At 44.6% G+C, this 136,735-nt stretch overlaps 1 protein-coding gene across 1 annotated transcript; it reads left to right on the top strand.

Moving 5' to 3' along the window:
- The first annotated feature begins 15,066 nt into the window (after window positions 1–15,066).
- Window positions 15,067–100,781, top strand: LOC139535297 (ERC protein 2-like). The gene is made up of 22 exons (XM_071334606.1): window positions 15,067–15,168; window positions 24,037–24,873; window positions 54,391–54,552; window positions 54,832–55,098; window positions 57,019–57,093; window positions 61,654–61,809; window positions 63,341–63,508; window positions 65,986–66,153; window positions 67,553–67,690; window positions 69,241–69,381; window positions 69,624–69,764; window positions 76,178–76,213; window positions 78,982–79,217; window positions 81,682–81,846; window positions 87,170–87,181; window positions 92,694–92,826; window positions 93,193–93,353; window positions 93,644–93,791; window positions 94,223–94,855; window positions 95,742–95,812; window positions 96,072–96,272; window positions 96,671–100,781. Exons 2-20 carry the CDS (start codon window positions 24,196–24,198, stop codon window positions 95,766–95,768), a joined length of 3,645 nt encoding a protein of 1,214 aa, XP_071190707.1. The 5' UTR covers window positions 15,067–15,168; window positions 24,037–24,195; the 3' UTR covers window positions 95,769–95,812; window positions 96,072–96,272; window positions 96,671–100,781.
- Window positions 100,782–136,735: the final 35,954 nt, after the last annotated feature.

The raw sequence follows: 136,735 nt of genomic DNA, 5'->3' as shown, positions 1-136,735 counted from the left end.
GTGATGATGTGTTGTGTTCTGACTCACCCTGTCTGTAGTGATGATGTGTTGTGTTCTGACTCACCCTGTCTGTAGTGATGATGTGCTGTGTTCTGACTCACCCTGTCTGTAGTGATGATGTGTTGTGTTGTGACTCACCCTGTCTGTAGTGATGATGTGTTGTGTTCTGACTCACCCTGTCTGTAGTGATGATGTGTTGTGTTGTGACTCACCCTGTCTGTAGTGATGATGTGTTGTGTTCTGACTCACCCTGTCAGTAGTGATGATGTGTTGTGTTCTGACTCACCCTGTCTGTAGTGATGATGTGTTGGGTTCTGACTCACTCTGTCTGTAGTGATGATGTGTTGTGTTGTGACTCACCCTGTCTGTAGTGATGATGTGTTGGGTTCTGACTCACCCTGTCTGTAGTGATAATGCGTTGTGTTCTGACTCACCCTGTCTGTAGTGATGATGTGTTGGGTTCTGACTCACCCTGTCTGTAGTGATGATGTGTTGGGTTCTGACTCACTCTGTCTGTAGTGATGATGTGTTGTGTTGTGACTCACCCTGTCTGTAGTGATGATGTGTTGGGTTCTGACTCACCCTGTCTGTAGTGATAATGCGTTGTGTTCTGACTCACCCTGTCTGTAGTGATGATGTGTTGGGTTCTGACTCACCCTGTCTGTAGTGATGATGTGTTGTGTTGTGACTCACCCTGTCTGTAGTGATGCTGTATTGTGTTCTGACTCACCCTGTCTGTAGTGATGATGTGCTGTGTTCTGACTCACCCTGTCTGTAGTGATGATGTGTTGTGTTGTGACTCACCCTGTCTGTAGTGATGATGTGTTGGGTTCTGACTCACTCTGTCTGTAGTGATGATGTGTTGTGTTGTGACTCACCCTGTCTGTAGTGATGATGTGTTGGGTTCTGACTCACCCTGTCTGTAGTGATGATGTGTTGGGTTCTGACTCACCCTGTCTGTAGTGATGATGTGTTGTGTTCTGACTCACCCTGTCTGTAGTGATGATGTGTTGTGTTCTGACTCACCCTGTCTGTAGTGATGATGTATTGTGTTCTGACTCACCCTGTCTGTAGTGATGATGTGTTGTGTTCTGACTCACCCTGTCTGTAGTGATAATGTGTTGTGTTCTGACTCACTCTGTCTGTAGTGATAATGTGTTGTGTTTGTGAGAGTGTCATCTTTCCATAGAGGGGTCATAGTTTTTTGGCCAAACCGTTCGGACGCTACAGATGATTTTATGAGGAGACCGATTTTGGGATGTCTCATGGTCTGACAAACACCGTTCTAGCTCTGTAATCTTTCAGCGCAGATGCAGAAGTGTTACATAGGTGGATGCGGTGGATTGAGACACAAAACAGATATATCTAGTTTAAATTGATGTATTTGTATGGGGATTTTAGTAATATGCTAATAGATTTCCTTGGGGGTGCTGGCATCGACCTTAGCGTGTTTTAACCTAACTCCTAAACTTAACCTTAACCCTGAACCCTAACCCTAACATCTAGCCTAGCAAGCTAATGTTAGCTACTTAGATAGAATTCGTAACATATCATAAGTTTTGCAAATTGGTAACATATATTACGTTTTGCAAATTGGTAACATAAAATGGTTTGTACATATCATACGAAATGGGTGATGGACATCCACAAATTAATACATATTGTACGAAACTTAACATATCATACTAAATGGAGTTTCTCAGATTTAGGTACAGCATAATACGAAATGCTCTGAGACCATGTTGACACATGAGACCTGGACGGAGTCTGAGGAGGAAGTGAGATAAATGATCACCGAAAAGCTGCAGATTGGTCATAGGAAGATTGAGGTGGAGCACGTCCATATGTCTGGAAAACCTGTAACCAGCCCAGGTGACAGACCCAGGCCGATAGTGGTCCAGTTCCTAAGATTCAAAGACAAAATGGCTATTCTGGACAGAGCCAAGAACTTGAGAGGAACCAACATCTTTCTCAACAAGGACTTCTCTGAAGCTGAGCGCAAGAGGTGGAAATAACTTATCCCAGCTATGAAAGCTGCCAGAGAGCGTGGGACATTGCTTACATCCACTACGATAACCTCTTTATCCACCCTCCCTCCCAAAAGCCTGAAAAGAGTGAGGGTCAGTAGCTTCAGCCCAACATCACACACACACACACACACACACACACACACACACACACACACACACACACACACACACACACACACACACACACACACACCAACTGACACTCACAAGTGCCTGATTGACTGACTCTATTAGCGAAACAATGTTTTTATTTAACTTATTTTTTTATGTCTATCTCCGATAAGCTACCCAGGAAAGGGCCAAGAATAGCCTAGATTAATGTATGTAGCTTTATAAATAAGGTTCATGAAATCAATAACTTCCTTAAATCTGATAACATTCATATACTGGCCATCTCTGAAACTCATTTAGATAATTCCTTTGATGATACAGCAGTAGCAATACAGGGATATAACATCTACAGAAAATACAGGAATGCCTGTGGGAGAGGTGTTGCTTTATATGGTCAGAGCCATTTTGGGGTGCTTCTATAGGCCACCAAGTGCTAGCAGTCAGTATTTGGATAATACTGTATGTCTGCAATGTTTGATAGTGTGTGTGATGTTAACAGAGAGGTCTATTTTCTGGGTGACCTGAACATTGACTGATTAGCTACTATCTGTCCTCTCAAGAGGAAGCTTCTAACTGTGACTAATGCCTGTAATATGATCCAGGTTATCGCACAACCAAATAGAGTGCATACCAATAGTGTTAGATGTGACATCCACTTGTATTGATCATATCTTCACTAATGCTGCATAGCTTTGCTCCAAAGCAATATCAGTTCCCATTGACTGTAGTTACGATAACATTGTGGTAATTACAAGGAAGCCAAGGTGCCAAAGGTTGGGCCTAAAGTAATTTGTAAGATATCATACAAAATGTTTTCTCAGGACTCTTTTGTTGAAGATGTAAAACATGTATGTTGGTTTGATGTGTATTAGAAAGTGAATCCAGATGCAGTACTCAAAGTATATGTAAATTGATTCATGCAAATTGTTGACAACCATGCACCTGTTAAGAAATTAACTGTGAGAACTGTTAGAGCTCCCTGGATCGATGATGAATTGAACAATTTTATGGTTCAAAGAAATTATGCAAAAGAGGTGGCAAACAAGTCCGGCTGCTCAGCTGATTGGTTGACATACCGTAAACAGAAATGTTGTGACTAAACAACAAAAGCAAAAATAAGAAATATCACCAAACCAAGATATATAACATAAAACACAATGGAAAAAGACTTTGGAGTAGCTTAAATGATATGAGTCAGTTGATGGGTCATTTATAACAAAACCTTTCGATATTGCCAATCATGTCAATTACTATTTCAGTGAACCATCATATTTTTCTATAAAATATCTAATAATGAAAGACAAAAATTGCTGTTTTGAAATTAGTCAAGTTAGGGTGGGAGAGGTGGAAAACTATTGTTATCCATTAATAATGATACACCACCAGGTATAGACAACATTGATGGGAAACTATTGAGAATGGTAGCAGACTGTATTGCCACCCCTATTTGCTTTATCTTTAACCAAAGCCTAAATGAGTGTGTGTGTCCACAGGCATGGAAGGAAGTTAACCACTGACTTTCAACATGCATAAAGAGAAGGGAACTCAACTTGTACTGTACTGACTCAGATGACAGATGATTGGTTAAAATACATGGATAATAAGATGATAATTGGAGCTGTATTGTTAGATGTTACTGATCATAAATTGTTATTGAAGAAACTCACTTGCTATGGCTTTACATCACCTACCATCAAATGGTTGGAGAATTATTTATGCAATAGAACCCAGGGATTGTTCTCTAACATCAGATACTGTATGTACAGTGTGGTGTCTCTCATGGCAGCTGCCTTGGGCCGGTACTCTTCTATATTTTTACAAATGATTTGCCACTGGTCTTACTGGAGTTGTGCATAAAGGGTGGTGTAATATTAATATGTGTAAACTTACTGAATTGTAATTGGATGCATTTTACTGCCTATGATTGGTTAAGACCACCCAGGTGGTGAGGCTATGGTCATTTGATCATGGTATGAGACACGTGAACATGACAGTTATATCTAGCTAATAAAGAGCTACATTAAGAAATATCCTGTCGTAGTGCATTTTATTATTTTGTACAAAGCGTTCAAAACAAGACAGGTATGACCATTGAAAACATTGAGGAAGCTAAACTCCTATAACATCTGTATGACATTGGATGTACAATTATCATGGTCAAGTTATATTGACAAAGTTGTTGTAAATATGGGGAGGGATGTGTCTGTTATAAAAGTATGTTCTGTGTTTTTGACACAAAAATCAACCGTATTAGTTGTTCAGGTCTTGTCCCATCTTAATTACTGTCCGATAAAAGTGCAGCAAATAAAGATTCAGCAAAGCTGCAGCTGGCTCAGAACAGAGCAGCACACCTTGCCCTAACTGCACATACAGAACTAACATCCACAACATGCATGCCAGTTTAACCTGGTTTCCAGGGGTCTCTTTACAGTCCCCAAGTCCAAAATGAATTCACAGCAACGCACAGATTTATACAAAGCCATGATCACATAGAATTCCCTTCCATTTCCAATTACTCAGCAAACAGTAACATTAAAAAAGATTAAACAACATTTCTGTCACGTTCCTGACCTGTTTTCTGTTAGTTTTTGTATGTGTTAGTTGGTCAGGACGTGAGTTTGGGTGGGCAGTCTATGTTTTCTGTTTCTATGTTGGTTAATGGGTACCTGATATGGTTCTCAATTAGAGGCAGGTGGTTTTCATCTCCTCTGATTGAGAATCATATTAAGGTAGGTGTTGTCACATTGTTTGTCGTGGGTGGTTGTCTCCTGTGTCTGTGTCTATGTTTGCACCATACGGGACTGTTTCGTTCGTTCATCGTTTTATGTAGTCATTTTTCCTGTTCGTGCGTTCTTCGTGTTATATGTAAGTTCGTATGTTCAGGTTTGTCTAGATTCGTTTTGTAAGTATTCAAGTGAAGTTCGTGTTTTTCGTCTACACTTAAATAAATTCATTATGTCTAAATACAACGCTGCAGTTTGGTTCAATCCCTGCTCCTCCTCTTCGGATGAAGAGGAACGGCGTTACAATTTCATGGTACGACAGGGACTGTAAGGGGATACACAGACACTAACACACACATCATTGTTTTATTGTATTGTTTACATTTGTTTTTAGTTGTAATGTTTGTATATCGTTGTATTTCAAATGTGTGTGAATGTCCTTGTCTATCAGTGGATCAATGTTTTGTTACTTGTCATGTTTTGTGTTTTTTTTGTGGACCCCAGGAACAGTAGCTGCTGCTTCTGCAAAAGCTAATGGGGATCCAAGTAAACAATTCAGACAGTGGGAGAGCACACCTCTTCAACAGTGAGACAGGGGATGACAACAGCTTGCTTCAGATGCAGAAAGAGAAACCAGGAAGATGAGTTTGCAGATGTGTGATTAGTTGAGTGTTTATCCCATCATTATCACTGATTACTGAAAATAATTATAAGATCATTTCTACGCAAGAGAACCGTCTGAGAATTGCTCTGTGAAAAATGTATTCAGAAGAACCCGTCGTTGATGTTCTGGTGCATGTCCCAGTCAACAAGCAGAGGCCAACAGAGAGCAGATTGAATCAGCCACAGACTGTGAATCAGCCAGCAGCATTATGTCTAAATGAATTACAGTTACACAAACATTAGTAAGTAAAAAGGAAGGGATGAGAAATAAAAAAGGAGGGTGAGGAGAGAAAGGAATGAACGCACCCTCTGGTTTTCCTCTCCAACCTGCCAGTCACAGACCCTGGCCCTTCCAATGTGCATGGCATGCGTGAGATTCCTCTAGACTGCATAATCAATACCCCCCTCCCTTCTTCCCATTCCTCCACACTTTCTTAAGAGCCCCCCCCCCCTCGGAAATGGGAAACATTGCTGTCTGGATCAAGGGGGATCAATGGCTCTCTGTAATGTGTTGATAGTCATCTCTGGGAAGAGAAATAACTGAATATTGCCAGGGGTACACTGTAAAATCTCACTGTCTGCATACCAAATGGCACACTTTTTCCTATATAGTGCCCTATGATCCTGGCCAAAAGTAGTGCACTATATAGGGAATAGGGTGCCATTTGGGATGCACACACTGCATAGAGGGGAGCTAAAGAATATTCTGACCTGACTATATAGAAACAGGACAATGAATTAATGAATGTGTGATTAATGAACAGGTATCTCTCCGTGTGTGTGTACATGCACGTGTGTGCGCGCATTCGTGTGTGCATAATGGTTCTGATGATCTTCTCTCTTGAGCCTGTCAGCCACATTCATCGTCAGTGTTTGCAGCACAGTTGCGAGCATGTGCATGTCTATAACAGGGGGGTGGGTCTGTACTGAGGGGACTTTTTTATTTTCAACATTAACATCACTCACATCCACAGAAGAGCCTGTAAGGTTTAGTGATGCTATTCTTCTCTGGGCGGAATGCACACCTCATAGCGAAGTCATGATGTGCGATGTAAATGTAATGCACTCAGATCGATTTACAGTGTGCTGGGTCGCCGTGGCGATGGCCACTTATTTTATGAGTCAGCGCTGGCTGTACACAGGAAGGAAGGAACCTGGGCTGCCATCACCATGACGATGGGAGAATTCATCATGTGATTAATGATTCCAAGGCACTGAAGGCAGGGCTCTAAGGCTCTCTGATTCTGAGAGAGTCGTTGGCTGATTCACTGGCTTATAGAACGGAGACCCCCACAGCCAGGTAACACACCCAACACCGACCCATAGAGGAACCACCTATTTCACCATCCTATAGCTACACCTCGCACGCACACACGTTAACAACCACATATGCCACATAAACAAACAACCAGATTGTATTGTGTGTTGATTGTGATTCATTGGTGTCATAATGGCACACTTATGGCTCTGGTCAAAAGTAGTGCACTATATAGGTAATAGGGTGCCTCCTCAAGGAACCACACAAAAAAACTATAGACCTGTGTCCCTTCTTTCTTTTCCTTCCAAAACACTTGAGTGTGCTGTCTGATCAACTTTCTCGTTATCTCTCTCAAAACAATCTTATTGACCCTAACCAGTCAGGCTTCAAGACGGGTCACTCAACCGAGACTGCTGTTCTCTGTGTCCCGGAGGCTCTCCGCACTGCCAAGGCTGACTCTCCTCTGTTGTCATCCTCCTAGATCTATCCGCTGCCTTTGACACCGTGAACTTGGATTGCATCCTACCTGGCACGCCGCTCCTACCAGGTGACATGGAGAGGAACTGTGTCTGCACCACATACCCTCACTACTGGTGTCCCCCGTGGCTCGGTTCTAGGCCCTCTCCTCTTCTTTCTATACACCAACTCACTCGGCTCTGTTATATTCTCACATGGTCTCTCCTATAATTGCTGTGCGGATGACACTCAACTACTTTTCTTCTTTCCCCTTCTGACATCCAGGTGGCAACATCTCTATGTGACTGGCAGATATCTCAACTTGGATGTAGACCCACCTCAAGCTCAACCTCGACAAGACAGAACTGCTGTTCCTCCCGGGGAAGGCCTGCCTGCTCAAAGACCTCGCCATCACGGTTGTCAACTGTACAGTGTCGCTCTCCCAGAGTGCAAAGAACCGTGACCCTGGACAACACTCTGTCATTCTCCGCAAACATCAAAGCAGTGACGCTCCTGCAGGTTCATGCTCTACAACATCCTTAGAGTACGAACCTACCTCACACAGGAAGCTGCGCAAGTCCTAATCCAGACACTTGTCATCTCCCATCTGGACTACTGCAACTCGCTGTTGGCTGGGCTCCCTGCTTGTGCCATCAAACCCCTGCAATTTATCCAGAATGCAGCAGCACACCTGGATTTCAACCTTCCCAAGTTCTCTCATGTCACCTCGCTCCTCAGCACCCTCCACTAGCTTCAAGCTGAAGCTCGCATTCACTACAAGACCAGGGTGCTTGCTTATGGAGTAGCAAGAGGAACTGCCACTCCCTACCTTCAGGCTATGCTCAAACCCTACATCCCAACCCGAGCACTCTGTTCTGCCACCTCAGGTCTCTTGGCCGTCCCACCCCTACGGGAGGGCAGCTCCCGCTCAGCCCAATCCCCAAAATAATAATAAATAATAAAAGAACACTTAACCAGCACCACACATGTGAGATGTGGTTGTCCCACCTAGCTATCTGAAGATGTGGCTGTCCCACCTAGCTATCTGAAGATGTGGTTGTCCCACCTAGCTATCTGAAGATGTGGTTGTCCCACCTAGCTATCTGGAGATGTGGTTGTCCCACCTAGCTATCTGGAGATGTGGTTGTCCCACCTAGCTATCTGAAGATGTGGTTGTCCCACCTAGCTATCTGAAGATGTGGTTGTCCCACCTAGCTATCTGAAGATGTGGTTGTCCCACCTAGCTATCTGAAGATGTGGTGGTCCCACCTAGCTATCTGAAGATGTGGTTGTCCCACCTAGCTATCTGGAGATGTGGTTGTCCCACCTAGCTATCTGAAGATGTGGTTGTCCCAGCTAGTTATCTGACGATGTAGTTGTCCCACCTAGCTATCTGAAGATGTGGTTGTCCCACCTAGCTATCTGGAGATGTGGTTGTCCCACCTAGCTATCTGAAGATGTGGTTGTCCCACCTAGCTATCTGAAGATGTGGTTGTCCCACCTAGCTATCAGGATATGTGGTTGTCCCACCTAGCTATCTGGAGATGTGGTTGTCCCACCTAGCTATCTGGAGATGTGGTTGTCCCACCTAGCTATCTGGAGATGTGGTTGTCCCACCTAGCTATCTGAAGATGTGGTTGTCCCACCTAGCTATCTGGAGATGTGGTTGCCCCACCTAGCTATCTGGAGATGTGGTTGTCCCACCTAGCTATCTGGAGATGTGGTTGTCCCATCTAGCTATCTGAAGATGTGTTTGTCCCACCTAGCTATCTGGAGATGTGGAATATGTGGTTGTCCCACCTAGCTATCTGGAGATGTGGTTGTCCCACCTAGCTATCTGAAGATGTAGTTGTACCACCTAGCTATCTGGAGATGTGGTTGTCCCACCTAGCTATCTGGAGATGTGGTTGTCCCACCTAGCTATCTGAAGATGTGGTTGTCCCACCTAGCTATCTGGAGATGTGGTTGTCCCACCTAGCTATCTGATGATGTGGTTGTCCCACCTAGCTATCTGAAGATGTGGTTGTCCCACCTAGCTATCTGAAGATGTTGTGGTCCCACCTAGCTATCTGAAGATGTGGTTGTCCCACCTAGCTATCTGGAGATGTGGTTGTCCCACCTAGCTATCTGAAGATGTGGTTGTCCCACCTAGTTATCTGAAGATGTGGTTGTCCCACCTAGCTATCTGAAGATGTGGTTGTCCCACCTAGTTATCTGAAGATGTGGTTGTCCCACCTAGCTATCTGAAGATGTGGTTGTCCCACCTAGCTATCTGGAGATGTGGTTGTCCCACCTAGCTATCTGAAGATGTGGTTGTCCCACCTAGCTATCAGGAGATGTGGTTGTCCCACCTAGCTATCTGGAGATGTGGTTGTCCCACCTAGCTATCTGAAGATGTGGTTGTCCCACCTAGCTATCTGAAGATGTGGTTGTCCCACCTAGCTATCTGAAGATGTGGTTGTCCCACCTAGCTATCTGAAGATGTGGTTGTCCCACCTAGCTATCTGGAGATGTGGTTGTCCCACCTAGCTATCTGGAGATGTGGTTGTCCCACCTAGCTATCTGAAGATGTGGTTGTCCCACCTAGTTATCTGACGATGTAGTTGTCCCACCTAGCTATCTGAAGATGTGGTTGTCCCACCTAGCTATCTGGAGATGTGGTTGTCCCACCTAGCTATCTGAAGATGTGGTTGTCCCACCTAGCTATCTGAAGATGTGGTTGTCCCACCTAGCTATCAGGAGATGTGGTTGTCCCACCTAGCTATCTGGAGATGTGGTTGTCCCACCTAGCTATCTGGAGATGTGGTTGTCCCACCTAGCTATCTGGAGATGTGGTTGTCCCACCTAGCTATCTGAAGATGTGGTTGTCCCACCTAGCTATCTGGAGATGTGGTTGTCCCACCTAGCTATCTGGAGATGTGGTTGTCCCACCTAGCTATTTGAAGATGTGGTTGTCCCACCTAGCTATCTGAAGATGTGTTTGTCCCACCTAGCTATCTGGAGATGTGGTTGTCCCACCTAGCTATCTGAAGATGTGGTTGTCCCACCTAGCTATCTGGAGATGTGGTTGTCCCACCTAGCTATCTGAAGATGTAGTTGTACCACCTAGCTATCTGGAGATGTGGTTGTCCCACCTAGCTATCTGAAGATGTGGTTGTCCAACCTAGCTATATGAAGATGTTGTTGTCCCACCTAGCTATCTGGAGATATGGTTGTCCCACCTAGCTATCTGAAGATGTGGTTGTCCCACCTAGCTATCTGAAGATGTGGTGGTCCCACCTAGCTATCTGAAGATGTGGTTGTCCCACCTAGCTATCTGGAGATGTGGTTGTCCCACCTAGCTATCTGAAGATGTGGTTGTCCCACCTAGTTATCTGAAGATGTGGTTGTCCCACCTAGCTATCTGAAGATGTGGTTGTCCCACCTAGCTATCTGAAGATGTGGTTGTCCCACCTAGCTATCTGAAGATGTGGTTGTCCCACCTAGCTATCAGGAGATGTGGTTGTCCCACCTAGCTATCTGGAGATGTGGTTGTCCCACCTAGCTATCTGGAGATGTGGTTGTCCCACCTAGCTATCTGAAGATGTGGTTATCCCACCTAGCTATCTGGAGATGTGGTTGTCCCACCTAGCTATCTGGAGATGTGGTTGTCCCACCTAGTTATCTGAAGATGTGGTTGTCCCACCTAGCTATCTGAAGATGTGGTTGTCCCACCTAGCTATCTGAAGATGTGGTTGTCCCACCTAGCTATCTGAAGATGTGGTTGTCCCACCTAGCTATCTGGAGATGTGGTTGTCCCACCTAGCTATCTGGAGATTTGGTTGTCCCACCTAGCTATCTGGAGATGTGGTTGTCCCACCTAGCTATCTGGAGATGTGGTTGTCCCACCTAGCTATCTGAAGATGTGGTTGTCCCACCTAGCTATCTGGAGATGTGGTTGTCCCACCTAGCTATCTGGAGATGTGGTTGTCCCACCAAGCTATTTGAAGATGTGGTTGTCCCACCTAGCTATCTGGAGATGTGGTTGTCCCACCTAGCTATCTGGAGATGTGGTTGTCCCACCTAGCTATCTGGAGATGTGGTTGTCCCACCTAGCTATCTGGAGATGTGGTTGCCCCACCTAGCTATCTGGAGATGTGGTTGTCCCACCTAGCTATCTGGAGATGTGGTTGTCCCACCTAGCTATCTGAAGATGTGTTTGTCCCACCTAGCTATCTGGAGATGTGGAAGATGTGGTTGTCCCACCTAGCTATCTGGAGATGTGGTTGTCCCACCTAGCTATCTGAAGATGTAGTTGTACCACCTAGCTATCTGGAGATGTGGTTGTCCCACCTAGCTATCTGGAGATGTGGTTGTCCCACCTAGCTATCTGAAGATGTGGTTGTCCCACCTAGCTATCTGGAGATGTGGTTGTCCCACCTAGCTATCTGAAGATGTGGTTGTCCCACCTAGCTATCTGAAGATGTGGTTGTCCCACCTAGCTATCTGAAGATGTTGTGGTCCCACCTACCTATCTGAAGATGTGGTTGTCCCACCTAGCTATCTGGAGATGTGGTTGTCCCACCTAGCTATCTGAAGATGTGGTTGTCCCACCTAGTTATCTGAAGATGTGGTTGTCCCACCTAGCTATCTGAAGATGTGGTTGTCCCACCTAGTTATCTGAAGATGTGGTTGTCCCACCTAGCTATCTGAAGATGTGGTTGTCCCACCTAGCTATCTGGAGATGTGGTTGTCCCACCTAGCTATCTGAAGATGTGGTTGTCCCACCTAGCTATCAGGAGATGTGGTTGTCCCACCTAGCTATCTGGAGATGTGGTTGTCCCACCTAGCTATCTGAAGATGTGGTTGTCCCACCTAGCTATCTGAAGATGTGGTTGTCCCACCTAGGTATCTGGAGATGTGGTTGTCCCACCTAGCTATCTGAAGATGTGGTTGTCCCACCTAGCTATCTGAAGATGTGGTTGTCCCACCTAGCTATCTGAAGATGTGGTTGTCCCACCTAGCTATCTGGAGATGTGGTTGTCCCACCTAGTTATCTGGAGATGTGGTTGTCCCACCTAGCTATCTGAAGATGTGGTTGTCCCACCTAGTTATCTGACGATGTAGTTGTCCCACCTAGCTATCTGAAGATGTGGTTGTCCCACCTAGCTATCTGGAGATGTGGTTGTCCCACCTAGCTATCTGAAGATGTGGTTGTCCCACCTAGCTATCTGAAGATGTGGTTGTCCCACCTAGCTATCAGGAGATGTGGTTGTCCCACCTAGCTATCTGGAGATGTGGTTGTCCCACCTAGCTATCTGGAGATGTGGTTGTCCCACCTAGCTATCTGGAGATGTGGTTGTCCCACCTAGCTATCTGGAGATGTGGTTGTCCCACCTAGCTATCTGAAGATGTGGTTGTCCCACCTAGCTATCTGGAGATGTGGTTGTCCCACCTAGCTATCTGGAGATGTGGTTGTCCCACCTAGCTATCTGAAGATGTGGTTGTCCCACCTAGCTATCTGAAGATGTGTTTGTCCCACCTAGCTATCTGGAGATGTGGTTGTCCCACCTAGCTATCTGAAGATGTGGTTGTCCCACCTAGCTATCTGGAGATGTGGTTGTCCCACCTAGCTATCTGAAGATGTAGTTGTACCACCTAGCTATCTGGAGATGTGGTTGTCCCACCTAGCTATCTGAAGATGTGGTTGTCCAACCTAGCTATATGAAGATGTGGTTGTCCCACCTAGCTATCTGGAGATGTGGTTGTCCCACCTAGCTATCTGAAGATGTGGTTGTCCCACCTAGCTATCTGAAGATGTGGTGGTCCCACCTAGCTATCTGAAGATTTGGTTGTCCCACCTAGCTATCTGGAGATGTGGTTGTCCCACCTAGCTATCTGAAGATGTGGTTGTCCCACCTAGTTATCTGAAGATGTGGTTGTCCCACCTAGCTATCTGAAGATGTGGTTGTCCCACCTAGCTATCTGAAGATGTGGTTGTCCCACCTAGCTATCTGAAGATGTGGTTGTCCCACCTAGCTATCAGGAGATGTGGTTGTCCCACCTAGCTATCTGGAGATGTGGTTGTCCCACCTAGCTATCTGGAGATGTGGTTGTCCCACCTAGCTATCTGAAGATGTGGTTATCCCACCTAGCTATCTGGAGATGTGGTTGTCCCACCTAGCTATCTGGAGATGTGGTTGTCCCACCTAGTTATCTGAAGATGTGGTTGTCCCACCTAGCTATCTGAAGATGTGGTTGTCCCACCTAGCTATCTGAAGATGTGGTTGTCCCACCTAGCTATCTGAAGATGTGGTTGTCCCACCTAGCTATCTGGAGATGTGGTTGTCCCACCTAGCTATCTGGAGATTTGGTTGTCCCACCTAGCTATCTGGAGATGTGGTTGTCCCACCTAGCTATCTGGAGATGTGGTTGTCCCACCTAGCTATCTGAAGATGTGGTTGTCCCACCTAGCTATCTGGAGATGTGGTTGTCCCACCTAGCTATCTGGAGATGTGGTTGTCCCACCAAGCTATTTGAAGATGTGGTTGTCCCACCTAGCTATCTGGAGATGTGGTTGTCCCACCTAGCTATCTGGAGATGTGGTTGTCCCACCTAGCTATCTGGAGATGTGGTTGTCCCACCTAGCTATCTGGAGATGTGGTTGTCCCACCTAGCTATCTGGAGATGTGGTTGTCCCACCTAGCTATCTGAAGATGTGGTTGTCCCACCTAGCTATCTGAAGATGTGGTTGTCCCACCTAGCTATCTGGAGATGTGGTTGTCCCACCTAGCTATCTGAAGATGTGGTTGTCCCACCTAGCTATCTGAAGATGTGGTTGTCCCACCTAGCTATCTGAAGATGAATGCACTAACTGTAAGTCGTTCTGGATAAGAGCGTCTGCTAAATGACTAAAATGTAAAATGTAAATACAATGAAAAGATAATCCTATCCGAACAATTCTATCTGCTTCAGGTATGGCTTGCTTTGAGAAGATTCCTGTTCTTCACTGCATCGCTCTCTTCTGTTCTATTTTCTCTCCCTCTGGTCTCCCTGCTACAGTAGGTGGTAAACATCTGTCTTCATCCAAACTCCATCCATTCCCAGTACAACTGAAAAGTTTCCCCCCAAGGGACATGGGTTTATTCCATTCAAGAACAAAAGATTATCCTACGTCCAGAGGCATTTTCCAGAAATGAGGATACTCCCTACACCTCCCCACTGAGCCCTACTATTCCCTATATAGCGCACTAAAAGTAGTGCATGCACTACTTTTAGTGCACTATATACAGTAGGCCATTTGGAAAGCAAAAGGCAGCCAAGCCAATCAGAGCACTCTCAATGCTATGAGCTGAGCATAAAATGGGCCTGAGAGGCTTCAACCAATCAGCACAGACTATTTTGCATGAGACACATTTAGAAAAGGTCATAAAATCAGCACACAAATGATAAGAGTTATAGGGGATGACAAGCCTGGATGAACTGTAATCTCTGTTGAACACAGTAGTTAATGGTGCATAATGGTGATTGATGGCACAGTGGCTGTGAAATTAGACTAGATGATATTGGGGGTGGCGGGGGGTTGGCAAACTGCACCAGCCAGTTACCAAACAATTCCTCAACTAACTAAATAAGTTGTTAAACCTACACCCCCCATATTACACCCGTGAGGATGGTGACCATAAAAAGCAGGGAGGTTAATGATTAAGTCTGATACATTTGTGAGTTGAAAAATTTGATTTCTATTTTGGGATTACACAGTCACGTTTCGATGGTTCAATACTCTGCTCTCTTTTGACTGTCCCTTTAAATCAGACTGTGCTGCTCTGTAGTAGGTAGCGAGAGAGAGCGCGTGTCCGCTGCCCAATGACAGCGCAGGATGCTAGACTGGTGTGAATGGAGTTGCTGTCTCTGAAAGGTGATGGAGAGGAATTAACTGTAGAAAAAGGTACATTTCTATTTGATTTATTCAAGATCAATCCTGATATGTATGATATAGAGCAGTACTGACTCAGTAAATGTGTAAATAGTGAAGGGTTTTCGATGTGTGCGTAAAACATCACTCCCAATCCTTTCGTTGTATTGTATAGTAGATCCATGCATGGGAAAAACGTACGGTAGGCAAGGTAATTTGTAGTCACTGTTTTTATCATATATAGGCCCATTTCACTCATTCGATCCGGGTGAAAATCTAATTTGTTTGTCGGCTCATTTCGAGTAGAATCGGTGTCCAGGAAAGGTGAAAGAATTGCATATATGTCTATTTAATTTCGAGGGCGTTAGAATCGTATTTTATCTTAATAGGGCCCAGTGCTCTGTAATGTATACGGTTTTATACATCTAGTGGCTAACTGTCATACATTATCACATTGCATTTAGATAAAATGTATATAGTCCCGAGAAACACGAAATATCACGGGCATGACACTGACAATTCGACATATTAAACGTCTGTCATGCCCCAGGGTTTCATTATGTCATATATTTCCTTATTAGAATAATTCAGAGGGAAGCATTTTACAGATGCTGTCATTATGAATTAGAAATATTTTACAATATTGATACCTGGATCTTATTGATACTGTATATCATTTAGGATATTAGGCAACTAAACATTATCGTTTTATGTTCCAACAATTTTTTTAAAGCGATATGAGAAGAACCCTACAGCTACATGTCCCCCCTCAAACTAATGAACCCCCTTCAGAAATTGACATTTCATGTTGGCTAACTGACAAAGGTGACAGCCATTAGGAAAAACGTTTTTCTGCTATCTGATCCTCTCAACCAATAATGAAAGGCAAGGGGAGTGATTTCAATTGTGGGGTTGGGTGTCTTGTCAATGGTAACGCTTGATGATGGTCATTCAATATTATGTAGCCTACTTAGTAGACCATATACATAATTTGCCCCACGTAATTATTCTGCACAGTTGTAGCCTATGCAGCTGACCTCGTGCGGCACGAGTCGTGCCGATTTTGAGTAAATTTTAAATAACGTCCTGGTGTGAATGTTTGTATTCAAACTCTAGCCTAAGGTACCGTATGCATGATGGCTGAAACATTGACCATTTACATCCATTTGTGACTGGAACAATGATACCACATTGGCGTGTAATTATGTGATTTATAATGATATTTAGAGAGACACTGCTGTGGTCTTATGTGGATTTCGATTCCATCATGGCAAGAGTAAAGGCCACCAAAATAAAGGTTTTCTAAGGTTGTGCGTGGTTGATGAAAGGAAAATGACATGGCCTTATAGAAATGTAGACAGCCCCAAAACCAAAATTATTTATTTACACAGAAACACCCAGGGCCTATATGTGCGACCGATTCCGTGCCACATCTCTGAATCTCCGACGACAATTTCTTCTGCACAGTCCTTCGCTTATAGTTATTTTGGCCCTCGCAAACACAGCTGCTTACGCCTATCTGCCACATAACACCTGCCTTTATTAGGCTAAGAATATTATCATCGTCTGGCTTGTTGATTGCATATGCAAATATATGCAATGTGTTTGACTCTTGGTTCAGCGACATGGACAGCACCGCAGTTAGCGCTAACGCTGTTTATGGATTCAGCACTGATGTTGGGTCGATTCAGCGCCACAACCCCTGCCGCTTTAATGGGAGAGGATTGTAGGCTCCTGTGTTGATGTGGCTTCACAGACAGAAGACATAGGCTTTAGCTCAGTGGGATAGCAAAGTCTTGTTGCACCCAGGAGACCTGGAGTTTTAACCCAGCTGGCCACATGCAGTTCTTGATGCTTTTCCAACATTTCCACTACAGACTTCACAAACACTTTGTAGCCATTGGCAGCCAATTGAAGATAAGATTGCCAGTCTCCTGATATGCATGTTGTTTAACTTGTTTGAGCTTAATTAGCTACAGCCTCTGAGGGACTGACTGCTGAAAAAGCAACTTGTTTAGCCAATACAACTGCTTCAGTCCTCTCAGCTGATGTAGGCTGACATATTACACCCTTTCCAATGGATTTCATTTGATTCACTCTGTCATTTTGTATTTGTAACACTCGCATCCCATTTTAAAGCTTCTTGTTGCAGAAAACTGTCATCGTGTTGTTGTAATTGCCTCTACTTATGTATTTTGGCTAAATTCCCAATCTGGCCCTCAACCATCACGGTCACCTAATAATCCCCAGTTTACAATTGGCTCATTCATCCCCCTCCTCTCCCCTGTAACTATTCCCCAGGTCGTTGCTGCAAATGAGAACGTGTTCTCAGTCAACTTACCTGGTAAAATAACGGTAAAATAAAAAATAAAAAAAATAAAAAATTTCTCACAGGTATTTCTTCAACATTTCTATCTTGTCCCCAAAATGCTTAGCCATGACCCAGATCTGTTTCTGCTGTCTTGCCAAGTCCTATGGTCATTGTAATTTCCAAACACTAGGCTGTAAAATACTTTCATTACCTCCAATATCCTTGTGGGACTTCATAGACAGACATACAGCCATATCACATCCCTATTTGATTCTGAAAGGGAGAGGTGGTGCAGTGCTATAGGCAAAGTCAGGTCTGGCTGTAGGGCAGGCACATAATGGTTCCGGTAAAGATAGTGGCCATCTTGTCCTCACCCTTACCCTGGCATGGAGGGAGGAGTGAATGGTACAGGTGACCAGACCATCTGTAGTCACTCTCACATTTCCTTTCTCCTTCCTCTATCCACCCACACCGGAATTCACAGGAATACTATTTTTTCTTGCCTTTTCAAACTTAAGTTAGCGTGGTGTAAGAGGACTGCCAACCCAGGTGCTTTATCGCTGTAAGCCCAGACAATGCAGTCACCATGGAAACCATGTCTTCTGAGAAGATGATGCAAGTGTGGCCCGGAAGGAAGGAAGAATACAGCCCAGTTATCACCACAGACAGACAGACAACACCATCCCTTAAAACAGCCCAGTTATTCTGATAATACATTTACATTTGAGTAATTAAATGCAGACACACTTATCCAGAGTGACTTACAGTTCATCTTAAGTTCTCAGTTCATCTTAAGATAGCTAGGTGGGACAACCACATCTCAGTCATCTCCGTCATAATACAACCAATCAAATCAAAATGAGAGGGCAGTGGGAGGGACCATGAAGAACAGCTACAACCAATTAAATGTTTGACTTGATAATAGAATCTTATTAGAAATAAATGGAAAGAAAGGAAGGAGGGAGGGAGGGAGGGAGGGAATAAAATGGAAGATGCTCTTTGACATATTGCACTTTTTTACACTGGAGCCTAACAAAATGAGTCTGTTCCCAGATCTGTTTGTGCTCTTGCCAACTCCATTAAGTTGGCATGATAGCACAAACAGGCTGGCACTGGGACAAATAAATACAATGTTAGATTGACACTGAAGAGCCTGGGTATAACACACAGCCTCATAACATGAGGTAAAATAAGTGGTCTAACAATAACACATCTAAAATCTAAAAACATTGCATTACATAACACTTACATACAACCACCATGTGGCTCAAAGATGATTGGCTAGAGTCTGAGAGTGCTACTGGGAGTGGCTAAGTGTTGCGAAATTCCAGTAACTTTCCCAAAATCCCAGAAACCCTGCATTTTTGGAAAACCAGAGAATTCTGGGAAAGTTGCTGGAAATGTGCGACACTGAAGTGTTTAGAAGACTACTGATGGTGCTGGAAAACCTAGAACCTGATGATGCTGCTTGATTGTTGTAAAATTGTATTTTAGGATACGTCCCAAATGCCTCACCATTCCCCATATAGGGCATCACCCCTGACCAGGGCTCTGGTCAAAAGTAGTGGACTACACAGGGAATAGGGTGCTACCCGGGACACAACCATATTCTCATATTCAGTTGTAGAATCTGACTACATACAGACATAACCACCACTTTGGATACCTAAAATACCTCAAACTTAATAATATTCAAACATGTACACGAAATGTACATTATCATTACTTCCTCACAGAAAATCAGCAAACTAAACAGAAGAAATATATAAACACAATATGCAATCATTTCAAAGGTTTTACTGAGTTACAGTTCATATAAGGAAATCAGTCAATTAAAATAAATTCATAAGGCCCTAATATAAGAATTTCACATGACTGGGAATACAGATAAACACATACCTAAAAAAAATGGGCCTCAGAATCTCATCACGGCACCTCTATGCGTTTCAATTGGCATTGATAAAATGCAATTGTGTTCGTTGTCCGTAACTTATGCCTGCACATACCATAACCAACAGCCACCACAGCCACTCTGTTCACAACGTTGACATCAGCAAACCACTGAGCCACATGACGCCATACACCTGGGGTTTTTCTCAATATGCATACTACCGTGCTGCGCACTCTCATGCGCCAAGTGCCTTCTCCGAGGACGTTTTCTTGAGTATGTTCTTGTGAGGACGAGAGTGTGGAGAAAGAATAAAACATTACATTTGAGAAGCACTTGCTTCTCCCAATTCACCAAACTTTCATCCAGCTAAGACAATGACAACAATAGAGACCAAACAAGATATACACAAAGCAAACATTTTGTTTCATAATTATCAGCTGGATTTATGTGAATCCTTGTAATCTAGCTAGCCAAACATAACCTAAAACTAATGTTATGCAAGGTACAGTAGATGTCAATTCTTCGTGGGTAGCTAGCTAACAATTCTTTGTGACTAGTCAGTTAGCCCTATTGACTTACTATGGACTTACCCATTTACTGAACCTTCCTTCTTCTAGCCAGGTCAGTGGCAATAGAGATGAAACAAGATATACACAAAGCAAACGTTTTACTTCATAACTATCAGATAGCTATATGTGAATCGTAATAATGTAGCTAACCAGATAGTATAACAGGCAAAAATTACCTAAAACCAATGTTATCGAAGGTAGATGTCAATTCTTTGTGGGTAGCTAGCTAACAATTCTTTGTGGCTATCTGGCTAGCTAACAGTAGTAGCTAGCCAGTTAGCTCTATTGACTTATTATGGGCTTGCGACCTATTCACACTACAGTGGGTATTATAGGCAGGTAACCATGCCAAAATGAACACAGCATGTATTTATTAACGTATCAATATACAATATTGTAGTCAGGCAACATATGAGATGTGAATAGGCAGCATTTCATTCCGAAGTAGGATTGTATTTGCTCTCGCTTCAGCTCAAATAATGATTTCAAGAAAATTTTCTTCATTTTTTAAGTGGTTGCATCCTATTTCTTTGCATACTTTCCGTTGAAGCTTGCATCGATGCTTCAAAAAATTGTACAAACGGAGTACGCATTCGAGAAGTGCCCTCTGTGCTCCGTCTCGCATATTTGGACTCATGCTCCGACGGTCTCATGCTCCAATTTGCATGCTCAGAAACACGGTGGTATGCATTTTGAGAAACACCCCTGGTCTGCGGTTGTGAGGCCGGTTGGAGTACTGTCAAATTCTCTAAAACAACATCGGAGGCAGCTTATGGTAGAGAAATGAACATTCAATTGTCTGGCAACAGCTCTGGTGGACATTCCTGCAGTCAGAATACCAATTTCATGCTCCCTCAAAACTTGAGACATCTGTGGCATTGTGTTTTGTGACAAAACTTTACATTTTAGAGTGGCATTTTATTTTCCTCAGCAGAAGGTGCACCTGTGTAATGATCATGCTGTTTAATCAGCTTCTTGATATGCCACGCCTGTCAGGTGGATGGATTATCTTGGCAAAGAAGAAATGCTCACTAACAGGGATCTGAACAAATTTGTGCACAACATTTAAGAGAAATAAGCTTTTTGAGCATATGGAACATTTCTGGGATTTTTTATTTCAGGTCATGAAACATGAGACCAATACTTTACATGTTGCGTGTATATTTTTGTTCAGTGTAAAACAAAAACAGTTGAATGGATTTGTAGAAATACTAAGTATAGAGAGGGAGATGTTTTGAGCATATTTTACATGTTCACACTCAGACCAACACACTGTAGTGTACACACACATGTGGATGTACACATTATTACGCTACCCCAGAGCACATAGGGCTCTGGTCAAAAGTAGTGCACAATATAGGGAATACCATTTGGGACACACACCATATGCTGGAGGCTGTAACCGCTCAGCTAAATTTGACGACTCTGGTGTATAATGACTCCACATGGAATTGAGCTCACATGCACACTCCTACTGTGCATGCTAATGTGCGTCCAGCAAACACTAGCAGTAGCCTACAGTAGGAAGCATTACGTTCACACACCGCTCTGTACTCTGTTTCCTAGGTGGGAATTACAATTAATTTGAAACATAGATTTAAATGGCTGGATTAAATCCGTATCACCAAAGTATCGTGGAAGACCCGCCTAAAAATGTAAAGGTAATTTCCGATTGAGCCGGTGTATGCAGCGTTTACCGTGAACGCAGTCTCTGTGACCGCGGGAACATTGCCTTAAGTTGTCAATTGTGCTATAAAGTGGATCTTCAGCGTTAGAGACTGAATAGAGCCCTTAGCTATACCATGACAGCACAGCTGTATGATGTAGGTCTATAGATGGACAATTACAATACATTCGTTTTACCCTTTGATAATGTGCCATTAATACAACAGCAGAAGCTCCATTTGTCTTTATTTTTAGCACAAAAGATGAGGTACACTTGCTGGCATTCTGCCTTCCCCTGGTTCCTATTCATTAGTGCAAACCGTAGCAAAACAGTTTGCAATGGAAAATGAAAACCAGTGTTTATTATTCAACAAGATTAGGGTAGTCCCTCCCTGTTTCAGTCCATTTTCTTCCGTTTGGTGTCTAGTGAATGTGACCCTGGGGTGTGGAGGGATAAGAGTGATTACATACGGCTGAGTGCTCCAGAAGAGGAAATGGAAGCTTGCGCAACTCTGGGGGATGTAGTCTCTAACTGATACCCAGTCACTCACTAAGGTGACTGCTTATTGACATGTATTATATATTATTATAGACTGGGTGATTCAAGCCCTGAATGCTGATTGGCTGAAAGACATGGTATATCAGACCGTATACCATGGGCATGACAAAACATTTATTTTTACTGCTCTCATTATTTTGGTATCCAGTTTATAATAGCAATAAGGTACCTCGGGGTTTTTGATATTTCGCCAACATACCACGGCTAAGACCTGTATCCTAGCACTCTGTGATGTGTCGAGCCGAAGAACAGCCCTTAGCCATGGTATATTGGCCATATACCACACCTCCTCAGGCCTTATTGCTTAATTATACCATGCCATTGTTGAATACGTATTTCTGATTGGCATGAAGGGGGCATTCTAGTGTGTGCATTATTTCCCATATAACGCACAGTAGAATTCAATGCCTGTAGTTTATTCTTACATGTTCTATGCTTGAGTTGCTTTTGACAGCAAAAGTCAAATTCATAACATTATTGGCATTGTTGAATTCGATTTTCATAATGGCAAGCTAGGACTGATTGTTTGGTTAGCTAAACTAGTCTGTTTGTTTGGTTACCACGGCAACTACTATCTAGTCAACTTGCTAGCTCTTCAGTGGATGTTGAACACATTTCTAGAGGCAAATGTGTTAAAGCGGCAACAAACACTCAAACTGGACAGTTTTATCTGAATCTCTTCATTCAAAGACTCAATCATTTACACTCTTACTGACAGTTGTGGCTGCTTTGCGTGATGGGTCTCCCGAGTGGCGCAGCGGTCTAAGGCATTGCATCTCAGTGCAAGAGGCGTCACTATAGTACCTGGTTTGAATCCAGGCTGTATCACATCCGGCCGTGATTGGGAGTCCCATAGGGGACAATTGGCCCAGCGTCGTCCAGATTTGGCATAGGCTGTCATTGTAAATAAGAATTTGTTCTTAACTGACTTTGCTAGTGAAATAAAGGTTACATATAAAATACAAATGTATTGTTGTCTCTACCTTCTTGCCCTTTGCGCTGTTTGTGCCCAATAATGTTTGTACCATGTTTTGTGCTGCTACCATGTTGTGTTGCTACCATGTTATTGTCATGTTGTGTTGCTACCATGCTGTGTTGTCATGTGCTGCTGCCTTGCTATGTTGTTGTCTTAGGTCTCTCTTTATGTAGTGTTGTGTTGTATCGCTTGTCGTGATGTGTGTTTTGTCCTATATTTTTATATGAGAGGGCTTTTGGTAGGCCATCATTGTAAATAAGAATTTGTTCTTAACTGCCTAGTTAAATAGCGATGGTATAAAAGAAACTATTCAACGAGGGGCTATGCGTTCTCTGGAAAATAATGCAACTCCATGGAAGGTCAGTTCCTTGAGGAACACACCTTCCACGGCGTTCATTATTTTCCATAGAACGCATAGCCCCTCGTTGAATATCATTTGCCTCGGAGTGTCAGATGGGCATGGCACGTGGTTTTATGCCTTTATGATACTATAGTTGCTATACTATGTACTACTATGCACAGTAGGATAGGTGTTCTCTGCTTTCTGACTGGGTCAGCACTAATAGGACTGGGATGAGTGCCTGGGCCGGGGGAAACCAGGGTGATGCTGTGATTCCCAGTGGGTTCACTTAGAATTGGAATCCCTTCCTGTAACATAAACCCACAGAGCCACAGGCTGGTGACTCACTCACCCAGCTGTCAATGTGAACAGGAGGAGAGCAGCTCTTTACAACACCACACCCACCAAATCCTACAGGGGGGTTAGTGTGTGTGTGTATGTGTGTGTGTGTGTGTGTGTGTGTGTGTGTGAGAGAGAGAGAGGAATGTTTTTTGTATATGCTTTTGAAGTTATTTTATTTTATCTAACACATAAAATATGCAGCTGATTTCTTGTCATTATGATGACAAATTCTTCTCCCATTTCCACAGATCTGTCAACGTTGAGGCCCTCCACCCACACAGGCATGCAGTGAGCCACCTATGTGTCTCGCAGAGAGAGGGTACACTGTGATCATTGCAGCGCGCCCCTGGTAAGGACCCTGTGGCGTGCGTCCAGCCAGCCCAGGCCACACCTCCCTCACCCAGGACATGTACGGCAGTGCCCGAGCAGTAGGCCACATCGAGAGCAGCCCTGCACGGTCCCCACGACTGCCTAGGTCCCCCAGGCTGGGCCACCGGAGGGCCAGTAGTGGGGGTGGGAGCAGTGGAGGGGGCAAGACGCTCTCCATGGAGAACATCCAGTCTCTAAACGCTGCCTACGCCACATCCGGGCCCATGTATCTGAGCGACCATGAGGGAGTGGGCTCCACCGCCACCTACCCCAAGGGCACCATGACGCTGGGGCGTGCCTCCAACCGGGCCATGTATGGGGGGCGTGTCACGGCTATGGGCAGCAGCCCCAACATCGCCACGGTGGGGCTGGGCCACCACACTGACCTGCTGTCCTACAGCGACCTCGGCTCCCTGTCCATGCTGCAGCACCACCACCACCACCAGGGGGTGCCGTCTGCCCTGCTGCGGCAGGCGGTACGGGGTGGTGGGGGGGAGCTGCTGGAGATGCAGGCCACACTCCGGGACATGCAGCGGGAGAACGACTTGCTGAGGAGAGAGCTGGACCTGAAGGACAGCAAGCTGGGCTCGTCCACCAACAGCATCAAGAGCTTCTGGAGCCCCGAGCTGAAGAAGGAGAGGATGATACGTAAGGAGGAGGCGGCGCGCACCTCCGTCCTCAAGGAGCAGATGAGGGTGACTCACGAGGACAACCAGGTAGAACACAACATGCCTTCTCCCCTCCTCTCTCCTATGCTACTTCTTGGTAGTATACACTTGGTGGTGTGTAGTTGGAAGTCCACACTTGATAGTGTGTACTAGGATTAGTGTGCACTACAACTCAATCTCCCTTTACATCTCACTTCGACATCTGTCCCCTCTATGTTTCTTTCTGGATCTCTCTCCCTTCTTGTCACAGTTTCTCACTGTTCTCGCTCCTGTCTCGTCACTAACTATTCTCTTTTTGTCCCAAGGTATTCTCTGTCTCTACTCCCTGATGTCCAATAATTATCACACCGTCATGTTTATTTAATACATGTGGAAACCTTTTTGGAAAGACGTGTTGGTGGCCATAAATGTTTCATAACCCACTCATCCCCCATTTAGAGGAGTCCTCAGAATGAATGGGAGGGATGGACGGAGGGAGGTGGATACGCATGCAGTAAGAAGCTTCTAAAATAATCTATCTAGATTCCACAGTATCTTACTGTGGTAAAATCATAATTGAGTACAACTTCGCAACTCTACGTTTCAGTGCAGCACACCACACACTGTACAGTATATCAAATATTGCACTTTGTTAAAGCATCCTGGTTCGTCCTAGTTTGTTTTTCTGGAGGCTTTATCCAAATTGTACCCAAGTGATTGTTAGGCTGCAGTACGGCCACAGCTGATTTTAGGGATTTGGCCACAGCAGTGGTGGCTGGTGGGTGGAGATATAGGAGGACTGGCTCATAATAATGGCTAGAATGTAGTGAATGGAATGGTATCCATGTGTTTGTGGTGTTTGATATCTTTCCATTCATTCCATTTCAGTCATTACAATGAGACATTCTTATATGTCCGCACACCAGCCACCACTGAGCCACGGATGGATGATGTAAGGGCCACAGCCAAATGTGATTTGATTGGTCTCTGTGCCTTCCCCCTGTATGTTGGTTGTGAGGGTGTGGAGTTAGTTACATCACTCCCACGTCTCCAGTCTGCAGGAGGTTCAAGGATTGGAGAGGAATGTCAAGGACAAAGCAATGTCTGAGACTCTCTCCCTCGCTCTCTCTTTCTCTCTCGCTCTCTCTCGCACCCTCCCTGTCTGCTCTTCTCCCTCTTTCCTCTCCTGATCTATCTATCTATCTATCTATCTATCTATCTATCTATCTATCTATCTATCTATCTATCTATCTATCTATCTATCTATCTGTCTGTCTGTCTGTCTGTCTGTCTGTCTGTCTGTCTGTCTGTCTGTCTGTCTGTCTGTCTGTCAGTCATTTTCTTTTCCTGACCCCCCTCTCTCCTTTCTCCTCCACTCGACCACTCTATATCACCACCTTCCCTCTCCGTCTCTCTTTTCTCGGTCTTCTGCAGGGCACCATATAGGATATCTCTGAAATACATTATGACATGAAGATTGATTAGATGGAAATAGATAGATCCAAATTAGTGGCTTCGGCTATTTCAGCCACAACCGTTGCTGACCGGTGTATAATATCGAACACACAGCCATGCAATCTCCCTAGAGAAACATTGGCAGTAGAATGGCCTTACTTACGAGCGCAGTGACTTTCAACATGGCACAGTCATAGGATGCCACCTTTCCAACAAGTCAGTTCATCAAATTTATGTGAATTGGAAACGTCTAGGAGCAACATCAGCTCAGCCGCGAAGTGGTAGGCCACACAAGCACACAGAATGGGACCACGTAGTGCTGAAGCTAGCTCGTAAAAATCACCTTTCCTCTGTTGCAACACTCACTACCGAGTTCCAAACTGCCTCTGGAAGCAATGACAGCACAAGAACTGTTCGTCGGGGCCTTCCTGAAATGGATTTCCATGGCTGAGCAGCTGCACACAAGCTATAATGGTCTGTGGTTGTTTTTCATGGTTCAGGCTCCTTAGTTCCAGTGAAGGGAAATCTTAATGATACAGCATACAATTACATTCTAGACGATTCTGTACTTCCAACTTTGTGGCAACAGTTTGGGGAAGGCCCTTTCCTGTTTCAGCATGACAATGCCCCCGTGCACAAAGTGAGGTCCATACTGAAATGGTTTTTCGAGATCGGTGTGGAAGAACTTGATTGGCCTGCACAGAGCCCAGACTTCAATTCCATCGAACACCTTTGGGATGAATTGGAACGCTGACTGCGAGCCAGGCCTAATCGCCCAACATCAGCGCCTGACCTCAGTAATGCTCTTGTGGCTCAATGGAAGCAAGTACCCACAGCAAGGTTCCAAAATCTAGAGGAAAGCCTTCCCAGAAGAGTGGAGGCTGTTACAGCAACAAACGGGTGACCAACTCCATATTAATATTAGACTTTTGGCCATGTAGTGTATATCTAACATCCAGGATGTCTTGTTTTCATACAGTGCATTGAGGGTGTGTGTGGTGACCTTGTCATTATCACATGAGAAGTAAAGGATATGAGGATACATAATGGGATAAGACACACCTGTATGATGTATAGATTTATCTCATACAAGAGGCAGAGCCTACATACAGTGTATGATGTGTAGATTTTGTGACATCTACAGTGACATCTACAGTGTGTGATGTGTGTGTGTGTGCGTGCGTGTGTAGGCGGAGTAAATCCTCTCAATTTTTGTCTTCTTCTCTGACAACAGTCTTGCTCTGATTGCTGTGAATGATATCTCCCTCCCTGGAGACAGAGTTAGCCTACATTAATGAATTGCGTTTGGCTAATAAAAAGCAGCTGTGTCTTGCCAATGTAATTGCTCACTTGTATCTTGAATCACAGAGTTGCGGTTGGGGCATTGTAAGGCAGGCAAACACACACACACACACACACACACACACACACACACACACACACACACACACACACACACACACACACACACACACACACACACACACACACACACACACACACACACACACACACAAACCAGTCCGATGGTTCTGGAGGGTGGAAGAATTCCTCACCCAATAGACTTGTTGAGCTGCTGACTGAAGAGAGTAAATTACATCATGACCAGGAAATCTGACCAGCCTGCTTTTAGCTCAATCCATCTATTCTAGCAGCCCACTATTAGCCAAAGCAAATATTATACATTATTTATTTATTATTTTATTATCCGGTTTTGTTCCGGAGTTCCAAATTAAGCAGCAGCAGCTGAAAAGATGAGCTCCTACAAATATTGAAATTTAAATGTTTTTTTAGAGTAAAGTACATCGAAAAAAATCAAAACAAAACTGCAAACTGAATAGGAGACCAAACAAGCAGCAAACAAAGAAGAAAGGCTTTTGAAAAAGTAACAATTTTTCATAAAATTATACCGTTTTCTTAGCTAGCTAAGTTGTTTACCTGTTGCTAGGCAGTTGCTAGGGACATTCCTGAAAGAAGCTAGCTAGCTAACAAGGAGTGTCTAGTTGGCAGAAGAGAAGAAGGGACAAAGAAGGGACAAAGTGGGACAAAATAAGGACAGAAGAAAAGGGAAAGGGGACATTAAGGTGAAGCAGTCCTCTAAAGACACAAAATACAATAATACAAGAAACAACACTTCTATTGCCTCTCCCTCTACGATACGCACTTCCGGTTTGGTTTGGAGCGAGTAGTTGCATTCCGCTTTGCTCCACAGGTAGTATTACAGGTAGTATTACATTTCATTTCATTACAGTACAACAGTTTGATTTGTTTGATCTTAGCTGGCTACATAGCCGTCTTTGTATCCAAGATAATTGTGTAGTCTAGAGTAATTGTCGAGGTTACCTAGCCAGTTAGAGGTTACCTAGCCAGCTACAATTTCAAAAAAAGTCAACAACGCAGCCACTGCTAGCTAGCCTATTTCACCAGCCAGCAGTACTATATCATTTTAGTCAATAAGATTTTTTGCAACGTAAGCTTAACTTTCTGAACATTCGAGACGTGTAGTCCACTTGTCATTCCAATCTCCTTTGCATTAGCGTAGCCTCTTCTGTAGCCTGTCAACTATGTGTCTGTCTATCCCTGTTCTCTCCTCTCTGCACAGACCATACAAACGCTTCACACCGCGTGGCCGCTGCTACTCTAACCTGGTGGTCCCAGCGCGCACGACCCACGTGGAGTTCCAGGTCTCAGGCAGCCTCTGGAACTGCCGATCTGCGGCCAACAAGGCAGAGTTCATCTCAGCCTATGCTTCCCTCCAGTCCCTCGACTTCTTGGCACTGACGGAAACATGGATTACCACTGATAACACTGCTACTCCTACTGCTCTCTCCTCGTCTGCCCACGTGTTCTCGCACACCCCGAGAGCTTCTGGTCAGCGGGGTGGTGGCACTGGGATCCTCATCTCTCCCAAGTGGACATTCTCTCTTTCTCCCCTGACCCATCTGTCTATCGCCTCCTTTGAATTCCATGCTGTCACAGTTACCAGCCCTTTCAAGCTTAACATCCTTATCATTTATCGCCCTCCAGGTTCCCTTGGAGAGTTCATCAATGAGCTTGACGCCCTGATAAGTTCCTTTCCTGAGGATGGCTCACCTCTCACAGTTCTGGGTGACTTTAACCTCCCCACGTCTACCTTTGACTCATTCCTCTCTGCCTCCTTCTTTCCACTCCTCTCCTCTTTTGACCTCACCCTCTCACCTTCCCCCCCTACTCACAAGGCAGGCAATACGCTTGACCTCATCTTTACTAGATGCTGTTCTTCCACTAATCTCATTGCAACTCCCCTCCAAGTCTCCGACCACTACCTTGTATCCTTTTCCCTCTCGCTCTCATCCAACACTTCCCACACTGCCCCTACTCGGATGGTATCGCGCCGTCCCAACCTTCGCTCTCTCTCCCCCGCTACTCTCTCCTCTTCCATCCTATCATCTCTTCCCTCTGCTCAAACCTTCTCCAACCTATCTCCTGATTCTGCCTCCTCAACCCTCCTCTCCTCCCTTTCTGCATCCTTTGACTCTCTATGTCCCCTATCCTCCAGGCCGGCTCGGTCCTCCCCTCCTGCTCCGTGGCTCGACGACTCATTGCGAGCTCACAGAACAGGGCTCCGGGCAGCCGAGCGGAAATGGAGGAAAACTCGCCTCCCTGCGGACCTGGCATCCTTTCACTCCCTCCTCTCTACATTCTCCTCTTCTGTCTCTGCTGCTAAAGCCAATTTCTACCACTCTAAATTCCAAGCATCTGCCTCTAACCCTAGGAAGCTCTTTGCCACCTTCTCCTCCCTCCTGAATCCTCCTCCCCCTCCTCCCCCCTCCTCCCTCTCTGCTGATGACTTCGTCAACCATTTTGAAAAGAAGGTCGACGACATCCGATCCTCGTTTGCTAAGTCAAACGACACCGCTGGTTCTGCTCACACTGCCCTACCCTGTGCTTTGACCTCTTTCTCCCCTCTCTCTCCAGATGAAATCTCGCGTCTTGTGACGGCCGGCCGCCCAACAACCTGCCCGCTTGACCCTATCCCCTCCTCTCTTCTCCAGACCATTTCCGGAGACCTTCTCCCTTACCTCACCTCGCTCATCAACTCATCCTTGACCGCTGGCTACGTCCCTTCCGTCTTCAAGAGAGCGAGAGTTGCACCCCTTCTGAAAAAACCTACACTCGATCCCTCCGATGTCAACAACTACAGACCAGTATCCCTTCTTTCTTTTCTCTCCAAAACTCTTGAACGTGCCGTCCTTGGCCAGCTCTCCTGCTATCTTTCTCAGAATGACCTTCTTGATCCAAATCAGTCAGGTTTCAAGACTAGTCATTCAACTGAGACTGCTCTTCTCTGTGTCACGGAGGCGCTCCGCACTGCTAAAGCTAACTCTCTCTCCTCTGCTCTCATCCTTCTAGACCTATCGGCTGCCTTTGATACTGTGAACCATCAGATCCTCCTCTCCACCCTCTCCGAGCTGGGCATCTCCGGCGCGGCCCACGCTTGGATTGCGTCCTACCTGACAGGTCGCTCCTACCAGGTGGCGTGGCGAGAATCTGTCTCCGCACCACGTGCTCTCACCACTGGTGTCCCCCAGGGCTCTGTTCTAGGCCCTCTCCTATTCTCGCTATACACCAAGTCACTTGGCTCTGTCATATCCTCACATGGTCTCTCCTATCATTGCTATGCAGACGACACACAATTAATCTTCTCCTTTCCCCCCTCTGATAACCAGGTGGTGAATCGCATCTCTGCATGTCTGGCAGACATATCAGTGTGGATGACGGATCACCACCTCAAGCTGAACCTCGGCAAGACGGAGCTGCTCTTCCTCCCGGGGAAGGACTGCCCGTTCCATGATCTCGCCATCACGGTTGACAACTCCATTGTGTCCTCCTCCCAGAGTGCTAAGAACCTTGGCGTGATCCTGGACAACACCCTGTCGTTCTCAACTAACATCAAGGCGGTGACCCGTTCCTGTAGGTTCATGCTCTACAACATTCGCAGAGTACGACCCTGCCTCACGCAGGAAGCGGCGCAGGTCCTAATCCAGGCACTTGTCATCTCCCGTCTGGATTACTGCAACTCGCTGTTGGCTGGGCTCCCTGCCTGTGCCATTAAACCCCTACAACTCATCCAGAACGCCGCAGCCCGTCTGGTGTTCAACTTTCCCAAGTTCTCTCACGTCACCCCGCTCCTCCGCTCTCTCCACTGGCTTCCAGTTGAAGCTCGCATCCGCTACAAGACCATGGTGCTTGCCTACGGAGCTGTGAGGGGAACGGCACCTCCGTACCTTCAGGCTCTGATCAGGCCCTACACCCAAACAAGGGCACTGCGTTCATCCACCTCTGGCCTGCTCGCCTCCCTACCTCTGAGGATGTACAGTTCCCGCTCAGCCCAGTCAAAACTGTTCGCTGCTCTGGCACCCCAATGGTGGAACAAACTCCCTCACGACGCCAGGTCAGCGGAGTCAATCACCACCTTCCGGAGACACCTGAAACCCCACCTCTTTAAGGAATACCTAGGATAGGATAAAGTAATCCTTCTAACCTCCCCCCCTTAAAAGAGTTAGATGCACTATTGTAAAGTGGTTGTTCCACTGGATATCATAAGGTGAATGCACCAATTTGTAAGTCGCTCTGGATAAGAGCGTCTGCTAAATGACTTAAATGTAAATGTAAATGTAAATTTATTTACTGAAAATACAGAGTGTGTTCTTTCTTACATCATCATTGTAGCGGACAAAACTCACGAAATATGACTCAACGCACGATTCAAACCCACTCAAACGACTCACAATTAGCCTAGATCTGTTTCATTGAAATGCTAGTTTTCTACTAATGGTACCTTATCATCAAATCATGCAGCACCCTGTGGGTCTTAGCTGAGCTGAAGGTAATGCTACTGTAGATGCTTTGGCCACAGCATTTTGAACATTCACCATTTTGATCATTATTTAGCATCAACTCAGGGTCATTATTTAACATCAGCTCAGGGTCATTATTTAGCATCAGCTCATGGTCAATATTTAGCATCAATTCTGGGTCATTATGAAACATCAACTCTGGGTCATTATTTAGCATCAGCTCAGGGTCATTATTTAGCATCAACTCTGGGTCATTATGAAACATCAACTCTGGGTCATTATTTAGCATCAGCTCAGGGTCATTATTTAGCATCAACTCTGGGTCATTATGAAACATCAACTCTGGGTCATTATTTAGCATCAACTCAGGGTCATTATTTAGCATCAACTCAGGGTCATTATTTAGCATCAACTCGGGGTCATTATTTAGCATCAACTTGGGGTCATTATTTAGCATCAACTCAGGGTCATTATTTAGCATCTACTTGGGGTCATTATTTAGCATCTACTCGGGGTCATTATTTAGCATCTACTCTGGGTCATTATTTAGCATCAACTCGGGGTCATTATTTAGCATCAACTCGAGGTCTTTATTTAGCATAAACTCGAGGTCATTATTTAGCATCAGCTCCGGTTTTGTTGAATAAGTCATCCAGTTGAGTTGAGCACACTCACGCTGTCAAACACTGCCATCCCAACTCATAATGGTGTGTGTGTGTGTGTTTGTCCCTTTGTTTGTAACAACGTGTGTTTGTGTTAATGCATGTGTGTGTGTGTGTGTGTGTGTGTATAACAACGTGTGTGTATATGTGTTGTTATAGCTGGGCTGGAGCTCTTCTGCTGAGCCAGGCAGTCAGCAACCATCATCACAATCCCCAAAATGGAGGATAGACTCACATATCACTGCTGTGTTAATGCCCAGACACACCACTGGCACACAGTTTCCACAGATGAGATTGTTGGTTCCTGATAAACTGCCATATTTCTCTGATCTGTAATCTTCTGTTAGTCGTCTCATCTCACGTGTGAAGACACACGCATGCACGCACATATACATTTACACACATGGCCACACACACGCACACACACACACACACTGATTTGTAGTGGCAGTGTTAGTCTCACAGCAGGGGAACAGTTCTCTTTCCTGTCGGCAGTTCTGCATTATAATGGCCAGCAGCCAGCCCCCTCACTCAGCCTCAGTGCTCCTTAGATCCAACTAGCCTGTAACCAGACTGTAGCCTCCTCCCAGGTTGTGGGAATGTGTGTGTGTGTGTATGGAGCCCACTAATCTACTGTGTGTGTGTGTGTGTGTGTGTGTGTGTGTGTGTGTGTGTGTGTGTGTGGTTACAAATGTGTTGTTGTCCCCACTGTTCATGGGTGTGGTAGGCTTGTATTTATTTTTAACAAAGATGAACAAAGACGATTAGAGTATTGTGCAGTATAATATATAATTTAATAGTCATGGATGTGCAGTAATCACATGAATATGTATTATCCCAGACACCTTGGACCCACTCCAATGTGCATACCGCCCCAACAGATCTACAGATGATGCAATCTCTACTGCACTCCACACTGCCCTCTCCCACCTGGATAAGAGGAGCACCTACGTGAGATTTCTGTTCATTGACTACAGCTCAGCGTTCAACACCATCGTGCCCTCCAAGCTCATCACTAAACTAAGGACCCTGGGATTAAACACTCCTCCTGGATTGACAGACGGATATTCCTGTGACATCTAGTTTTAATCTAAGCTTTTAACATGACCGGTTTAAACCAGGGAGGATGGGAAGAGAGGAGAGGTGTAGAAAGGACATGAGAAGAGTGAGTTAGCTATGGGTGATATTTTGACGCTAAGGAAGAGGAAGAGAGAGAGAGCGAGAGAAGTGAGGAGATGAGAGGCCTCAGAGTGAGTAACATCTTGGCCCCATATCACAGACAGGGTTTAAGTCTAGATCAGAGAAGAGGAAGATGGATGGAGGAGTGGAAGGGATAAGTGGAGAGGAGGGGATGAGTAGAGAGGATGAGTAGAGAAGAGGGGATGAGTGGAGATGAGGAGAGGGGATGAGTGGAGATGAGGAGAGGGGATGAGTGGAGAGGAAGGGAGGGGATGGGATGAGTGGAAGGAGGGAGAGGATGAGTGGAGAGGAAGGGAGGGGCTAAAAGACAGTTCAAGAAGGATGATTCATGAGAAGGGAGGAAATAATGGAGGAGAGAGAGAGGAAATTAGAGATATGAGAGATGAGTAGAGTAGAAATAAGGGTAGATTAGTCAAAGCATACCAGATCAGCTTGTGCTTCCTTGTCCGCCATCTATCCATTATGTACAGCAGAGGCATGAGACAGTTGGACTGAACAGTAAATTCCTGGAGCCAGTGAGCAGGTCTGGGATTATCGATCCGGCTGGAGTAACGCTCTGCAGCGCTTGGCCTTCATAGAGCTCCTTGGTTTAACGAAGCGGAGTGGAGCTGTCAGAGTGTTCCAGATGGAAACGTTCCCCGGTGTCCGGTCCGATGCTCCCGGTCGGCTCCTAGGGAATGATCAGCCAGCCGTAGCCACAGCAAAAGAGTCACAATGCATTTCAGCCATTTGTGTGAATTTGTATTTGTCATCTCAGGTCAATATGGCTGATTCTAGATTTGTTTTAGTCAGATACTTTGAGCTGTACTGAAGCAGGGAAATGCCTTGTATTCCTCTGGTGAAGTTCATACTACTGTAGTAGTCAGTAGTATGAGTGAATAGTAATGTTGGAGCAGATGACTGTGTCTTTCACCTGAACCTCAAAGGCCTTCAGTGTGTGCGAGTGCGATGTTCATACAGCATGACATTGTGTGTGTGTATGTGTGTGCGTGCATGTGTGTGCATTTGTGGTGGCTGAGCGTGTCTGTGTGTGTGGATGTGTGTGGATGTTTGTGTGTGTGTGTGTGTGTGTGTGTGTGTGTGTGTTCAAGTACATTGGTGGATATGTGCATGCGTGTGTGTGTGAGCTAGAGGTCTTCATGGGTCTAACAGACCTGAATTCTGATATCTGACCCGAGACCCGAGCAGGTCCTGGTTCCAAATTCAGATTTTTGTCTCAGATCTGGGTCTGGCCTGATATATTTTAAATTTTTAATACATTTGCAAAAATGTCTAAAAACCTGTTTTCGCTTTTTCATTATGGGGTATTGTGTGTACAGTCGTGGCCAAAAGTTTTGGGAATGACAAAAATATTAATTTTCACAAAGTCTGCTGCCTCAGTTTGTATGATGGCAATTTGCATATACTCCAGAATGTTATGAAGAGTGATCAGATGAATTGCAATTAATGGCAAAGTCCCTCTTTGCCATGCAAATGAACTGAATCCCCCAAAAACATTTCCACTGCATTTCAGCCCTGCCACAAAAGGACCAGCTGACATCATGTCAGTGATTCTCTCATTTTATACAGGTGTGAGTGTTGACGAGGACAAGGCTGGAGATCACTCTGTCATGCTGATTGCCTTCGAATAACAGACTGGAGGCTTCAAAAGGAGGGTGGTGCTTGGAATCATTGTTCTTCCACTGTCAAACATGGTTACCTGGAAGGAAAAACGTGCCGTCATCATTGCTTTGCACAAAAAGGGCTTCACAGGCAAGGATATTGCTGCCAGTAAGATTGCACCTAAATCAACTATTTATCGGATCATCAAGAACTTCAAGGAGAGCGGTTAAATTGTTGTGAAGAAGGCTTCAGGACGCCCAAGAAAGTCCAGCAAGCGCCAGAACCGTCTCATCAAGTTGATTCAGCTGCGGGATCGGGGCACCACCAGTACAGAGCTTGCTCAGGAATGGCAGCAGGCAGGTGTGAGTGCATCTGCATGCACAGTGAGGCGAAGACTTTTGGAGGATGGCCTGGTTTCCAGAAGGGCAGCAAAGAAGCCACTTCTCTCCAGGAAAAACATCAGGGACAGACTGAAATTCTGCAAAAGGTACAGGGATTGGACTGCTGAGGACTGGGGTAAAGTCATTTTCTCTGATGAATCCCCTTTCCGATTGTTTGGGGCATCCGGAGAAGACAAGGTGAGCGCTACCATCAGTCCTGTGTCATGCCAACAGTAAAGCATCCTGAGACCATTCATGTGTGGGGTTGCTTCTCAGCCAAGGGAGTGGGCTCACTCACAATTTTGCCTAAGAACACAGCCATGAATAAAGAATGGTACCAACATATCCTCCGAGAGCAACTTCTCCCAACCATCCAGGAACAGTTTGGTGACAAACAATGCCTTTTCCAGCATGATGGAGCACCTTGCCATAAGGCAAAAGTGATCACTAAGTGGCTCTGGGAACAAAACATTGATATTTTGGGTCCAAGGCCAAGAAACTCCCCAGACCTTAATCCCATTGAGAACTTGTGGTCAACCCTCAAGAGACGGGTGGACAAACAAAACCCCACAAATTCTGACAAACTCCAAGCATTGATTTTGCAAGAAAGGGCGGATTGCAGAGGTCTTGAAAAAGATGGGTCAACACTGCAAATATTGACTCTTTGCATCAACTTCATGTAATTGTCAATAAAAGCCTTTGACACTTATGAAATGCTTGTAATTATACTTCAGTATTCCATAGTAACATCTGACAAATATATCAAAAGACACTGAAACAGCAAACTTTGTGAAAATTAATATTTGTGTCATTCTCAAAACTTTTGGCCACGACTGTAGATTGATAAAGAAAAATAACAATTGAATCCATTTCAGAATAAGGCTGTAACGTAACAAAATGTGAAAAAGTCAAGGGGTCTGAATACTTTCCGAATGCACTGTAATTGGGTCTCGGATATGTGCAATTAAAATTGATTTACCGACTGGACCTGATTGGACACGTCCTCTGTTCATTTAATGTGTGTGAGGTGATGAGACCTGTGCGAGCTTGTAATCTGTGTCAGTTAATTGCAAGTCATTCAAACAGGTCTCTATACAGCGCCTTCAGAAAGTATTCATACCCCTTGACTTATTCCACATTTTGTTGTTTTACAGCCTGAATTCAAAATCGATTAAATAAATAAAAATCACACCCATCTACACACAATAACCTATAAAGACAAAGTGAAACATGTTTTTAGAAATTTAGCAAATTGATTGAAATGTAAATACATAAATATAGGTTAGAATCATCTTTGGAAACAATTTCAGCTGTGAGTCTTTATGGGCAAGTCTCTAAGAGCTTTGCACACCTGGAATATACAACATTTACACATTATTCTTTAAATAAATCTTCAAGCTCTGTCAAGTTGGTTGTTGATCATTGTCTTTCAAGTCTTGCCATAGATTTTCAAGCCCATTTAGGTCAGAACTCTAACTAGGCCACTCAGGAACATTCAATGTCACCTTGGTTAGCAACTCCAATGTAGATTTGGCCTTGTGGTTTAGGTTATTGTCCTGCTGAAATTTTAATTTGTGTCCAAGTGTCTGTTGGAAAGCAGACTGAACCAGGTTTTCCTATAGTATTTTGCCTGTGCTTAGCTTTATTCCATTTATTTTTATCCTAAAAAACTTCCTAGTCCTTGCTGATGACAAGCATACCCATAACATGATGCAGCCACCACCATTCTTGAACAGTGGTACTCAGTGATGTGTTGTGTTGGATTTGCCCCAAACATAAAACTTTGTATTCAGGACATAAAGTTAATTTCTTTGCCACTTTTTATATTTTTTTACTTTAGTGCTTTACTGCAAACAGGATTCATGTTTTGGAATATTTTGTATCTGTACAGGGTTCCTTCTTTTCACTCTGTCAATTAGGTTATTATTGTGGAGTGACTTCAATGTTGTTAAACTATCCTCAGTTTTCTCCTATCACAGCCATTGCACCCGGTAACTGTTTTAAAGTCACCATCAGCCTCATGGTGAAATCCCTGAGTTTCCTTCCTCTCTGGCAACTGAGTTAGGAAGGATGCCTGTATCTTTGTAGTGACTAGGTGTATTGATACACCATCCAAAGAGTAATTCATAACTTCCCCGTTCTTCGTGAGGCTTTGGAAAACCTCCCTGGTCTTTGTGGTTCAATCTGTATTTGAAATTCACTACTCGACTGAGGGACCTTCGTGATAATTGTATGTGTGGGGAACAGAGATGAGGTAGTCATTAAAAAAATCCTGTTAAACACTATTACTGTGAGTGAGTCCATGCAACTTATTTATGTGACTTGTTAGGCACATTTTTACTCCTGAACTTATTTAGGCTTACAATAACAAAATGGTTTAATACTTATTGACTCAAGATATTTCAGCTTTTTGTTTTCAAAAAATATAATTCCAGTTTGACATTTTGGGGAGTTGATTGTAGGCGAGTGACACAACACAACAAACTGTGGTAAGAGAGTCGTGAATACTTTCTGAAGGCACTGACTATCTGTTTTGCAGTAGTAGCTTATCTGGCAAATTTAAAGAAATGCATGTTGCTGTTGGGAACATGGCATCTTTCTCCCGGTCTCTCTAGGGTTTAGGACACATAACTGTGGATCATTTGGCCAATATCACTCGTTTATTGATGGCGCTATTTTTGCATCTGTTTTTCCACAGGCCTTTTCGGAACGGGTCTGACTGTCCTCTGGTCCGTTCAGAACGGGTATCCATTTAATCATTTTTTTATGCTTATCGGGTCAGGTGGAAAAGCCACAGATCCATCTCTAGTGGAAACCTGTGCCAGTGTGTTCCTCTTGTTTGTTGTTTTCAACCTCCCTGTGTGTGTGAGTAACAGGTTGTGCTGCTCTCTATGAAGGTGAAACCTGTCACTGACGCATGCAGCCCCCGTCAGCAAACGGATGACTGGCCTGCCCAGATATTAAGAATGAATGATGGTATGTCATGTAGCATCATGTATCTGCTATATCCAGGACATCTAGTCCACCATCCCCTCAATGTGCGTCCTTACTGTGATGTCTAACAGTCTCCTACATTAGTGTTTCTCAATCCTGGCCCTGGCACTAACCCACCTTATTCAAATCAAAGGCTTGGTGATGAGTTCATTAGTTGAATCAGGTGTGTTAGTGCTAGGGCAAGAGGGTCCCCAGGACCAGGACTGAGAAATACTGTAGACCTACATTATGGTCTAGTAGTCCATTATGCTCTGACCACTACTTTCCATAGTCACCTAGTACTTCACAAGCCATCTGGTTTAGAACATGCACCAGACAGAGAGGGAGATGGAGAGGAAGAGGGAGGAGGAAAAAGAGAGGCAAAGGCAAAGAGAGAAGCATAGGCAGAGGGAGAGGAAGATGCAGAGGGAGATGCAGGGAGAGGAAGAGGCAGAGGTAGAGGAAGGGAGAGGCAAAGAGAGACATAGGCAGAGGGAGAGGAAGAGGGAGAGGAAGATGCAGGAAGAGGCAGGGAGAGGCAGAGGCAAAGAGATAGGTATAGGCAGAGGGAGAGGAAGAGAGGGAGAGGAAGTGGGAGTGGGAGAGGGAGATGCAGGGAGAGGAAGAGGGAGAGGCAGAGAGAGAGGCAGAGGCAACGAGAGAGGCAGAGGGAGAGGCACAGGGAGAGGAAGAGGTAGAGGAAGTGTGAGAGGGAGAGGAAGAGGTAAAGGGAGATGCAGGGAGAGGAAGAGGGAGAGGCAAAGAGAGAGGAAGAGGGAGAGGCAGGGAGAAGCAGAGGAAGAGGGAGAGGCACAGGCAAGGAGAGGAAGAGGATGAGGCAGAGGGAAAGGCAGAGGCAGAAAGAGAGAGAGGGAGAGGAAGATGCAGGGAGAGGAAGAAAGAGACTGAGAGGAAGAGGGAGAGGCAGGGAGAGGTAGAGGCACAGGGAGAGGAAGAGGCAGAGGCACATCTATATGCTATGAATGTTCATGCAATGCTCAGGGGCGGCAGGTAGCCTAGTGGTTAGAGGGCTAGTAACCGAATATGCCCCTTTGGTGTGTGTGTACACTCAAACTAATCATTTAAACTGCACTGCCAATTATGTGCAAGTTTATCCATTTTCATATGGTTGGCCCCAGCGGGAATCAGACCCAGAATTGTGCCATTGCAAGCTCCATGCTCTACCAACTGAGTCACAGTAGTGATATGTCTCCTCCCTGTCTCTTGCTCCTTGGGGTATTTAAGGAGGTATACGGGAGGACAGCCAATATTACCCAGTGCCTCTCCTTGAATCAAGGAGATGGAGTCCGTGTGTTGTGTTCATCAGGCCTCACAAGCTCGCTTACAGACTTACAGGATCTGCAGTGAAACAGAAGCCCTATCTGGAGACTGACAGCCTCCCCCTCAACCTTCCCCCTCACCCAATATCTGCTGCAATATCTGTCACGACTGACAGGCCACGGCCCCTGTGGGCCCAGTCTAAGGCTGTCTCTGGAGAGGGGAGGATGGGGGCAGAGATAGGGGGAGGAGGATGGGGTAGGAGAGGAGGGGAGGATGGGGAGAAGAGGGGAGGATGTGGAGAGGAGAGGAGGGGAGGATGGGGAGAGGAAATAAGGGGAGGACGGGAGAGGAGTGGAGGAGAGGGGGGAGTGTGGGGGAGGAGAGGAGCATGGGGAGGAGATGAGGGGAGGATGGGAGAGGAGGAGAGGATGGGGGAGGATGGGGAGAGGAGAGGATAGGAAGATGGGGAGACGAGAGGATAGGAGGGGAGTTGAGGAGAGGAGGGAAGGATGGGGAGAGGAGAGGAGGGGAGGTTGGGGAGAGGAGGTTGGGGAGGATGGGGAGAGGAGAGGAGGATGGGGAGAGGAGAGGAGGGGAGGAGAGGATGGGAAGGGGGAGGATGTGGGAGGGAGGAGGGGTGATGGGGAGAGGAGGGGAGGATGGGGAGGAGAGGGGGAGGATGGGGAGAGGAGAGGAGGAGGATGGGGAGAGGAGAGGAGGAGAGGATGGGGGAGGAGAGGAGAGGAGGATGAGGAGAGGGGAGGATGAGGAGGGGAGGATGTGGAGAGGAGAGGGGAGGATGGGGAGAGGAAATGAGGGGAGGACGGGAGGATGGGGAGGAGAGGAGGGGAGGATGGGGGGGGAGAGGAGGGGAGGGTGGGAGAGGAGGGGAGGATGGGGAGGAGAGGATGGGGAGAGGAGGGGAGGAGAGGGGGGAGTGTGGGGGAGGAGAGGAGGATGGGAGAGGAGGGGAGGATGGGAGAGGAGGATGGGAGAGGAGGGGAGGATGGGAGAGGAGGGGAGGATGGGAGAGGAGGAGAGGATGGGGAGAGGGGAGGATGAGGATGGGGAGAGGGGAGGATGGGGAGAGGAGAGGATAGGAGGGAAGTTGAGGAGAGGAGGGAAGGATAGGGAGAGGAGAGGAGGTTGGTGAGAGGAGAGGAGGATGGGGAGAGGAGAGGATAGGAGGATGGGGAGATGAGAGGATAGGAGTGGAGTTGAGGAGAGGAGGGAAGGATGGGGAGAGGAGAGGAGGGGAGGTTGGGGAGAGGAGAGGAGGGGAGGTTGGGGAGAGGAGAGGAGGGGAGGTTGGGGAGAGGAGGGAAGGATGGGGAGAGGAGAGGAGAGGAGGGGAGGTTGGGGAGAGGAGGATGGGGAGGGGAGAGGATGGGAAGGGGAGGATGTGAGAGGGAGGAGGGGAGAGGAGGGGGGGATGGGGAGGAGAGGGGAGAGGAGGATGGGGGAGGAGAGGAGGATGAGGGGAGGATGAGGAGAGGATGGGAAGGGGAGAGGAGGATGTGGGAGGGAGGAGGGGAGGGTGGGGAGGAGAGGAGAGGGGGGAGGATGGGGAGAGGAGAGGAGGGGAGGATGGGGAGATGAGGAGGGGGGAGGAGAGGAGGGGAGGATGAGGAGGGGAGGATGTGGAGAGGAGAGGGGAGGATGGGGAGAGGAAATGAGGGGAGGACGGGAGAGGAGGGGAGGATGGGGAGGAGAGGAGGATGGGGGTGGAGAGGAGGGGAGGGTGGGAGAGGAGGGGAGGGTGGGAGAGGAGAGGATGGGGAGAGGAGGGGAGGAGAGGGGGGAGTGTGGGGGAGGAGAGGAGGAGAGGATGGGGAGAGGAGAGGATAGGAGGGGAGTTGAGGAGAGGAGGGAAGGATGGGGAGAGGAGAGGAGGGGAGGACGAGGAGAGGGGAGGATGAGGAGAGTAGGATGAGGGAGGAGAGGAGGGGAGGATGAGGAGAGGATGGGGAGGGAGGGAGGAGGGGGGGAGGGGGGAGGGAGGGAGGAGGGGGGGGGGGAGAGGGGAGGAACCAGGCAAGGCAGTCATTAGAAAAACCGAGGCTACTGAGTCTGCCGATAAGAATATGGTGATTGACAGAGTCGAAAGCCTTGGCCAGGTCGATGAAGACGGCTGCACAGTAATGTCTTTTATCGATGGCGGTTATGATATCGTTTAGTACCTTGAGCGTGGCTGAGGTGCACCCGTGACCGGCTCGGAAACCGGATTGCACAGCGGAGAAGGTACGGTGGGATTCGAGATGGTCAGTGATCTGTTTGTTGACTTGGCTTTCGAAGACCTTAGATAGGCAGGGCAGGATGGATATAGGTCTGTAACAGTTTGGGTCCAGGGTGTCTCCCCCTTTGAAGAGGGGGATGACCGCGGCAGCTTTCCAATCCTTGGGGATCTCAGATGATACGAAGGAGAGGTTGAACAGGCTGGTAATAGGGGGTGCGACAATGGCGGCGGACAGTTTCAGAAATAGGGGGTCCAGATTGTCAAGCCCAGCTGATTTGTATGGGTCCAGGTTTTCCAGCTCTTTCAGAACATCTGCTATCTGGATATGGGTAAAGGAGAAGCTGGGGAGGCTTGGGCGAGTAGCAGCGGGGGGGGCGGGGCTGTTGGCCAAGGTTGGAGTCGCCAGGAGGAAGGCATGGCCAGCCATTGAGAAATGTTTGTTGAAGTTTTCGATTATCACGGACTTATCAGTGGTGACCGTGTTACCTAGCCTCAGTGCAGTGGGCAGCTGGGAGGAGGTGCTCTTGTTTTCCATGGACTTTGTGGAGAGGAGAGGGGAGGATGGGGAGAGGAGAGGATAGGAGGGGAGTTGAGGAGAGGAGGGAAGGATGGGGAGAGGAGAGGAGGGGAGGACGAGGAGAGGGGAGGATGAGGAGAGTAGGATGAGGGAGGAGAGGAGGGGAGGATGAGGAGAGGATGGGGAGGGAGGGAGGAGGGGGGGAGGGAGGGAGGAGGGGGGGAGAGGGGAGGATGGGTAGAGGAGAGGAGGGGAGGATGGGGGAGGATGGGGAGATGAGGAGGGGAGGATGGGGGAGGAGAGGAGGGGAGGATGAGGAGGGGAGGATGTTTTTTTTTTTTTTTTTTTTTTTTTTCCCTTTATTTAACCAGGTAGGCTAGTTGAGAACAAGTTCTCATTTGCAACTGCGACCTGGCCAAGATAAAGCATAGCAGTGTGAACAGACAACACAGAGTTACACATGGAGTAAACAATAAACAAGTCAATAACATGGTAGAAAAAAAAGAGAATCTATATACAATGTGTGCAAACGGCATGAGGTAGGCAATAAATCGAATAATTACAATTTAGCAGATTAACACTGGAGTGATAAATCATCAGATGATCATGTGCAAGAAGAGATACTGGTGTGCAAAAGAGCAGAAAAGTAAATAAATAAAAGCAGTATGGGGGGTGAGGTAGGTAAATTGGGTGGGTAGTTTACAGGAGAGGAGGATGGGGGTGGAGAGGAGGGGAGGATGGGGGTGGAGAGGAGGGGAGGATGGGGAGGAGAGGATGGGGAGAGGAGGGGAGGAGAGGGGGGAGTGTGGGGGAGGAGAGGAGGAGAGGATGGGAGAGGAGGAGAGGATGGGGAGAGGAGAGGATAGGTGGAGAGTTGAGGAGAGGAGGGAAGGATGGGGAGAGGAGAGGAGGGGAGGACGAGGAGAGGGGAGGATGAGGAGAGGAGGATGAGGGAGGAGAGGAGGGGAGGATGAGGAGAGGATGTGGAGGGGAGAGGAGGGGGGGGTGGGAGGGAGGAGGGGGGTGGGGAGAGGGGAGGAGGGGGGGTGGGGAGAGGGGAGGATTGGGAGGAGAGGGGGGAGGATGGGTAGAGGAGAGGAGGGGAGGATGGGGAGATGGGAGGATGGGGGAGGAGAGGAGGATGAGGAGAGGATGGGAAGAGGGGAGGTTGGGGAGAGGAGGATGGGGAGAGGAGGATGGGGAGAGGAGAGGATGGGAGGATGGGGGAGGAGTGGATGGAGAGGATGGGGAGGAGAGGAGAGGAGGATGGGGAGAGGAGAGGGGGATGGTGGGAGGAGAGGGGGGAGGAGAGGAGGGGAGGATGGGGAAAGGAGAGGAGGATGGGGAGAAGAGAGGAGGGGAGGATGGGAAAGGAGGAGAGGATGGGGGAGGATGGGGAGAGGAAGGAGGGGAGGATGGGGAGAGGAGAGGAGAGGAGGGGAGGATGGGGAGAGGGGGATGGGGTGAGGAGGTTGGGGAGAGGAGAGGGGGATGGGGAGAGGAGGGGAGGATGAGAGGATGAGGAGATGAGGACAGGGAGAGAAGAGGATGGGGAGAGGAAGATGGGGGAGGAGAGGAGGGGAGAGGAGGTTGGTATTATTGGACCGCTTCCTCCAATTCAGTTCCAACATGACTGGATATTGATCAGAGCGAGAGAGCGAGCGAGAGTACAACCTATATAAAATACAACCTCTTATGGCTTCTGTGTAGGTGTGTGTGTCTATTCATTTGTCAATGACTGTGTGTGGGGGTGTGGTAGGAGAATGACTGTGTGAATGGGAGAGGTCTTTGATTATCAAGGTGGATGATTGATTTGCATGTGAGTGTTCATCCAATGCAGTATGTAGCTCTATGATTATAAAATAAGATATCGCTGGGATATGAGGTAACAACAGGACCTGGCCTAAGGTATGTTAAAAGATGCTCAACATGATTAAAAGACAAAAAAGCTATTGTGATTGTGTTGAATAGTTTTGGGAAAGAAAGATAATAAAAAACTGGAGCTGGAGGACCCCCAGAGAACATTATTTAGTGTTGAGGTGCTGTCTAACGGGGGATAAACTGGAAGCTTGAAAAACAAAGAGAGTCGCACAGTCTATGTATAAACGCCCAGCAATTTATTGGGTAAACCACAAACGTTTCGGTGTCACAAAGATAATTTGTAAAAATCCAAATAACTTCACAGATCTTCATTGTAAAGGGTTTAAACACTGTTTCCCATGTTTGTTTAGTGAACCATAAACAATTAATGAACATGCACCTGTGGAACGGTCGTTAAGACACTAACAGTTTACAGACGGTAGACAATTAAGGTCACATTTATGAAAACCTAGGACACTAAAGAGGCCTTTCTACTGACTCTGAAAAACACCAAAAGAAAGATGCCCAGGGTCCCTGCTCATCTGCGTGAACGTGCCTTAGGCATGCTGCAAGGAGGCATGAGGACTGCAGATGTGTCCGTACTGTGAGACGCCTAAGACAGCGGTACAGGGAGACAGGACGGACAGCTGATCGTCCTCGCAGTGGCAGACCACGTGTAACAACACCTGCACAGGATCGGTACATTCGAACATCACACCTGTGGAACAGGTACAGGATGGCTACAACAACTGCCCAAGTTACACCAGAAACGCACAATCCCTCCATCAGTGCTCAGACTGTCCGCAATAGGCTGAGAGAGGCTGGACTGAGGGCTTGTAGGCCTGTTGTAAAGCACGTCCTCACCAGACATCACCGGCAACAACGTCGCCTATGGGCACAAACCCACCATCACTGGACCAGACAGAACTGGCAAAAAGTGCTCTTCACTGACGAGTCGCAGTTTTGTCTCACCAGGGGTGATGGTCGGATTCGTGTTTATCATTGAAGGTATGAGCGTTACACCGAGGCCTGTACTCTGGAGCGGGATCGATTTGGAGGTGGAGGGTCCATCATGGTCTGGGGCGGTGTGTCACAGCATCATCGGACTGAGCTTGTTGTCATTGCAGGCAATCTCAATGCTGTGCGTTACAGGGAAGACATCCTCCTCCCTCATGTGGTACCCTTCCTGCAGGCTCATCCTGACATGACCCTCCAGCATTACAATGCCACCAGCCATACTGCTCCTTCTGTGCGTGATTTCATGCAAGACAGGAATGTCAGTGTTCTGCCATGGCCAGCGTAGAGCCCGGATCTCAATCCCATTGAACACGTCTGGGACCTGTTGGATCGGAGGGTGAGGGCTAGGGCCATTTCCCCCCCCCCAGAAATATCAGAGAACTTGCAGGTTTCTTGGTGGAAGAGTGGGGTAACATCTCACAGCAAGAACTGGCAAATCTAGTGCAGTCCATGATGAGGAGATGAACTGCAGTACTTAATGCAGCTGGTGGCCACACCAGATACTAACTGTTACTTTTGATTTTGACCCCCCTTTTTTTCAGGGACACATTATTCAATTTCTGTTAGTCACATGTCTGTGGAACTTGTTCAGTTTATGTCTCAGTTGTTGAATCTTGTTATGTTCATACAAATATTTACACATATTAAGTTTGCTGAAAATAAACGCAGTTGACAGTGAGAGGACATTTCTTTTTTTGCTGAGTTTATAATTGTTCCTAAGAAGGGCCTGAGATCAAAGTCAATATTCAGACCACTAGGGGTCAATGTTTTTAAATATGATATCAAGTAAGCCTCCCTCTGTAGTAGTAAGATGTGGATGTTACCTCTTCTCCTTGGTAGAACAACATGCTGAATGCCTGTGTATTTGAGGGAGGAGGTGGGATGGTTAGCTTCAACAAAGTGAGCTGCTACTGGATAGTCAGTGTTCTTACACCTGATTGAGCTGCGGTGTTCAGGAATGCGTTGTTTTAATTGTCTTTTCGTTTGTCCTACGTAGGCTTTCAGACATATACAGGTGATGAGATAGATTACTCCCTTTGTCTTGCATGAGATGATAATTCTAACAGGAATTTTTCAACCTGTATGTGGGTGTCTGAAGAAGGATGTTTTTGAAGTGATATTGCACTGTGAGCATGAGACACATTTGGGCTCAGGGGGCAGGTCAGATCTCACTAATGCATTCATTCATGCATTCATTCACACTTATACATTCATACATACGGTTACTGACTACACTAATACATTCATACATAATATTACTGACTACACTAATACATTCATACATAATATTACTGACAACACTAATACATTCATACATAATATTACTGACTACACTAATACATTCATACATAATATTACTGACTACACTAATACATTCATACATAATGTTACTGAACACACTAATACATTCATACATACGGTTACTGACTACACTAATACATTCATACATAATATTACTGACTACACTAATAGATTCATACATAATATTACTGACTACACTAATACATTCATACATAATGTTACTGACTACACTAATACATTCATACATAATGTTACTGACTACACTAATACATTCATACATAATATTACTGACTACACTAATACATTCATACATAATGTTACTGACCACACTAATACATTCATACTGTACATACTGTTACTGACTACACTTATACATTCATACATAATGTTACTAACTACACTTATACATTCATACTGTACATAATGTTACTAACTACACTTATACATTCATACATACTGTTACTGACTACACTAATACATTCATACTGTACACAATGTTACAGACTACACTAATACATTCATACTGTACATACTGTTACTGACTACACTAATACATTCATACTGTACACAATGTTACAGACTACACTAATACATTCATACTGTACATAATGTTACTGACTACACTAATACATTCATACTGTACATACTGTTACTGACCACACTAATACATTCATACTGTACATAATATTACTGACTACACATACATTCATACTGTACATAATGTTACTGACTACACTAATACATTCATACTGTACATAATGTTACTGACTACACTAATACATTCATACTGTACATATTGTTACTGACTACACTTATACATTCATACATAATGTTACTGACTACACTAATACATTCATACGTAATGTTACTGACCACACTAATACATTCATACTGTACATAATGTTACTGACTACACTAATACATTCATACTGTACATAATGTTACTGACTACACTAATACATTCATACTGTACATATTGTTACTGACTACACTTATACATTCATACATAATGTTACTGACTACACTAATACATTCATACGTAATGTTACTGACCACACTAATACATTCATACTGTACATAATGTTACTGACTACACTAATACATTCATACTGTACATAATGTTACTGACTACACTAATACATTCATACTGTACATATTGTTACTGACTACACTTATACATTCATACATAATGTTACTGACTACACTAATACATTCATACGTAATGTTACTGACCACACTAATACATTCATACTGTACATACCATTACTGACTACACTTATACATTCATGCATAATGTTACTGACTACACTAATACATTCATACATAATGTTACTGACTACACTAATACATTCATACGTAATGTTACTGACTACACTAATACATTCATACATAATGTTACTGACCACACTAATACATTCATGCTGTACATAATATTAGTGACTACACGTATACATTCATACTGTACATACTGTTACTGACTACACTAATACATTCATACTGTACACAATGTTACTGACTACACTAATACATTCATACTGTACATACTGTTACTGACTACACTAATACATTCATACTGTACACAATGTTACTGACTACACTAATACATTCAAACGTAATGTTACTGACTACACTAATACATTCATACTGTACACAATGTTACTGACCACACTAATACATTCAAACATAATGTTACTGACTACACTAATACATTCATACTGTACACAATGTTACTGACTACACTAATACATTCATACGTAATGTTACTGACTACACTAATACATTCATACTGTACACAATGTTACTGACTACACTAATACATTCATACTGTACACAATGTTACTGACTACACTAATACATTCAAACGTAATGTTACTGACTACACTAATACATTCATACTGTACACAATGTTACTGACCACACTAATACATTCAAACGTAATGTTACTGACTACACTAATACATTCATACGTAATGTTACTGACTACACTAATACATTCATACTGTACACAATGTTACTGACTACACTAATACATTCATACTTTACACAATGTTACTGACCACACTAATACATTCATACTGTACATACTGTTACTGACTACACTTATACATTCATACATAATGTTACTGACTACACTAATACATTCATACTGTACATACTGTTACTGACTACACTTAAACATTCATACTGTACGTAATGTTACTGACTACACTTATACATTCATACTGTACATGATGTTACTGACTACACTAATACATTCATACTGTACATATTGTTACTGACTACACTTATACATTCATACTGTACATAATGTTACTGACTACACTAATACATTCATACTGTACATATTGTTACTGACTACACTAATACATTCATACTGTTACTGACTACACTAATACATTCATACTGTACGTAATGTTACTGACTACACTTATACATTCATACATAATGTTACTGACTACACTAATACATTCATACTGTACATACTGTTACTGACTACACTTAAACATTCATACTGTACGTAATGTTACTGACTACACTTATACATTCATACTGTACATGATGTTACTGACTACACTAATACATTCATACTGTACATATTGTTACTGACTACACTTATACATTCATACTGTACATAATGTTACTGACTACACTTATACATTCATACTGTACATGATGTTACTGACTACACTAATACATTCATACTGTACATACTGTTACTGACTACACTTAAACATTCATACTGTTACTGACTAAACCAAAACATTCATAAATAATGTTACTGAATAAACTAATACATTCATACATTGTGACGTAGAAGTCCGTCACTGGCCGCGGGCAGCATTTGGTACTTTAACGCACGCACACATTCATCACTCCTCCCTGCTCCGTTATCAGATAACAATGTGGCTCGACACACAAGTTAACTTCTCTATCTTAGTATATACATTTCACACTTACTTCAGTAACCGATTATGGGATAAATAAATAAACAGACAAGTGTTCATATTTAATATAAGTAATATTTATTATACTTATCGATGTTATGGATGAGCGCGTTGTTTGTTTGTTCTTTTCCTCTCTCTCTCCATCTCTGTAGCTTCCGGGTATGCTGGATAAGGACCCGAGCTAAGCGAATTGGGTTGACTTTGTAGTGCCTGTCCCGAATGGCTCATTAATGTAAATGGGCATATTGAAAGACGTAATTTTGTAAATGTTATATTGTGATATTGTTTCATAAAAAACGTGTTGCAATGTATATACTTTAGTATGTTTAGTTCAATGGAAAATGTAGGTTGGTATAGGTAATTGCCTAATTAATTAGTGTTAATTGTTCTGGGGGGAGGGGCTAGCCCTACAAAAGGAGCCTCTCTTTCACTTCATAGGGAGGCATTTTGGATTGAGCTGTGGATGGGGTAGCATTGTTTTTAGCTGTGGATGGGGTAGCATTGTTTTTAGCTGGCCCATAAGGTATATGTTTGATGGCAGTACTGTTGTTTTTGTTCCAGAATCACTTTGTAAATAAACACCCTTGCACAGAAGAACTTTTGCGGCTCCGCCATCTTTTTATTTTGATAGAGGTTAGGTTTTCCAGTTTAGCCTTCTGGCCTACTCTACGTGACATATATAATGTTACTGACTAGCTGGGAATAATAATCGAAATAAATATGTTTACAACTAATGTCAGGATAAATTAATTTCCACTCATTTAGTGTTACGTAGTTTACATACAGCATTTTGATGAATAAACGATGATTGTTCAGCATATGACTTATGTGTAAACATACATCTTATGAGATGGTGGATTGAGTGTGAGAGAGGGAGATAAAGAGAGGCAATAGTGAATTAGTGTGAGGAAGAGAGCGGATGGCAGAAGACTGGTTGAGCATGTGTGAATGTGGTTTTGTGAGTGTGACTAAAGATTTGACAGGTTTTAAATGGTTTCAGTGTACTGGCCCAAGAAGGCTGGCATGCTTACATGAGGGAGTTTTGCCCAACCCAGCGGAAAGATACTGGCAGTCCATTAGAGACAGCCTGAGAGACAGCACTCTGCTAAAGGGACCACTACCCTCTGCTGGATGGAAGAACATACTACCACAGCACAGGCTTAACACTAATAGGGCAGGGTTCTCCAAACAAGTTTACAGAGCAATGCTTTTTTTTCTTAAATTGTTGTACATAAAACACTGTAAAAACACTAACAAATCAGCTCCAAGTGATTTTAATTTAAGAAATCGGTTCCAAAGTTTTCCTATGCATAATAGAGATATATATGTAATCGTGTACAGTGCATTTGAAAATTATTCAGCGCCCTTGAATTTTTCCACATTTTGTAACGTTACAGCCTTATTCTAAAATGGATTACATGTTTTTCCCATTAATCTACACACAATACCCCATAATGACAAAGTGAAAACAGGTTTTTAGAAATGTTTGCAAATTTATTAAAAAACAAAAACAGAAATACCTTATTTACATAAGTATTCAGACCCTTTGCTATGAGACTCAAAATTGAGCTCAGGTGCATCCTGTTTCCATTGATCATCCTTGAGATGTTTCAACAACTTGATTGTCTCGAGGCACAGATTTGGGGAAAGGTACCAAAACATTTCAGCAGCATTGACGATCCCAAAGACCACAGTGGCCTCCATCATTCTTAATTGTAAGAAGTTGGAAACCAACAAGAGCTGGCCAAACTGAGCAATCGGGGGAGAAAGGCCCCGATTATGTTCCAGCCCCCTGACCATCCACTCAAGAAAAAATTGGGTGAATCTATTTGATTATCCCTGATATAAGGGGCTGTTTTCCGGACCCAGATTAAACCTAGTTCTGGATTTAAAAGTACATTCATTAATCTTGCTTTTTAATCCAGGGCTAGGCTTAATCTCTGTCTGGGAAACCGTCCCCACAATAACACACTAGTATGAATTTGTTCTGCCTTGTATCAATTAATATGGTGAGACTTAATGCCGAAATGTATTCACCATCAAATAACCTCACAATTTCACTCTTTCCATTAAGGTTTCCATTATGTTTTAGAGTGATTATAGTATGTGTTTGTGTGAGTTTGTGAGGTTCCTAACTGTATCATTTACATCCAATAGTGATACATGATTTGAGGGCTGGATGGATGAATAAATAAATGGCTAAAATTCTGAAACGTTTCTCACACATTCTTCACACGTTCTCACGTTCTTCACAACATTGTTCTCACGTTCCTCACATGTTGTTCTCACGTTTCTCATGGGAGCTCTTACAGTAGCTCATATGTTCTCCACGTGCGCTTCATGTTCCCGAGTGTTCTGATGCTGTGTTCTCCGTGCACTGTGTTCTCTCTGTTGGTTCTGCCCGTGCTACTACAGCTGCTGGACGCCAGGAGGACCAAGGTTTGTCCCTATGTCTGCCACCGCTGCCCTGGCCGCCGTGTGTGTACAACATAGAGTCACCACCAGTGTGATGTCGTTGTGTCTCCTCAGTGACCACCAGAGACCCTATGCCCCCCCCCCCCCCCCACACACCCCATGGTCATATTTTAAATGGCACCCTTTTCCCTATATAGTGCACTACTTTTGACCAGAGCTTGTGGGATCTGGCCAAAAGTAGTGCACTAGGGCCTATATTGTGAACAGAGAGCCATTTTGGACATACTCCTAATTTGACTCTTATACACACCCGAAAGGAGTGTGATAGGTCTAGCCTGTTCCGTTCCCTACACCCTACCCTCTGACCCTCTCCCTTCCCCTACACACTCTGTTTAACAGAGTGTTGTTTGTTCAGCTATTCCTTATTTACTCCAAGCACACCTGATCCTCCTCGTATGTTCCCCTATACAGACCAACATACTGTGAGTGTGGTTCTCATATAGGGGTGTGGCTGCTCCTCTGCACTGTGTGTGCATCCCTTGTGACGCTATAGTATACAATAGACTGTGTTTTGTTCTGTATTTATCTGCCCCCTAAACTCCAACACCCAGGCTAGGTTCCAATGTCCATACTAGCATACCACTGAGAATGCATGGCCCAATCAGTGCACAGTGGTATGCTAGCGTGTATATTGGGAGAGTCACAGAGCCTCAGTCTCCTTTTATGACTCGTTTAGTTATCAGGTACTGTACCCCTTTACTTTTCCCGTGTGCTTCCTGAAGCAGTGTGTGCAGTCTAATGGAGGAGCATTGCTTTTCCCTAACACACACACACACACATGCATGCATGCACGCACACACACGCACGCATACACACACACATACACACACACCACCCTAACACACAGCATATGGATGGGCATGAACCCAGAAGTCCGCTGAGTCTACTGCTGTCGGTTAGTCTCCAGCTCTGTGGGAACATTGTTTACTGTGCTCTACATGGATCTCTGCTGCTCTCGACTCAGGCTGTATGGACAGCACCCGCCCTACAATAATGATAGATAATTATCAATAATGCTGCAACAATCATACATGAAAGCAGCACAGCACAACCTCCTTTGAAAGTGCAAGCTGTTGAACGCAACCGTTAAACAATGAACACTTGACATGATCGTCAAACTATTATCGAAGGATCATGGTCCTACAAGTCCTTTGCTTTCCTACTGGAATAGGGTGCCATTTCAGTTGCACAATCGGTTTCTCCCAGCAACACACAGATTCAGTCATTCACTGGGTGGCTTTGTTTAAATGTCTCTTTTAGTATTCCTGCTGTCAAAACCTTGAGAGACATTCCTAAAGATTAGATGACTGATATACAGTACTGTACATAGATAGCAATTTACAGTACTCACTACTCACCCTAAAAATGGTAACAGAAGATGGAAAGCAACAAGCCGTATAGTTGATTATGAACAGTATATAAAACAGTTGTATTTTCTCTTCCTCTTCAACCCATCATTTCTCATGATGCCATACTTTGTGTGTGTGTGTGTGTGTGTTTTCTATGTGTCTTTCATGCCATAGCCAGGTAAGGCCTCAGTTCTTTCGGCTGTAACTTCTCCAGAGGATGAATAGATTACAATGTGTGTTTGTGAGTTTCTCTGTGTGTGTTCTTCCTAATGCATATCTCCTTTCCACAGGACCATCAAAATGTGCCTTGTCCCCCCTCTCTATAACATGTTTTTTTTGTGTGTGAGTTTGCATGTGTGTCTGAATATGTCATTCCATGAGTATGTATTCAGTTTCGGGTCTGTAGTTTAATTGAATCCATTTTAGGCTAAGTGCTGTGATCCTACCAGATTGAGACTCCTTGATGTGTGTGTGTGTGCGTGACCCCCACAGCACCTGCAGCTGACCATCCAGGCCCTGCAGGATGAGCTGAGGACCCAGAGGGATCTGAACCACCTGCTGCAGGAGAGTGGCGGCCGCTCTGGGGAACACTACACCAACATCGAACTGACCGAGGAGAACTTTAGACGACTGCAGGCCGAGCACGACCGGCAGGCAAGGATTCTTAATAAATAATTCACAATAAATGACTGATTAAATAAATTAGTTAGTTATTAGTTCCAGGTTATTATGACCAGGGTTGAAAATTCTGGTAACAAAATTCCCAAGTTCAGATTTACTTCTTATTCCCTGGAGGAATTCCGTGAATCTTCCAACCGGAGATTTCTGGATTTTCTTCCAACTTGGACATTTTGGGAAAGTTCCGAGAATTGCGCTGCCCTAATGATGACATCCTTAATTTAAAATTCCATAAAATTCCTTGCTTTCCTGCAGGCCAAAGAGCTCTTCCTCCTGAGGAAGACCTTGGAGGAGATGGAGCTGCGGATGGAGACCCAGAAGCAGACGCTGGGGGCCAGGGACGAGTCTATCAAGAAGCTGCTGGAAATGCTCCAGAGTAAGGGTCTGCCTGGGGGGCCAGGCAGGGTCAATGAGGAGGAGGAGCAGGAGAGGGCCAGGCGCATCGCTGAGGCCGAGGCACAGCTGGGACACCTGGAGGTCATCTTGGATCAGAAGGAGAAGGAGAACATACACCTCCGAGAGGTACAAGAGTATATGGGTGCGTCCCAAATAGCACCCTAGTCTATATGTCTCTATGTAGTGCACTACTTTTGAACAGAGCCTGGTCAAAAAGTAGCGCACTATGTAGGGAATAGGGTGCCGTTGGTGACGTGACTTATGTAGTGCTTATGGTTAGCATATGGCCATATAGTACTATATACTGTAGCTACTGTAGGGTCACAGTAGACTCAGAGTAAATGTAGTGCTATTATTCAACCACTAAATAAATGTACATAACTATATAACTACTGGGTCGTTCCAAGAAATGAGAGCCTTTTTGCATCCCTTTGATATTTTAAGTTCAAACTTTTCACAAATATAGAATTTTAAAGGCCTGTTATGAAGTTCCCTTTAACAAACACCACATAGAAAATTCAATAAATCTGAGTTTTTATATGAATAAAGGCTTGCTAAAGTGGCAAAATTCAGCATTTTGACATGTTCCTCCGTGCACCCTCAGTGCACCCCAAGTTTTCACCATCATTGTAAAGCCCTAGTTATTTGTTGCTTTGACAGAAATTTGTGATGATTGTTATTTATTTCATGTGATTAGTGATTCATTTTAAGGAAGAAAACAAACATGTGAACTGAACTCTCGTTTTAATATGGCGAAACAATTTATTAGAAAAAATATGTTTTCAAAAGAAACATTGAACATCTAATAATCTTATCATAGTGTAAAAGCAAGTGAGCTTGTTCTACTCTTTTTTGACATTTTCTGGTGTTTTGTGGTGGAAAACTGAGCGGGTTGAGCAGAACACGTCAATCCTTTTACCCATAGATAGACAGGCTAGAAATGTTTTACCAATTTCAAATATTTCGTGAAGCTTGCATTCAATTGCCCCTCCCTGTAGCACACAACAAGCATTAGTGATGATTTAAGATGAAGTCGTCAACTCTGTTATGGTCAACCTTGTTGCTTTACTTAGCACTTAATAGACATTTACTATAGTAATTTATTTATTTAACCTTTTGAAATGGCAAAACATGTTTTTTAGGAAGATGAACGCGTGCTCTTTATGACAGAATGTAAAAATGAGGTGAAATCAAAAACATTTTCCATTAAGTTACATTACTTAAAGGGCATCTAATTGGTTGAACCACCCTACTATCTGCCCACAGTAGACCCAGTAGATTCCACCTGGTCAGGGTAGCCTCTGTAGGCACTGGTCTCACTTGTGTTTGAGGTGTTACTGATTGTGCTGAGTCATATTATTTGTTCGGGGCTGGTTTTAAAGCAATTTCCAAATTTTTCTTCTAAGGTAAAGTGTATGCGTATCAACACTAGAGGGCAATGCTGTATGTCTTTCTGTCTGTTTACTGTGCTCTGACTGAAGTGATAGGAACAGTGTTCAATATGTGTCAGAGGAGGCTGGTGGGAGGAGCTTTAGGAGGATGGCTGGAATGAAATAAATGGAACGGAGTCAAACATGTGCTTTCCATATGTTTGATGTGCTTGATAACGTTCCATCATCCTATAGCTCCTCCCATCAGCCTCCTCTGAATTGTGTACAGTATTTTCCCCAGCAGGGCAAGTATAGGACTGATGTAAATGGTAGTGCAAATAAACGTAACTTATTTCAATGCTGTCTCTAGAGTGCTGAGCTAAGTCATTACCCATTGAAAATAATGAAAAGTTGTGTTGTGGTATTTGCTAAGATGCTTTTGGAGAGATTCAGAGCCCATATTTATAAAGAGTCTCAGAGTAGGTGTGCTGATCTGGGATCAGGTCCCCCTTATCCATGTTATCTTATTCATGATGATCTAAAAGGTTCATCTGAATCTAGATCAGCACTCCTATTCTGAGATGCTTCATAAATACAGGCCAATTGCACTATGTCTTAAGAGAGGCGACATTTGATGCTTGTCTTGTCCATTTCATATCAACTGGTGTTCTCCCAGGAACTGCACAGGAGAAACCAGATGCACCAGGACCCTGGCAAAACCAAAGCCCTCCAGACCATCATAGAGATGAAGGTAAGAACCATGGGGCATTATGGGTACTGTTGTACATCATGCTACACCTGACTAGCACCATCACTGAGACCAACCATGTGGTCAGATGAAGTACGCAAACATTAGTTCTAAGAAGAACGGTTTTGCTTAGTTTGATTGCACTTTGATTCTAGTCTGTGGATAGCCTCGAAAGCCAAGGCTTTGTTCAACGAGACGATATTTGGAAGTACGGCCTTGTGAGACTAGTCTGTGTGGATGATGTTACAAAGGTACATAACATGCAAAAGCTATGAAAAATATATTCAAAGCACTAACTGAACCACTGTAGAGCCCATCAGTCTACTGTAGCTGCAGAGCTGTGATATCGCCTCCTAAATATAAAGCATGAGCTCACAGCCCTCCAGCACGCCACTCTCTCACACACCACATCAGATGGAGATGGATTGGTGCTGAGCAAAACCCCAACATCCCCTACCACGGTCATGTGACTCTCCTCTCGCATGGTCACATGACACGCTGGCTCCTGGAGGCTCTGGATTTGCATACAGAGCCAAGCCCAAGCCCCGCCCCCTCTCTTTCTCTCTCGCTCTCTCTCTCTACCTTACTCCTCAAACACCAAGGAGAGCACACAGCCAGCTTGCTGGTACCATGGAAACAGGTGTGGTTGTTTATGACACTGAGGCCAGAACACAGGGAGGAGAGAGAGAGAGAGGGATAGAGAGAGATAGGGATCAAGACTGAGAGAGAGATTGAGAGAGATAGAGAGGGATAGAGAGAGAGAGAGAGAGAGAGAGAGAGAGAGAGAGAGAGAGAGAGAGAGAGAGAGAGAGGGATCGAGACTGAGAGAGAGATAGAGAGCGAGAGAGAGGGATAGAGACAGAGAGAGAGAGTGCGTGAGAGAATTACATCCTCACCTTGATCAGCATGATCTACTGTAGCAGTGAAATCAATTGGATGACATAGCTTCTCTGACCCATTGAGCTACGGTATGTTGTTGTCTATACTATGTTCTAATGTACTACTATGTTCTCTCTATGGTAGCTTGCATCTGGCTGCAATTGGAGGATAGTGATGCATTGACGAGGCACATGGACATGATAACAGCTTTCACACCTTCACATTAACCCCTTAGATCAGGACCGTCTGTTGTTTTTTCCGTCATCCTATAGCGAGAGCATCTCATGCAGCCGGTGTTCCTAGTTCTCCACTGGGTTCTGGATGACCCCTGCGAAAGTTCTAGTTCAATTTCACAAGTTCAGAACCAGTCGAGGGAAGGACAGGCCGGGAGAGGGTGAGAGAGGGAGAAGAAAAGGGGTTATTTCTCAATGCTCTGCAGGAGGAGTGCATGGGAGACGGACCACGGCTAATCTGTATTATTTATTTGAAAACCCTGCCGGAGTCGCAGTCGCAGTCCAGAGACTGGCTCCTGCATTGATGTGCGACGACTACAGAGCAGAACGGACCTTTTTCCTGCTTCTTCTCCAGGCGTTTCTTTCTGGGCTGGACCCTCTCCCAGGCTGGATGTGATGTGTGCTGCTCAGTATTTCCAAATGGTGATTCATCCACTGAGAGGCTGTGAGGGAGCTAAAGCTGGATCTGCAGCAGGCGGAGAAGGAGGAGGAAGCTTTGGATTTTTCTCGAGATACTGCAGCGGCTCTCCTCCTTATTACTTCAAAGAGCTCTTTCTCTCTTTCTCTCTTAATCTCTGACTCTCTGGCTGTCTCTCTCTCTTTCTCTCTTACTCTCTGACCCTGACTCTCTGACTGTCTCTCTCTCTGTCTCGCTGCCCCCTTCTCTCTTTCTTTCTTTCTTTCTTTCTTTCTTTCTTTCTTTCTTTCTTTCTTTCTTTCTTTCTTTCTTTCTTTCTCTCTCTCTCTCTCTCTCTCTCTCTCTCTCTCTCTCTCTCTCTCTCTCTCTCTCTCTCTCTCTCTCTCTCTCTCTCTCTCTCTCTCTCTCTCTCTCCCTCTCTTTCAAGTGTTTTGTGTTTTGTACACTGGTCAACCTTTGGAAATGTTCTGCTACTGGTTTTTAAGTGTGGATGTAGTGTACAGCCAGTGTGTGTGTCTGCATGCATGCATGCGTGTGTGTCTGTGTGTGCATGTGTGTGTGTGTGTGTGTGTGTGTGTGTGTGTGTGTGTGTGTGTGTGTGTGTGTGTGTGTGTGTGTGTGTGTGTGTGTGTGTGTGTGTGTGTGTGTGTGTGTGTGTGTGTGTGTGTGTGTGTGTGTGCATGTACAGTGGGGAGAACAAGTATTTGATACACTGCCGATTTTGCAGGTTTTCCTACTTACAAAGCATGTAGAGGTCTGTAATTTTTATCATAGGTACACTTCAACTGTGAGAGACGGAATCTAAAACAAAAATCCAGAAAATCACATTGTATGATTTTTAAATAATTAATTTGCATTTTATTGCATGACATAAGTATTTGATACATCAGAAAAGCAGAACTTCATATTTGGTACAGAAACCTTTGTTTGCAATTACAGAGATCATACGTTTCCTGTAGTTCTTGACTAGGTTTGCACACACTGCAGCAGGGATTTTGGCCCACTCCTCCCTACAGATCTTCTCCAGATCCTTCAGGTTTCGGGGCTGTCGCTGGGCAATACGGACTTTCAGCTCCCTCCAAAGATTTTCTATTGGGTTCAGGTCTGGAGACTGGCTAGGCCACTCCAGGACCTTGAGATGCTTCTTACGGAGCCACTCCTTAGTTGCCATGGCTGTGTGCTTCGTGTCGTTGTCATGCTGGAAGACCCAGCCACGACCCATCTTCAATGCTCTTACTGAGGGAAGGAGGTTGTTGGCCAAGATCTCGCGATACATGGCCCCATCCATCCTCCCCTCAATACGGTGCAGTCGTCCTGTCCCCTTTGCAGAAAAGCATCCCCAAAGAATGATGTTTCCACCTCCATGCTTCACGGTTGGGATGGTGTTCTTGGGGTTGTACTCATACTTCTTCTTCCTCCAAACATGGCGAGTGGAGTTAGACCAAAAAGCTCTATTTTTGTCTCATCAGACCACATGACCTTCTCCCATTCCTCCTCTGGATCATCCATATGGTCATTGGCAAACTTCAGACAGGCCTGGACATGCACTGGCTTAAGCAGGGGGACCTTGCGTGCGCTGCAGGATTTTAATCCATGACGGCGTAGTGTGTTACTAATGGTTTTCTTTGAGACTGTGGTCCCAGCTCTCTTCAGGTCATTGACCAGGTCCTGCCGTGTAGTTCTGGGCTGATCCCTCACCTTCCTCATGATCATTGATGCCCCACGAGGTGAAATCTTGCATGGAGCCCCAGACCGAGGGTGATTGACCGTCATCTTGAACTTCTTCCATTTTCTAATAATTGTGCCAACAGTTGTTTCCTTCTCACCAAGCTGCTTGCCTATTGTCCTGTAGCCCATCCCAGCCTTGTGCAGGTCTACAATTTTATCCCTGATGTCCTTACACAGCTCTCTGGTCTTGGCCATTGTGGAGAGGTTGGAATCTGTTTGATTGAGTGTGTGGACAGGTGTCTTTTATACAGGTAACGAGTTCAAACAGGTGCAGTTAATACAGGTAATGAGTGGAGAACAGGAGGGCTTCTTAAAGAAAAACTAACAGGTCTGTGAGAGCCGGAATTCTTACTGGTTGGTAGGTGATCAAATACTTATGTCATGCAATAAAATGCAAATTAATTATTTAAAAATCATACAATGTGATTTTCTGGATTTTTGTTTTAGATTCAGTCTCTCACAGTTGAAGTGTACCTATGATAAAAATTACAGACCTCTACATGCTTTGTAAGTAGGAAAACCTGCAAAATCGGCAGTGTATCAAATACTTGTTCTCCCCACTGTATGTATGTGTGTGTTGACCAGGACACCAAGATAGAGTCTTACAGCTGGTGTGTGTGTGTTGACCAGGACACCAAGATAGCGTCTTACAGCTGGTGTGTGTGTGTTGACCAGGACACCAAGATAGAGTCTTACAGCTGGTGTGTGTGTGTTGACCAGGACACCAAGATAGCGTCTTACAGCTGGTGTGTGTGTGTTGACCAGGACACCAAGATAGAGTCTTACAGCTGGTGTGTGTGTGTTGAACAGGACACCAAGATAGAGTCTTACAGCTGGTGTGTGTGTGTTGACCAGGACACCAAGATAGAGTCTTACAGCTGGTGTGTGTGTGTTGACCAGGACACCAAGATAGAGTCTTACAGCTGGTGTGTGTGTGTTGACCAGGACACCAAGATAGCGTCTTACAGCTGGTGTGTGTGTGTTGACCAGGACACCAAGATAGAGTCTTACAGCTGGTGTGTGTGTGTTGACCAGGACACCAAGATAGAGTCTTACAGCTGGTGTGTGTGTGTTGACCAGGACACCAAGATAGTGTCTTACAGCTGGTGTGTGTGTGTTGACCAGGACACCAAGATAGAGTCTTACAGCTGGTGTGTGTGTGTTGACCAGGACACCAAGATAGAGTCTTACAGCTGGTGTGTGTGTGTTGACCAGGACACCAAGATAGAGTCTTACAGCTGGTGTGTGTGTGTTGACCAGGACACCAAGATAGAGTCTTACAGCTGGTGTGTGTGTGTTGACCAGGACACCAAGATAGCGTCTCTGGAGCGCAACATCAGGGACCTGGAGGATGAGATCCAGATACTGAAGGCTAATGGCTTGCTGAACACCGAGGACAGAGAGGAGGAGATCAAACAGATGGAGGTCTACAAGAACCACTCCAAGTTTATGAAGACCAAGGTACACACACATATACAGGAAAAAACACAAACTCACACATGCACACACACACATGCACGCACGCACACACACAAACACACACACACATTTACTGTGTGTATGATGTGCCAAACATAATCACTCACAATGTCGGTTTTGCTGTGCAGGTTCAAAGTGAACAGAACAGAACAGAGCTGACTGTAAATAAACTAGCTTTAGGATTAAATTAACTGATTTCATCAGGGAAGTGCTTCGCTGGCAGCTCTCTGACTGGGAGACGCTTACTTGTTGATTTGTTACTGACTGTACATTTAGCAGAGAGACAGCAGAGAGAGCAGAGGAAGACAATAAAGAACATAATTCCTTTGTTATTAAAATCTCTCTTTTATGATCACCTCTGAAGCCTTGTCAATATGGTTGTATCCATCTAGCATGACTGATAGTAGAGTATTACCATTGGAACCAACTGCAACAAACTGCTTACGTTTCATTTTCTCATTAACCCTTATCTTATCACTTCTTATCCAGTTGGTCCAGCTTTGATTTGCTCAGTCATATTATACAGTCTGTCGTCAGTTGTCTCACAGTCAGGTTAAGTTCCCAGCCTCTTTCTAAGCCTCCCTGTCTGTATGTCTGTCACCTTGTCTGTCTGTCCGACCTTCCGTTCGCCAGCCCGCCTGTCTGTCCTTCTGTCCGTCTGTCTGTCTGTCCGTCCATCCCTCCGTCCGCCAGCCTGCCTGTCTGTCCCTCTGTCCGTCTGTCTGTCTGTCCGTCCATCCCTCCGTCCGCCAGCCTGCCTGTCTGTCCCTCTGTCCGTCTGTCTGTCTGTCCGTCCATCCCTCCGTCCGCCAGCCTGCCTGTCTGTCCCTCTGTCCGTCTGTCTGTCTGTCTGTCCGTCCATCCCTCCGTCCGCCCGCCAGCCTGCCTGTCTGTCTGTCTGTCTGTCTGTCTGTCTGTCTGTCTGTCTGTCTGTCTGTCTGTCTGTCCGTCCATCCCTCCGTCCGCCAGCCTGCCTGTCTGTAAAACAGATGTGTTTGTCTTTCGAGCCCTCTATCTGTCTGTCTGTGGTGTCTGACCATGTCAAGGGGCATGTCGTCCCCAGGGTCTAGCCTCTAGCCTATCTGTAGAATTGTGTCCGTGAGTTTACATCCAACTCCACACGCACATTACCCATTTGTGGCTGAAACCAGCGGGGGGTTTGTTGTTGTATTTTTAACCCATTATTCATCAATCATAGATAGGGCTGATGTATACCTCATGAATAATGCAGGGGAGTCAGGCCAAAATGCATATTTAATGAGAGGAGAGCCTGGCTGAAAGGAACACAGTGGATAAACTGTCCGTCAGTTTCAGTGAGAGGCTGTTCTGTCCAATGTCCACTGCACAAAACACACTCAGTACAGTCATACACAGACACCTAATACAAACACACACACACATGCAGGCACACACCTGCCATAATCATACTAGTTAGCTGTCAACTTCATACAATAACTAGTTGTGATACTCCCTGTTCTGTGTGTGTGTGTGTATGTGTGTCTCTCCTCCACAGATTGACCAGCTGAAGCAGGATCTGTCCAAGAAGGAGTCTGAGCTGCTGGCCCTGCAGACCAAGCTGGAGACCCTGAACAACCAGAACTCAGACTGCAAACAGCATATAGAGGTTCTCAAAGAGTCCCTCACTGCCAAGGAGCAGCGCGCTGCCATACTGCAGACAGAGGTAGCTACACCGTACACAGACCTCATGGGCCTTCTGCATAGTCATGGATATGGGGAAATACACACACACACACACACACACACACACGCGCGCACACGCGCACACGCGCACGCACGCACGCACGCACGCACGCACACACACACACACACACACACACACACATGCCTATGTACACCCTTGGATGATGTAAAATATTTACGTTTTAATGATGTGTGCAGAATCTTGTTGGGGTCATTAATAAAATGTTCTTCCCCTGCATGTAATTTGGTCCTTGTCCTGTTTTGGTCCACATCATATCCCTCTCTCCTGGTCCTCTGCATCACACACTTACATACAGTTGAAGTCGGAAGTTTACATACACCTTAGCCAAATTCATTTTAACTCAGTTTTTCACAATTCCTGACATTTAATCCTAGTAAAAATTCCCTGTCTTAAGTCAATTAGGATCACCACGTTATTTTAAGAATGTGAAATGTCAGAAAAATAGTAGAGAGAATGATTTATTTCAGCTTTCATTTCTTTTATCACATTCCCAGTGGGTCAGAAGTTTACATACACTCAAATTAGTATTTGGTAGCATTGCATTTTAATTGTTTAACTTGGGTCAAATGTTTCGGTAGCCTTCCACAAACTTCCCACAATAAGTTGGGTGAATATTGTCCCATTCCTCCTGACAGAGCTGGTGTAACTGAGTCAGGTTCCTAGGCCTCCTTGCTCGCAGACGCTTTTTCAGTTCTGCCCACAAATTTTCTATGGGATTAAGGTCAGGGCTTTGTGATGGCCTCTCCAATACCTTGACTTTGTTGTCCTTAAACCATTTTGCCACAACTTTGGAAGTATTGTTGGGGTCATTGTCCAATTGGAAGACCCATTTGCGACCAAGCTTTAACAGTCTTGAGATGTTGCTTAAATATGTCCACATCATTTTTCTTCCTCATGATGCCATCTATTTTGTAAAGTGCACCAGTCCCTCCTGCAGCAAAGCACCCCCACAACATGATGCTGCCACCCCCGTGCTTCACGGTTGGGATGGTGTTCTTCGGCTTGCAAGCCTCCCCCTTTTTCCTCCAAACATAACAATGGTCGTTATGGCCAACAGTTCTATTTTTGTTTAATCAGACCAGAGGACATTTCTCCAAAAAGTACGATCTTTGTCCCCATGTGCAGTTGCAAACCGTATTCTGGCTATTTTATGGCAGTTTTGGAGCAGTGGCTTCTTCCTTGCTGAGCGGCCTTTCAGGTTATGTCGACATAGGACTCGTTTTACTGTGGATATAGATACTTTTGTACCTGTTTCCTCCAGCATCTTCACAAGGTCCTTTGCTGTTGTTCTGGGATTGATTTGCACTTTTCGTACCAAAGTACGTTCATCTCAAGGAGACAGAACGCGTCTCCTTCCTGAGTGGTGTGATGACTGCGTGGTCCCATGGTGTTTATACTTGCGTACTATTGTTTGTACAGATGAACGTGGTACCTTCAGGCGTTTGGAAATTGCTCACAAGGATGAACCAGACTTGTGGAGGTCTGTACAAGGTTTATTTCTGAGGTCTGGCTGATTTGTTTTGATTTTCCCATGATGTCAAGCAGAGGCACTGAGTTTGAAGGTAGGCCTTGAACTACATCTACAGGTACATCTCCAATTGACTCAAATAATATCAATTAGCCTATCAGAAGCTTCTAAAGCCATGACATCATTTTCTGGAATTTTCCAAGCTGTTTTAAGGCACAGTCAACTTAGTGTATGTAAACTTCTGACCCACTGGAATTGTGATACAGTGAAATAATCTGTCTGTAAACAATTGTTTGAAAAAGTACTTACATTTACATTTAAGTCATTTAGCAGACGCTCTTATCCAGAGTGACTTACACATTGGAAAGTTCATACATATTCATCCTGGTCCCCCCGTGGGGAATGAACCCACAACCCTGGCGTTGCAAGTGCTATGCTCTACCAACTGAGCCACACGGGACCACTTGTGTCATGCACAAAGTAGATGTCCTAACCGACTTGCCAAAACTATGGTCTGTTAACAAGAAATTTGTGGAGTGGTTGAAAAACAAGTTTTAATGACTCCAACCCAAGTGTATGTAAACTTCTGACTTCAACTGTATTACCTCCCCTCTTGCCTCCTACCCTTTAGAGGGGAATGAACATTGTATTGTAAATGCCAAGTATTTCAGAGAGGACACTCCTTCGTCAACTAGACAATAATAATACCGTTGAACTTTGAACTTTGCCCTTCAGTGTTAAATGCCCTTCAGCCGGGTTACTATGAAAGCACTTTGTGACATCTTGACTTAAATCCTTTTGCTCTTTGGGGAGCATTCACAAACTTCCTCCAGTGGTCTGGGTGTTGGGGTGGTTTTCACTTTGTGACCACTGCTAATGTCAAAAGGGCTTCATGAAATCCATTTGATTGAATTTGACTTCTGAACTGTGACATTTTACCTTTGACCTGTGACCTCTCCCCTCCCAGGTGGACGCCCTGCGCCTGCGCCTGGAGGAGAAGGAGTCCTTCCTAAACAAGAAGACCAAGCAGCTGCAGGACCTGACGGAGGAAAAGGGTACGCTGGCCGGAGAGATTCGAGACATGAAGGACATGCTGGAGGTCAAGGAGAGGAAGATCAACGTCCTGCAGAAGAAGGTTAGGGGCAGGGGCAGCGGTCAGGGGTTTAGGGTCAGGGTTAAGGATCAGGGATTGGTCAAGGTAGACTGTGATTGTTCACTAGTTTGTTTAAATGGACTTAAACGGCATCGGTGAACAGCATCGTTTTCTCCAACCATTGCTTACAGTACTGGAAGTGGGGCATCCTAGCTCTGCTTTTAGGCATAACATGCTTTTCAGTAGAAATACGTGTAATGGATAGCGACTCGGAGGCCTCAGCTACTCGCCTAAGAGCAAATCTGAGGGAAACATTTGAAACATTTGACTCAGACAGGTTTACAAGAAAGCTCTCCCCCGAAATGAGAAAGATCTTGAGAATCAGACATAGGTTTACAAGAAAGCTCTCCCCGAAATGAGAGAAATCTTGAGAATTGTTACATATAACTTAGGTGAGAGCTTGCTGTATATCAGTACAGGTTGTTTGGATGTTTGGTTGGATCCCTGTCTCCCTGAGACCTGGGTTGCTTCCCCTATTGGCCCTTGTCGTAAGAAGTGCACTGAATAGGGAATAGGGTGCTATTTGGGACACATCCTTGGGCTAGTTGGTCTCTGAGGACACAAATTGATGGTTGTAGCTCTGTCCATCAAGTGTCTCGGTGCTGTTCTCAGGTTAAAAGTGTGCCCACACACACACAGACAAGGAGGATACGAGGGAGTTTCTGTCACACTGCCTCTACTGTGTTCTAAAAATATACAGTGAGGGTTATTCTCTCACCCTGACCTCCTCTCTTTCTCCCTCTCTCTCTCTCTCTTTCTTTCTCTCTCTTTTAACTATATCTTTCTCTCTCTTTTAACTATATCTTTCTCTCTGTCTCTTCTTCTGGTGTGGCTATACTCTATGTCAGTGCAATGTGTCTCTCTGTGTCTCTCTGTATTTTTGATTGGTTTCTTTTTCAGATATCCCTCTTTCTCTTTCTTTCTGTCTGGCTAGACTATCTTGTTTTATTTCTTACTATCTTTGAAAAACATCTCACTGTGAAAATGGAGACTCCGTATATAGCCATTTACATCTAAACTCTCTCTCTCTCTCTCTCTCTCTCTTTCCTCTCCCTCAATTACCAGCAAATCTAAAAGAGCTTTAATTCAATTCAGAGATCCCACAGTATTTGATGTCTTTGGCTGAAATAATAAAGGCTTCCTCTCACAGGCTTAAAAAGTCCAACACCGTCATATGTCCTAAATGGCACTGTATTCCCTATATAGTGCACTACTTTTGACTTTGCACTATATAGAAAATACAGTGCCATTTGGGAAACAACCACAGTCCCCTCTAGTCTTTTAGCCTGCAAACATCACTCACACTAACTAACTTTTAATGCAGTTTCTCTATATACAGTTATTTTGACCTCATGCTAATTTTCTCTCTATTCCCCCCCAGATTGAGAATCTGCAGGAGCAGCTGTGTGATAAGGACAAGCAGCTGGGGAACCTGAAGGACAGGGTGAAGTCTCTACAGACTGACTCCAGTAACACTGACACTGCCCTGGCCACCCTGGAGGAGGCACTCTCTGAGAAGGTACAGAACTTTGAAATATAGGGCCCATAGTTTTACAGTAGGAGAACTTAGAACCAGAGCACATAATTTCAGATCACATGACCTGGATATGCATTACTGAGTTCAAATGGAAATGTGAGTAACACACAATAGATCAATAACTTGCTTTCAGTGTTGTTTTGTGGCTCGTCTTTCCTCTGAAGAGAGACTGTATGTTTTCAAAAGTAATAAGGATTTTGATATAGATAGCTTTGTTGTGGTAGACATAATTTGTTGATGGTAGACATAATGTGTTGTGTTAGACATATTGTGTTGATGTTAGACATAATGTGTTGATGGTGGACATAATGTGTTGATGGTGGAACATAATGTGTTGATGGTAGACATAATGTGTTGTGTTAGACATATTGTGTTGATGTTAGACATAATGTGTTGATGGTTGACATAATGTGTTGATGGTGGAACATAATGTGTTGATGGTAGACATAATGTGTTGTGTTAGACGTAATGTGTTGATGGTGGACTTAATGTGTTGTGTTAGACATAATGTGTTGATGGTGGACACAATGTGTTGATGGTAGACATAATGTGTTGATGTTAGACATAATGTGTTGATGGTAGACATAATGTGTTGTGTTAGACATAATGTGTTGATGGTGGACATAATGTGTTGATGGTGGAACATAATGTGTTGATGGTAGACATAATGTGTTGTGTTAGACATAATGTGTTGATGGTAGACATAATGTGTTGATGGTGGACATAATGTGTTGATGGTAGACATAATGTGTTGATGGTGGACTTAATGTGTTGTGTTAGACATAATGTGTTGATGGTGGACTTAATGTGTTGTGTTAGACATAATGTGTTGATGGTGGACATAATGTGTTGATGGTAGACATAATGTGTTGATGGTAGACATAATGTGTTGATGGTGGACTTAATGTGTTGTGTTAGACATAATGTGTTGATGGTGAACATAATGTGTTGATGGTGGACATAATGTGTTGATGGTAGACATAATGTGTTGTGCTAGACATACTGTGTTGATGTTAGACATAATGTGTTGTGTTAGACATAATGTGTTGATGGTGGACATAATGTGTTGATGGTGGACATACTGTGTTGATGGTAGACATAATGTGTTGTGCTAGATATAATGTGTTGATGGTGGAACATAATGTGTTGATGGTAGACATAATGTGTTGTGCTAGACATAATGTGTTGATGGTGGACATAATGTGTTGATGGTAGACATAATGTGTTGATGGTGGACATAATGTGTTGATGGTGGAACATAATGTGTTGATGGTGGACATAATGTGTTGATGGTGGACATAATGTGTTGATGGTGGACATAATGTGTTGTGCTAGACATAATGTGTTGATGGTGGACATAATGTGTTGATGGTGGACATAATGTGTTGTGCTAGACATAATGTGTTGATGGTAGACATAATGTGTTGATGGTGGACATAATGTGTTGATGGTGGACATAATGTGTTGATGTTAGACATAATGTGTTGATGGTGGACATAATGTGTTGATGTGTGTATGTGTGTCTCTCTCAGGAGCGGATAATAGAGAGACTGAAGGAGCAGAGAGCGAGGGAGGACAATGAGAGGATTGACGAGGTGGAGTCCTATAAGAAGGAGAACAAGGACCTCAAGGAGAAAGTCAATACCCTCCATATGGATTTAACAGAGAAGGAGGTCAGTGTGTGCGTGTGTGGGTGTGTGTGTGTGTGTATTTGTTTGTGTGGATATACAGTACATGTGTATTGCATGAGCAATTGGCAGTGAACAGTGAGCAAAATAACTGTACCCTTTCAAATACATGGAACGCTGCTCCCTCTGGTAGCGTGACCCAGTTAGGCCTGTTCAGTGTTTTTACTGTGCCACCTGGTCTGGACTGGTCCTAACTATCAGTGCTGTCCCTGTCTGTCCCCCTGCAGTCCAGTCTCATTGACCTGAAGGAGCATGCCTCCTCCCTGGCCTCCTCCAGCCTGAAGAAAGAATCCAAGCTCAAGTCTCTGGAGATGGCCATCGAGCAGAAGAAAGAGGAGTGTAGCAAGTTGGAGACACAGTTACAGAAGGTAGGTGTCCTAGCACTGCACCACTTAAAAGTGTCAATGGAAGTGGGGAATGCATGGCTGGGATTCAAAACTACAGCATACTCTCAGAGGCCTTTGCGGTTTCATTCTGATGTCTATTATGTAAACTAGCAATGACCACCTGAACAACTAATTTGGGACGGCGTCAATGATTTAGTCTGTCAGTTAAAATCACTGTTAGAATCCCTGTTAAAGGGATGGCAAGGATTTATAGTAACACTGTATGGTACAGAGCTTACTGAAAGTGTTTGATAATGGAGAACCTACAGGGCATTGTGCACAGTTCAGCAACTATTAGGTTAAATGGTTCAAGGAAACAAGTGGAAGAGATCCCTTTTATACCATGATAATGTCCTCTACTAATCTGCTTACCTTCAGTTGCATTTTTACAATTCAGTCTAAACCTGCAGTATCTGGTAGACAGTGTTATACCTGTATGGCTGATGAAGACTTTTACTTTACCCTGCATCAAATAGTCACATTAAAAGGGAAGTTCAGTATTGCGTGTTTGCCCCTATCACCTCCTTTGCTTTTTAGCTAGCTGTGGCTAAAATTAGCTTAAGTTTGTAGTGGCTGTTTAAAGAAAACCGAACCATGTATTACAGATTATCCTGACCCGTAGCCTACTTTCAGTACGAGGAACCATCTTACATTAGGTTGGAAAATACTGAACTTCCCCTTTAAACCACTAATTATTTAAGTATGTTTCATCAATCCAATTCTTGAAAAAATATACATCTGTATTGCTTTAATACAGTAACATGTTCTATCTGTCATGGTAGATAACAGGGTTGTGGTCAATTCGAAATGAAGGTAGTCAATTTAGTAAGTTATTTGCGTTTAAACTTCAAACTTTTGAAATTAATAGCTTTCAGTTCATTGAGAAGTTATTGAAAATACAGTAGATGGCTTTTTGATCAATTATTGAATTAGAATTTAAGTTTACATCCTGAATTGACTGCCTTCGATTCAACTTGAACCAAACCCTGGTGGATAATTTTGGAGCATTCTCTACTATTAGCATGTCTAATATATACAACCTCATCAGTCCCTGCCAACACACATCCTTTTTACAATGCTGCTGCTGCTACTATTAGCACATGCATACACAACGCTGTAGCAACATTGTGAAAAAGTCCAATCCTCGATAAATTCCCTGCTTGTTATAACCCTCTTATCGACGGAATCAAATAATTTGGTTTTGACTTCCTATAGTGATGGAATGTAAAACCCGGATCAGAGTTTTCTGCATTTAATTAACTTACTAACGGGATACTATTGGACTAGTTATGTCTGGTCGTCACTAGTTACCACAATCACAAAGTTATAAACCCTGCCTATTTCTACCGTTTCTCTTCTTAATATATTTTAAACCGAACCCTAACCTCGAACCCTAACCTTAAACACAATGCTAACCTTAAGCCTAACCCTAACCTTAAATACATTTTTGTTTTCATACATTTTTACAATATGTGACCGAATGGCTTGATTCGGTATTATGTAACAAAATGTTTAATTATGTTTTTTACATTGCATAAAAGCAGAGACACAGAGCTACAACATAGTATATCATACACTGAATTTGAGGAACAATGGGAAAGTAATTCTGCTTCGAATTAACTTGTAACCTCACTTTTGAGAAAATGGCCTTTGAATGTTTTGATACCTACTGGAGAGCGCTTCTTTCTCTACACCCATTCAGCATCGTTCACACCCTCTTAAGCTTGAGCTCCACCAATTTCCTTCAGGGTTGATCTGAGCGTTCTGTCCTAAAAGCAGCAGTCAAGCATCCAAGCTAACTGGCTAACAGTTGTCGCAGTGAAATTCTATTAAAATTGACACTTGCATAGTGGAGTCTTTTGTTAAGACATGAAGCTAGCTAAACAATTAACCATAATCACAACTCATGACATTAGTACCCTGTAGGAATCTGCAGGTAGCTAACCAGGTTCAATGTTAGCTAGCTAATATTAGGCTATAACTAGCCAAGAAAATGGCTCTGAAATACAAATAATAAGATTATACACGTAACGTTAGCTAGCGAGCCAGCCAACTATTTTTAGCTAGCTAGCTAACAGTACACGTTAACTTGAAATTAAATCTAAATGTGTAATATCTGAAAAATGTAGCTAGCTAGACTATCTTACCCATCCGTATACATCATGGATGGATGCTTCTCCCTGTCACAGATGCCATGGTTGCCCTAGTTTGAAGATGTAATCTGGAAACAGGTGATTTCTCCATCTTCTTTGCTATCATACTCTAATTCCACTGATTTCAAAACTCTGTCCTCCAGAAAGTGGAGAGCAACACTTATGCAGTTCTACTAAGCAATATATATATATTTTTTAAGCCACGTTAGACAGGATTACCAACACATACTAACCAGCTCAAATAGACAGAAGCGGGCTATGTGGCAGACCAATCCGAACTCATGTCCAGCCCACGCATTATCTCAGCCAATCATGGCTAGTGGAAGGTTGCCGGCTTTTCTGTGGCTAAACCAACTAGGTTCGTAATTTAACAATTTTATTTGTATTTACAGATGGCATACATGTTTGTTATTAAGGCACATGAAAGTTCACATGTTCCAGAAGGCATTTCTGCCAAAAAACAAATTTAGATAAAAAAAAAAAGATTACATTCAAATGTCTCTCGTGTGAGGTTGTCACGACTTCCGCTGAAGTCGGTTCCTCTCCTTGTTTGGGCGGCGTTCGGCGGTCGACGTCACCGGTTTTCTAGCCATTGCCGATCCACCTTTCATTTTTCCATTCCATTTCCATCCTACACACCTGGTTTCAATTCCCTCAGTATTAGACGTGTATATAACCCTCTGTTCCCCCCATGTCTGTGTGTGGAATTGTTTGATGTTTCGTGTATGTGCACTCTAGACTGGTTTGCGCTGGGTTATGTCAACCCATATTGTGTTTAGTGTTCTTAGTGCCGTGTGTTTTGTTCTCCAAAATAAAAGGCTCCTTTGGCTACCCAACTTCTGCTCTCCTGCGCCTGACTCCCTTACAGCCAGTTACGCATACCTAACAGAATTCCACACCCGACCATGGAGTCAGCAGGAGCAGGTAGCCCGGTTATAGGAGTCGAGGAGCGCGTCAGAGAACACGCGGCGATGCTACAACATCTCGGCGTCGCGATGGACCGCGTCGTTCAGACCATGGACCGCTGGGAGAGACAGAGAGTCCCTCCCGCGCCTCCACCAGCACAACAGGGGTTCCCACTACTCGTCCCTCCTGTACCCGGTCCCAGTGGGATGCGTCTCGCCCTTCCCAGGGAGTCTGATGGGACGGCGGCACGGTGCCAGGGGTTCCTGCTACAGCTGGACCTATACCTGGGCACTGTTTACCCGGCTCCCTCAGGAAGGGAGAGGGTGTCTGCCCTCGTCTTGTGCCTCTCAGGGAGAGCTCTGGAGTGGGCTAACGCCGTGTGGGGAGAAGGAGATGCGGCGGTGAACGACTTCGAGGAGTTAACTTCCGGGCAGTCTTCGACCACCTGCCCGAGGGTAGAGCGACGGGTGAACATCTCTTCCAACTGAGGCAGGGGACGAGGAGTGCCCAGGAGTTCACCCTGGAATTTCGGACCCTGGCCGCAGGAGCGGGATGCAACGACAGGGCCCTTATCGACCACTATCGCTGCAGCCTGCGCGAGGATGTCCGTCGGGAGTTGGCCTGCAGGGATACCACCCTCACCTTCGACCATTTGGTGGACCTGTCCATTCGGTTGGATAACCTGCTGGTCACCCGCGGACGTCCAGAGAGGGCTCTGTCGATTCCCCCTCTCAGCACCACCACTCTGGTGCCTATGGAGCTAGGAGGTGCTGCGCTCAGGGACGCCAGAAGAGGGGCCTTCACGTGTACCATCTGTGGCCGCAGAGGTCACACTGCTGGTCGGTGCCGGGTTGGTTCCTCTAGGGGTTGAGGCAGCAGGGAAGGCCCTCTGGCGTCGCCCCAGGTGAGCCTGCACCACTCTCATCCAGAGCCCTCTGTTGTACACCTGTTTGTGCATGTTTACTTTCCTGACTTTTCCCCGCATTCCCAGCATAGTGCGCTGTCTGAGTGGGAAGTACTGGTGGCCCACTTTGGCAAAGGAGGGTTTATGTTTCCTCTTGCTCGGTGTGCACGCAGTGTAAGGCTCCTAGGCACCTGCCCAGAGGTAAGTTACACCCCCTACCCGTTCCACAACGGCCATGGTCGCACCTGTCGATCGATTTCCTCACCGATCTCCCCCCATCACAGGGAAACACCATGATCCTGGTTGTTGTGGATCGTTTCTCTAAGTCCTGCTGTCTCCTTCCTCTGCCCGGTCTCCCTACGGCCCTACAGACTGCGGAGGCCTTGTTTACGCACGTCTTCCGGCGCTACGGGGTGTAGGATGTAGTGTCTGACTCCCCAGTTCACTTCGAGGGTCTGGAGGGCATTCATGGAACGTCTGGGGATCTCGATCAGCCTTACCTCGGGTTTTCACCCTGAGAGTAACGGGCAGGTGGAGAGAGTTAACGAGGATATGGGTAGGTTTCTGCGGTCTTATTGCCAGGACCGGCCAGGGGAGTGGGCGGCGTTCGTGCCCTGGGCAGAGATGGCCCAGAACTCGCTCTGCCACTCCTCCACAAACTTCTCCCCCTTCCAGTGCGTACTGGGGTACCAGCAGGTTCTGGCTCCTTGGTATCAGAGTCAGATCGAAGCTCCTGCGGTGGACGACTGGTTCCGGCGCGCGGAGGAGACATGGGACGCCGCCCATGTTCACCTTCAGCGCGCCGAGCTGCGCCACAAAACCAGCGTGGACCGTCACCGCAGTGAGGCCCCGGTGTTTGCACTGGGGGACCGGGTCTGGCTCTCGACCCGTAACCTGCCCCTCCACCTGCCCTGCCGGAAGCTGGGTCTGCGGTTTGTGGGGCCGTTCAAAGTCCTGAGGAGACTGAACGAGGTGTGTTACAGGTTACAGCTCCCCCCGATTACCGTATTATCCCCTCGTTCCATGTGTCTCTCCTCAGGCCGGTGGTGGCTGGTCCGCTCCAGGAGTCTGAGGTGCGGGAGGTTCCTCCGCCCCCTCTGTACATCGAGGGCCTTCACAGTACCTCGTGGAGTGGGAGGGGTACGGTCCGGAGGAGAGATGCTGGGTTCCGGTGGAGGACGTGTTGGATCCGTCAATGCTGCGGGAGTTCCACCGGCGCCGTCCGGATCACCCTGCGCCTCGCTCTCCGGGTTGTCCCCGAGGCCGGTGTCGGCGCGCTGCTGGAGGCGCGTGTCAAGGGGGGGTACTGTCACAACTTCCGCCGAAGTCGGTTCCTCTCCTTGTTTGGACGGCGTTCGGCGGTCGACGTCACCGGTTTTCTAGCCATCGCCAATCCACCTTTCATTTTTCCATTTGTCTTGTCTTGTTTTCCTACACACCTGGTTTCAATTCCCTCAGTATTAGACGTGTATATAACCCTCTGTTCCCCCCATGTCTGTGTGTGGAATTGTTTGTTGTTTCGTGTATGTGCACGCTAGACTGGTTTGCGCTGGGTTATGTCAACCCATATTGTGTTTAGTGTTCTTAGTGCCGTGTGTTTTGTTCGCCGAAATAAAAGGCTCCTTTGGCTACCCAACTTCTGCTCTCCTGCACCTGACTCCCTTACAGCCAGTTACGCATACCTAACAGAGTTAGTGACCCTCGATATCCGCCTAGTTTTCTGAAACGGGTAACATACAGCCAATTTTGACGTTGTGGCTGTGATAACTAGTGGAAATCGTTATGTGTGGATAACGTTCAGATAATGTTCCTACAACACCGTAGAACGACCTGAGATGGGGAGCAAAGATGTCCATCAGATCTCCCCCTTGTGTCTCTCTGTCCCATAACCACCCATTCTGTATCCTCCTCCTCCTCCTCCTCCTCCTCCTCCTCCTCCTCCTCCTCCTCCTCCCCTTCACTCCTCACTCCTCACTCCTCATCCTCCTACTCCTTCCTCTGTTCCTGTCCAGTGGTCCTAGCTGTCTCAACCATAGAAATCCAATTACAAAATCAAGTCAAGGTTCCGTGATGGCTGGATCGGCTTCCAAATTGGGTGTAATTTTATTTCTATGGTCTCAACATACTGTTCAACATGTACAGTAACATATACATTAAACATGTTATCTATATTGACACTTCTTTAACATGTAACATATTTTTTCTTAGCCTGGTCCCAGAACTGTTTTTGCTGTCTTGCCAACTCATTTGGTCATTGTCTGTTTGGGATGAACAGATCTGGTACCAGGCTAGTCTGTTCTCCCCGGATCCTGCTGTTTCTACTCTCCTCTGGCTAATAGAGCTACATGCTAATACTATCTTCCCCGGTCTCCCCCCTCCCCCTCCCCCTCCCTCCTCGTCTCCCCCCTTCACCACCTTCCTTTGCAATGTAGCAAGCAGAGCAGCTGTTCACTCAGATGAACAACCCTGTAAGTCCTTCTTTGCTCCGTCTGGAGCTCTCTGTGGTGGCACATATTGAAAGCATGAGGACACCCACCAAAAGCTACTCTAAAACCCTAGAACATGCTAGCTAGCTAGTGTGTAATCGTGTCATGGTCACATGGTCTCAGTCCCACTGTCCCTGGTATCTCTTTCAGATAATGTAGATGGATGTTGATCTTTTCACTGTATAAGTATGATTTAGCTTTCCAACTGCACGCACATTAGCCTCTATTCTGTATGAACAGAGTGTGAAGTGAGCATTTAGTTTAGGATTTAGCTTAGCATTTAGCTTAAAATGTTGCTTAACATTTAGCTTAGCGTTTATCTTAGCATTTATCTTAGCCTAACTTGTAATCTGTATGACCACACAGTTGGGGTTCTATTTATTTGCATCTTGATAGCCTAATCTAATGTTGTTGCTCAACCATTGGTCTCTGTATTGAATACTTGTATAAAGACTTGTACAATGGTGATATAATGTGTTTTTTACTGTGGTCGAATGTTTCTTACAAAGCTTCATAGCAAAAAAAAGCTGAGTTAACTGAAAGTTACGGATAGTTTCTTCTTCTATAGTGTTCTCACATTCGGCATCATGGCTGATAGTAAGATACCAAGATATCATTTAGCTCTGTACCATTATTTTAACAAACTCTAAATTAATAATCAACACAATATTTATCTAACTGTAGGCCTTGCATACCTGTATAGGGCCTACAGGGGTGTGTCCCAAACAGCAGCCTACTCACTACATAGTGCGCTACTTTTGAGCAGGGCCCACAGGCTAGTCCTAGAGGTACACGCCACCCACCTCTGAGACCTTTAGATTCTCCCCAAACTGTTGGTGCTCACTTTACTCCTCATGCTTGAAATATGTCACTTGTTGTCGCTGCTGGATTGACCTGACTCTGTTCATGGGGAAAGCATTGCAAAGATTGTTTTCCCAGCTATGTTAGTTTGCATGCTATGATTTGTCCTCCTTATTACAGCATGCTTTGTTTTCTCGTCACTGTTTGGCTCCCTTCACTGTCTCCATGTTAATAAGTGGTCAATAGAACAGAGGCCTAATAGTAACCTTCTAACACTGGTAATGGTTGACGTGGCTCACTGTGGGGGTCTATATTTATCTAGTCATGCTCTGTGTTGTGTTGCTCTGTTGTTTTGCTCTGTTGTATTAGTCTGTTGTGTTGCTCTGTTGGGTCTATTGTGTTGCTCTGTTATGTTGCTCTGTTGGGTTGCTCTGTTGGGTCTATTGTGTTGCTCTGTTATGTTGCTCTGTTCTGTTGCTCTGTTGTGTTGCTCTGTTTGGTCTATTGTGTTGGTCTGTTGTGTTGGGTCTGTTGTGTTGGGTCTGTTGTGTTGCTCTGTTGTGTTGCTCTGTTGTGTTGCTCTGTTGGGTCTATTGTGTTGGTCTGTTGTGTTGGGTCTGTTGTGTTGGGTCTGTTGTGTTGGTCTGTTGTGTTGGTCTGTTGTGTTGGTATGTTGTGTTGGGTCTGTTGTGTCGGGTTTGTTGTGTTGGGTCTGTTGTGTTGGTCCGTTGTGTTGGTCCGTTGTGTTAGGTCTGTTGTGTTGCTCTGTGACTGTCAGCGTTGTCGATGTGATGTCTCAGATGTGTTGTGTAATTCTGATCTGTGTTGTGTACTTCTGTTATGTGTGTTTGAAAGATGACTCAAGCTGTTCAGTTTTTACTGAATGGTGGTCAAAAGCCTATCCTCTTTCAGTGACTAAGACACACTAGAGGTGATGAGGTGTGATTATCCAGAGAGATATGAGAGCAGAGATGAGAGTGATTCTACCAAGTGATTATAACAGGAAGGACATGGCCTGAATTCACAAAGCAGCACAGAGTAGCAGTGCTGATCTAGGATCAGTTTAATATTTTAGATCATAATGAATATGATTATATGGACAGGTAAGGACCTGATCCTAGATCAGCACTCCTACTGGGAGATGCTTTGTGGTTACAGGCCCTGGTCTTGTCCTTCCTATACAGACACTGCCTGTTTCCACAACCCAGATGAATCCTGGTTCTGGACTAAAGTGAATTTATGCTAAATGTTGAATCTCCATTGAAAGTGCTCTTTTGACCAGGACTAGGCTTAATCTGTGTCTGGGATACTGGCCCACAGTCCACTTTGGCTCCTAAAAAGTTATTGTCATGAGGTCAGCAAGTCTGTAAGAAGCTACTCAGGAAAACTAATGATACTAAATGACAGATGTACAAATCTCAACTGTTCTATATCGCTTGTTTTTCTTGTTAGCATTAGCATATTGTAACAGGCACAAGCAGCCTTTAGTTCCAATCGCTCTGGTACACTAGTCTCACAGGAATGGTTCATTTAATGGAGCTAAATAACAGCTTCAGAGAGCTAATGAGCCATAGTATTACTGATGTCCCCTGTTCACCATGCTTTATTTATACAGTACAGAGAGAGGGAAAGAGGGAGAGAGAAAGAGGGATAGAGGAGAGTGAGAAGTTCATAAAAGACACTAACTGTTGAGCTTGTCTGTTCTGGGTTCTCTCCCCTCTCCTATTTGTGAGAGTTTGTGCGTATGTGCATGTCTGTGCGTGTGTTCCATTCATGCGTATGTGTGTGTGTTTATTCCTGCGTCCATTTGTGTGTGTGTGTGTGTGTGTGTGTGTGTGTGTGTGTGTGTGTGTGTGTGTGTGTGTGTGTGTGTGTGTGTGTGTGTGTGTGTGTGTGTGTGTGTGTGTGTGTGTGTGTGTGTGTATTTCCCCATATCCATGACTATGCAGAAGGCCCATGAGGTCCATGAGGTCCAGCAGGTGGGAGTGGGAGTGGGCTCCAGGGGGAACCCAGAGTATGTGGAGCGGGAGCGGGAGCAGCGAGTCAAGGTCCTAGAGAAGGAGGTTTCCTACTACAAGGAGGAGTCTGGCAAGGCCCAGGTCGAGGTGGATAGGCTACTAGCCATCCTCCGAGAGGTGGAGACTGAGAAGAACAACAAGGATAAGAAGATCGCTGAGCTGGAAAGGTAACTGGGCTATACTACCCTTAGATTTACATTTCTATGGTAGTCGGAGGAAGTGCTTTATATTTACAGATATATCAAGTATATACAGTGCCTTCGCAAAGTATTCAGACCCCTTGACTTTTTCCACATTTTGTTATTCTAAACTTGATTAAATCGTTTTTTCCCCTCACAAATCTAAACACAATACCGCATAATAACAAAGCAAAAACATGTTTTTTGAAATGTTTGCTCAATTAATTTTTTTTTAGTTTTTTTTTAAAATCACACCTTCTTGGGTATGATGCTACAAGCTTGGCACACCTGTATTTGGAGAGTTTCTCCCATTCTTCTCTGCAGATCCTCTCAAGCTCTGTCAGGTTGATGGGGAGTGTTGCTGAACAGCTATTTTCAGGTCTGTCCAGAGATGTTAGATCGTGTTTAAATCCGGGCTCTGGCTGGGCCACTCAAGGACATTCAAAGACTTGTCCCGAAGCCACTCCTGCGTTGTCTTGGCTGTGTGCTTAGGATCGTTGTCCTGTTGGAAGGTGAACCTTCGTCCCCGTCAAAGGTCCTGAATGCTCTGGAGCAGGTTTTTATCAAGGATCTCTCTGTACTTTTCTCCATTAATCTTTCACTCGATCCTGACTAGTCTCCCAGTCCCTGCCGCTGAAAAACATCCCCACAGCATGATGCTGCCACCACCATGCTTTACCGTAGGGATGGTGCCAGGTTTCCTCCAGACGTGACACTTGGCATTCAGGCCAAAGAGTTCTATCTTGGCATGGTTTGAGCGTCTTTAGGTTCCTTTTTTGGCAAACTCCAAGCGGGCTGTCATGTGTCTTATGACCTTCTGGAAGGTTATCCCATCACCACAGAGGAACTCTAGAGCTCTGTCAGAGTGACCATCAGGTTCTTGGTCACCTCCCCGACCAAGGCCCTTCTCCCCCGATTGCTCAGTTTGGCCAGGTGGCCAAACTGTCTCGGAGCTCTACGGACAAGTCCTTCGACCTCATTGCTTGGATTTTTGCTCTGACATGCACTGTCAACTGTGGGACCTTATATAGACAGGTGTGTGACTTTCCAAATCATATCCAATCAATTGAATTTACCACAGGTGGACTCCAATCAAGTTGTAGAAACATCTCAAGGATGATCAATGGAAACAGGAAGCACCTGAGCTCAATTTCGAGTCTCATAGCAAAGGATCTGAGTACTTATAAGGTATTTTTGTTTTTTATTATTACATTTGAAATAAATTCTAAAAATCTGTTTTTGCTTTGTCATTATGGGGTGTTGTGTGTAGATTGCTGAGGAGTTTTATTTATTTAATACATTTTAGATTTAGGCTGTAACGTAACAAAATGTGTAAAAAGTCAAGGGGTTTGAATACTTTCCAAAGGCACTGTAGGTCTTATAATAGATACATATATATATTGATGTTGAGTAGTTGGAGGTGTGGCATAAGCATGGAAGTGCTATGGATAGAGAAACAGACAGAATTATAGATAAAGATGATCATATTTGTTGAACTGATTATCAGACTAACACCATCGTCTAAGGCAATACTATTACTTACTGTTAATGCAATTTTTGAAAGTCTTATTTAATTATTACAAATCACTTGATTGAGTCACAGTATGAATGGAGGTTTTGATAGTTTTTTAGTAAGCAAGCAAGGCTATGGGTGAAACCCCTACAATGTGCAGCGAAGGTGAAAGCCCATTGGATTTGTATGACAAGGCACTGGATGTGCATGGTCCTCTCCAAATGGCCCGCTGCTGACTGCTTTACTGCTATGCTTTGTTTCTGTAACTCTGTGCAAGTTGGCTTAAATGTGCTCTTGTGTAGTTAATCTACTCTCTCATCCGGTCTTTGTTGATATGTGGATGTCACGTCATCCTGTAAATCTGTGTACTGTGCTGCTCAGGTGCACCCCAACCCCCTCCGGGTACAATGCTGGCTGATAGTGAAAATCTACATCATACTTATAGAGTATTGATGAATAGAACATTTCATCTTTAGACTTTGGAATGGCCATTTTAGTGTAAAATATTGCAGAAAAGGGCCCAGGTAGGTCAAACTGTATGTGCTCGCCACATGAGCGTCCCCTGGCAGTAATACGGTGCCATTGCATTTCAGTGTGTCATTCTCATGCTGTGACTGATTCATTTAACTGAGTGTTTCTGTCCTTCTTTACCATCTTCGCCCAAATCTTCCCCCCTTTATATTTTCCTTGTTCACAACAACTTCTCCTTTTTCCCTCTCTCCCTTCTTCCGTGTCACCTCTCTCTTTCTTTCTGTTTTTTTCTCGCACCTCTTCCTTACCACTGTCTCTCCCTCACATTTCCTCTCTCTCTCTCTCTCTCTCTCTCTCTCTCTCTCTCTCTCTCTCTCTCTCTCTCTCTCTCTCTCTCTCTCTCTCTCTCCCCAACACTTTCCCCTCACCCTCATTCTCACGCTCCTCCTCCTACTCCACCTGGCACAGCCCCCCTCACCTTGCCCCTGTCCCTCGCCCTGGTTTCGGCCTTGGTTCCGGCCCTGGCTCCGTCCCTCGTCACGGTCCCGGTGGTAGAGCTCCCCCTGACCCGCTCCCCCCTGTGTCCGCTGCCCCCCAGCAGATTGGGGGCATGGTGTGGGACTTCCTGGGAAAGTGAGTGCTCTGCCCCTGGCACTTCAGCAAGGCTGCCCTCGTGGGTTAAGTCTGGGACTGCACCTGCATATGGTCTCACCTGTTAATTTATTTGGTTTGATTTGGAAGCCCATCGGCCCATCCGTGTTATGTAAAGATCACTATATCTGTTGTGCAAGAAGTCTTGCAAAAGCCTGCAACAGTGTGTGTCTTATGTTGTATGTGCATCTTTGTGCACGTGTGTCTGCGCATGTCTTCAGCCTGCTTCTCCACCCATGCCTGTACACACTTTATGACTCAATCTAATACATTTTTCCTTTACCTTTATTTAACTAGGCAAGTCAGTTAAGAACAAATTCTTATTTTCAATGACGGCCTAGGAACAGTGGGTTAAATGCCTTGTTCAGGGGCAGAACGACACATTTTTATCTTGTCAGCTCTGGGATTTTGCAGCCTTTCGGTTACTAGTCCAACACTCTAACCACTAGGCTACCTGCCACCTAAACAAGGCGCCAGGTAAACAAACTATATCAAAAACGAATCTGTAGTAGCATGTATGAATCAATACTTACATATTTGTATTAATACTGAACTTATACTGTATGCATATGATTTCACATATGAAAGCATTAAGGATGTCATATATTTCTCATATACAGTATGTCAGTTTCAACACATACAGTGCTTTCGGAAAGCATTCAGACCCCTTGAATTTTTCCTAATTTTGTTACGTTACAGCCTTATTCTAAAATTGTTTTTTTTCTTATTTTCTCATCAATCTACACACAATACCCCATAATGAAAAATCAAAAACAGTTTTTTATAGTTTTTTGCAAATGTATTAAAAATCAGAAATACTTTATTTACATAAGTATTCAGACCCTTTGCTATGAGACTCGAAATTGAGCTCAGGTACATCCTGTTTCCATTGATCATCCTTGAGATGTTTCTACAACTTGATTGGAGTCTACCTGTGGTAAATTCAATTGATTGGAAATGATTTGGAGAGACACACCTATCTATATAAGGCCCCAAAGTCGACAGTAGATGTCAGAGCAAAAACCAAGCCATGAGGTCGAAGGAATTGTCCATAGAGCTCTGAGACAGGATTGTGTCGAGGCACATATCTGGGGAAGGGTACCAAACAATTTCTGCAGCATTGAAGAACCCCAAGAACAGAGTGGCCTCCATCATTCTTAAATGGAAGACGTTTGGAATCACCAAGACTCTTCCTAGAGCTGGCCTCCTGGAAAAACTGAGCAATCGAGGTAGAGGGGCCTTGGTCAGGGAGGTGACCAAGGACCCAATGGTCACTCTGACAGAGCTCCAGAGTTCCTCTGTGGAAATGGAGTGCTGCTTCTTTGCAGCACCACCAATCAGGTCTTTATGGTAGAGAGGCCAGACGGAAGCCACTCCTCAGTAAAAGGCACATGACATCATCCCTACGGTGAAGCATGGTGGTGGCAGCATCATGCTGTGGGGATGTTTTTCAGCGGCATGGACTGGGAGACTAGTCAGGATCGAGGGAAAGATGAACGGAGCAAAGTACAGCGAGATCCTTGATGAATACGTGCTCCAGAGCGCTCAGGACCTCAGACTGGTGCGAAGGTTCACCTTCCAACAGGACAACGACTCTAAGCACACAGCCTAGTCAATGCAGGAGTGGCTTCGGGATAAGTCTCTGAATGTCCGTGAGTGGTCCAGCCAGAGCCCGGACTTGAACCTGATCGTTCATCTCTGGAGAGACCTGAAAATGACTGCAACAACGCTCCCCATCCAACCTGACAGAGCTTGAGAGGATCTGCAGAGAAGAAAGGGAGACTACAATCGCTGCCAATGGACCTTCAACACAGTACTGAGTGAAGGGTCTGAATACTTATGTAAATGTGATATTTCAGTTTTTTTATTTTGATGCATTTGAAAAAAAAATTAAAAACGGTTTTTGCTTTGTCATTATGAGATATTGTGTGTAGATTGATGAGGGGAAAAAACGAACTCATCCATTTTAGAATAAGGCTGTAACTTAACAAAATATGGAAAAAAGTCAGGAGGTCTGAATAATTTTCGAATGCACTGTATATACTGAATCATATGTATTTCTTTTCATTTCCTGGATGATATTTAATTTGACCGTCTGTATGCCCTGTTCCCTCCCTTTACCATGAACTCACTCTCATTACAACAGAGCACCATTATGGGATCTGAAGAAGCCACCTCCATCCCTAACCCTAAAAAATGACAAAAGTTTCACCAGGAGAATGTTCTGACCCACACTCTAAAATCACATACACAACTTGATCTGTAGCAAATGCAGTACAGATCCCATATACCTTACACATAGACAATAACCAGACACTGATTCCACACACACACACACACACACACACACACACACACACACACACACACACACACACACACACACACACACACACACACACACACACACACACACACACACACACACGCACACGCACACGCACACGCACACACACACTTTTGTCTGTGGCCTTTTGTGTTTTGGCTGTTTTGTGTAGCTTCTGTACACTCTTAGAAAATGGGTTCCATAATGTCTGTCCCCATAGGGGAATTCTTTTTGGTTCCTGGGGAAAGGGTTCTACATGGAACCCAATAGGGTCCTACCTGGAACCAAAAAGGGTTCTTCAAAGGGTTCTCCTACAGTCGTGGCCAAAGGTTTTGAGAATGACACAAATGTTATTTTTCACAAAGTTTGCCGCTTCAGTGTCTTTAGATATTTTTGTCAGATGTTACTATGGAATACTGAAGTATAATTATAAGCATTTCATACGTGTCAAAGGCTTTTATTGACAATTACATGAGGTTGATGCAAAGAGTCAATATCTGCAGTGTTGACCCTTCTTTTTCAAGACCTCTGCAATCCACCTTGGCATGCTGTCAATTAACTTCTGGGCCACATCCTGACTGATGGTAGCCCATTCTTGCATAATCAATGCTTGGAGTAATGTCAGAATTTGTGGTTTTTGTTTGTCCACCCGTCTCTTGAGGATTGACCACAAGTTCTCAATGGGATTAAGGTCTGGGGAGTTTCCTGGCCATGGACCCAAAATATCGATGTTTTGTTCCCCGAGCAACTTAGTTATCACTTTTGCCTTATGGCAAGGTGCTCCATCATGCTGGAAAAGGCATTGTTCATCACCAAACTGTTCCTGGATTGTTGGGAGAAGTTGCTCTCGGAGGATGTGTTGGTACCATTCTTTATTCATGGCTGTGTTCTTAGGCAATATTGTGAGTGAGCCCACTCCCTTGGCTGAGAAGCAACCCCACACATGAATGGTCTCAGGATGCTTGGTAGCGCTCACCTTGTCTTCTCCGGACAAGCTTTTTTCCAGATGCCCCAAACAATCGGAAAGGGGATTCATCAGAGAAAATGACTTTACCCCTGTCCTCAGCAGTCCAATCCCTGTACCTTTTGCAGAATATCAGTCTGTCCCTGATGTTTTTCCTGGAGAGAAGTGGCTTCTTTGCTGCCCTTCTTGACACCAGCCCATCCTCCAAAAGTCTTCGCCTCACTGTGCATGCAGATGCACTCACACCTGCCTGCTGCCATTCCTGAGCAAGCTCTGTACTGGTGGTGCCCCGATCCCGTAGCTGAATCAACTTTAGGAGACGGTCCTGGCGCTTGCCGGACTTTCTTGTGCGACCTGAAGCCTTCTTCACAACAATTGAACCACTCTCCTTGAAGTTCTTGATGATCCGATAAATGGTTGATTTAGGTGCAATCTTACTGGCAGCAATATCGTTGCCTGTGAAGCCCTTTTTGTGCAAAGCAATGATGACGGCACGTGTTTCCTTGCAGGTAACCATGTTTGACAGAGGAACAACAATGATTCCAAGCACCACCCTCCTTTTGAAGCTTCCAGTCTGTTATTCAAACTCAATCAGCATGACAGAGTGATCTACAGCCTTGTCCTCGTCAACACTCACACCTGTGTTAACGAGAGAATAACTGACATGATGTCAGCTGGTCCTTCTGTGGCAGGGCTGAAATGCAGTGGAAATGTTTTTTGGGGATTCAGTTCATTTGCATGGCAAAGAGGGACTTTGCAATTAATTGCAATTCATCTGATCACTCTTCGTAACATTCTGGAGTATATGCAAATTGCCATCATACAAACTGAGGCAGCAGACTTTGTGAAAATGAATATTTGTGTCATTCTCAAAACTTTTGGCCACGACTGTATTGGAATAGCCAAAGAACCATTTCAGGTTCTAGATAGCACCTTTTTTTCTAAGAGAGTAGCAAGGTCCTGTCTTTAGTCCTTCTACTGCTGTGAGCACGCTGCTTCCCCTGCTCATTCCTGCCCCCCATCTGCCCACCTCAACCCCAAACTCTCCCTCAGATCCAACCCATTCGATGTTTCCGATACCTCCACCCCTAACCCTCCCCCAGAACCCTCACCCTTCTCTGTTTTGATACCTCCACCCCTCACCCTTGTCTGTTCTGATACCTCCATCCCTAACCCTCTTCCAGAACCATCCTCACCCTTCACTGCTTCGATACCTCCACCCTACTACTAACAGTGATTCCCACCTTCTCTACACTGACCTCCGCCCTGATCTCCCTGCCCTTTCCCATTCCCTGTCTAGCTTGCTGTGCCCAATGTAAAGGCTAGCATTCAGCCTAGTAGCCTGGCCTGCATGACTAGAGCTGCTGTCCTCCAGGTCAACAGTGTTCTGCTCAGTGAGTGAGCTGTTTAGTAGGTAGGGTCTGTATGTACTATATGCCCCCCCCAGTTGTTTGGTTGGTCCCCCTCTTTCTGGCTGTCTGCCATGGCTCCCTTGACTGGTTCCCTTGCTGCCTTGCCCACTTGGTCTCCTCTCCTCCTTGCTGTTTAGCTATACTAGCTCTCTTGTCCCTCCCCTCCTCCTAGCCTACCCTCGCTCACTCCACCTCTCTCTATCACGGCTAGTGTCCTCTGTCCCCTCTGTCTGACTGACTGCATGCCCAGCCCGCACTCACAGGCTGTGCAGCCAGCAGCTAATACAAAGACATACAGGGCTGTAACCTGGCTGTCAGAGGAGAAGGTGTATCCTGTGCATTCCACGTTAGCTATGTCTGTGTTTTCCAGTGACTGTCTCTCATTGGTGCCTCTTATGATGATGATGATCTCTCCCTGTCTGTCTCTGATTGTGTACACTCTATTCTTGTTATGGGTCCTCTGTTGTCCTTCTTTTCTGTTATGATTCTAATGTTACATTTCCTTACTCTTCTCCTGTCTCCTGTTTCTGTCTGCCGTTTCCCCTTGTCCTGCCATCCCTCCTTACACCTCCTCCTCCTGTTCCTCCTCTTCTCCACCTGCAGCCTAGCTCCCAGGTAAGTAGCGAACCTCCATTAGAATCCCCCCCCCCCCCCCCCCCACCATCCCCATCCCTACACCTGAGAGGTGCGACTTCCCCCCTACTATTGTAACTCTGGTGCCTAAACCTGTGAGTCATTTCAGAGATCTCTGAACATACTGTATTAGAATGGACTTGTCTTTATCTCATCTGTATCTCTCCTGAATGCTGTTCATTGTTTTTGCATTCAAATTTCAGTGTCAATTACAGTACCTGTATGTCTAACCTGAGTGTATATTAGTGCATTCGGAAAGTATTCAGACGCCTTGACTTTTTTCAAAAAAAATTACGTTACGGCCTTGTTCTTAAATGGATAAAATAGTTTTTTCCCTCATTAATCTACACACAATACTCCATAATGACAAAGCAAAAAAAATCATCAAAGATGATCAATGGAAACAGGATGCACTTGAGCTCAATTTCAAGTCTCATAGCAAAGGGTCTGAATACTTATGTAAATAAAGTATTTATGTTTTCTAAAAACCTGTTTCGCTTTGTCATTTTGGGGTGTTGTGTTTCGATTGATGAGGGAAAAAAATATTTAATTCATTTTAGAATAAGGCTGTAATGTACCAAAATGTGGAAATAGTCAAGGCATCTGAATACTTTCCAAATGCACTGTATATACTAAATAAAAATATAAATTGAACATGCAACAATTTCTAAATGTTACTGAGTTACAGTTCATATAAGGAAATCAGTCAATTTAAATAAATTCATTAGGCCGTAATCTATGGATTTCACATGACTGGGAATACACATATTCAAATGTTGTCCCACTCCTCTTCAATGGCTGTGCGAAGTTGCTGAATATTGGCGGGAACTGGAACACGCTGTCATACACAATCCAGAGCATCCCAAACATGCTCAATGGCTGATATATCTGGTGAGTATGCAGGCCATGGAAGAACTGAGACATTTTCAGCTTCCAGAATTGTGTACAGATGAATGGCACGACAATGGGCCTCAGGATCTTGACACAGTATCTCTGTGCATTCAATTGCCATCGATGAAATGCAATTGTGTTCATTGTCTGTAGCTTATGCCTGCCCATACTATAACCCTACTACCACCACAGGGCACTCTGTTCACAATGTTGACATCAGCAAACCGCTCGTCCGCGTGACGCTGTCTGCCATCTGCGCGGTAAAGTTGAAGCTGGGATTCATCCGTGAAGAGCACACTTCACCAGCATGCCAGTGGCCATCGATGGTGAGCATTTTGCCCACTGAAGTCGATTACGACGCAGAACTGTTGCTCTCGGAGGTCAAGACCCTTGTGAGGAAGACGAGCACACAGATGAGCTTCCCTGAGATGGTTTCTGACAGTTGGTGCAGAAATTCTTCGGTTGTGCAAACCAACAGTTTCATCAGCTGTCCGGGTAGCTGGTCTCAGACGATCCCGCAGGTGAAGAAGCCGGATGTGGAGATCCTGGGCGGGCGTGTTTGCACGTGGTCTGCGGTTGTGATGCCGGTTGGATGTACTGCAAAATTCTCTGAAATTACATTGGAGGCGGCTTGTGGTAGACAAAGAAACATTTCATTCGCTGGCAACAGCTCTGGTGGACATTCCTCCAGTAAGCATGCCAATTGCAAGCTCCCTCAAAACTTGAGACATCTGTGGCATTGTTATGTGACAAAATGCACTTTTTAGAGTGGCCTTTTATTGTCCCCAGAACAAGGTGCACCTGTGTAATGATAATGCTGTTCAATCAATATTCCACACTTGTCTGGTGGATGGATTATCTTGGTGCAGGAGAAATGCTCACCAACAGGGATGTAAACTTATTGTGGACAAAATTTGAGAGAAATATGTTTTTTGTGCATGTGGAAAATCTTTTATTTCAGCTCATGAAACATGGGAAAAACACTTTACATCTTGTGTTTATAATTTGTTCAGTGTGTATATATATTTGTGTTAATTTTTATTGTGTTATGTTGTGTCCATCTGCATGTGTTTCTAATGAGTCTAACAGTCGCCTTGTATCACCCACATACAGTTGAAGTCGTAAGTTTACATACACCTTAGCCAAATACATTTTAACTCAGTTTTTCACAATTCCTGACATTTAATCCAAGTCTTAGGTCAGTTAGGATCACCACTTTATTTTTAGAATGTGAAATGTCAAAATAAGAGTAGAGAGAATGATTTATTTCAGCTTTTATTTCTTTCATCACATTCCCAGTGGATCAGAAGTTTACATACACTCAATTAGTATTTGATAGCATTGCCTTTAAATTGTTTAACTTGGGTCAAACGTTTTGAGTAGCCTTCCACAAGCTTCCCACAATAAGTTGGGTGAATTTTGGCCCATTCCTTCTGACAGAGCTGGTGTAACTGAGTCAGGTTTGTAGGCCTCCTTGCTCGCACACACCTTTTCAGTTCTGCCCACACATTTTCTATCGGATTAAGGTCAGGGCTTTGTGATTGCCACTCCAATACCTTGACTTTGTTGTCCTTAAGCCATTTTGCCACAACTTTGGAAGTATGCTTGGGGTCATTGTCCATTTGGAAGACCCATTTGCGACCAAGCTTTAACTTCCTGACTGATGTCTTGAGATGTTTCTTCAATATATCCACATCATTTCCTCCCTCATGATGCCATCTATTTTGTAAAGTGCATCAGTCCCTCCTGCAGCAATGCAATCCCACAACATGATGCTGCCACCCCCGTGCTTCACGGTTGGGATGGTGTTCTTCAGCTTGCAAGCCCCCCCCTTTTTCCTCCAAACATTGGTCATTATGGCCAAGCAGTTCTATTTTTGTTCCATCAGACCAGAGGACATTTCTCCAAAAGGTACGATCTTTGTCCCCATGTGCAGTTGCAAACCGTAGCCTGGCTTTTTTATGGCGGTTTTGGAGCAGTGGCTTCTTCCTTGCTGAGCGGCCTTTCAGATTATGTTGATATAGGACTCGTTTTACAGGGGATATATATACTTTTGTACCTGTTTCCTCCAGCATCTTCACAAGGTCCTTTGCTGTTGTTCTGTGGTTGATTTGCACTTTTCGCACCAAAGTACGTTCATCTCTAGGAGACAGAACGCGTCTCCTTCCTGAGCGGTATGACGGCTGTGTGGTCCCATGGTGTTTATACTTGTGTACTATTTTTTGTACAGATGAACGTGGTACCTTCAGGCGTTTGGAAATTGCTCCCAAGGATGAACCAGACTTGTGGAGGTCTACAATTAAAATTTTCTGAGGTCTTGGCTGATTTCATTTGATTTTCCCATTATGTCAAGCAAAGAGGCACTGAGTTTGAAGGTAGGCCTTGAAATACATCCACAGGTACACCTCCAATTGACTCAAATTATGTCAATTAGCCTATCAGAAGCTTCTAAAGCCAAGACATAATTTTCTGGAATATTCCAAGCTGTTTAAAGGCACAGTCAAGTTAGTGTATGTTAACTTCTGACCCACTGGAATTGTGATACAGTGAATTATAAGTTAAATAATCTGTCTGTAAACAATTGTTGGAAAAAGTACTTGTGTCATGTACAAAGTAGATGTCCTAACCGACTTGCCAAAACTATAGTTTGTTAACAAGCAATTCGTGGAGTGGTTGAAAAACAAGTTTTAATGACTCCAACTTAAATATGTAAACCTCCGACTTCAACTGTATATGTGTGCAACTAACTTTAATCCGTTACGTTATCAGAAAAAATATTGTTATCAGACTTCAGATACTTTTGAAAAATGATGACTTCTAGGAATACTTTTAAATTCATAAAGGTAGTTTGCGAGAAAAAAATCTTTGACACCTTTCTGTTTACTCACAACATTCAAATCAGCATTGAAAAAAAAGACTCACATTTAAGTTTGTTCCACCTTAGCGAGTCTCACCACAAGTCAGAGACCACTATGATGACACACTAAATGTATTTGATGGATCGCGGTAAAAGAGCAGGAACAGGCTTTTATAGGCTACAGTCCAAGCTATGTCTTACAATGGTGCGACTGCTGTCAAAGGCATTCAAGGATAATCCAATTTGAATAAAGGCTTGGAGGTAAGGATGACAGTAGTGGTGTAGTCTACGGCGATAAGGATATCAGTTATTATTGACATCTACATAGCGAATTCAAGTGAATCACACTGCTGCTCTCTCATTTAGCTTTATGCACCTAACGGATTGTGTTTGTAGTGTGTGGTTGTTCACAAATGTATATGTGTATTTTAACCCAATAGTGGTTGAACTAAAGAAGTTTAAGCTGCCTACCAATTATTATTTTTGCAACCAGTGGACAGCCAGTGAAAAATGTGCTCTTGCAACAGCTGCATAGTGCAGATCCAGGGCCTGCTTAATGCAGTGGCTTACAGGAGCTGAAGCCCCGGGGCCCAAGCCCGTAGGGGGCCCTTGAGGCAGAGAAAAATGGAAATGTGTATATATATATTTTTTTTTACTGCAACCGCCAACCACAGGAGCCTGCTCTCTATGAGTGTAGATAGCCTGCTGCCGCTCTGCTAATCATCAGATGTGGGGAGGAGAGAAGTTAGGGGGCCCTGCCTTGGTTGGGTAACTGATTCAGGGCTAGTTACCTGCAATTCTACACATTTTGCCTCGACTTATGCCATGTAAATTATATCTGAGTGAGAGTGACTAACAAAATCGATGGGTGCCCCCTGGAGGTCAGGGCCCCTGGGTACGTGCCCTGTGTGTCCAGTCGGTAGTCAGCCATGATTAATACAAGTTTAGATAATTGGATAGTAGATAATTGGATAGACTAACTTACAAATCTAAAAATTGTTAGCTGACATGGCTAGTTGAGTGACAATCAGTGATTGACATAACAAGTGAAAACTGCTGATGCACAACCACAGTTCTAAATTGCACCTTGTGTATTCTACTATTCTAACTCTGAACAGTAAGCTGAGACCCCAACTGAGATCTCCTGGAATGTTTCATAGTATAAACAGTATTTACAGATTTCTAAGTCATATTCTTAAAGATCAAAGGATATTACATTAATTGGAATGATTGTAAATCTGACACTTTTTACAGTGTAGCCTAATCGTATTATTATCTGTTGTAAAAAGCAATGGGTTAGAAGAAGCCTACGTAACCAACCCATAAAGTAAAATCCAACATCCATTAATAGCCAGCTATGTAAATTATAATATTGATTTATCCTGCAATAGATTTCATTCAATTGGTAATATATGTTTTTGTCTTCTTCTAATGCCTCTTAAAGGGAAAGTAATCTCAAAGTAACTGAAAGTTACATTACCGATTACAATTTTGGACAGGTAACTAGTAACTGTAACATATTACATTTAGAAAGTAACCTACCCAAACCTGTATGTGTGGTATGTGAGTTCTGTGTGTCTATATTTACTTATAAAGTACAGTAGACAAAGTATTACTAATGCCTTAGTAATGCCTCAAGGGGACGTATGAACCATTGATACCAGTTGTTCGGCTAGTGATGTGGTAAGACGGTGACTAGTATGATAGAGAGTTGAATTCTGACATAATCTGTGGTTCTCCATCCAGGCAGACCAAGGAGCAGGTTACTAAGAAGGGGGGTCCCAACCTCAAACTGGGCGCCCAGGGGGAAAAGAAGCCTGGTCAGATAATGGGGGACCCTCGAAAAGACAACACCATGGACCTTGGTCACCATTTGAAGGTCTGTTTAAAAAGTGTGTGTGTGTGTGTGTGTGTGTGTGTGTGTGTGTGTGTGTGTGTGTGTGTGTGTGTGTGTGTGTGTGTGTGTGTGTGTGTGTGTGTGTGTGTGTGTGTGTGTGTGTGTGTGTGTGTGTGTGTGTGTGCGTGCGTGCGTGCGTGCGTGCGTGCGTGCGTGCGTGCGTGCGTGCGTGTGAGAGACATAGAAAATATAGTATGTCTGTAATTCCTAGGTGTGTGTGTGTGTGTGTGTGTGTGTGTGTGTGTGTGTGTGTGTGTGTGTGTGTGTGTGTGTGTGTGTGTGTGTGTGTGTGTGTGTGTGTGTGTGTGTGTGTGTGTGTGTGTGTGTGTGTGTGTGTGTGTGTGTCAGTTGGAGGAGATGATGAACACCCTAGAGCGAACTAGACAGGAGCTGGATGCCACCAAGCAGCGCCTCTCGTCTACCCAGCAGTCCCTGCAGGAGAGGGACGGTCACCTGACCAACATGAGACAGGAGCGCAGGAAACAGCTGGAGGAGATCCTGGAGATGAAGTAAGTCATGGGATGTCGTACATCAGCAGAGCAATGAAACATGTTCATATTCATGTTCATATTCTGTTTAACAATGGTAATCAAAAGAGCTGCAGTCAAATCATTCAAATAGGTAAAGGATATAAAGAAAAACTGGCTTTGTCGTGTGAATGCTCAAACGCCATGTCAATACGTTTTTGTTTCACGTAAATAGTGAGAAATGGTAAATTATGTTATCTTCATATGTGGGAAAGATGCATGTTTTGTCTCAGCTGTGCTGACTGGTATCTTTTTCTCTTGTCTGTCTATAGACAACAGGCCCTGCTGGCAGCCATCAGTGAGAAGGATGCTAACATCGCTCTGCTAGAGCTGTCTGCCTCTGGGAAGAAGAAGACCCAGGAAGAGGTTCTGGCTCTGAAGAGGGAGAAGGACAGATTGATGCACCAGCTAAAACAGCAGGTCAGGACTGGTAACACAACTCAGGTAGACATTTTATTCAACCTTTACTCAGGGTCCATTCCATTTCAATTAAGTCAATTTAGTTATTAAACTGAAATGGCAATTCCATTTCTTTCTCATTGAAAAGAATTTGAAATATTTAATTGGAATTGGAAATTCAGTTTACTTCCTGAATTGACTGAATTTGGAATTGACTCCAACCCTGCCTTTATTTACACAGGTTTGTCTCATTGAGATCCAAAAAGTCTCTTTTGCAGGAAGGACCTGCTCACGATAGCAGCAGTTGTTCCGTTATAAGCATATTTCAGCTACTCAGTTGCTATTCTCTCGCTGCTAACTCGATCAATTCCTTCCATTCATAATGACTAACTTAGTGTTTGGGTCTCTCGTGTTAAATTGTAGAACTTACATGTCTGTGTTTTGTTCCACAGACACAGAGCAGGATGAAGCTGATGGCAGACAACTATGAAGACGACCACTACCACCCCCATCCTCCCTTCCATTCCCTACCCCAGCAACCCCAACCGGGTCTCCAGCCTCAGTCCCCCCAGCCCCAGCCCCAGTACCAGCACCCTCCACATCCCCAGCAGCAGCACGCCCCGTACCCCCATGCCCCACACCCCCAGCAACCCCAGCCCCCATCCCAACAACACCCTCACCCTCAGCAGCCTCAACAGCAGTACCCCCCTCATCCCCAACAGCACCCGCAGGGGCACCCCCAACAGCCCCAACAACACCAACCACGGCCCCAGCACCCGCTGCAACCCCAGCACCCACAACAACAACAACACCCCCACCCAGGACAGCATCCTCACGGGCCTCCGCCACAGCAGCAGCACCCCCACCTCCAACAGCACCCACAGCAGCACCCTCACGGCCCCCTGCAGCAAGCCCCCCACCCCCAGCACCCACACCCCCAACACCCTCAGCAGCACCCCCATCACCCTCCCCATGCCCCGCAACAGCAAGGTGGCCACCCCCGCCAACCGCCCCCACACCACCGCGGAGGACCAGGGCCTGCCAGAGGACCCCCCCATGCCAGCCACCGCCCCTCCCACGACCAGGTCACATGTCTCCCTTTCTTGTGTTTACAATCAGGGGCTGGATTTATAAAGCATCTCAGATCAGCAGTGCTGATCTAGGATCAGGTCCCCCCTGTCCATATAATCATATGATCTAAAAGGCAAAACTGATATGTTTTATGACTATGGGCCCAGAACTCTGATTGTAAGGCTTTAACTCTTTGTAGCTACTAAAGTGGTGCACATAATTTACTTATTCCAAACCATATTCTCGTATTTACTCAGAATGAATTGCATTGCCATTATGTTTTTGCAATTACAGATGTTTTTGCGAACGCTATTAGACAAAAAGCAGGCTGCCCCTCTGTTTCCTATCCTCGTTGTGGTGTGGTGGTCTAATGGCTAGACTGTTGCATTGTGCGTTTAAATCTATGTTTAGATTAACTCTAAGGCTGTGTCTCAAATGGTACCCTATTCCCTATAGTGCATTACTGTTGACCAGGGCCCTATGACCGCTCTACTGCAGGGCCTTCCTGGTGTGAGGTCAAAATAGACCCAATGTTTATTCTCAGCTTTGCTCAACATTCATGCCTGGATCAAGCTGACCACTGTTAACCCATTCAACCAATACTGTCTGTAAATATTACAGAGTGGGCCTTTAATTAACCTATGCAATGCAGATTGGATTGACAAGCAAAAACCAGACTTACAATGCCTTTATGCCTTTGCTCTTCTCTATAATAATCCTGTATACAGTGTAACATTATCATGACTCTTAATATAGTGCTTTCAATCATTTCTCTCCTGCATATTTACCTACTCATGACATGCTGTCATATAATAACCTTTGACCTATGCTAACTCTTGTTAACCCTTTCTTCACTTCCTGCTAACTTTTTCTGCCGACCTATAACACTGTCACCAATAGGATGACGAGGAGGGCATTTGGGCATGATCGTGCCAATGATGACAACCAAAGCTCTGATGTTGTTCTGAGGGGTGAGATGTTTTGAAACACTGCTTTTTCGTACCTTTTCGCTTTCACTTCCTGTTTTCTCTTCAGTTCTGTTCCAAATCTCTGTGTGCTGTGGATTTATTTGTTTAGCTGACTGATGAGTAACTCTCTCGCTCTCTCTTCCTGTTTCCCTCCCTCCCTCTCTCCCTCCCTCTCTCTCTCTCTCTCCCTCCCAACCCTGCCTGCCTCCCTCCCTCGCCACGTCTCTCGCTCTCTCTCTCCGTTCATCTCTCTGGATCCTAGATGATTCAGTCACTATTGGAGGAGCACAGCCATGCCATGATGCTGAAACACATTGACTACCTGACCAAACATTTTTTACCGCCACACAATCCACACTTCAAAATGGGGCCTTTATTTTTTACTGAGGATGAGGAAGATGATGAAGAGGAGGAAGGATGAAGCAGGTGGGAAGGCCAGACGAGGAGACTGATAGTTGAGCAGGTAAAACTTATTTCTAGATTCAGTAACACCTGATTTGGAGGGTCCCCTTTAGGGGTAACGTTTGGAAAGAATCCCCTGGGTTTCCAGAAATCCCGGTTGGAAGATTCCTGGATTTCCTGATTATTCCCTCTTAATTCCAGGAATATTCCAACTGGGCTTTCAGGAAAACCTGGGAATGTTGGGAAAGATACCTGAATTTTGCAATCCTAGTCCCCTGTACAGCACTTTGAGATATCAGCTGATGTAAGAAGGGCTATATAAATAAATTTGATTGATTGATAGATAGATAGATATAGAATTAAGCACTGTGAGTTATTGTTTAGTGTTCATTCGACAATCACTGTAAATGGACAGGAATGGCTGTAGTGTTAATTACACCATTATGTGTATTTTTACAGATGACTGAGGAGCCATCATGTGAAGAGCACTCTACAGACATTGGAGAAACTGGCCAGCTCTTTGAGAGTGACTCTGTGGAGGATGAGTGGCCCTACACAGACACAGAGGTGCTTTCTGTGAAGTTAAACTGGGTTGGACAGACTGGGTCCCCCTCAGACAAACAGAGACAGACAGACAGATGAGCTGTCTGGTCTCAGCTCCGTGGTCCTGCTCACACAGCCAAACTCACACAGCCACTCTGGCCCAGTTGTCAAGCTGCTCAGCTCACCTGTTGCCCCCCCCCCCCCATTCTCACCAACCTGCGTCTAATTGGTTCACTCTCCTAACTCCACCTTGCTTACCTGAGCTGCGCTGTTTACCTGATTTGCCCTGCCCTGTTCATCCCCGGCTGGCTCTGATTGGCTCCCCTGCCTGTCAGTCTCCTCCCTATTTACTGACAGTCTTCACAGTACTTATTTTACTCATATGTAGTTTTTTGTAGTTTTCTTTTTCAGAGACAGCCTGCTCTCTTCCCACATATGTTATGAAGTGCCATACAGGTACAGCTTTAGATTGCTTTTAAATTGTTGTGCTACTTACTTTTATCTTCTATTTACCTTTTCTTGAGTGTGTTTCATCTGCAGTACTTGACTATGGCTATAAGTGTTTTGTGTTAAGTGCATCAGAACAAGGAAGAGGAACCAATAGGCACCCACTAAAGCTCTTATCAGACCAATAGGCACCAACTACAGCTCTTATCTGACCAATGAGCAGCCACTGGCCTTGCCTGTAGTACTGAAGGTTTACTTGTGCCGTTAATGTGCAGTCTGGCATGGCCTTATGGGTATGGCCCTGTACCAGGGGTTTGCTGGGCCTTTGGGCTTGGGGCTTCCAACTGTGTATCTATCCTGTTACCTCAGTTGATGTCACAGTTAAAACTCCAATCTATGCAGATATCAGAACTAGTTATGCAGCTTTTATCCAGTCATGAGTCAAGGGCACCAATCAAAAGCATGTAGATGTCTTAAACCAGTACCAATCAGAATGGTATTTTCAGAACATACACCAATCAGATTACATGATTATATGCACCTATGCACCTTCTCCTCCCCTGTTTCAGGGATACTTCTAATGGTGCTTTTAGATCACTGGTGCTCACAACATGATGTTCAACCAGAGACACAGCCAAGGGACACTGGCCATTGGATGTTGTGCAACCATGTCACTAAATAGGGATGTTGATCCCATAACCTGGCTTGCTTATGAACTGTAGAAGACTGTATTGTACGTAGGATCAGCTGGAGAGATTTTATATGTGTAATGGCATCCATGGACACCCAGGTGTATGAGACTTCCTGCCATACCTTTATAGCCCTCTCTCCGGCTCATCGTCTCCCTACTCCCTCCTCTTCTTCATGACCTCTTTTCTCATCCTCTCGTCTTCTCTTTCAGCAGTCATAGTCTGTGCTAACCCAAACCCAAGCCTAGTGACTCGTTTTTGTTCTTCTCAACAAGGTGGCCTTGTGCCTCGTTCATATTATATACATATTATAGATATATATAGAAAGAGATCTATAGTCTACATGTCTATGTGGTCAGAATATTGTGCCAGGAAAAAAAGAATGAGGATAAAAATACATGTTTTTTTTATTTTTTAACTAGCCTAGGGATTTAAAAAAAACTTATTTAGTGTGTGGAGTAACGTTTGTGACTTTCCTCTGTTTTGTACATTACAAGAAAAAAAACAGCACTCAACATTCCCTGTATGAAAACAGACTGGCTCTCAAGAAACCTTGAGACACAATCCAAAGGAAAGAAGACTATTTCATTCTCATTTAGAAGAGATCTTACATTCCTGCTATAGCGTGAGAAATATTTTTTGAGACACACACACACTCACTCTAGGATCAGTACTTCTGAAACTTGTACTTGGCAGTGTGGACTATCACTACCATTGTTAAAGTGGAGGGTTGGAGTGACTCCGTCATTGCAGATGCTTTATCCAGTCTCAGTGTTGTGTGTTTGTTTGTTGTCAATGTCATTGTCCCAGTGTATCCAGATGTGGTGACATACATGGCAGTTGAGTGTGTAGAGAACAACAAAAACCCTTCTATTGGCAAAACCCTCCCCCTCCATCACTACCACCACTAACCCCCCTCCATCACTACTACCACTAACCCCCCTCCATGGTGTGTGTGTGTGTGTGTGTGTGTGTGTGTGTGTGTGTGTGTGTGTGTGTGTGTGTGTGTGTGTGTGTGTGTGTGTGTGTGTGTGTGTGTGTGTGTGTGTGTGTGTGTGTGTGTGTGTGTGTGTGTGTGTGTGTGTGTGTGTGTGTCCTCCAACGGGTACCATACAAAAAGTGATCCACTTACCAACGTCACCTCTGTATCCATTTGTCTGTCAGCTTCAACATAGAATTCAGACAGGACATGAATCTCACAACTCATCCTCTCATTGCCCAAGAATTACAAGTTCCGATTAAATCAAATTGAAAAAAGACAGTGTGTGGATGTTGTGTTTACTGGACTAGTAACCGTAAAGGTTGCAAGATCAAATCCCTGAGCTGACAAGGTAAAAATCTGTTGTTCTGCCCCTGAACAAGGCAGTTAACCCACTGTTCCTAGGCCATCATTGAAAATAAGAATTTGTTCTTAACTCACTTGCCTAGTTAAATAAATGTTAATAAAATGAAATTGGACAAGTCCAGGTAGTCCTTCCCTGTTTCACTAGATTTTTCTTCCGTTTGGCGGCTAATGAACATGACCCAGGAGTTAAAGACAACAGACTTCACCAATAGCGATCAAGGGAGTAAAAGGCCTTCTGATTCGAATAGGAGTATGAGAAGCCTAATACAGGCGGACAGATTCACCTTTTTTGTCTTGTACAAGTTGCATTTGATTTATGGTATGATGTTGAAAATGCAAACCATTGGATCAAACAAAACACTGTGACCAATGGCAGAAACATTTTTGTTATCTTTTGGGTTTTTACTTTTGTAGATTTAAAGCTGGAATCCGTAATGGTGAAACTGCCAGGTCTGTTTGGGATATTACAACAACAAAGTAGTTACTGCAACACTGTTTGTTTCTCTCTGACATCATTGCACGCGTGATAGAACAGCAGCATATCAACCTTTGTTTTTTACCTTGACGCGTGACGCTCCCCACCTCTTCTTTGTTAACAAAACAAAAACAATAATGGCGGTGGAGCTGTTTTCCCATATTGTGGATTCAAATCTTTAAGTTAGACTTTTTTTTCAGTTCGGCTTATTGAATATGTCAGTTTGGGACTGTACTATGTGTATAAGTAAATGTGTTCTGTACAGTAAGGATTTAGGAACAAGTTAAATGTGTATCCAGCATGTTGAGTCATTACTTGTGTGAACCTGGGCTTATTTCCCATGGTGCTCCAGTCGTCATACATGAAGTGCATTTGCATGGTGACGGTGTGATGTTGTGTTTGAGAGTGGTGTGTCTCCTCACTTGTCCTGTTCCCCTAGTAGGCAGCCTGTGCAGTGTTATGAAAGAGGAAGCATGTTTTTGTGGTGTTGCGGGAGTAAATCTGTGAGAAAGATTGTGTGTGTGTGTATGTGTGTGAGAGAAATGATGAAGTGTGTGTGTTTGTGTGTATGTGTGTGATAAAGTGTGCGTGTGTGGGTTTGTACGTGTCTGTGTACTGTATATGTTTTTGCTTGTTCGCACGCGCGAGTGCAAGAGTCAAAGATAGAGGGAGGGTTGCAAAACCTTATATTGCAGGGAGAAAGAAAGAAAGAGAGAGAGAGAGAGAGAGAGAGAGAGAGAGAGAGAGAGAGAGAGAGAGAGAGAGAGAGAGAGAGAGAGAGAGAGAGAGAGAGAGAGCGGGGTGAAACCCTCTATGGCAGAGAGAGAGAGAGAGAGAGAGAGAGAGAGAGAGAGAGAGAGAGAGAGAGAGAGAGAGAGGGGGGTGAAACCCTCTATGGCAGAGAGAGAGAGAGTTGTGTTCAGCATGGATACTGTGTGTCATGTTTGGTGTTTTTAGGAGGCTGTCTCCAGTGCCCCAGACATTTCTATTATATGTGCTGTATCAGAATATTACTATTGAGTGTTGGCCAGCTTGTTTATATACATTCAATAAAGGTGACTTTCTTTCTGACTTGTGTGTAGGCTGGTCTCTGTACTTAGAACATATTGTTTTAAACCCGCTCATGTGGTTTTCCTGTGGTGACTGAACACTTCCTTATGATGACTGTTTAACGACACAGTTCATCAGTCTGCCCACCAGACACAGATGGTCTCTGTAAAATGAAGTTGATCAACCACAGCGCTGGTCTCCTGTTTTCAGTCGTCTTCTTCCACTGTAAGTGTTATATTTCATTTATTCTCTAACAACACAACTTTATGTTACATCACATGTATAGTTTGCTTCAAGATACACCAGCCTGTGTAATGGAAGTCATTATGTACTGTGTGATTGAGTTGTTACTGCTAATGAACAGTCTCCATTTACCAATGTACTGTATCTGTATGAATGCAATGTGAATGTAAACAGAGGACACACAAAGACATTTGAAGGATAGTTTTTTTCTCCCAGAATGAGTAACATGCTTGTTTTATTTCTTTCTAGATGCTGTTTTGTTTCTCCAAGCTCAAGGTTAGTGAGAAAACATTGTTAAGGATGGTAAAGTAACATCAACACACGTTAGTTTTGCAGTAGTTTTGCTATTTTAACTATTTCAGTTACACCATTAAAGGAAACTTGCTGACAATCTGTTAAGTGAAAGGCTAGTTCAGTATGGAGATGTCATTCACTGTTTCTCTGTGTGAGATATTTTTACACTGTAGAGACACACTTTCCATCGACTCACAGTGAGCCTGTCTCTGTCACTATTCTTGGTAAGATATTATTGTTCAAATGGATGCTGATGTGCTTGACTTACTGTACTCAGATATACAGTACCTTCCTAAAGTATTCATACAATTAACATATTCCACATTTTGTTGTTTTACAGCCTGAATTCCAAATGGATTAAATATTTTTTTCTCTCACCCATCTACACACAATACTCCATAATGACAAAGTGAAAACATGTTTTGCAAATTGATTGAAAATGAAATGCAGAAATATCTCATTTACATAAGATTTCACACCCCTGCAACAATACATGTTAGAATCACCTTTGGCAGCGAATACAGCGTTCTGTAATCCTGTCCAAGCGTTCTGCCCTGGACCCATCGTCTTAACGCCACGGAGAAGAATCATGATGTGGGGAATCGAGAACTACTCGCGGTGAAGATGGCATTGGAGGAGTGGAGACACTGGTTCGGAGGGGGCGGAACTTACATTCATAGTGTGGACGGACAACAAGAAACTAGAATATCTCCGCACCACCAAGCGTCTCAAAACCAGGCAAGCTCAATGGACCCTGTTGTTCAACCGGTTCAACTACACCATCTCCTAACGCCCGGGGTCTAAGAATGTTAAGCCAGACGCGCTTTCACGCCGCTATAGCCCCGCATCTATACCCTCGGACCATCTTTCCTACCTCGTGCCTGGCGGCTACCCTCGTCTGAGGAATAGAGAACCAGGTCCGTGAGGCGCAGCGCTCCCAGCCGGACCCCAGGGGGAGCCCGGCTAACCGGATGTTTGTCCCAGACTCTGCCTGCTCCCCACTCCTGGAATGGGCTCATTCCTCCAGGCTTGCCTGCCACCCTGGCTCCCGTTGGACCCTGGCCTTTGTGAGACAATGCTTTGGTGGCCCACCATGGTCCCTGACGTCTCCGCGTTCGTTGCCGCCTGCACTGTCTGTGCTCAGAACAAGACTGCTTGACAAGCTCCGGCTGGCCTCCTTCAACCTCTTCCTGTCCCTCACCGTTCCTGGTCACAGATATCCCGGGACTTCGTCACTGGTCTCCCTTCGTCTAATGGCAACACCACTATCCTCACGGTTGTGGACAGGTTTTCCAAAGCCGCCCATTTCATTCCCCTCCTCAAGCTACCTTCTGTTGCAGCACGTCCTCTGGATCCATGGACTTCCGGTGAACATGGTCTCCGACCGGGGTCCTCAGTTCTCATCCCGGTTCTTGAAGGAGTTCTGCAGACTCATTGGGTCATCGGCCAGTCGGAGCGTGCCAATCAGGACCTGGAAACGACTCTTCGGTGCCTCGTCTCAACCAACCCCACCACCTGGAGCCAGCAACTCGTGTGGGTGGAGTACGGTCGGAACACCCTTCCCTGCTCGACCCCTTCGAGTGCTCTGTGGGTTTTCAGCCCCCGCTCTTCGCAGAGCAGGAGGAAGAGGTGAGGTCAACATACCCTCGGCCCAGATGTTCGTCCGCTGCTGTCGGTGTACCTGGAAGAGCGCTCGGTCTCTTCTCAAGACCACCTCCAGGTATCGTCGACAGGCGAACCACCAGTGGGCCCCGGCTCCCCGCTATCGCCTTGGGTATGGCTGTCCACTCGGGATTTGCCCCTCCGGGTAGATTTGCCCCCGTTTTATCGGCCCTTTCCCCATCTCCAAGATCCTTAACCCCTCTGCTGTTTGTCTTCTGTTGCCCCGCACCCACCGTATACATCCCACATTCCATGTATCAAGGATTAAACCTCTTGTCTCCTCTTTCCTCTGCCTTTCTGTACCTTACGGACTCGTTTTGTAAATAAACTTTTGTTATTTCGAACTGTCTGCATCTGGGTCTTATCCTGACGTCTGATAGGCTTGCAATAACAAAGGGGTTGAATACTTATTGATGCAAGACATTTCAGCCTTACATTTTTCATTGATTTAATTAAAAAAAACATAATTCCACTTTGACATTATGGGGTTTTGTGAGTCAGCCAGTGACAAACACAATCTCAATTTAATCCATTTCAGGCTGTAACACAACAAAATGTGGAAAAAGTCAAGGGGTGTGAATACTTTCTGAAGGCACTGTATTAATGTGCTTGATTTACCGTAATCAGATATATTAATGTGCTTGACTTACAGTAAACAGATATGTGCTTGACATATTATTTGTCAGTATGAACAGTTTCCTTTGAATATTGTCTAATTATTAAAGAGAAAAAACACTTTTTAAAGTTTGTAATTGTTATGTAAACCATAGATCCATAATTTGAATAAATATCTGCATTTAAGCTTTCGTTGTGAAAATGGAACATACAATAATATACAGACAGAATGAGATATGCATAGTAGTGTGTTCTACTTCACAGTTCAGAAACCAGTGATTACTACCAGTCGTAATGAGGAGGATTTCATCATCACCTGTTTGATTCCTGGACCTGCTGGTAACGACACCAACTGTAACCTGTATGTTGGAGAGAAGAATAAGCCATTCTTGAAAACATGGATATGGAAAAAGAAATCCCGAAAAGCCAAACAATGGTACTGTACATTCTCTGTGACCGAAGACGATCTGATCAGACATCTACAGTCAGTGAGGAGTAAGGAGGTGAGCTGTGACTACAGAGTGAGCTTAGGACCAAACTCTCTCTCTCCACGTAGTGATGGGTACAGCTTTACAGGTGAGTCATGATCTAAACAAATCTATCAGTGCTGCAGGTCTTCATGATCTGACTTCCCTTTGAATTTACAATCTTCTTAGTATTAATGTATTCATTCTGACCCACAAACTAAAAAACACATTTACTGTAAATCCCAAATACTCTTAGATCTGGTGGAAGTTCACATTAGTGATCCAACAACTATTACAGCAGGTAGGCCTAAACATGTATACAGCTGTTCCACTTCTATCTTTGTTTCCTGATGATTTGTAACAGAACACTGTTGTTGTGATTAAATTATTACCCTGAATAAGATGATCTTTTGACTGCTACCTTTGTTCTTGCTCTTTTGATCTGTTTTCCTCAGGTTTGACGGCTGGTGCTATAATGAATCCTACAACAGGTGTGTTAGTCCTCTAGAGAACATATTTATTTTGTTTACAAATATCCAATTACAGTGCATTGCAAAAGTATTCACCCCACTTGGCATTATTCCTATTTTGTTGCATTACAACCTGTCATTTAAATGGATTTTTATTTGGATTTCATGTAATGGACATCCACAAAATAGTCCAAATTGGTGAAGTGAAATGAAAAAAATTACTTGTTTCAAAAAATTTAAAGCGGAAAAGTGGTGTGTGCATATGTATTCACCCCCCTTGCTATGAAGCCCCTAAATAAGATCTGGTGCAACCAATTACCTTCAGAAATCACATAATTAGTTAGATTGCACACAGGTGGACCTTATTTAAGTGTCACATCATCTGTCACATGATCTCAGTATATATACACCTGTTCTGAAAGGTCCCAGAGTCTGCAACACCACTAAGCAAGGGGCACCACCAAGCAAGCGGCACCATGAAGACCAAGGAGCTCTCCAAACAGATTAGGGACAAAGTTGTGAAGTACATATCAAGGTTGGGTTACAAAAAAATATCTGAAACTTTGAACATCCTACGGAGCACCATTAAATCCATTATTTAAAAATGGAAAGAACATGGCACCACAACAAACCTGCCAAGAGAGGGCTGCACACCAAAACTCACAGACCAGGCAAGAAGGGCATTAACCTCTCTAGGGTATGCTCGTCAACAGCCAGTGAAACTGCATGGCGCTAAATTCAAAAAAACAGAAATCCCATCATTTAAATTCCTCAAACATACAAGTATTTTACACCATTTTAAAGCTACACTTGTTGTAAATCCAGCCAAAGACGAAAGCACACTAAACGATTATGTTAAGGAATGAGCCAAGTCACAGAAAAAGACAGACATTTTTCCAGCTAAAGAGAGCAGTAACAAAAATCAGAAATAGAGATAAAATTAATCACTAACCTTTGATAATCTTCATCAGATGACACTCATAGGACATCATGTTACACAATACATGTATTTTTTGTTCGGTAAAGTTCATATATATATACAAAAATCTGAGTTTAGGCAAGACGCTACTGTATCACTTGGCAAAAAGTGAGGAAATGCAGAGCGCCAAATTAAAATTAATTACAATGAAAATTACTATAAAATCAAACTTTAATTAAATCACACATGAAAGATACCAAATTAAAGCTACACTGGTTGTGAATCCAGCCAACATGTCAGAATTCAAATAGGCTTTTCAGCGAAAGCATACGATGCTATTATCTGAGCATAGCACCATAGTAAACAAAAGAGAGAAAACATTTCAACCCTGCAGGCGCGACACAAAACGTAGAAATAAAAATATAATTCATGCCTTACGTTTGACGAGCCTCTGTTGTTGGCACTCCAATATGTCCCATAAACATCACAAATGGTCCTTTTGTTCGATTAATTCCGTCGATATACATCCAAAATGTCCATTTATTTGGCGCGTTTGATCCAGAAAAACACCGGTTCCAACTTGCTCAAACGTGACGACAAAATATCTCAAAGGTTACCTGTAAACTTTGCCAAAAAATGTCAAACTACTTTTGTAATCCAACTTTAGGTATTTTTTAAGGGCAGGAGAGGGTTGGCGGTTTTTGGGAAGAGTAGGGGCTCTGAGCTGCATCCTAGTCTTTGAAACCTTTCTGATACATCCAAATCCACCACCTGCCGGTACTAATTATATGACGCCATTGTCATTGATAAGAAGTAAAAGATAAACTATATAATTCACTGATGAGTGACTAACAAAATAAGGAGTCAAAGAAGATCAAGATGTAGGATTTAAGGTAAACATTAAACAATTCCCTAGGAAAGCAAATAACTGTACAGGGATTGGGATGGCCAGATTGAAGTATTCGGCCAACCCACCTCTGTTCACTTTAACTTCTGATGAGTACCAGTGTTATAGATAGATACAAGAATGGCACCGAGAACTTAGTTGATTTGAATGGCTGAAAGGTAATCGTTAATGTGACAGAAATAGGTTTGGAAGTACAGGAGACAATTCTTAACCTCACAGCACCTATAATTGATGTAGGGTGGGCTCGTACCAGCAAAGGACGCATACGACAGAAACTACCAAAAAGGGTGGTTAGGAACTTGTGCCCCGGGGTTATTGGTCAAACCAGTTAGAGTTAGTCATCAGAGGACAGTTATAGGAGGCTAAAGAAGGCACAGGAGGAGTTTTGACCAGGATGGGAGTAGCTTTGTCTAGATGGATGCTAATAAAAATGTGGATTGGATTAATGACATCTATTATAAGCAACAGAGATTCGTGAATGAGACTGGGGATGCAGTAAAGGGGTTCTCTGACCAATTATCAGGAACGGAACGAGGCTGTAGTTTTCTGAACATAACGCGCAACCCAAATTACGTTTTCTTGTTATAAAACTAATATTTATCGAACAAAATAAAATGTATTGTGTAACTGGTAGTTTCGTGAGTACAAACATCCGAAGATTATCAAAGGTAAGCGATTAATTTTTGTAACGGCAGCCTTCCTCCTCTTCGTCTGAAGAGGAGGTGTAGCAGGGATCGGACCAATACGCAGCGTAGTTAGTATCCATGTTTTAATAATAAACAACTGAACATGAACACAATACAAAATAACAAATGTGGCAAAACCGAAACAGTCCTATCTGGTGCAATGAACACAAAGACAGAAGACAACCACCCACAAACCCCAACACAAAACAAGCTACCTAAATATGGTTCCCAATCAGAGACAATGACTAACACCTGCCTCTGATTGAGAACCATATCAGGCCATACATAGAAATGGACAAACTAGACACACACCATAGAATGCCCACCCAGCTCACGTCCTGACCAACACTAAAACAAAGAAAACACAAAAGAACTATGGTCAGAACGTGACAGTACTGACTGGCGGGCGGCTCTGGCGGCTCCTGACTGGTGGGCGGCTCTGGCGGCTCCTGAATGACGGACGGCTCTAGCGGCTCCTGACTGACGGACGGCTCTAGCGGCTCAGGACAGACGGGCGGCTCAGATGGCGCTGGACAGACGGGCGGCTCAGATGGCGCTGGGCAGACGGGCGGCTCAGATGACGCTGGGCAGACGGGCAGCTCAGATGACGCTGGGCAGACGGGCAGCTCAGACGGCGCTGGGCAGATGGGCAGCTCAGACGGCGCTGGGCAGACGGGCAGCGCAGGCGGCGCTGGGCAGACGGCAGACTCTGGCCTGCTGAGGCGCACAGTAGGCCTGGTGCGTGGTGCCGGAACTGGTGGTACCGAGCTGGAGACACGCACCACAGGGCGAGTACGTGGAGGAGGAACAGGGCTCTGAAGACGCACAGGAAGCCTGGTGCGTGGTGTAGGCACTGGTGGTACTGGGCTGGTGCGAGGAGGTGGCACCGGATATACCGGACCGTGAAGGCATACTGGAGCTCTTGAGCATCGAGCCTGCCCAACCTTACCTGGTTGAATACTCCCCTTAGCCCGGCCAGTGCGGTGAGGTGGAATAACCCGCACTGGGCTATGCTGGCGAATGGGGGACACCATGCGTAAGGCTGGTGCCATGTACACCGGCCCGAGGAGACGCACTGGAGACCAGATGCGTTGAGCCGGCTTCATGGCACCTGGCTCGATGCCCACTCTAGCCCGGCCGATACGAGGAGCTGGGATGTACCGCAACGGGCTATGCACACGTACAGGAGACATTGTGCGCTCTTCCGCATAACATGATAAGCCCGGGAAGTTGGCGCAGGTCTCCTACCTGACTTCGCCACACTCCCCTTTAGGCCCCCCCCCCCCCCCCCCCAATACATTTTTGGGGCTGCCTCTCTGGCTTCCAGCCACGCTTCCGTGCTGCCTCCTCATACCACCGCCTCTCGGCTTTAGCTGCCTCCAGCTCTTCACGAGGGTGGCGATATTCTCCAGCTTTAGCCCAGGGTCCCTTACCGTCCAGAATTTCCTCCCATGTCCAGGAGTCCTGTGTACTAGGCCGCTTATTGCTTTTCTGACTTTCGTGACCATGCTAATTTAAGGCTAACTGTTCTAGCATTGATTGATACACTCACAAACGCTTGGATTGCTTTCGCTGTAAAGCATATTTTCAAAATCTGACACGATAGGTGGATTAACAACAAGCTAAGCTGTGTTTTGGTATATTTCACTTGTGATTGCATGATTATAAATATTTTTTGTAATATTTTGCGCCATGCAATTCAGCGGTTGTTTAGGAAAATGATCCCGTAAAAGGGATCCGTAGCGCAGAGAAGTTAACCTCTAATTCCTCCCAAACCCGGATCCGGGAGCACCCCCCACAGTAAAAAAGCTGACTAGCATAGCCTAGCATAGCGTCACAAGTAAATACTAGCATCTAAATATCATTAAATCACAAGTCCAAGACACCAGATGAAAGATACACATCTTGTGAATCCAGCCATCATTTCTGATTTTTAAAATGTTTTACAGGGAAGACACAATATGTAAATCTATTAGCTAACCACGTTAGCAAAAGACACCACGTTTTTTACTCCATCAGTAGCCATCACTAATTCGACCAAATAAAGATATAAATAGCCACTAACCAAGAAACAACTTCATAAGATGACAGTCTGATAACATATTTATTGTATAGCATATGTTTTTTTTGAAAAATGTGCATATTTCAGGTATAAATCACAGTTCTACATTGCAGCTGCAATCTGAAATAGTGCCGAAGCTGCCAGAATAATTACAGAGACCAACGTCAAATACCTAATTACTCATCTTAAAACATTTCTGAAAAATACACAGCGTACAGCAAATGAAAGCCCAACATCTTGTGAATCCAGCCAATATGTCAGATTTTTTAAGTGTTTTACAGCGAAAACACAATATAGCATTATATTAGCTTAGCACAATAGCCAGAAACACAAGCAATTTACCAGCAGCACAGGTTAGCGATCGTAACAATCCAGCAAAAGATATATAATTTTGGACTAACCTTGATATACTTCCACAGATGACAGTCCTGTAACATCATATTACACAATGCATATAGGTTTTGTTCGAAAATGTGCATATTTAGCAGCACAAATCGTGGCTATACAATGTGATCAGTAGCAAAAGTTCATGCATTCTGGCCGGCGCCATCTTGGAAAGGCACCTAATCTAATCAATAAATAATCGTAAACTTGACTAAAAAATACAGGTTGGACAGCAAATGAAAGATGCATTAGTTATTAATGCAACCGCTGAGTTAGATTTTTAAAATTAACGTTACTAGACATACAGTGTGCGTTACAGCCAGACTAGTGCCGCAATAATGGCGGACAAATGCGTTTACATTTTTCCACATAAATATGGAATAACATCATAAATAGCTCTTAGTTTTGTACGAGCTTCCATCAGAATCTTGGGCAAGTGGTCCTTTGTCCAAAAGAATCGTTGCTTGGTTGTAAAACGTCGTCTTCAACTTCGGAATTAGCAGCTAACATTAGCTATGTGGCCACAACATGCCCAAATGTTCAAAGCGCAATACTAAGGAAATTCCGAAAATAGCAATATACTCGCATAAACTGATATAACTCGGTTTAAAATAACTTCGTTATGATGTTTCTAACACCTATATCGAATTAAATTACAGACGGATATAGCTAAGGCCGATAACAGAGCGTTTCAAAATGCCATCTTGAGGTCTTGCTTTGCGCAATGACGAACGACGAAAAGAGAGCGCACTTCGTTCCTTGGCCTTTTAGAAGCTCTGAGAACTACGTAGACACTCCATTCCACTTCTCATTGGTTACTGACATCCAGGGGAAGGCGGGTGCAGTTCATGTCGACCCATAGGATACATACAGACCTTTAAACTGATCTGAGATCAGAGACTAGTTTTCAGACCTTCGCAGTTCCTGTCATGGATTTTGCTGCAGAAAGAGTTCTGGTTCACCCACAGACATAATTCAAACGGTTTTAGAAACTAGAGATTGTTTTCTATCCAATAGTAATAATAATATGCATATTGTACGAGCAAGAATTGAGTACGAGGCAGTTTAATTTGGGAACGATAAAGGTCCAAGTTGAAACAGCACCCCCTGTAGTGTCAAGAGGTTAATCGGTCTGCTAGGTACCACCCCATACTCACACTTCTAGGAGCACACACAGTGATGAACGGTCGGGGGATAGGAAAACTTTGTTAAGGAGGTAACCCCCGGACCCTGTTGGTACCCGGTTCTTCTCCTAACTCTCTGTGTGATCAGCAGTGCTTATATGGGTACATACCTTCTTGCAGTGGGTAACGTGGGACCCAAGTGACTCTCTCAGCTTTTCTAATGGCAAAGGCGGTGGTTTAACAGAACCTGGTATGGGCCTTCCCAACGGGGCTGCTTCCCGTCTCTTCTCCTCAGGGACTGGATCCATCCCCAGTCTCCTGGTTGGATTGAGTGAATCACCTTCTCCTGTCATTCACCTGTTGGACACAAAATCTCAGTTTCCGCTACACAGTCATGGGGGCACCCATCAGTGGTTATGGGCATCAAAGTGGAGTGGTTTAAGGTAGTACACCGTTCAATTGTTAGATTCGGCATGCTCAACAGAATTATCATACCGGACAAATTTCTCGCTGGTGACATGTAAGCCATCTTATGTTCCAATAATAAAATCGATACGGCATGCGGTACCCTTCACGTCAATTCATGATACAGTACTACAGAGGCTGAATCCTCCACAGCCCGTGCGACAGCCACCACAGTCTACAAACATAGTGGCATGGCTTGGGCTACTTCATCTAAATGGGAGGAGTAGAAAGCAATAGGCTTGCTTTCCCCCCTGTGTTCCTGAGTTAGTACTGACGTCCTGAACCCCTCCCTACAGTCTCCTGTCTGGGTGAAGGGACCATCATATCTGAGGAAACCCTAGAACAGAGCTAGATGTCAATAACTTTTTTATGTCTACAAACTGTTTCTCAGCTTTCTCCGTCCACTCGATCTTATATTTTGCTGCCATAGCTTTTTTATTTTTTTTTATTTCACCTTTATTTAACCAGGTAGGCTAGTTGAGAACAAGTTCTCATTTGCAACTGCGACCTGGCCAAGATAAAGCATAGCAGTGTGAACAGACAACAACACAGAGTTACACATGGAGTAAACAATAAACAAGTCAATAACATGGTAGAAAAAAAGAGAATCTATATACAATGTGTGCAAAAGGCATGAGGAGGTAGGCAATACATCGAATAATTACAATTTAGCAGATTAACACTGGAGTGATAAATCATCAGATGATCATGTGCAAGTAGAGATACTGGTGTTTAAAAGAGCAGAAAAGTAAATAAATAAAAGCAGTATGGGGGGTGAGGTAGGTAAATTGGGTGGGCTATATACCGATGGACTATGTACAGCTGCAGCGATCGTTTAGCTGCTCGGATAGCAGATGTTTAAAGTTGTTGAGGGAGATAAAAGTCTCCAACTTCAGAGATTTTTGCAATTCGTTCCAGTCGCAGGCAGCAGAGAACTGGAAGGAAAGGCGTCCAAATGAGGTTTTGGCTTTAGGGATGATCAGTGAGATACACCTGCTGGAGCGCTTGCTACGGGTGGGTGTAGCCATCGTGACCAGTGAACTGAGATAAGGCGGCACTTTACCTAGCATAGCCTTGTAGATGACCTGGAGCCAGTGGGTCTGACGACGAACATGTAGCGAGGGCCAGCCGACTAGGGCATACAGGTCGCAGTGGTGGGTCGTATAAGGTGCTTTAGTAACAAAACGGATGGCACTGTGATAAACTGCATCCAGTTTGCTGAGTAGAGTATTGGAAGCTATTTTGTAGATGACATCGCCGAAGTCGAGGATCGGTAGGATAGTCAGTTTTACTAGGGTAAGTTTGGCGGCGTGAGTGAAGGAGGCTTTGTTGCGAAATAGAAAGCCGACTCTAGATTTGATTTTGGATTGGAGATGTTTGATATGAGTCTGGAAGGAGAGTTTGCAGTCTAGCCAGACACCTAGGTACTTATAGATGTCCACATATTCTAGGTCGGAACCGTCCAGGGTGGTGATGCTAGTCGGGCGTGCGGGTGCAGGCAGCGAACGGTTGAAAAGCATGCATTTGGTTTTACTAGCGTTTAGGAGCAGTTGGAGGCCATGGAAGGAGTGTTGTATGGCATTGAAGCTCGTTTGGAGGTTAGATAGCACAGTGTCCAAGGAAGGGACAGAAGTATACAGAATGGTGTCGTCTGCGTAGAGGTGGATCAGGGAATCGCCCGCAGCAAGAGCAACATCATTGATATATACAGAGAAAAGAGTCGGCCCGAGAATTGAACCCTGTGGTACCCCCATAGAGACTGCCAGAGGACCGGACAACATGCCCTCCGATTTGACACACTGAACTCTGTCTGCAAAGTAGTTGGCGAACCAGGCAAGGTAGTCATTAGAAAAACCGAGGCTACTGAGTCTGCCGATAAGAATATGGTGATTGACAGAGTCGAAAGCCTTGGCCAGGTCGATGAAGACGGCTGCACAGTACTGTCTTTTATCGATGGCGGTTATGATATCGTTTAGTACCTTGAGCGTGGCTGAGGTGCACCCGTGACCGGCTCGGAAACCGGATTGCACAGCGGAGAAGGTACGGTGGGATTCGAGATGGTCAGTGATCTGTTTGTTGACTTGGCTTTCGAAGACCTTAGATAGGCAGGGCAGGATGGATATAGGTCTGTAACAGTTTGGGTCCAGGGTGTCTCCCCCTTCAAATCAAATCAAATCAAGTTTATTTTATATAGCCCTTCGTACATCAGCTAATATCTCAAAGTGCTGTACAGACACCCAGCCTAAAACCCCAAACAGCAAGCAATGCAGGTGTAGAAGCACGGTGGCTAGGAAAAACTCCCTAGAAAGGCCAAAACCTAGGAAGAAACCAGGCTATGAGGGGTGGCCAGTCCTCTTCTGGCTGTGCTGGGTGAAGATTATAACAGAACTATGCCAAGATGTTCAAAATGTTCATAAGTGACAAGCATGGTCAAATAATAATCATGAATAATTTTCAGTTGGCTTTTCATAGCCGATCATCAAGAGTTGAAAATAGCAGGTCCGGGACAGGTGGCGGTTCCATAACCGCAGGCAGAACAGCTGAAACTGGAATAGCAGCAAGGCCAGGTGGACTGGGGACAGCAAGAAGCCATCACGCCCGGCAGCCCCGACGCACGGTCCCAGGTCCTCCGAGAGAGAGAAAGAGAGAGAGAAGGAGAGAATTAGAGAGAGCCAAGATTTTCAAAATGTTCATAAATGACAAGCATGGTCAAATAATAATCAGGAATAAATGTCAGTTGGCTTTTCATAGCCGATCATTAAGAATTGAAAACAGCAGGTCTGGGACAGGTAGGGGTTCCATAACCGCAGGCAGAACAGTTGAAACTGGAATAGCAGCAGGGCCAGGCGGACTGGGGACAGCAAGGAGTCATCATGCCCGGTAGTCCTGACGTATGGTCCTAGGGCTCCGGTCCTCCGAGAGAGAGAAAGAAAGAGAGAAGGAGAGAATTAGAGAGAGCCAAGATTTTCAAAATGACAAGCATGGTCAAATAATAATCAGGAATAAAAGTCAGTTGGCTTTTCATAGCCGATCATTAAGAGTTGAACAGGTAGGGGTTCCATAACAGCAGGCAGAACAGTTGAAACTGGAACAGCAGCAAGGCCAGGTGGACTGGGGACAGCAAGGAGTCATCATGCCCGGTTTGCCGTGACGTATGGTCCTAGGGCTCAGGTTCTCCGAGAGAGAAAGAAAGAGAGAACGAGAGAATTAGAGAGAGCATACTTAAATTCACACAGGACACTGGATAAGATAGGAGAAGTACTCCAGGTATAACCAACTCACCCTAGCCCCCCGACACATAAACTACTGCAGCATAAATACTGGAGGTTGAGACAGGAGGGGTCAGGAGACACTGTGGCCCCATCCGATGATACCCCCGGACAGGGCCAAACAGGAAGGATAGAGGGGGATGAAGAGGGGGATGACCGCGGCAGCTTTCCAATCCTTGGGGATTTCAGATGATACGAAGGAGAGGTTGACCAGGCTGGTAATCGGGGTGTGACAATGGCGGCGGACAGTTTCAGAAATAGGGGGTCCAGATTGTCAAGCCCAGCTGATTTGTATGGGTCCAGGTTTTCCAGCTCTTTCAGAACATCTGCTATCTGGATTTGGGTGAAGGAGAAGCTGGGGAGGCTTGGGCGAGTAGCAGCGGGGGGGGGGCGGGGCTGTTTGCCAAGGTTGGAGTCGCCAGGAGGAAGGCATGGCCAGCCGTTGAGAAATGCTTGTTGAAGTTTTCGATTATCACTGATTTATCAGTGGTGACCGTGTTACCTAGCCTCAGTGCAGTGGGCAGCTGGGAGGAGGTGCTCTTGTTCTCCATGGACTTTACCATAAATCAACTCACTAAGTTGTTCTGTATGCAAGGAAAAGTATGGTACCCATGCTCGACAATAGTTAATTATTCCAAGTAACCTAAATTATTCTGGATCAACACAGATGCCATATATCCCTGTAAACTTTCTACTTATTTAAAAAAACTAAAATCGAATGATTAAATAAAGCCAAAATGAATGTAAAACATAGCATATGTTTTCTGTACTATTGAAATCTCTCCTTCGGGAGTCCACTGTATTTTGTCTAACAATAACGTGGGCTAATCTTAAATCAGTCTCATCAATAATTTTATATATGTTGCATAGTGTGGGATCCATTATCTACAGTAATTTACCATCCCTAAGAATGGCAACATATTTATTTTCATAATACATTTTTTTGCTTATAAAATCACTATTTTTCCACCTCAATCTATTTTCCTGCTCTATTTGCTTAAAATATGTCCAGTCCAACCCTCAAAGGACCATATCCTCCCCCATTTTTAACACATAACTTTCCTCATCCATTTCACGAGTTACCTTGAAATCAGTATTGCAAATGACCTTAAATTCTCCATCCAAACAGCTTTCCCATGAGGCTGATCAGACCACAAATGAAAGCTATGATAGAGGTCATAAGTCATTCTACCCCTCCAAAGAAGTGTTTCTTACTCCATTAGACAAATTAATTAAAACGTCTGTACGTATGTGTACCCCTTTAAAATAACATTCACTCAACCTACAATTCACTTTACTGACCTGACAAGGTTCCACATAATGGAAACAGATTATAATGTTTGAATACATTAACTTTCTGTTCCAATTCACTGGTGTTACCTAAACAATCAAACCAAGAATCGATCACCAGAAACTATCACAAAATTTTTACGATTCAACTATTCAGACCTGAATCTCTTACAGCCAAATATATCCCAGTGAGCGCCACCAACCAGTGATGCCCACCTAGCAACTTTGTTGCTAGATTTAACATCTTTTCAGACTACCCTGACAAATTTAGCTACTTTTAAAAATGTATTTGGAACTTTTATCAACTTTTGAAAAGTGTCTCAAAGCTATAATGCAGGCATTTTCCCTCTAAATGACACAAACAATTTTCTCTGTCCCACCCTCAGTCACAACATCATTGCCTGGCTGCAAAAGTGCATTGTGAGTGACGTCAGCAGCAGGCGCTCAGCCCGTGCCCAGGCAGCAGCAATTTCAGCGAATTGCAAATCATTATTGGCTGACTGCAGCAGCAGTAGTACGGGTTCAACAAGCCAAACCCAATGAATATAGTTGGTCACGAATGTTTGATCTTGAACAGAACTTACAACATCAATCAACATCTCCCAATCAAAATTGTACTGCCAGAAGTACAGAAAAGAGTGGGAGTCTGTCCCTGAACAACTTTCAAATCAATTTGAGTACCGTTATTGTGTATTCTACGTAATGACACAGTTTTACGTTATCACGCAATGATATCACAACATCATTTAGCAACAACTCAACCTGCCTCCAGCACTTACCCTGAAAATTAGTCGGCAACACAAAATTAGTCGTTAATTATCTCTCCGTTATAATTTAGAATTCATTGGATTTAGGTAACTGTCTCTTCTATGATTCTGCATTTTAAATACGACTCCATTCCCAATACGTTATTCCAGCAGACCATTTAGGCAAGACAACTCATTCCATCGAAATCGACTCGCTATTATTTAGAATAGATGAGTCTTTCAATTTAACCTAAAAAAGCTATTCAAACGTTCAATTTATATCCTATCCAAACACTAGTGACCGTATCTTTTCCAGGCAAAACATATCAATATTTGATTTACAATCCAAATGAATTTTAGTCTATTGGTGCATAGTCTGAGATCCGAACCCAAGTCTCTTGCGTTGTTGTAACGGCTTTCATATTCTTCCTCCTCCTCGGACGAGGAGAGGCGAGACGGATCGGACCAATACGCAGAGTGGTTAGTGTTCATGATGATTTATTATAACGAAACTTGAACACTGAATTACAAAAACAAATAAACGAAGTGCAGAAACCTATACAGTACCGTGTGGTGAAAACACAAACACGGAAACAAACACCCACAAAACACACGTGAAACCCAGGCTGCCTAAGTATGATTCTCAATCAGGGACAACGATTGACAGCTGCCTCTGATTGAGAATCATACCAGGCCGAACGCACAAAACCCCAACATAGAAAACAACACATAGACAACCCACCCAACTCACGCCCTGACCATACTAAATAAATACAAAACAAGAGAAAACAGGTCAGGAACGTGACATAACCCCCCCCCCCCCTCAAGGTGCGAACTCCGGGCGCACCCCCTAAAACTCTAGGGGAGGGTCTGGGTGGGCGTCTGTCCGCGGTGGCGGCTCTGGCGCGGGACGTGGACCCCACCAACCTTTTGTCAATACAGGGGGTGCTGTTTCCACTTTGGAAAATATCGTCTCCAAATTAAACTGCCTCATACTCAATTCTTGCTCGTACAATATGCATATTATTATTACTATTGGATAGAAAACAATCTCTAGTTTCTAAAACCGTTTGAATTATGTCTGTGGGTGAACCAGAACTCTTTCTACAGCGAAACTCATGACAGGACATGCGAAGCTCTGAAAAATAGTCTCTGATCTCAGATCAGTTTTAAGCTCTGTGTATGCCCTATGGATCGAAATGAACTGCACCCGCCTTCCCCTGGATGTCAGTAACCAATGAGAAGTGGAATGGTGTCTCTAGGTGGTTCTCAGAGTTTATAAAAGGGAATGGAGTGAGATGACCCATCTTTTTGACGCTCGCCAGGACGCAAGGGAGGACATCAGAATCGCATGCTCAAAAGCTCTCGTTATTGATCAAAGATATATCCGTCTGTGATTTAATTCGATATAGGTGTTAGAAACATCATAACGAAGTTATTTGAAACCGATTTATATCAGTTTATGCGAGTATATTGCTATTTTTCTGAATTTCCTTAGTATTGCGTTTGACGATTTGGGCATGTGTGTGCCGTGTAGCTATCGTTAGCTGCTAGTTCTGAAGTTGAGGAGGTCGTTTTACAACAAAGCAACGATACTTTTGGACAAAGGACACATTGCCCAAGATACTGATGGAAGCTCGTCCAAAAGTAAGAGTTATTTATGATTTTATTCCGTATTTATGTGGAAAAATGTAAACGCAGTTGTCGGCCATTTTTTGCGGCACTAGTCTGGCTGTAACTCACAATGTATGTCTTGTAACGTTAATTTTAAAAATCTAAATCAGCGGTTGCATTAATAACCAATGCATCTTTCATTAGCTGTCCAACCTGTATTTTTTTAGTCAATCTAATCGATAAATAATCGTAATCATAGGTGCCTTTCCAAGATGGCGCCGGACCGAATGCATGCCATGTTTTGACAGATTACATTGCATAACCAAGATTTGTGATGCTAAATATGCACATTTTCGAACAAACTCTATATGCATTGTGTAATATGATGTTACAGGACTGTCAACTGAAGAATTCTGAGAAGGTTAGTGAAAAAATTAATATATTTTGGTGGCGATAACATTATCGCCCCCTTTGCCTTGATTTAATGCTGGTGTGATGTTAGCTCATGTGGTATGCTAATATAACGATATATTGTGTTTTCGCTGTAAAACACTTAGAAAATCAGAAATATTGTCTGGATTCACAAGATCTGTGTCTTTCGATTGCTGTAGGCTGTGTATTTTTCAGAAATGTTTTAGGATGAGTATTTTGGTAATTGACGTCGGTCTCTGTAATTATTCCGGCTGCTTCCAACGCTATTTCAGATTGCAGCTGCAATGTACAACTGTGATTTATACCTGAAAAATGCACATTTTTCTAAAAAAACATATCCTATACCATAAATATGTTATCAGACTGTCATCTTATGAAGTTGTTTCTTGGTTAGTGGCTATATATATCTTTATTTAGTCGAATTAGTGATAGCTACTGATGCAGGAAAAAAATGGTGGAGTAAAAAAGGTTGTCTTTTGCTAACGTGGTTAGCTAATAGATTTACATATTGTGTCTTCCCTGTAAAACATTTTAAAAATCAGAAATGATGGCTGGATTCACAAGATCTGTATCTTTCATCGGGTGTCTTGGACTTGTGATTTAATGATATTTAGATGCTTGTATTTACTTGTGACGCTATGCTAGGCTATGCTAGTCAGCTTTTTTACTGTGGGGGGTGCTCCCGGATCCGGGTTTGGTAGCAAGTAGAAGTTAACAATGTCTTTCTCCGCCTCCTTACTCGCCCCCGTGGCCTCCTCCTAACATCCACCCTCCATGTCAATCCCACTATACCAAAGGGCAGCACCGGACTGAGGGGCAGCACCGGACTGAGGGGCAGCACCGGACTGAGGGGCAGCACCGGACTGAGGGGCATATCCTGGCTGGCGGGCGGCTCTGGCGGATCCTGGCTGGCTGGCGGCTCCGGCGGATCCTGGCTGGCTGGCTCTGGCGGATCCTGGCTGGCTGGCTCTGGCGGATCCTGGCCGGCTGGCTCTGGCGGATCCTGGCCGGCTGGCTCTGGCGGATCCTGGCCGGCTGGCTCTGGCGGATCCTGGCTGGACGGCTCTGGCGGATCCTGGCTGGACGGCTCTGGCTGGTCCTGGCTGGACGGCTCTGGCGGATCCTGGCTGGCCGGCTCTGGCGGATCCTGGCTGGCCGGCTCTGGCGGATCCTGGCTGGCTGGCTCTGGCGGATCCTGGCTGGCTGGCTCTGGCGGATCCTGGCTGGCTGGCACTGGCTGCTCCTGTCTGGCGGACGGCACTGGCTGCTCCTGTCTGGCGGACGGCACTGGCTGCTCCTGTCTGGCGGACGGCACTGGCTGCTCCTGTCTGGCGGACGGCACTGGCTGCTTCTGTCTGGCGGACGGCACTGGCTGCTCCTGTCTGGCGGACGGCACTGGCTGCTCCTGTCTGGCGGACGGCACTGGCTGCTCCTGTCTGGCGGACGGCTCTGGCTGCTCAACACAGACGGACAGCTCTGACGGCTCGGGACAGACGGGCAGCTCTGACGGCTCGGGACAGACGGGCAGCTCTGACGGCTCGGGACAGACGGGCAGCTTGGGACAGACGGGCAGCTCTGACGGCTCGGGACAGACGGGCAGCTCTGACGGCTCGGGACAGACGGGCAGCTCTGACAGCGCTGAGCAGGCAGGCAGCTCAGACAGCGCTGGGCAGGCAGGCAGTTCAGACTCTGGCTGCGCTGTAGAGGAGGAAGGCTCTGACAGCGCTGGACAGGTGGGAGCAACTGGAGAGAGAAAACGGAGAGACAGCCTGGTGCGGGGGGCTGCCACCGGAGGACTGGTACGTGGAGGTGGCACCGGAATTACTGGACCGTGAAGGAGGACACGTGCTCTTGAGCACCGAGCCTGCCCAACCTTACCAGGTTGAATGGTCCCCGTAGCCCTGCCAGTGCGGCGAGGTGGAATAGCCCGCACTGGGCTATGCTGGCGAACCGGGGACACCATTTGTAAGGCTGGTGCCATGTACGCCGGCCCGAGGAGACGCACTGGAGGCCAGATGTGTTGGGCCGGCTTCATGACACCCGGCTCGATGCCCAACCTAGCCCTACCAGTGCGGCGAGGTGGAATAGCCCGCACTGGGCTAAGCACGCGTACTGGGGACACCGTGCGCTCCACCGCATAACACGGTGTCTGACCAGTACGACGCCCTCTCACTCCACGGTAAACACGGGGAGTTGGCTCAGGTCTCCTACACGGCTTTGCCACACTCCGCGTGTGCCCCCTCCCCAAGACATTTTTGGGTCTGACTCTCGGGCTCCTCATACCAGCGCCTCTCTGCCTTCGCTGCCTCCAACTCCGCCTTGGGACGGCGATATTCCCCTGGCTGAGCCCAGGGTCCCTTGCCGTCCAGGATCTCCTCCCAAGTCCATGAGTCCTGTGTCTTCGGTCTCTGCTGCTGCTGCTGTCTGTTTCCACTCCGCTTGGTCCTTTGGTGGTGGGTGTTTCTGTAACGGCTTTCATATTCTTCCTCCTCCTCGGACGAGGAGAGGCGAGACGGATCGGACCAATACGCAGAGTGGTTAGTGTTCATGATGATTTATTATAACGAAACTTGAACACTGAATTACAAAAACAAATAAACGAAGTGCAGAAACCTATACAGTACCATGTGGTGAAAACACAAACACGGAAACAAACACCCACAAAACACACGTGAAACCCAGGCTGCCTAAGTATGATTCTCAATCAGGGACAACGATTGACAGCTGCCTCTGATTGAGAATCATACCAGGCCGAACGCACAAAACCCCAACATAGAAAACAACACATAGACAACCCACCCAACTCACGCCCTGACCATACTAAATAAATACAAAACAAGAGAAAACAGGTCAGTAACGTGACAGTTGTAGGCAAGAGTTCTAACGCACCACCAACACTATTGAAATGATGAAAACTCCTCGCGAATAACCCTATTTATAATTGTCTAATTAGTCGTAAAATCAGTCACGTTCTACCGAGACAATTCCCAGAAACTTGCCCTAATTTTAAGGTCCAAGCGTTTCTCCAACGATGATTCTCCTTACTCTCTCTCTCTTCCTTTCCTCTCTTTACTTTTTTTTTTACTCGGTCACAATGTTTACAGGGAGCCTTACACTCCCGGGCGACATGTCCTGTCTCATCGCAATTAAAACCTTTTCTATCCTTCTTGGTTAGACACTCTCGGTTATTATGTCCTGTTTTGTTACAATATTTCCACGGTGCCTCACAATCCCTGTCAAAGTGCCTGCTCTGGCTACAATTATAACATTTATCATTATTTCTATCTGTCCCCTTTCCTCCCTTGCTGGAAGGTTTCCATCCCTTTTTGTCATTGTTTCTCTCTGCTATCTCACCTAGAGTAGCCATCAAGTATTCTGCTCCTCTCAACTTTTTATTATTCAACTTAAAGCTCGCCACTAAACTTTCTAAATCTCTCCTAAATTCTTCCATGCCTGTATACGGATGTATCATTCCTTCCACCGCTCTTTCTACATCTCTATGTGTCCTCACTCTATATACTTCTAGAATGGGTTCCTGTATGTGTTTCTTCTTTCTGGAAACTTTATCTATAGAGGTGTCTTTCGATTGGACATTAGATCTATATAGCCCTAGTTAACGGCCTATTTGTTCCTTGGGACTTTTGACGTTAATATCTCGTATCTCACACCGCTATATTAGGTTTCTATCACAGAACCGCCAATATACCCTGAATCAGGTTTTGAATATTAGCTAGTTTACTCTGGTACTGCAGATACCCTAAGTCGTTTCGGACCTAAGTCGCTGAGGACTTCTTCTCTCCTAGGTGGCTCTACACCCGATTCCTATCTTCCTATTGTATAGATACTTCATTCCCTTTAAAACTTTTCTCTACACAAAATTCTAAAGATAGGTCACCAGGTAAGAATGCCTACAGAATTCCAAAGATCAATATCCAAACCATACAAGAATCATAATAAATATTTATCTAAATGCAGTCTGAATGTCAATTCCCCAAAATTTCGTAAATAAACATTACTGACCTTCTCTTGAAGACTGCAAAAAGCAATGTATGTTGGATCTCGTCACCACCTCTGTCGTGTACCAGTTCGCCACTGGCCTGAAATTAACCCTCAACTCAGAGGTCAGGTCTTTGTCTTACGGATCTTAGATCTGCTCGTGCACGGTTTTCAGCAGTTCCCTGGGACGACAGAGGCAGATTTTGAGATCCGGCTTCGAAGGACCAATTGTTACGAGAATTTTGTTCTCAGTTGTTCATAATACCCAATTGAATTAGTTACTCAGCCTGAAACCCAGAATTTGTAAGAAACTGGTTGAAATGAATCAGGCGGAGGCCCAGCTACAATTGTCAGGAATGTTTATTTAGAGAGCTCTGCTGTGTATATACAAAAACGTTCCTTTAATACCTTCTCTTAACCTACGCACATACATACACATTAAACTTTGGATTCTCTCTTCTCCTGGAGTCTCACCAAAGTTTATTACCACACAGCTGACAGCTCTCCATGTCTTATCTTATCTCCCCAGAGTTATAGCCGAGTCGGTTCAAACATAGTTTAATGATCCACTTTGTTTTCTTTAGGCACACACATACCTTCCTCTCTTCCCATGTACATGCTACATAACCTCTTTCTTATGAACTAACATTATTTATCAATACAGAAAAACAGGGAAGAATTCAATTAGTTATAGTTATAGTTAAATGTATACATAATTTAGTCATTATTCATAAAATTCATAACAAACCCCAACAGAGGAGGAGAGATCTAGGGGTCTGAAGATGTGGGGGTTTTATGACCCCTAACGCCCATGGTAAATCTTAGGCCACAGACAACATTCCTTTGTCCTCTCACTTTGTCCTCTCTTAAACATGCAATAAAGGGACTTTGGAACAATGGTTTCCGTCAGCCACAATGGTGGTCATGGCGATATATGGAATATGAAAATGTATATCATTTTTGTTTTGTTATTAAAGGTTAATAGATGACGTTATTACGAAAACATTGTAACGTTAAGAGTTTTCCTAGGATATGCTTGATGTTTATACATTGTACGTTGTGGAGAAAATGTCTAAATCAAAGAGAATGTGTTGGTAAAGATGAAATGTGAAGTTAGTTGTCTAAAATTGGATTTGAGTAAAATCTAGACCTTGCCTCTTAACTTGGTATGCCCAGAGAATTGCCCTATAGGCGGTTACGCCCACTTCTGACCCGAGGGTATAAGACGTGTGAGTTAAGAATGAACAGATCAGACTAAGTGACCCAAGCTGCAGCCAAGGTCTAAAAAGTCAACGAACCAAAAACGCAACGCAAGGTTGAAAACAAATAAATATTTTTTCTATCCAAGCTATGGATGAGTAGCTGTGTCTAAGCGGGTGAATTCAAGCCAGACCACCTAGCCTCCACTCTCCATCGAATTGTGGTATCTACACTGTTTCATTCCTACACTGTGAGCTCTGAGCTACAGAGCTGTCTGTCCTCAGAAGACCCCTATCAGAGCAAGGGCGAGGAATCAGACCACTAAACCAAAAGGACACTGACATCGTGAGGACAACCAGAGAGTTGCGCCGGAGAAGTGTGATATTGAGAAGCCTAAACGACCCACGCGGAGCTTCAAATCTGAGACCTCCAACACGTAACTACACCATTACATTCTGACCCATAAGAGCGGCAGTTCGGGGCAAGGCTAGGGTTAAAATAAGCATAGCTGACAAATGCACCCAAATGTATATTTCTCTCGTGTACTTTCTCTTTTTCTCTCTCTTTTAAATCCCCTTTTTGGGTAACACGTGCTATAGTGTGTTGGCCCGTTATACTAAGTTCGAATCAATAGCCTAGACTGTGTTTTTGTGTATGTGTATCTTTTATCGTCATTTTAGCTTTCTAGTAAATAAATAGTCAACTAAGATTGGTGTGGTACGAACTCATTAGTGGGACCAGGGTCCGTGCAGATTCCCGGATTATGCGACGTTCAGAATGAGATTGTAGAGGAAACTGATTAATTAGCGACTGTTGTAAAATCGATATTCTAATATTCTTTGAGTTAATTTGGGAAATAGAAACTCAATAAAACAAATTGTCCCATGGTGCCCCAGGTTAATGAGTTAATAATTGCTTGATTCGTTTAATCACGCAATTAGAAACCTTTAATCATTCGATGAGCAACAGTCGTCACATTAACTAATACAACGTCACGACAGCAAGAACAGCTCAAATAAGCAAAGAGAAACGACAGTCCATCATTACTTTAAGATATGAAGGTGTCACGGCCGTCGAAAGAAGTGGACCAAAGTGCAGCGTGGTAAGCGTACATTTTCCTTTTATTTTAGTAAATGTCGCCAACAAACAACAAACGAAGAAACAACCGTGAAGCTACAAGGGCTATAGTGCTCCTAACAAAGACAACTTCCCACAATGACAAAAGGGAAAAAGGCTGCCTAAGTATGATTCCCTATCAGAGACAACGATAGACAGCTGTCCCTGATTGAGAACCATACCCGGCCAACACATAGAAATACAAAAACATAGAAATCAGAACATAGAATGCCCACCCCAAATCACACCCTGACCAAACCAAAATAGAGACATAAAAAAGCTCTCTAAGGTCAGGGCGTGACAGAAGGTCTTTCAAGTTTCTTCAAGTGCAGTCGCAAAAACCATCAAGCGCTATGATGAAACTGGCTCTCATGAGGACCGCCACAGGAAAGGAAGACCCAGAGTTACCTCTGCTGCAGTTGATAATTCATTAGATTTACCAGCCTCAGAAATTGTATCCCAAATGAATGCTTCACAGAGTTCAAGTAACAGACACATCTAAACATCAACTGTTCAGAGGAGACTGCGTGAATTAGGCCTTCATGGTAAAATTGCTGCAAAGAAACCACTACTAAAGGACACCAATAATAAGAGACTTCCATGGGCCAAGAAACATGAACAATGGACATTAGACTGGTGGAAATCTGTCCTTTTGTCGGATGAGTCCAAATGTGAGATTTTTGGTTCCAACCGCCGTGTGTTTGTGAGATGCAGAGTAGGTGAACGGATGATCTCTGCATGCACGGTTCCCACCGTGAAGCATGGAGGAGGTGTGATGGTGTGGGGGTGCTTTGCTGGTGACACTGTCAGTGATTTATTTAGAATTCAAGGCACACTTAACCAGCATCACTACCACAGAATTCTGCAGCGATAGCCATCCCATCTGGTTTGGGCTTAGTGGGACTATCATTTGTTTTTCAACAGGACAATGACCCAACACACCTTCAGGCTGTGTAAGGGCTTTTTGACCAAGAAGGAGAGTGATGGAGTGTTGCATCATATAAACTGGCCTCCACAATCACCTGTCCTCAACCCAATTGAGATGGTTTTTGGATGAGTTGGACCGCAGAGTGAAGGTAAAGCAGTCAACAAGTGCTCAGCATATGTGGGAACTCCTTCAAGACTGATGGAAAAGCATTCCAGGTGAAGCTAGTTGAGAGAATGACAAGAGTGTGCAAAGCTGTCATCAAGGCAAAGGGTGGCTACTTTGAAGAATCTAAAATACAAAATCTATTTTGATTTGTTTAACTTCTTATGGCTGCAGGGGCAGTATTGAGTAGCTTGGATGAAAGGTGCCCAGAGTAAACGGCCTGCTCCTCAGTCCCAGTTACTAATATATGCATATTATTATTAGTATTGGATAGAAAACACTCTGAAGTTTCGAAAACTGTTTGAATTATGTCTGTGAGTATAACAGAACTCATATGGCAGGCAAAAACCTGAGAAAAAATCCAAACAGGAAGTGGAAATTCTGAGGCTGGTCGAGTTTCAACCAAGATCCCATTGAAATCACAGCGAGATATGAATGAGTATTCACTTCCTACGGCTTCCACTAGATGTCAACAGTCTGTAGAACTTTGTCTGATGACTCTACTGTGAAGGGGAGCCGAATGAGAGGAGAATTAGTCACCACTGTCATGAGGTGAACATTCTTTGACCACGCGCGTTCACATGAGAGGCAGCTCTGTTCCATCGCTCATTTGAAGTCAATGTAATTCTCCGGTTGGAACGTTATTCAAGATTTATTTTAACAACATTCTAAAGATTGATTCAATACATCGTTTGACATGTTTCTACTGACTGTTACGGAACTTTTGGACATTTCGTCAGGTTTTAGTGAACGCGCCTCGTGACTTTGGAATTGTTTACCAAACGCGCTAAACAAAGTAGCCAGTTGGACATAAATAACGGACATTATCGAACAAATCAAGCATTTATTGTGGACCTGGGATTCCTGGGAGTGCATTCTGATGAAGATCATCAAAGGTAAGGGAATATTTATCATGTAATTTCTGGTTTCTGTTGACTCCAACATGGCGGCTAATTTGACTATTGTTCTGAGCTCCGTCTCAGATTATTGCATGGTTTGCTTTTTCCATAAAGTTTTTTTTAAATCTGACACAGCGGTTGCATTAAGTACTGCAGTGCATCTACTCCTCATGAACTGCCCCAGATTTGCCAGTTCTTGCTGTGAGATGTTACCCCACTCTTCCACCAAGGCACCTGCAAGTTCCTGGACATTTCTGGGGGGAATGACCCAAGCCCTCACCCTGCGAGGGCTAGGTCCCAAACGTGGTCGATAGGATTGAGATCCGAGCTCTTCGCTGGCCATGGCAGAACACTGACATTCCTGTCTTGCAGGAAACCATGCACAGAACGAGCAGTATGGCTGGTGGCATTGTCATGCTGGAGGGTCATGTCAGGATGAGCTGCTGCCATCTAGTGGCCTAAATCTAAATTGTGCCTGGGCTGGAATAATATATTATGGCATTTCTCTTGCATTTCAAAGATAATACCATCATCTTTTACCAGATCGAATGTGTTATATTCTCCTACATTAATTTAACATTTCCACAAACTTCTAATTGTTTCCTTTCAAATGGTATCAAGAATATGCATATCCTTGTTTCAGGATCTGCGCTACAGGCAGTTAGATTTGGGTAGGTCATTTTAGGTGAAAATTGAAAATAAATTGCAGATCCATAACAGGTTTTATAGTAGTTGGCAATATCAGTGAGTTTTGTGATGAATGAGCCATCTAATTCAATGAATGATGGAGCTTTTTGACCAAAATTACATTTAACGAGCTCAAAAGCTTTTTACTGTCATTCATTATGTAATTTATCTTTGTTTCATAGTGTATTTTCTTCTTCTGATTATTCAGTTTAGTCACATGATTTCTCAATTTGCAGTACGTTTGCCAATCGGCTGTGCAGCCAGACTTATTTGCCATTCCTTTTGCCTCAATCCTCTCAACCATAAAATATTAAAATTCCTCAATAGTCCAGAGATTTAACAAGTTGTGCAGTCATTTTCTTAATGGGTGCATGCTTATTAGTAACTGAAATAAGCAATTTCATAAATGCGTCAAGTGCAGTGTCTTGTTGCTCCTCATTACACACCACGGACCAACAAATATTTTTTACATCAACAACATTGGAATCACTACTGAACTTATGGAATGACCTCTTATACACTATATTAGGCCCAACCTTTGGAACTCTGCTTTTCCTAGATATGGCTACTATATTTTGATCACTACATAAGAACAGAGCAGGTATTATAGGAACAGCACAGAGCAGGTATTATATAAACAGAACAGGTATTATAGGAACAGAACAGAGCAGGTATTATAGGAGCAGAACAGGTATTACAGGAACAGAACAGAACAGGTATTATAGGAACAGAACAGCGCAGGTATTATAGGAACAGGCAGGTATTATAGGAACAGAACAGAGCAGGTATTATAGGAACAGAACAGGTATTAGAGGAACAGAACAGAACAGGTATTATAGGAACAGAACAGAGCAGGTATTATAGGAACAGAACAGGTCTTGTAGTAACAGAACAGAGCAGGTATTACAGGAACAGAACAGAGCAGGTATTATAGGAAGAGAAAAAAGCAGGTAATATAGGAACAGAACAGAACAGGTATTATAGGAACAGAATAGAACAGGTATTATAGGAACAGAACAAGTATTATAGGAACAGAACAGAACAGGTATTATAGGAATAGAACAGGTATTATAGGAACAGAACAGAACAGGTATTATAGGAACAGAACAGGTATTATAGGAACAGAACAGAACAGGTATTATAGGAACAGAACAGAGCAGGTATTATAGGAACAAAACAGAACAGGTATTATAGGAACAGAACAGAGCAGGTATTATAGGAACAGAATAGAACAGGTATTATAGGAACAGAACAGAACAGGTATTATAGGAACAGAACAGAGCAGGTATTATAGGAACAAAACAGAACAGGTATTATAGGAACAGAATAGAACAGGTATTATAGGAACAGAACAGAACAGGTATTATAGGAACAGAACAGAACAGGTATTATAGGAACAGAACAAGTATTATAGGAACAGAACAGAACAGGTATTATAGGAACAGAGCAGGTATTATAGGAACAAAACAGAGCAGGTATTATAGGAACAGAACAGGTATTATAGGAACAGAACAGGTATTATAGGAACAGAACAGGTATTATAGGAACAGAACAGAGCAGGTATTATAGGAACAAAACAGAGCAGGTATTATAGGAACAGAACAGGTATTATAGGAACAGAACAGGTATTATAGTAACAGAACAGAGCAGGTATTATAGGAACAGAATAGAACAGGTATTATATGAACAGAACAGATATTATAGGAACAGAACAGGTATTATAGGAACAGAACAGGTATTATAGGAACAGAACAGAGCAGGTATTATAGGAACAAAACAGAGCAGGTATTATAGGAACAGAACAGGTATTATAGGAACAGAACAGGTATTATAGGAACAGAACAGAGCAGGTATTATAGGAACAAAACAGAACAGGTATTATAGGAACAGAACAGAGCAGGTATTATAGGAACAGAACAGAGCAGGTATTATAGGAACAAAACAGAACAGGTATTATAGGAACAGAACAGAACAGGTATTATAGGAACAGAACAAGTATTATAGGAACAGAACAGGTATTATAGGAACAGAATAGAACAGGTATTATAGGAACAGAACAAGTATTATAGGAACAGAACAGAACAGGTATTATAGGAACAGAACAGGTATTATAGGAACAGAACAGAGCAGGTATTATAGGAACAAAACAGAGCAGGTATTATAGGAACAGAACAGAGCAGGTATTATAGGAACAGAACAGAGCAGGTATTATAGGAACAGAACAGAGCAGGTATTATAGGAACAAAACAGAGCAGGTGTCACGATCGTCTTCTTGAGAGAGATTGGACCAAGGCGCAGCGTGTGCAAAATACATCTTCTTTTATTAAAGAAGAGAGAAAAACCAAGAAACGAACAACTATACACAAACTAACAAAATAACAAACTGACGACCGTGAAGCTATACATATAAATAGTGCTGACACAAACACTACACATAGACAATTACCCACAACCAGCTAAAGCCTATGGCTGCCTTAAATATGGCTCCCAATCAGAGACAACAATAACCAGCTGTCTCTAATTGAGAACCAATTCAGGCAACCATAGACTTTCCTAGACACCTACACTGAACACTAAACCATCTACTCTACTTAACCCCCTAAACCATACAACACCCTAGACAATACAAAAACACATACTACACCATGTCACACCCTGACCTAACTAAAATAATAATGAAAACAAAGATAACTAAGGCCAGGGTGTGACATAACCCCCCCCTTAAGGTGCGAACTCCGGACGCACCAGCATAAAGTCTAGGGGAGGGTCTGGGTGGGCGTCTGTCCACGGTGGCGGCTCTGGTACTGGTCGTGGTCCCCACCCCACCATAGTCACTACCCGCTTTCATAGCCTCCTCCAAATGACCACCCTCCAACTTAACCCCACTGGATTAAGGGGCAGCACCGGACTAAGTGGCAGCACCGGACTAAGGGGCAGCACCGGACTAAGGGGCAGCACCAGGATAAGGGGCAGCACCGGGATAAGGGGCAGCACCGGGATAAGGGGCAGCACCGGGATGAGGGGCAGCACCGGGATAAGGGGCAGCACCGGACTAAGGGGCAGCACCGGACTAAGGGGCAGCACCGGACTAAGGGGCAGCACCGGACTGAATGGCGGATCCTGGCTGGCTGGCTCTGGCGGATCCTGGCTGGACGGCTCTGGCGGATCCTGGCTGGACGGCTCTGGCGGATCCTGGCTGGACGGCTCTGGCGGATCCTGGCTTGACGGCTCTGGCGGATCCTGGCTGGACGGCTCTGGCGGATCCTGGCTGGACGGCTCTGGCGGATCCTGGCTGGACGGCTCATGGCTGGCTGGCGGATCCTGGCTGGACGGCTCATGGCTGGCTGACGGATCTGGCTGCTCATGGCTGGCTGACGGATCTGGCTGCTCATGGCTGGCTGACGGATCTGGCTGCTCATGGCTGGCTGACGGATCTGGCTGCTCATGGCTGGCTGACGGATCTGGCTGCTCATGGCTGGCTGACGGATCTGGCTGCTCATGGCTGGCTGACGGATCTGGCTGCTCATGGCTGGCTGACGGATCTGGCTGCTCATGACTGGCTGACGGATCTGGCTGCTCATGGCTGGCTGACGGATCTGGCTGCTCATGGCTGGCTGACGGATCTGGCTGCTCATGGCTGGCGGAAGGCTCTGGCTGCTCATGGCTGGCGGAAGGCTCTGGCTGATCCTGTCTGGCGGAAGGCTTTGGCTGATCCTGTCTGGCGGAAGGCTCTGGCTGATCCTGTCTGGCGGAAGGCTCTGGCTGATCCTGTCTGGCGGAAGGCTCTGGCTGATCCTGTCTGGCGGAAGGCTCTGGCTGATCCTGTCTGGCGGAAGGCTCTGGCTGCTCCTGTCTGGCAGAAGGCTCTAGCGGCTCCTGTCTGGCGGAAGGCTCTGGCGGCTCCTGTCTGGCGGACGTCTCTGAAGGCTCATGGCAGACGGGCGGCTTTGCAGGCTCAGTACAGACGGGCGGCTTTGAAGACTCAGTACAGACGGGCAGTTCATTCGGCGCTTGGCAGACGGACAGTTCAGACAGCGTTGGGCAGACGGGCAGTTCAGGCGCCGTTGGGCAGACGGGCAGTTCAAGCGCCGTTGGGCAGACGGGCAGTTCAGGCGCCGTTGGGCAGACGGGCAGTTCAGGCGCCGTTGGGCAGACGGCAGACTCTGGCCGGCTGAGACGCACTGTAGGCCTGGTGCGTGGTGCCGGAACTGGAGGTACCGGGCTAAAGACACGCACCTTCAGGCTAGTGCGGGGAGAAGGAACAGGGCATGCTGGACCCTGGGACCGCACATTAGGCCTAGTGCGTGGTGCCGGAACTGGTGGTACCGGACTGGGGACACGCATCTCAGGGCTAGTGCGGGGAGCAGCAACAGGACGCACAGGACTCTGGGGACACACAGGAGGCTTGGTGCGTGGTGTAGGCACTGGTGGTAAAGGGCTGGAGACACGCACCATAGGGCTAGTGCGTGGAGGAGGCACTGGTGGTACTGGGTTGGGGCGAGGAGGTGGCGCCGGAAATACCGGACCGTGCAGGCGTACTGGCTCCCTTGAGCACCGAGCCTGCCCAACCTTACCTGGTTGTATGCTCCCCGTCGCCCGACCAGTGCGGGGAGGTGGAATAACCCGCACCGGGCTATGTAGGCGAACCACGGACACCATGCGTAAGGCTGGTGCCATGTAAGCCGGCCCGAGGAGACGCACTGGTGACCAGATGCGTTGGGCCGGCTTCATGACATCCGGCTCAACGCTCAATCTAGCCCGGCCGATACGTGGAGCTGGAATGTACCGAACCGGGCTATGCACGCGTACAGGAGACACCATGCGCTCTACTGCGTAACATGGTGTCTGCCCGTACTCTCGCTCTCCACGGTAAGTACAGGGAGTAGGCGCAGGTCTCCTACCTGACTTCGCCACACTCCCTTTAAGGCCCCCCCCAATAAATTTTTGGGTTGTACTCATGGGCTTCCAGCCTTGCTTCCGTGCTGCCTCCTCATATCGCCTCCTCTCGGCTTTAGCTGCCTCCAGCTCTTCACGAGGGAGGCGATATTCTCCAGGTTGTGCCCAAGGTCCCTTACCATCCAGTATCTCCTCCCATGTCCATGAATCCTGTGTAGGTGGGTCCTGTTGCCGCTTGACACGCCGCTTGGTCCTAGATTGGTGGGTAATTCTGTCACGATCGTCTTCTTGAGAGAGATTGGACCAAGGCGCAGCGTGTGCAAAATACATCTTCTTTTATTAAAGAAGAGAGAAAAACCAAGAAACGAACAACTATACACAAACTAACAAAATAACAAACTGACGACCGTGAAGCTATACATATAAATAGTGCTGACACAAACACTACACATAGACAATTACCCACAACCAGCTAAAGCCTATGGCTGCCTTAAATATGGCTCCCAATCAGAGACAACAATAACCAGCTGTCTCTAATTGAGAACCAATTCAGGCAACCATAGACTTTCCTAGACAACAACACTGAACACTAAACCATCTACTCTACTTATCCCCCTAAACCATACAACACCCTAGACAATACAAAAACACATACTACACCATGTCACACCCTGACCTAACTAAAATAATAATGAAAACAAAGATAACTAAGGCCAGGGTGTGACAGCAGGTATTATAGGAACAGAACAGGTATTATAGGAACAGAACAGGTATTATAGGAACAGAACAGAGCAGGTATTATAGGAACAGAATAGAACAGGTATTATATGAACAGAACAGGTATTATAGGAACAGAACAGAGCAGGTATTATAGGAACAAAACAGAACAGGTATTATAGGAACAGAACAGAACAGGTATTATAGGAACAGAATAGAACAGGTATTATAGGTACAGAACAAGTATTATAGGAACAGAACAGAACAGGTATTATAGAAACAGAACAGGTATTATAGGAACAGAACAGGTATTATAGGAACAGAACAGAGCAGGTATTATAGGAACAAAACAGAGCAGGTATTATAGGAACAGAACAGGTATTATAGGAACAGAACAGGTATTATAGGAACAGAACAGGTATTATAGGAACAGAACAGAGCAGGTTTTATATAAACAGAACAAGTATTATAGGAACAGAACAGAACAGGTATTATAGGAACAGAACAGAACAGGTATTATAGGAACAGAACAGAGCAGGTATTACAGGAACAGATCAGAGCAGGTATTATAGGAACAGATCAGAGCAGGTATTATAGGAACAGAACAGAGCAGGTATTATAGGAACAGAACAGAACAGGTATCATCGGAACAGAACAGAACAGGTATTATAGGAACAGCACAGAACAGGTATTACAGGAACAGAACAGAACAGGTATTATAGGAACAGAACAGAGCAGGTATTATAGGAACAGAAAAGGTATTATAGGAACAGAACAGAACAGATATTATAGGAAGAGAACAGAGCAGGTATTATAGGAACAGACCAGATATTATAGGAACAGAACAGAGCAGGTATTAAAGGAACAGAGCAGGTATTATAGGAACAGAACAGAGCAGGTATTATAGGAACAGAACAGGTATTATAGGAACAGAACAGAACATATATTATAGGAACAGAACAGAGCAGGTATTATAGGAACAGAACAGATATTATAGGAACAGAACAGAGCAGGTATTATAGGAACAGAACAGAACAGGTATTATAGGAACGGAACAGAACAGGTATTATAGGAACAGAACAGATATTATAGGAACAGAACAGAGCAGGTATTATAGGAACATAACAGATATTATAGGAACAGAACAGAGCAGGTATTATAGGAACAGAACAGATATTATAGGAACAGAACAGAGCAGGTATTATAGGAACAGAACAGATATTATAGGAACAGAACAGAGCAGGTATTATAGGAGCAGAACAGATATTATAGGAACAGAACAGAACAGGTATTATAGGAACAGAACAGAGCAGGTATTATAGGAACAGAAGAGATATTATAGGAACAGAACAGAGCAGGTATTATAGGAACAGAACAGAGCAGGTATTATAGGAACAAAACAGAGCAGGTATTATAGGAACAGAACAGGTATTATAGGAACAGAACAGAGCAGGTATTATATAAACAGGACAAGTATTATAGGAACAGAACAGAACAGGTATTATAGGAACAGAACACAGCAGGAATTACAGGAACAGATCAGAGCAGGTATTATAGGAACAGATCAGAGCAGGTATTATAGGAACAGAACAGAGCAGGTATTATAGGAACAGAACAGAACAGGTATCATCGGAACAGAACAGAACAGGTATTATAGGAACAGCACAGAACAGGTATTATAGGAACAGAACAGGTATTATAGGAACAGAACAGAGCAGGTATTATAGGAACAGAACAGAACAGGTATCATCGGAACAGAACAGGTATTATAGGAACAGCACAGAACTGGTATTACAGGAACAGAACAGAACAGGTATTATAGGAACAGAACAGAGCAGGTATTATAGGAACAGAACAGGTATTATAGGAACAGAACAGAGCAGGTATTATAGGAACAGAACAGGTATTATAGGAACAGAACAGATATTATAGGAACAGAACAGAGCAGGTATTATAGGAACAGAACAGATATTATAGGAACAGAACAGAGCAGGTATTAAAGGAACAGAGCAGGTATTATAGGAGCAGAACAGAGCAGGTATTATAGGAACAGAACAGGTATTATAGGAACAGAACAGAACAGATATTATAGGAACAGAACAGAGCAGGTATTATAGGAACAGAACAGATATTATAGGAACAGAACAGAGCAGGTATTATAGGAACAGAACAGAACAGGTATTATAGGAACGGAACAGAACAGGTATTATAGGAACAGAACAGATATTATAGGAACAGAACAGAGCAGGTATTATAGGAACAGAACAGATATTATAGGAACAGAACAGAGCAGGTATTATAGGAACAGAACAGATATTATAGGAACAGAACAGAGCAGGTATTATAGGAACAGAACAGATATTATAGGAACAGAACAGAGCAGGTATTATAGGAACAGAACCAATATTATAGGAACAGAACAGAACAGGTATTATAGGAACAGAACAGAGCAGGTATTATAGGAACAGAACAGATATTATAGGAACAGAACAGAGCAGGTATTATAGGAACAGAACAGAGCAGGTATTATAGTAACAAAACAGAGCAGGTATTATAGGAACAGAACAGGTATTATAGGAACAGAACAGGTATTATAGGAACAGAACAGAGCAGGTATTATAAAAACAGAACAAGTATTATAGGAACAGAACAGAACAGGTATTATAGGAACAGCACAGAACAGGTATTATAGGAACAGAACAGAGCAGGTATTATAGGAACAGAACAGAACAGGTATCATCGGAACAGAACAGAACAGGTATTATAGGAACAGCACAGAACAGGTATTACAGGAACAGAACAGAACAGGTATTATAGGAACATAACAGAGCAGGTATTATAGGAACAGAACAGGTATTATAGGAACAGAACAGAGCAGGTATTATAGGAACAGAACAGGTATTATAGGAACAGAACAGAACAGGTATTATAGGAACAGAACAGAACAGGTATTATAGGAACAGAACAGAGCAGGTATTACAGGAACAGATCAGAGCAGGTATTATAGGAACAGATCAGAGCAGGTATTACAGGAACAGAACAGAGCAGGTATTATAGGAACAGAACAGGTATTATAGGAACAGAACAGAGCAGGTATTATATAAACAGAACAAGTATTATAGGAACAGAACAGAACAGGTATTATAGGAACAGAACAGAGCAGGTATTACAGGAACAGATCAGAGCAGGTATTATAGGAACAGATCAGAGCAGGTATTATAGGAACAGAACAGAGCAGGTATTATAGGAACAGAACAGAAAAGGTATCATCGGAACAGAACAGAACAGGTATTATAGGAACAGCACAGAACAGGTATTATAGGAACAGAACAGGTATTATAGGAACAGAACAGAGCAGGTATTATAGGAACAGAACAGAACAGGTATTATAGGAACAGAACAGAACAGATATTATAGGAACAGAACAGAACAGGTATTATAGGAACGGAACAGAGCAGGTATTATAGGAACAGAACAGAACAGGTATTATAGGAACAGCACAGAACAGGTATTACAGGAACAGAACAGAACAGGTATTATAGGAACAGAACAGAGCAGGTATTATAGGAACAGAACAGGTATTATAGGAACAGAACAGAGCAGGTATTATAGGAACAGAACAGGTATTATAGGAACAGAACAGAACAGATATTATAGGAACAGAACAGAGCAGGTATTATAGGAACAGTACAGATATTATAGGAACAGAACAGAGCAGGTATTAA

This window comes from Salvelinus alpinus, chromosome 12 (assembly GCF_045679555.1).
Source record: "Salvelinus alpinus chromosome 12, SLU_Salpinus.1, whole genome shotgun sequence".
Lineage (NCBI taxonomy): Eukaryota > Metazoa > Chordata > Actinopteri > Salmoniformes > Salmonidae > Salvelinus > Salvelinus alpinus.
This window is presented reverse-complemented; position numbering and strand designations above follow the sequence as displayed.

Bases quoted from the DNA above. Each gene is read 5' to 3' on its own strand.
- LOC139535297 (XM_071334606.1), top strand. From the start codon at position 24,196: ATGTACGGCAGTGCCCGAGCAGTAGGCCACATCGAGAGCAGCCCTGCA. The intron at 24,874-54,390 runs GTAGAACACAAC...TGACCCCCACAG, and splicing joins TGACTCACGAGGACAACCAG to CACCTGCAGCTGACCATCCA. The intron at 66,154-67,552 runs GTTAGGGGCAGG...ATTCCCCCCCAG, and splicing joins TCAACGTCCTGCAGAAGAAG to ATTGAGAATCTGCAGGAGCA.